This window comes from Coptis chinensis, chromosome 3, assembly GCF_015680905.1.
Source record: "Coptis chinensis isolate HL-2020 chromosome 3, ASM1568090v1, whole genome shotgun sequence".
NCBI classification, from domain to species: Eukaryota; Viridiplantae; Streptophyta; class Magnoliopsida; order Ranunculales; family Ranunculaceae; genus Coptis; species Coptis chinensis.
In genome coordinates, this window is record NC_141458.1 from 54,580,934 (window position 1) to 54,725,112 (window position 144,179).

Consider the following 144,179-nt stretch of genomic DNA (forward strand, 5'->3'; position numbering starts at 1 on the left):
TTTTGCCTGAGACATTTTTCCCGGTATTTGTTAAAATGAACACATCCTTTGTTTTTTTGGTTTGACAGGCATTAGAAGTGCTAAATATATGTTTGTTACTTTGTTTTAATTCGAAAACAGGTACGTTTGCTGGACTTGTATGAACAAGTGGTTGGCATACTGGCATGAGACAGTCTTAATATTGAAGAGAAGATTTCAAAATGTGGGTTGTTGTTCTCATTCGATCTGATGATGACATTCAGAGATTTAGTTCAAGAAAACGGAGATGTGCCACATGTTTTGAAATCAAACGGGTTAATGATGGCGTTAAACGTAGGGAAGAGCACACATTGGGTCCTTGTTGTCTTCAACTTCTTGACATGGACATGTTATGTGTACGATTCTTCAAAAGCACCAGCAAGCGGCCTAAATTCCAAGTTGAAGGCACTTGGTGTGCTGCTGCCTGTTGGCATATTGTTGCACGATACAAAGTGTATGCTGGATATGCAGTTTGGAAAGGACTGGGAAATTGTGTTTGTAGAGTGTGCTAAACAAAATGATACATGGAATTGCGGGGTGTATGTACTGGCATTTGCCGATTGTGTTATCAGGCATATGCCTGTTGTGTTTAGAAAAGAACCGTATTGCCTCCGAAAAGCCCTAGCGAAAGACTTAATAGACTGTGGGATTAATGAAGAGGAATTCAACAAGGTCCGATTCAAGAAAGTGCGAGTTTGAAGGATACGTGACAGAGGAACTGATTGGGGATGGGGAGTGGTAGTGAATGTCATGAAAAAGTCCCCTACAACACTGGGCAATTTGCCATCATATCGGCCTTGTCTTCACACGGGTAGTGGCTATATATTGGATACTCAGCTTCATTGATCTCCTGGTTCAACTGAGAATGGTGAGTGCTTAGCATGAGTCGTCAAATTACATATACTGATACCTTGATGGTCTAGTTCACTGACTTCATACTTTATGACACCTTCATGCACTCTGGCAATGTGACGCTGTTGCTAACCTTTTGTAGTCTGTTGGTCTTATTTGCCTTTGACAAATTGTTTATGTCAAGGTATTTTTTTATGATTACACTAGCGTCAATTGCCGTAGGCACCCTGTTTTTTACCTTCAGATGCAATAGCCTTTGTAACTTTGCATGGGCAGTGAGATCAAAGGAAACATGCAATGAGTTTCCATTAACATGTCCAACTTTGTTACCTACACCAATACATATATACCTTGGTCTATTCATTGTAGGTTCTTATATATTTCACATCCATTTATCATATTATTGCCGCACTTTCTCAAAAAGTCATAAGAAATTTCTTATGTATAATAATATGTCCATGCCTATTACCTGATTACCGTGTAAAGGTGTACATCTACTCTCTATATCATATCTAGTTATAAGAATCTCACTACATTTTTTCAATTGCAGAATTTTGGGTTTTCTTGAAGTGCAAATGCTACAAGTTGGTGAAAATGTCTCCAAGCAATATATTTATGTACGAGATCTTTTTGTATGATATGACTATGTATTTTGGACAAGTTTTTTGTACTCAAATTTGGACAAGTTTTTTTTGTTGGATTCGATATGTTTTGATGGTTTAACCTCTTGTGTTGTTAGCTATTACCAAATTTGAAGCAGGAAGAAGGTGGAATTTAAAACAAGACAAAATTATAAAAGTTTTGTCAAGCTTGGCTTAAGAGTGTGGCCCATAACAAAAGCAATAACTAGCGCACCACTTTTTAGCCATGTTTGAAAGCGTTACCAAAGCTTGAATGCTTGATATTGAATTGAAACCTAAATAAACATTGACCTTTTGTTTCATAGGGAAATTGATTATCAGGTAAATTCTGATACCCCTTTCTAGACTATGAACAATGAATGTTCATACCATTGAACTATGAACATTGAACATTGAATGTTCATACCGACATTACATAACAGAATAATGTTTATACATAAAACTGGGTATAGGTACACAACCGCAAATTTCTCAAGTTAAGAGGAAATAGCATAAAAAAAAAAGGGCTCGAGATCTCTACAACCGGGTACAGAGAGCCCGAAGAAATTGACAGTTACAAATGAAAGGTCAAAAGGAGTAATAAGAAGTTTTAAAAACGGACTCGAGATCTCTACAACCGGGTACAGAGATCATCTCTGTAACCGTGTTATCTCGCCGTTGATTCAAATCCGAGATGTGTGTGTGTGCCTCGATATCTGTGTGTGTGCTCCGAGATGTGTGTGTGTGCGTTGAGATACGAGATGTGTGTGTGTGTGGTATACAGAGATTGATCTCTGTACCCGGTTATAGAGGAACCGGACTCAAAACGGTAATACACCCAAAAAGTGACGCGTTGCTAAAATTGGAGTAGAATCAAAAGATAATCGAAAGTGAAAATGCGGAGCTTAACGATTTTGGTAGAAGATGGATTTGGGGGTATCTTGAGACAAAAAACAACTTGGTTGGTTTCGTCCTCCGTCCTCATCTTCTCTTGTTTTTTTTCCCCAAATACCTTTCTCCTTCACCCATCTCTCTCTCCCCCCATCACCCAACTCTCTCTCCCAAAAACAGCTCGCTCCCCCCCACCGCCACGCTAAAGATACTAGTATTGGTATTTCACTAGAAAAAAAGCACGCTAAAGAAAGTGTCTGGAGCCCAATTTCTAGAATGCATTTATACCATTGGACTACGAACATTCAGTGTTCATAGTCTAGTGGACTATGAACAATGAATGTTAATACTCTTTGACGGCTCACTTAACATTCAGTGTTCATACACCTAGTGGAGTATGAACAATGAATGTTCATACCTATTTGGACTATGAAATTCATTGTTCATACCTGACCATCAACCGAATAATGTTTATACTTTGCTATTTTTTAATTTCTATATCTGACCTTCATTTATACTTTGTTTTCAATCTTAAAAATGCTCAATTCAACAGGTCATCGACTGGTGGTCTCTCCAACTTTGCAAAAAGTTCCCAACCAAAAAATTAACATGTCTACTATCTGCCAACTCAAAGGTGAATTATTTATTTCAAATTATTGTTTCATATCTATTTTGTGGTTGGTCTCACATTCTTATTATTTCACGCACTCAATGTCACAGCATATACTGGAAGGAGGCATTGCAAAAATAGTGGACACAATCGACTTGAATTGCACAAATTTGGACAAGTTTTTTTTTGTTGGATTCGATATGTTTTGATGGTTTATTTTCTGAGCATACACCCTCACCTCTGTGTGTGTGGCCCAGATGTATCTATCCAAGATGATATATCCTTATTTTCGTTTACCAAATTTGAAGCAGAAACCAGTTTTAAAAAACTTTATAAAAGTTTTTTGCTTCTAAAGACATGGCTAAAAAAGTAGCATACCACTTTTAGCCATGTTTGAAAGCGTTACTTGAATGCTTGATATTGAATTGAAACCTAAATCAACATATTGACCAGATTGATTGGGTCAAGAGCATAAAAAACGTACTTCACTGATTAGGCTATTTCATTTCGACTGCTATTTGATTAGGACTGCTAAAAACAAAAAAATTGATTATGTTCTCGTTTAATTGCATTATAACCATACTACATTGGCGTATAGCCAAACTACATTGTCTATTTAAAGAACATGCATAAGAAACCGAAATCGATAATAAACTAGATAATAAACAAGAAAGATTGATGTCACCCTAAATATAAGTAGTACATTACAAGATACAACTACGGGTTAAACTGAGTTGCAGTGAAGTCTGACATGAATGGGAGAATGGAGTGATTGCCCCAGTGTTGGGATTCTTTTGACAAATAGCAACTTCTCACCACTGAAATCGTAAAAAAGGATCTCGTTGTTGCATTCAAAAACTGCAATATTTTCTGTGAGTAGGTCAACGAAATGCGGGTGACGGTAAGAGAAAGAATACAATTTGTCCAATGAATACGTCCTCGGTTCACTCCACAACCTGTTGTCGATTCTTGTAAAACCCTAAGTTCTAATTTCTCAGGAGCATTGTACTCCTCACCCCAGTACTTGAACATAATAGCAATAGTACCATTAAACTGAAACAGTTTGTACGAATCTGGGGGGGATTTAGTCTGCGGTAGCCCAATCCTCGTCCAAGATTCGAGGGCAATGTTAAATACCAATATGCAGTCATTAGAAAGAGACCAGTGAATAGATCCTTTTGCAGCCACTGCGGGCTGGTTCCTGATGTGTTCATCATTAAACGACAACTCCAAGTCGTTCAACCTTCTCCATTTCAAACTTCGGGAATCAAACAATTCAACATACATGATGATGACAAGTTGCTTAGTTTTACTTGCTCGGGTAGGCTTTACAGTGTTGAAGTTGGGCTTTGACAATCGAACTATAGTGAAACCCAATGGTTCCATTGAATTCACCAACATTCCATGGGATTCTGTAAAGAATCTAACCCGAGGAGTATTGAGTTGATAGACCTCTCCTGTCGTTGGTTTGCAAACGTAATAATTTTGGTTTTTCTCGTAAGGTGTTGTCAAGAGAACAATACCTTGCATTGAAGACACAGCTATTGTAGTACGGCCAGTACCGTGTGGTGTGTGCTTCAGTGTTGGGGTTGGAATTGGTGGGTTGTTGTCAATGCTGGATGCGAAAGATACAGTGGATTCCCATTTTTGCACAGTATTTATAACGTAACCAAGAAATGATCCCGTGAGTAACGCGTTGTCCATTACAAAGGAATTTGGACTTGTAAGGCTTCCCCATTCTCTGGACACAAATTTTGACTTCTGGACAAATGGGAGTGGAGCACGTTTAAGAACCTCTGCCCACATATCTGTATGCAACTCCTTTATGTTGTTGTTGTTGTGTGCAGTAGAAGAAGAGGCCGCCATTGTATGTTTGATCTGTTGACTGTTTCTGCTTTGTATTGCATAAACTGTTTCCACGACTCTGTTTAAGGATTTTATATTGAATTGGATGGAGGTTACTATAACCGTTTTCTCAAGTCTCGGTTCCCTTTTTGCAAACTAATAACCGTTTATTAGTTTGCATGTATCATATGTTTGCAAACCTTAGAAAGTAGATTTGGTGTGGCAAAAGTAGAAGGGAGAAAAGAAGGGGAAAGTCTAGTAGTGAATAATATCTCTCAAAAGCTCACGGGTGTTGGGTTTATAGGAAGAGTCTATAGGAAGAAACCGGGGGGGGTGAATTGGGGTCGTGTTATGTTATGGGGACCTGCGTTTCCCACTTCCCAAAGAGACAGAATAAATATGAGTGTAATGCTTCTACGGAACAGCAGCTGGACTCCATCTAAGTGACAAACCAAACAAAATACGCCACGCGTTTCTCATTTTAAAAGAAAAAAAGGTGGTAGAGTTCCTTGATTAACTATATTTTTGCCCATTTTCTCTATTTTCTAATCAACCAAGATCCAGTTTAAGATAGTTACCACGGGCATATTGTGTTTGGTCTTTTCCCGTTTTCGAATAGATAGAGGGATAGAGGCCAAGATGGTCATCCCAAGAGTCGTCTTTTAGCATTTTCGAATAAATATGGGAGAATAAACCAACCCAATAAGTCAGTTTATGTTTATATGTTGAGCCTTATATGTTTATTCATTACAAGGATTTGGCACTCATATCTTGATTCATTCATGCATACATTACTTTTAAGACACATTTTTGCAAAGTCCGATAGTGCCATCTTTATACTACATTGTGAGTTAGTTGCACATAAAATAGACCTTATACTACATTGTCGCATTGTATACTACATTGTCGCAGAAAAAAACAAATATTTGGTTTTGAGTTTTTCCCAAATTGTGCAGAGAGTATCACATCCTAGTTCTTCAAGTGTAGCATTCCTTCATCTGTAGTACAAATCATCCATGAGAATAGCCTGCTGCTTTCCCTCAAACCGAAGTCAACGGCTATGAAACAAGAATAGTTTGATAAAATAGCTTCATAACCAGCCTACACTACATTTGTCGCATAATATACATAATATAGTCTCTCTTAAAATTTACTCACCCCTCAAAAATGTAACACGCAGATAATGTTTACTAGCCTTAAATATAAGGATCCGTAAAATTTACGATACTAAAAGTGCTCCACTTTTAAACAAATATTTTCGTTGTCAAGATCATCATCACGGTTTGTTGTCACCATCATCAACCTTTTCAGCTCCCGTCCTATTAATAGATGAAGAAAATATGGATACAATTAGTACAAATAAGTCGCGTGAGTCAACACTACACACTCTAAATAGTGGAAACTTTCAAACAAGTAACCTTATGTCAATCTAGAACTTTTCGTTAGCCAATGCTTCATACTCACTTTCTTTAGCCAATCATTGCATACATAACCCTTTCTTTTCACGGGGAATATCAGGTTATTTTTCCTTTATACTCTTACCCTGTGCAATGTGCAAAGCCGTGTCAAGCCCACTTTTAGTTATGGATTCATTCCTCACATGTTTAAAAGTTCACCTGCATACTCTTACACTGTTGATTGCAGCATCGAAATTGATGTGACAAGACATAATATCTCTACCCACACTCAGCTTAAGCCAATTTTGTAATGAGCACTCGACCGTCTGTCATTTAATCGTTAGCAGTATTCATGTCTGCATTCTGCAAAATCAACATTTGAGCTTACAACAGTTGAGGTCAAAACAATTGAATTTACAGTTCGCATAACTTGTAAATATTTAAGACAAAAGTACATAGAATCCTTCAAACACAAAAACCACCACCCTTCATCATAAATTGACTTGTTCAGATCAATTGAGATTTCCCTTCGTGACCGCCAAAAAACAAGGGAAGAAAGACGATCCAATCTTCGCAATCAACCAACCAGTGTACAAACAAAAAAGATAAAAGCATGGAAATACCAATTTTGCAGCAGTTGATGTTTGTAATCTGCGACCGCTGTTATCAACCGCCACTTCACCGCAATTATTCTCAACAACTCCACCACTGGTGTTCCGAACATTTTGCAGTTGAGAACCCCCAACAGACTCATTTTCCAATGAACTTATGCTTAAGACTTCATTGGGCAGGTCTTCTCCCTCTTCACGTTCTTTTTCAATTTCAACAACATTCTTCTCTGCAATTTGCTGAGATAAATCATTATCATTAGAAAGTTTTGTCTTTTGGGTCCTGGGCTTCTTAGTAAAGGGTAGAATCTTCAAACTGGACTTGTGTGTGGTCCTCGCCTGCTTCACTAGAGGTTCATGTCGTGTGACTACAGGTTTAGTTGATGGTTGCCCCTCTTCCTCGCCGTTCGGTATCATCCAAACTTGCTTGGTGTCTGATTTTCTTTTCTGCTTGGTGAGACTTCTCCCTCTTGGGAACCTCTTTGCCGACGATTCTGCAAACGCATCATCACCACAGTCCTCCGGTACCACAGTTTGCCCTTCAGTTCCCTCAACTACCACAACAGGTCCAGCAGCTTTGCTTGAAAGCTCCCATAACATCTCCTCAGCTTTTCGTTTAATCACCTGTCATTACAAGATGAGATTCATGCCAACATACATCACTGATACTTATTAGACTGATGGACCAAAGAAACAGAGGAAGATAAAACATTACCTCTGTTTGCATTGCTTGATGAAAAAAAATGTCCAGAGGAACCTGGTTATCAGCAGCTTCTCTCTGTAACAAACAACCCAATCAAAAACACTTTTAATAGAAACAAACAAGGGATCGATCCGTACTAACAAAACAAATTTACAACTTAACCTGAACTGCATCTCTGTAGACTCTCATTGCTTGCACATTCCGTGGAACTTGTAAGTCATTCACCACACGAACTTTTCTCATGTTCTTCAAACTGGGGTCCCACTTACTGTCCCGCATGGTTTTCCTTGCAACTTTAACCCACCCTAGAAACCAGGGGAAAACGTTCCTATCCAATCGGTATGCATCCAAAGAGGGAACGTGAAGGAATATCCACAAGGTGAAAGCAAGTGCACACCCGTCTAGGGTGTGTGTAAATGGCTTCTCCTCAAAAACTTTTAACCGCTTCTCCATTTCGTTTTAGATGCTCCACACCAGCTTTTAATGCCTTCAAAGTAAGATAGCCCCATGGAAATGCATCAAACTGTTCCAAAACTTGTGCAATGTCGACATGAAGTACACTAACTCCGTTAAGTAGACTTTGGAATAAAAAAGCCCCACCACAAACAATCTGTTCAGCGGTATATGTCATTCCTAGTCGCCTTATTCCTCCAGATTGACTTTGTCTTAGCTAACATCCTTGCCGTCAAAATCTCCGTTAGCAAAACATCGCCACACAAGAATCTGCCCGAAAGTTTGGTTGTCCCGAAATACCTTAACCGAAGGCGGTAGGGCACCGTTGAATCCATCCGAAATACCACCGAGGTCGATCGTGGACAAATCCGAAGAAGAAGGGCACGTCCCGACTCCTTGAAAGTTAAGTATACCTCTTTTAATTTGTAAGTCGCTGGTAAAATCCTCTTTTTGCAACACTTCCACAATCAGATTGATGGGCAAGCATAGTATACCTTTTACCGTCGGTCGGATCTACTTGTATTAATATCTAGAAGAAAACCAAAAGGTGATTTCCTAAAATCAACCCTTTCATCTATATCAAATGTCGAAAACAACTTATCCTCGAAAGCATTTTCGGACAAAGATCGATCGGTAACCTTGATACCACCTCGAGGTCGACCGCCTTCAACTTTTTTAGGCTTATATTTATACACATCTTTCTTCATCCTAGAAAAATAACATAAAACATAATAACATTTTTCTTCCTAATTAGCCAATAGTTTCACCAATCTGAAATAGTAAACATTGTTTCCCCAATCAAAATACCTTCTCCACCTCTACCAATAACTACAATAAGATATCTCATGATCAAATGTAATTACCAAATTTGACAATGAAAATAACTAAAGCAAAGACTGCCTTATGTGATGTATCACCGCGTGTGGGCGATATTTATCTATATCTATGGAACAACCTTGTACCAAAACTTAACCTAAAACGTAAAGAAATAATTGAAAACTTGGACATGAAAGAGTTACAGTTATAATGATCTATCCTCTCAAATTGAAAGTTTTTTTCAAATTGAGAAGACAGATCATTATAACCGAACACCCACCGGGATAGCCAACTCTATCATAACCTTCCTTTCAAATATTTTTCCCTTATTATATTTGTCACGATGCTAAACCTTTTACCCAAACTTAACCTAAAACGTAAGGAAATAACACTACACATTTGTTCAAGAAAAAAAAATATGGGAAAATGGTGAAAATATAAGGGTTCCGAAAATATAATTGCACAAATACGAATACAATCACGTCAAATTAAAATAAAAACTTGAAGTGTACCTTCCACTGCAGATGCAAATCGGGTATACAATTTCGTTTTCAATTTAGGGTTTGAGTCTGGTGTTCGAGGCTTTCTCCCTAAATTAAAGAGAGAAAGCCTCAAATAAGGGTTTTCGGGTTGGAGAGAGAAAAGGTCCTTTTAGACATTTGGAGAGAGAATATGCAAATCAATTTCTCTTTAAAATTCAAATTGAGACTTATTTGGGTAACAATATTCAAATTAAATTTTATTGGGTCCCACAAAAATTACTTTTTCTTCAACCACTCTTGTTAGATTGGTGGGTTTTGAGGTGAAGGTTGAAGGAGAGGCCAGATGAGAAATATATAAATGAAAACAAGACTCATATTTGCTTGACTTTTTTAGGACAGAAGCAAACTAAGCATTACAAAGATTGCAGCAAAAATGAGCCCTTCTTCAAAGGAAAGAAAATATCCATCGGAAGAGACCCTTTACCTCGAAGTTTCCTGAGACGGTGAAAATATCCATCGGAAGAAGTTAGCTTCTTCAGCTCAATGAAAATATCTCGGTGTGGCTTCAACCACTCCTTCTTCAAATTCTTGAAAGGAGAATCTTCAATATCGATCGTCGAGCCTAGAAAAGAAAACAAATTTTAATGTTAATTTATCATTCACCTAAATAAAAGTATTTTGTATATGGCCAAGTGAGGATACCTCCACATCGACAACCACTTTCATTTTCTTTTTGCAAACTCGGAGGTGATTTAAACAGTTTGTCCTTTTTTACCAAAGGAGGAGTCTTGAAGCTTTCCTTTACGTAGAAGAGACACTTATAATGTTAATGTCATCTTCCAATACTGGTGTCCCTTTGTCTTTCACCAATTCAGAAAATTGCTTTCTCTCTCGCTGTTTGGACTCTTCCATCGCTTGATTAACATCTTCCACCAGTTCACAAACCGCAAAGACCTAAAAGCACCTTTCACTTCTTTCAATTCATTTTGGACCTCCGTCAACCGAGCTTGAAGTGAGTTGACTCTATCATACAAAGTTGTATGTTTCAGTCCTCACTCGTTGCTTGCTCTGCAATCTTTGATGCGGAACATGTAAAACATATAACAACACTAGTAGTACGTCAAGATATAATATTTAATATTTATGCCATTTATAGGCAGAAGACTTGAGAAAGAAACCAACTTTTTATCTATGCATATATAGCAATCCAATATATGGTAGTTTACAAGTAGGAATATGAATTTGGTACACTAAAGTCCAAAAAAAAAAATTATGAACACTTCACCAAAATAAGATTTTGTCGTAAAAATAGGTAGTGCTTCTACTACTAGATATGGTAATCAAAACACCGCACATACACATATGATTCACACCTTGCTTCTAATTAATGTCACACTTTGCCAAGGATAATTGAAGCAACATACCACCAAAAGGCTGTCACTTTAGTGTCTAAAAGTCTGTAACTAAAACTGTAAGTGTGAAACTTTTGTTGTTGTAGCGGATCTAGAAGATGACCATCGCGTGATGAAGAGAATATGTAAAAAATGAAGTAACTTTGCAATCATATGTTATAACCACTGCAATACGCCAATACATCTGTTCATCATCTTCCCCACTCGAGATAATGCATACAAGAAGCTTAATTACAAATATTAAATATCAAAGAACTTACTTTTTCGGATCGCCATTGTTGATTTCTCTGCTTCAAAACTGAAACTTTGATTTTGGAGTGTAATGCGTCTTTGAAAATCTTGAAGTGAAGTTGTGAGAATATATTGAGAACTAGTGTGACAATGAGAACTAGTGATTAGTCAAGGATGAGTGGGCCTAAGAGGGGCACTTTTACTTAAGAGTTGTATGGTTCGGATGATGATGATTCTTCACCCCCAAGGGGGCAAGTCCGTTGTGAGAAAGTTTGTGAATGGATGTGGCCTTTAATGCTAGGCTGAAGAAGAACAAAGTTGATGGGAAGTGTTTGTGTTGGTACTGATGCAATGCTAACGGTTGCACGATCTAACTTTATTACACTGATCTAAATGAAGGAAAATGTGCCAAAGAAACAATCTCATCTAAAGTACTTCCCACATGGTCTTCATATAAGTTACTAGGTCAAGAGATCATTTGGTGCCTCGGCCAGAGCATATCATTCTATAATTTTGATTGTAATGATTACATGTCCAATTACATACTCCCTATTGTCTGCATATGTCAGTTAACTAGAACCACTTACCACGCCCTAACCAAACACGCCCCAAAATGCCAAACCTTTTGACATACACTCTCTTCCTAGTTGAAATCGTACATATATGAATGCTCTACTCTTAGCATAGTTTAGTTTGTAATATGTTGGTGATGGCAAAATAGATACTCAAGAGACTAGTCAAAATTGAGTGACCATTTCTTTAGATTAAATCGAATTCATAAAGTTTACTAAGCAAGAGGACCACGTGGCATTATCTCAAGTTATATATATATGCATTCCTTCAAAATTATACATACATGACAAAATTCAATTGATAAATTCATTTCCAGAAGTAATCGTGTATAATTCGAGATCCTGCACAAAAAAAATTATATGCTAGGTTTTCGGTTTAGGGCCTATATACAGTCTATAGCCTATACCAAGGACCAAAATATCGAATTCGGTGAATATCTCGATGTACCAAAAAACCTATATATATCGGAGATATTCATTTTTGGCTTTTGTTGACCAGTCAAAATTTTGTTTTGTATGTCGATGTATCGGATATATTGTCTATTATATCGGAAATACAGTCAATATATCAGTCAAAGTCAACAATATTCGGTCAAAGTCAACAATATCTGTCAAAGCCAAAAAATTATATCGTATATATATCGGTCGATATATATCGTTATATCTGAAATTGCAAAATATATCGGGAAAAAATAGATTCAATATTCGGTTGAGATATATTGGGTATTTCCATATATTGGGTAAAAAACCATCTATAAACCCATATATATATATATATATATATATATATATATATATATCTATATATCGGCAATTATTTTGGCCGGTTCAATTACATACCCTTCTATCAAGTAGACTATGAACGAGGCAATCTTCATAGCTCATCGAGCTCCAAGTGCAAAACGAGTCGAGCCAGGAGCCGTGTTGAGCTCGAACTATTAGTAGCACTGGACGAGTCGAGCTTCAGCTTCAATATTAAGCTCGAAGTCTAATTCAAGTCAAGCTTCTGCATGTGTGAGTCGAGCTTCAGTATAGCAAAACTCGACTCGGGTACTCGGGTAGCTCGATGACCAGCCCTACCGAATATTCTTTGTTCATACCACAATTGGACTATGAACAATGATTGTTCGTAGTCATGAGCTATGAACATTCTTTGTTCATATCGCAATTGAACTATGAACAGTGATTGTTCATAGTTAGGTAGCTATGAACTATCACTGTTCATAGCTACCTAACTATGAACAATGAGTGTTCATAGTCCATACTGAACGTATATGAACAATCAATGTTCATAGTCATGAACTATGGCCATACGAGGCAATAATTCATAAAATATCGATATCGGTTTGCTAAAAAACCGGCTTATGTCGTCATATTTCGCGGCAGTGCAGGACTATAACATAATATATATATTATACGTAAAAGTTATGGCACTCCCTGTGACATAATACATTGACTTTTCATATTCGGAACTCTACTGCATGGGAGGCTGACAAGAAGAGGATAAACAAATTTGGTTACAGATAAATTGTCGGGATCATATAGCCTAGGTATAATTGTTTGAACCACTCACCGTTTTGATCAGACACATCATACCAGTCAAAATTTTGTTTTGTATGTCGATGTATCGGATATATTGTCTATTATATCGGAAATACAGTCAATATATCAGTCAAAGTCAACAATATTCGGTCAAAGCCAACAATATCTGTCAAAGCCAAAAAATTATATCGTATATATCGGTCGATATATATCGTTATATCTGAAATTGCAAAATATATCGGGAAAAAATAGATTCAATATTCGGTTGAGATATATTGGGTATTTCCATCTCGGTGTACCCAAAAAACAATATATATATATATATATATATATATATATATATATATATATATATATATATATATATCGGCGATATCTCGGCAATTATTTTGGCCTCTTCAATTACATACCCCTCTATCAAGTAGACTATGAACGAGGCAATCTAAGAAGGAAAAGATGGAATTGGAGAAGTATGTCATCGAGCTCCAAGTGCAAAACGAGTTGAGCTCGAGCTATTAGTAGCACCGACGACGAAGTCGTGGCTTCGTTCAATGTTAAGCTCGAAAGTCTAATTCGAAATAAGCTTCGATGTGTGAGTCGAAGCTTCAATTAGCAAAACTTCGACTTCGGTACTTTCGGGTGTCGGGTAGCTTGATGACCAGCCCTGGAATATTCTTTGTTCATACCACAATTGGACTATGAAACACTCATTGTTCATATTGATTGTTCATAGTCCATACTGTACGTACTATGAACAATCAATGTTCATAGTCATGAACTATGGCCATACGAGGCAATAATTCGTAAAATATCGATATCGGTTTGCTAAAAAACCGGAATATATCGTCATATTTCGCGGCAGTGCAGGACTATAACATAATTTATGTCATACGTCAAAGTTATGTCACTCCCTGTGACATAATACATTGACTTTTCATATTCGGAACTCTACTGCATGCCGAACAGACACATTGGTACGTGCATGGCACCAACAGTGTCATACCCCAAACTCCAATCTCACATTTGGCTCTGTTCGACTCTTTAGCGCCGAACAGAAGAATTTCAACATATGTGATCCACACTGGCAAATTTTTATACGCGCATGATAGTTAAATGGAAGAGCTGAGTAACATGTCTGATGTGTCTGATCAAAACGGTGAGTGGTTCAAACAATTATGCCTAGGCTATATGATCCCTGACAATTAATCTGTAACCAAATTTGTTTATCCTCTTTTGTTTGTATTTCAAACTTTTTAATCTTCATTTACTGGGCTAAGATCAAGTGCAAACTTTTGGTCACTTCGAATGAAATATATATCAGCAAGAACACAACATTTTGTTCTCCGTTCGGCTCCATGGTACAGAACAGTACGATAATTTCCACATATGTCAGAAGCAGTGTCATACTCCACTGACATATCTCCACCCAACAACTATTACAAGCAAAATTAGTTGCATCCGCTATATAACTTCCTCTAATAACTTACGCAGTTTAACAACATTAATTAAGGATCTTGAATGAACAAAAAGAGCAGAAATCCCAAAAAAGAAAAGAGGCAAAACAAAGAACATTCACAACCGCTTCTGCAGTGGTGTGCTCCTTTAGTAAATATTTTACATGGGTTCATGCAGCTACACAAAATTTAAATTTAAGCAGGTAATTGTTGGATGTGATCACCTACCAACTTTTGCATATATGTGCTGATCAAGTAACATATTCATGCATTGACGCCAAAATATTTATCCACATTGCACGAACACACAGTACATAACACGACACATTGAAATTTGAATGGTACATATCCCAACTTCAATCCTGCCACATAGTCTTCAAAATATATTACATGGAGACAAAACATACATCCCTAGTTTCCAAAATCATTGTATCCACATGTTGAAATTAATATATAAGAGTTTTCAAAAGCGCATGATGAGGGTCCCCAAACATTCAAAACCTCCCAAAGTTACATATTGTCCAGCTGTGGTAGTGATTTGTTCAACTCGGACATCACCATCTCGACGGCAATTTTATGCCGGATATGTGCCATGTCCGCCTGCAAGTTGGCATATACAGTCATGCATAGTCAAAATGGATGTGTGAATAAAGAAAAACATGGTGCTTTTGAACAATTAAATTAAGTAACTACCGTGAAAACTCTTTCCGAGAGCTTGTGACCATCCCAAAGCTGCATATACTTCATCATGAAGACTCCACAATCGAATCTACATAGAGACAGATAGTTTAGTAACTCTACAAGCCAAGGTTGTTGTTGCAAATTTACACTTGAAAATTGAGATTACCCATTCAGCTGTTGTGGAACATTGTCGATCAACTGTTCAATCTTCCAGTCTTTAACTGCAGACTCCCAAATAACTCATCTCCAAGTAGAGACAGATGCGATGCATGTAGGTGACCTAATAAAGCAAACACAAAAAAGTAAGTCACGGCATTGGCAAAACTCAGACATGTTGTAAAAATTATGATCACATAATTGGTCATTAGCATATATCGTACCACTCTCTTCATTGATTGCTCCCCCCCGATATTTCGTGGCTAGTCCAAACGGGTGTGACCACACCGGTCAAGAGCCCAAAAACGAACTTTATATTTTTCAAAGTCCAAATCCCAACGACATGGCCACACCATTTGGACTTACTGAAGTCCACACGGTGTGGCCATACCGATTGGGATTTGGACTTAGAAGAAGTTGGTTGAACCAATACTGCTAAATACTCGTGATCAAGAAATCCCTCCACAGTTGCGTTCGATGCTTGCGGAGATATTAAAAGATTCCTCAATACAGAAAACCCACGCATTTGAGTAGCGAAGCAATGTGACCTGACCGCAACTGATCCCGGATTGGTATCAACTTATACAGGCTCCGATAGTGGCAAAGACACGGACGGAGAGGTCAAGATGATGATGATGATGATGATGATGCTCGAACTGGTGGCACTTTAGCCACTCATCTTGATAGCAAATCCATTAGGGCCCATTATGGAGGGATTTGGGTTGGTAAAAAGATGAGAGGGATGAAAGTGTGGGTGTACAATGGTGGTCAAGTTGTTGATTATCCAGAGATGCAGCTTAATGAAATGACAAGAGCGAAGTTGTTTAATTGGATACGAGAAGTTATTGAATGTCCCTCTGATGAAAATGTTACTGTTTGTTGGCTGGTTAGGGGCATGAAAATTACACTAGAGACTGACGACGCGGTGATAGAGTTCTTTGCCAATTCGGCTCATCACGAAGATGGGCTCGTTCATATTTATGTGGACTTTGTGCAAGATCTGACAGAGACGGTCCTGCCAAGAATTCAACCAACCAGCCAAGATGGTGAGTATTCCTTTTCCATCTTCACTTGTCATTGTCACATGATTTTCCTAAGTTCAGTGGGTGAAACTGAGAAGGACTGAAAGACTAAGAGTATGAACATTTAGTGTTCAAAGTGTACGAACACTGATTGTTAATAGTCCAACAAGAGTATGAACATTCTATGTTCATAGTCCACTAGGAGTATGAACACTGATTGTTCATAGTTCAAGAAGAGTATGAACATTCAATGTTCATAGTCCACTAAGAGTATGAACACTGAATGTTCATAGTCCAACAATAGTATGAACATTCAGTGTTCAAACTCCTAGTGGACTATGAACACCGAAAGTATGAACAACAAAGGAAAGGAAGGAGAGAGAAGAAATGGGACCCATGATTGTCCTTAACTCATTACTAGTTTCGCTCTTGAGTTCTCGACTCAAGCTCAAAGCCATATTCCTTCCTCAACAAAGTACATGGTCATCCACCTAATAAGCAAAAAAAAACCGCCATTAGATTAATTGATCCGACACGCTATTTAGAGTACGAAAAGTGAGTAAACCAATCCCTTCCCTATATCTATATTTCTTCACCGTTTGAGAGTCAATTTACGGTGAATTTGTTCTTTACTTAAATAGTTCAATTTGTTATTTCGGTATATTAGAGGACATCTGATATATTTGACAATAGGCTAAATCTATTGATCAATATACCAAGGGGGTGCGTGTGTATATGGCAAAAGTACTGATCCAAAGGTCTACATTACCTAGTGTTCTTAATTAGTGTTCTTAATTGTATTTTATTGTTTTTCACATATATATACCGATGTTTTGAGGCATCCAGCTCCATTGCCTAATTCCACAATTGTCAAGGAAACACAAGCGGTGTGCAAGCAAAGTGCACGAGGGCATCAGATTTTCAGCAAGAAGGACCCTCGGTTGTGAGAAGTTTGTGAATGGATGTGGCCTTTAATGCCAGGTGCGAGAAGAACATTGTTGATGGGAAGTGTTTGTGTTGATACTGATGCAATGCTAACGGGTGCACGATCTAACTTGATTACACTGATCTACACCAGTATCGTCAACAGACACTGTTGCAGCCCCACTTTCAACTGACATCTTCAGGAGCTCATACCTACGATCTAGATCTAGATAATCATCTACTAGAACGTAAGTGTGGATGTTGGTTATTTTGGGACTACGACCTGATGATTTGTTGGATATAGGAAGTGGCTGCACTCTTCTTGGGATAAGAGTTGCCTACGTATCAAGTTTCTCAGGGTAAACTTGAATCAAGCCTTACCTTACGTAGTTCATCTCTCTCTATTATAGATGTGTGCTTGAACCGTTATGGATTGCAGATCCCCCTTGTGTGCTATCTTCATGATTCGTCATTAATGTGCTGTTACAAAGTTAATGTTTCCTTGATTGTGGCATTGATTGAGTTCCAAGATTGTGCTAGTTGATATCTTTCCAGATCGGTGTTTCTTACAAGTTGTGCAAATTATCGAACTGCCACTTTCGTGGGAACCAGCTCGTTGAAGTATCTATATCAAAAGGCGAACTGCTCAGGCAAGCTTGAGAAACCAGTTCTATTGTTTAAACTCTCTCACAGAGAGAGCAACTAGTCGAATTTTCAAAAAATCTTCACTTAGAAGCGCATAAATCAATCATCACCAACCACATGCTTATCGAGGGAGCGGGTAGACCGTAGTAGGAGGAGATGACTCGCGATCGCGAAGCTACGACAAGTGCGCAGCTTTTCTTCACTTCCCGATCCTCGCTCTCCAAAGAGCTCAACGCATAACTCCGCCCGGACAAAGATGATCTTCACATGTTCGATCATACTCCTTTTGCGCTTTGCGAGCCACCACTTGACACTGCTTGGCGTACTCAATCCACCGGCGCCACCGTTTTTTTGCAGTCCATCATTGCCTTTAGCCAAGATGACCTTCTCCCCGCAGCGTGTCCTGATGTTTGTTCCTCAGGGATGTCAGCTTCTTCTTATCGGCTTCCCAGGCGGCACGCATCCTAGCCAGCTCAGCCATGCCACCATCGCCGCTACCAAGACGCTGCACAGTTAAACCTATCCTATCGTACCCGCCAAAACTGCACGGAGAACAAGATTGTTAATAGTCCTCATTCATGTCGCAATAAAACTAGAAAACTCACCAAACAACAAGCCGCGTCTGAGGTCTTCAGAGTCGTTTCCAAACTTTCACTCTCCAGCTCATCTTTATCACCATCTAGCACTATTACCTCCAAAAGGCAGCTCGCTATAGAGGCTGAATGGAAACCGAATCGAAATGCTTCACCATGCTTCTTCCCTGTTTTCCCAATGTAGAAGAAGTCGCGCCCCACATCACCAGGACGCGTGGACGAGCTGCAAGCCGCAGCATGGTGATTTTTCCCCAGGTCGTCGCCCCCTCCACCACTCGGAGACCTGAACACGACACCTCCAGGTCGCCCACGTCCCTCCATCTTCGCGACGCTTTACACTTCCTAGAATCGGACTCATCGGCTTTTACGCTTTACCATGGTTCCCAAGAGAATGGGGTCTAAATTCCATCTCCTCCATCACTGGGAGAAGCTTCCCTCGTCCCCTCACCACCACCACCAGAAACGTCTCCACGTCGCCTAGCCATACTCGAATCTACAAACAAAGCTAGAAGATCGGTGAACCATTGGAAGTACAAAGCATTCGTCCCCCAACGACAAGATAAGTCAAGAAGAGCACGCATCTTTAACAGATCGATAAAAGGTGAGAGAGCGAGAAGTTTGGAGCGAACAACTTGGAGAGGAAGCAACAAAAATACCTTTGAACTTCCCTAACAGTTCTATTTAGGATAGAACTAACCCACATGACCCAAAGACAAAAAACCTCCGAAGTCAATTCTGATTGGTGTATTGCATTAAAATAATGAATTAAATTCTCTCTCTTTTATTTATGCCCAAGTAACGTACCTTTCCAAGGCAAGTCATAATGGCATCGAGACGCCAAACGGCAGAGCCACCTTGCAGCCATCATTTCATATCTCCGACCGCCCATATTCCTACACGCACACGACGCATCGTAGTTGTAAGCGGAAGCGCAAATTAAAAGGGCACAGATAAAAGATGTTATACTAGATTCATCAGACGACACTTCAGCAGATAGTGAATCTTGAAAATGTGTAACATGGCAGCCTCTTCGGTGCCATTGGGAAGAAAAGAATTCAATTTAGTTGTGGGGTTCTGTTGCTTGTTTGTTTAATGTTGGGATATTTGTAAATGTGAAGGTTACTGTCGTTATCATCTTACTAGTTACAAGTGTTAATGTTTTGGGTCCGTAATGTAAATCCCTAATGTTTTTCCCTTTCCATAATGTAAATGAGTGCTTCAAAATTTATGCATGTGTTTAGGGCTGAATGCAGTGGAATAATCTTTAATTTCTATGTAGGAGTTCATTTCATTCGTCGACAAGCACTAGGCGTTGAATATGGTACTATTGTAGTACAATGTAGTGAAACAGGGAATCTCACCACTCCACAACGCATTCATTGCAATCTAGTGACACTTTAGAATGTCTGACTACTTCCATAAGATGTTGTAAGGAAATTACCCATTAAAAATAAGAGACGCCACAGTAAAAAAACGAAATGAAAACCCACAGAAGCAAGACTGGAGACACTATGAAGAGACGGCAAGTGATTCCCATTCTTAGAAACTGCAAGTTTGAAGGAAAGTTTTAGAATGGCGATAATATGCACGTTATTACGAAGAACTTTACATTTTGGTTGTCGTTCTTGCTAACTACATTGTCGTAATGGTACCCATTAAATTTGTTGGGTTATATCCGTTATGGGTATATTTGTGGTTAATGTTAAGAAGATTGCTAGCGTCCTGCCCATTTTGGGGGTAGGACCATCCTAACCCACTACATGCCAATAAGAAGTGACTAGGTACCGGTGACTAGGTACCGGTGATGTGCGACTGTGCTACAAGCCTACAACTGGATTTGGTGTGGAGAAGCTAAGGCAGTGAGTTGAATTTTGGTATTTTGGATTTTTTTGGTACTCATCGCAGACCATAACGGAGATACATTGTCTAAGAAATTGTATAGCATATGATTGAGAAGGTTAACCAAAGAACATAACACAGTATTAATCGGCTACAAACTACAGTATATGGCAGGCCTATTAGTAGCTTAGGACAAGTTTTGATAGCATATGCTAATGAGCTTTCAGCCTTACGGGTGGACAGAGTACACAGAAGGCATCCAAGTCTAATCAGCAATTCGCTTTAATTTAATGAACAAATGTAGCCTCATGCCCTCATACCATTGCAACTAACATAGATAAACAGAGTTACTAGAAAAGCCTTATACTATCAGGAATACAACTAACTAGACCAGATTGCCCTATTTTATTCAAACAAGTGCGGATAATCAAAAAGTTTACGACAAACTACAATTTAACCATGATGGTTACAGACACCTCGCAAGGCTTACATTACTGACTTTAAACTTTTCCCCTTTTTATTGATTTTTTTGAACACGGAAGTGACGGAACCATTGGCAACATTGCGTTCTTACTGACTTTGGGCAATGCATCAAAATGTTTCCTTTTGGATTTGATGATTTCATATAGAAGTGATCCCGCCTCAGTACCTGCAAATTACTTCAATAAGCGAACTCAAAGCACTCCAACAAACAGGTAATTGCATGATAATATCATCTAAGAGGTAGTTAAAGTAAAATCCATATAACCACAAATCTAATCAACATGAATCAAAACATAAAGAACTACCTAATATTAATTTGATAAATGACGCGTGCACCCATTTGTTCTCACGCCTTTTTTGCTCCCCGGGCGTGAGTACCGGTATATGTTTTTACCATGGGAAACCAAAGTTGAGATGAACACCGAACAAGACAATTTGACTGGTAGTTGTATAAATAGGCATTTCCAAACCAATCTTCACAAAGAAATACATTAAGGATGGATTTGCAATAGGTCATATCCCCGCAAGAGTGACAAAACAAATAAAAATATATAACCCGAAGTTACATTGACACGGACACACACATGCATGCAACACACCTCATCTATTATTGGACATCCCTCGCTTTGACCTTCTTCAATATCGATTCCAGAGCAACTTTAGCAAAGATTCTCGTTCGCCTCTTTCTTATGTAGAAATGTCTCAACCGACATATAATTTACCCCATCAACCTAAAACGAAGATCTAAATTGTGGCACGTTCCCAAGCTTTTAGTAGTATAGGTCGGAAGTGGCAGTTTGTATTTCTGAGCATACTCTTTGCAATCGGTTCTTATGCATGCATTCATCCGAATACCTACACACATAGTACAAAAATATCGAGGGATATGGGTGTTTATCTATCCTCAATTTCTTGATATGTATCGTGGATGTCCAAATTGAGCCAAGTATTTGAACAATGTAAAAAGTTGAGAATGTACCACTTGTGTTCATCTTGACTTCAATTAGTCCACGGGGTGTTCGAATCGACAAAAAAAATCCATGTCAACAACTTTTTGCACCGAAGTTAAAAAGTAGGATCTAGACAAACAAATCGAAGGAAAAAGCAAAACCATCTCACACGCGGCATCCGTAAAACTTTGTCGTGACATCAAAACTTTGTTACCACCCCTTATTAAGGGGTAGGTATTAAAATAAAGTAACTAGCACCCTTTTCATCCAATAAGACCCCAAACAATATTAAAATCTATGGTCGCGCGAGATGTGGCACCCCCCTATCTATGAGACTAAAGCACCTTTGACAAAAGGACCATAAAACAATAAGACATGCTCAAACAATAATGGTTATTTCTTATATGTCCTTTTACACCCCCACATGCCCATAGTTCTAATGGCAGTTGTCGCGGAGATCTCATATCCCACTCGGCAGGCAACCGCCGCTAGATCGCATACAATCCACGACATCGGGTTGCTGCGGATCGCGATATCCCACGGCAGATTCTTTGCCGCGCATATATTTTTTGTGTTTTTGTTTTTTTTTTCACTTCAAATTTTATGCGTATTGAACACACACACGACATATGGATACCTCATTTTCTTCTTTTTAAAGTTTCTTTATACACTCCAAGAACAACAAAACCATGACAAAAATACACATGCAACCCCCCGGGATGAGTGGTCCACATTAAATACGCCCCGCTACACCATAGATTTAGCCAAAAAATATACAATCGAGCCATAATTTTGCTATCTCGCGGCAAATATTTTCATGTACTATAAGAAAATTTTGTGATCAAATTAATGAAGAAGAGTTTTGATAATTAACGACGCAAATACTCCATTTTAGTAAACAAAATCATCTCAAGGCAACTAACTATTTTTATGGTGGCTATTAAAAAAAAATTAAAAAGACCCACGGCAGCCACCTTCCGTGGGATATGGAATCTCGCCGCAACCCGATGCCGCGGGATTGTGCGATCCCGCAGGTGCTTGCCGTTAGTGTTTTTGTGTATTTAATAGAGGGATCTAGTACCGCTGAATTGGTCAAAGTGGTGTTAGTCCCATTTATGGGGGTGTCAATACCGCCCCCTTATTAATCATCATAAAGGCCTTTGAAGAAGGCGGTTGAAGAAAAAGTTAATCTGAAGTTTTGTGGGACTAAAATTTATGTAGTCTCTTGCGAGATGTATCGCGGCGTGGGATGTGAGGGCCTTTGGATCAATGCCATGATGCAATACACGCACCCCTGTGATGAGTGGCGAGATGTGAGGGCATCATACCATACATCTCCAAATGTCCAAAAAGGACCTTTTCTCTCCAACCTGAAAACCCTTATTTGAGGCTTTTCTCTCTTTAATTTAGGGAGAAAGCCTCGAACCTGAACTCAAACCCTAAATTGAAACGAAATTGTATACCCGATTTGCATCTGCAGTGGAAGGTACACTTCAAGTTTTATTTTAATTTGACGGATTGTATTCTTATTTGTGCAATTATATTTTCTAACCCTTATATTTTCACCATTTTCCCATATTTTTTTTTCTTGAACAAATGTGTAGTGTTATTTCCTTGGCACTAAAAAATGGGCAAGTCCCAAACTATGAAGCGATTTGTTGGCTCTACAACAAATAAGTGAATACCTATCATCTTTGCTAGTCAGAATTACATATGATGGATGACCCAGAGAAAAAGTCACAGGTCACCATTTACCTAGAGAGGTCTGATAAGATGCTTTGCATCATTTGATCTAAGGGGCTCATGGATGTCAGATATAATATCTGGACATTCAAAGAAAAGTCAGAGATGGGCCATCAAGGAACACAATAAGGACAACTTTTTTGGCACAGGAGATCTCGTTGGACCAATTGGAGTATTTCGTCCACGCCCCTGCATGTGTTCCAGTTCACATGAATGTCATCTATAGACCAGCTTTATAATTTCTCTACGAAGAGGCAACATAGACTTTGTCTAAAACTCCAAATCAAAATGAGAACAACAAATAAATTCCTTAATAAAGGGATATAAGCTAATGAAAATAACAAACATTGCATTTATCCAAAAACTGATAGAGGTTACAAGCTCTTAGTAGCTTACGCCTTCCGCGATCAACCAAACCTGCAAATATTTCCTCCACTCTCCCAGACTCTCTACAGCTGCAAGCACTCTCTTGTTCACCCCCACTTTGTTTGGCCTAGTGTATCCAAGGCCTGGAAAAGTGCAAGTTTATATGATATCAACCACAGTCGAATGTAATACAAAGGTCATGTGAAGAAAGCACTAATTCTGCTACTAAATTCAGATAGCCCTTGATCATAAGGAGTTGTTCCGTGCCACATATTATCAAACGTATTCAAAGTGACATACTTATATGAGGAATTTCAACAAATGTAAACAAGAAAATCAGTAGAAACTTAAAAATCTCAAAGAAGAATTTTTCTACCATTTTGTGAACATGGAAAGTCAGAGTTAAGAAACAAAAACATTTTCATTTGTAGAGAAGTCAAATAATTTTATTAAACATTCTCCAATTTATTGAGGAATGAAATTGCCAACTTGTAGAATTTAAACATTATTCAAAAATAGATTTAAATGCACATATGCAACATATGAACATAGTGTAAAGAAGGAATGAAGGTATCATCCTCAAGTCATGGTTAGTGGAAGAAAGATGCTACCTCAAATACTTTTTCCATCTGTTTCCTAGGGACACTCTTCATTGCATCTTGTTGTTGCCTTGCACCATGAGTACGCATCACATACGATGGTAAAAACAAATGCCCACCTCTTTCATATCTGTAAATGAAAGATATTAGACTGATATTGAATGTATTGGTAGGACTAATCCACCAAAAATGAAAACAAAATAAACAAAACAAAATAGAATGGGGAAGAAGGAAGCACAAAGTATAAGGTTATAGCTAGGTGCTATGTTCCATGGACACGCCATATTTTGAAAAAAAATCGTGTCGGATACATATCCACGTGTTCGTGTCAGACACATTGAATGTGATTTACCTCAACTTTTGATATTTTGTCGTGTCAATGTAACTTAGCCCAGGTGTATGCATGTCTTTTCCTGTTATTCTGAATCATTTAGTTATGCACAACAATGAATAAAATAAGGGTAGCCAGTAGTCTACTGGCAACACTTAAGTGGGTGTTAAGTGGGGGTCAGATCAAACTCATAAAGGGGCGTGCATGGGGTGTCAAGTGTAGGGACAAAAACCAAGCAAAAACTAAAGAAAGGAAAATTGACTTAAAGAGATAATCTTAAGAATGGAAACATTGTCTTCGTACCCTTTCCACTTTCTTGGTGGTATCAACATTGGAACATAAGGAATTACCATGTGCCTAGCCTGCAAATAGACAATTATAAAAATATATAGGAACTGGATAAAATTGCAGCAGCAACAGCTTAGATAGGAATCAAGAAACTAAGACATCCAAGTACCCAAGCAACTTCATTAAATAATATATACAAATACCCAGCTATGCGTGTATTGGTATCAGAAAAAGATCGAGTACCAACAGGTTTTATCTACCCAAAAACGCACATGTAGCAGTAACCTTTTCTTTTTAGTAAATAAAATGTAGATTACATCAACCTTAAGAGCTAAAATATTAGCAGGAGACAAATCTTAAGCCCCTTAGCCCCCATACACCCCAAATGCCACCAAAACTAGATTACAATTTACAAGCATACTAAACACCCCTGTTTCTCGTTACCCTTCTCACCCAACAAACAATCTAGCTGCACAAACTGGAGAACAAAGTCCTGCTGATTCAAGTGACCTTCTTAAGTTGGCACATGCCCCTGCATTGACTAGCAAGCCCAGCACCCTCATATCTACTTAATCCCAGTCCATTTCCAACATAAGAGCTAAGCCACATGGCTTACTTAATGTGCCGCATGACGGCATGAGACATACCAGGTCTCTTGGATTAGGCCTGCTGTTCACCTCTAAGCCCAATATGTTTAAAATAGGGTCCAAACCCACCACTGACCTGACTATATTTCTGCCTGAACTGTAAAAGTTAATTATATGGTTAGAACAGCTACACATAACACAATAACCCAGCCTCCATTATTCCTCATGTTAACATGAGTAGCCCATCTCTCCCGAAAAAGAAATACACAGTTTTGTTGGAAGGCAAGAAAAAACTTTGTATTTTTCTAGGGGTACGGCGACCTTGAAAGAGTTGAGGTTCCAAAACTTTGCGGTTAATAGGGTTTCCATTGTTTTGTAATGTATTACTGTCATGGTCCTTGTAGTGCCTTACTATGTGGAGGTATCTATAATGTACTTTTACTACTATGTAAAAACAAATGAAATATAACTTTTACTGCTCAAAAAGAAAAAATAAATAAAGAAAAAAAGAAAAAACATCACAACTGGCCTCCAAAAAAGAGCTGAACAACAACTTGTTAACTTACAGTTCTATCAAGCCCTTCACGTGCTAGAGAATCACATTCTATAACCCCATACCTATTGCCACCTCTCCGCCAAGCGAGGAAGAAAAAATACCAAATGATTAGATGTGGTAGGAAATGCATACTGTGGAACTTGGTTCACAATTCACACCATAAGCTTTTACAGGCAAAAGATGAGAAGATCTCAACCTTCCAAACATGAAGAAAACTTAATTTTGAAAAGCAATGAAAAATGGATAAAATAGAGGAAAAACATAAATACTGATCAAAAGAAATAAAAGTGCATATGCACCATATGCATAGAAGCGTCATGTCGGTTGATTTTGTTGGTCAAGTTTAGCGAAAAGTCGCGACTCAAATGAGGTTGGTAAGCCACAACTGTAGGATACAGAGAGTAACTAAGTCATACCCTGCCTCTTTCATCAAAGTCTTAAATGTGTGTTTTAAATGCAGGTCGGATTTCAGGCGGATCATCTGGTAACTGCTTAACCGGAGGTTGCACAAAGGCCGTCTCTATCAATAACTCAATCAGGCGGCTTCCCTAACTGCACACATGTAGAAACAGGAATTCACTTGTGTTATAGGAAAATTTTGAATATCAAACTGCCCATACATACTATATAACCTTGAAATTCAAAAACCTTAGCCTGGGCATCACGGCCCCAAGACTTTGTCCCATCTTCACTTTTCACCAGCCTTTGCACCTCCTTTAATCTTTGCCTCTTGATCAAGTTTTTACATTTTCCTCAGAATCTCCTGCTTTTTTACTTAAAGAATCATCTTCGTCAACTTCAATCGTCTTCCTACTTCGAAACTTTTTAGTCCTCTCCAAAAAACTATGAATCCTAACCTGAAAAATACAAACAAATAAAATCACACAACAGAGCTCATTGAACAGACAGACACACGCACACACCCATATAAACCTATATATCTGCATATGAGTATGTGCATTTATGTACAGACAACTTTTTGTTTTCACAGTGATGTGTTAAATGTTAAGGAAAATTATAACCACTAGTGCAACCAATTATAGAATATGATTGTAAGACCCAGTGCAGTATGGAATCCATCCCCCTTACCTTAAATGTAAAGGAAATAAAACTGGTAGGATAAAAATACATTTCCACTCAAAAGAAAAGTGGGTGCTTAAGCCATGTTTGGCAGCCTGTGATACATATCAAGTATAAAGAAGGCAAGAGACTAAATATTTAACACTTGTTGAAATCCATATTAAGTATGTCCTGTATCTGAATGTGTTTGCCAGTCTCACAGAACTTCCTATAATCAAAGCCAATAAAGGTGTCTTGTTTTGGTGGGAATTTTACAATTTAAGAAATCTTAGGTTAACATTTGTTTTGCCACTAAGGACTTTAAACCTGCGATTCAGAACTTAAGGACCAAGCAGTTAAGCAAGTTGATGTTACAATCAGGACACCTTCATGTACATGGTTATTATGTTCATGCTGCATTGCTGCCAAACACAGCCATAGGATATAACACCCATTTACTTATGCAACAATGAGAAATTAACAGTATCTGTGCTTGAACTTACAAAATAAAGCTGAAACCCAATTTTTTTATATCTATGATTAACAAGGGAGTTAAGGCTATTGACAATAGTTTTAGCCAGAAAAGGTGAAAAACATGTTATAGCCATCCAAACAAGAAGTTGCCAATACAGGATACTCTACATTACGAAGGGCAAAAAGGCAAAGGATCTACAGCGAAGCAGAAGCTGAGGTACACTACCTATGGCATAACTCTAACTACTACTTATCAAAGTTTCCCATCTAAATAAAAAATTTCCGAAGGGACTGTCTCTCTACTCCTCCCAGAATTTCGACTAGAGGACATAAGTCCTTTCATCAAAATAGTAATCTCCACCTATGAAGCACCCGATCGTCCCTAAGGGTGAAGTATCCGTGTCCGATCGTGTCCCGACGGATCACTCCCGATCGTGTCGGATCTGGCGATTTGGAGTATCGATTTTATAATTAATTTTTTAATTTCCGACACGCTGGGGATCTACGCTGGAGGACAAGCAGGGGATATCTGAGGGGCAGTAATCTCACACATACAAGAAATTTTTTGGAACTTCAACAAAAAAAAAAGTGAAATAAAATCCAAATTAAGAAGAGATGAAAGAGAAGAAAGATGAAGCGGATCCAAGTTATACATGTAAGTTGCTGCTTAATGTGTTTAAATTGGTCATTTTATGAAGTAAATTGCCATTTTAATTTGAATTTGGTGAAAAATGCTCAATTATATATATATATATATATATATATATATATATATATATATATATATATATATATATATATATATATATATATATTATTCAAAGCGTGTCCATGGCGATATCCGTGTCCTATATTTTTGAAAATGCAAGTGTCCGGCGTATCCGTGCAGCGTGTCGGTATCCGTGCTTCCTAGATCTCCACCATATACAAAGGCTCTTTCCACGGTGTATCTTTCTCTCTCCAACCAATGGCCAAATGAGGCAAATGGTAAAATAGTCCAAAACAAGCTTCCGTTAAAGGAGTTAATTCCCAAAACACAAAGCTAAGAGATCCTTCATGTCATGAGAGCATGGAAAAAAAAAAGGCATACCAAGCGATGATTTTATATCTGAAATCTTGATATGGGCTATCAGATTCACTGAATACATTTCCAATATATTAGGAATATCTCCCAAAGTTGAATCAGGACTTTTGGCAAATAAATGTAAGAAATATTGGTCCTTTTCCCATGCATCTTGTTTCCATTGTTTTAGACCTATCCCAAAAAAAATTCATCAGTTGTATGGGGGATACCAAAGCTCCGTCTCAAAGTTCCTTTGTTTGGCGTGTTGGGCAAGCCAAAAGTTCAAACCAGGTAGCCTTACTAGAGAGTTGGTCAATCATTGTCTCATCCATTGTCTCAATCTCTGGCAGTGGTCTCTCTGTAATCTAGGCTTAGAGAGAAAAAATGGAAGATAATAAGAGCGTGAGAGCTATATGACTAGATTACAGGGAAAATAATTTTCATGAACCAAATACAGCCGACTCATTGGTGCGATCAAGTTAGCCAAAAGCCTCTTCCTCTTAATGAGAATTCAATGCAATTGGCATCCCTTGATCTATCTGAAGGTCTTCCATTCGACTGCAGATGTCTTCATGGCTCCTAAAAATTCAGTTAAGCCCACTTTTTTTCATTGGAGTATGAATTGGTTGAACTCTACCTTAATTTAGTTAGGCTCACTTATATGGTCCTATTTCATATGCACTGTTCCAGCTCTGACAATGCATAAAAACAAAGGCAAGATGGGTTGCTCCAAACTAACCCCAAACCAATATTTGAACTTCAACTTATTGGTGCCTTTCTATATTACAGGATAATGGAGGTTGTATCAATTTATCGATTCCATGCGTCAACTGTACTGAAAAAAACATATATCCCCAATGCACTAATAAATGAAAATACACACCACATATACATGAAGTAAAGTAATTACACACAATAAATTGTACATTTCGGATACTGACCTCATTCTCAATGGCTTCACCAATATGCACAGCAGCCTGAACGACCCTAACACACCCGTCATCCTGTCCATTCATTAACAACCCCATCATTTTATGCATAACAATAACCGCCATTTTATCGGCAGGCAACAACCCAATATGTTGAGCGTACGCAGCTTTCTGTTTCTTATTCTCTTGAAACTTGTGTTCCTTAGCTATAGCTTCTTTCAAAGGCTCAAACCATCCCAAAACAAACTTTTCACATAAGGTAAATTAGGGGCTAACTTTTTTCTCACACATTTCTCTCTCAAACTCTCTATACTCTTCTGCCGTCTTCTCTCCACGCCTCGGTTTCTATCTTAACTTGTCTCCTTCTCAATGCGTTGTACTTTCTTTTATCCATTTCTTGATTTTTTTCTTGTCATTGGTGTAGGATAAAAATGAAGCAATCCAGGGTGGGTCTTCTTCTAGAAAGATGGGTTGGGGTAGAATGGGAATTTGGAAAGAAGTTGTGGATTGAGGTGGGGTGTGGGTGTGCGTTTTGAAGTTGAGGGAGTTTTTGGGTATTTGGGGTTGGCCACGTAACCATTTATGAGGATGGGGAAGAGGGGAGAGTGAATGGAGTTGTGGAAGCCAGTTTTTGAGAATGGTTGTTTTCAGGAAAGGGATAATTTTGAGAGGAGGGCAGAAGAAGAACCTCAGATAAACCCCTTTGTTGGTTATTGGGCCGGGTAGGCGGGTTATGATGGTTAAACTGAATTGTGGAAGCCCAAGCCCAATTGGAGAGTGGCCTAGGTTGCCAATTGAGATTTCAAATTTCAAAATGTGCTCCCCTCGTTGCTCTCAAGGAGGGTATCCATTCATATACTATTATTATCTTTTCATAGCGGTGGGGAAGGAGTGGAAATTGGAAGAGGCATCTGAGTGGAGGGAGAGCGAAGAGAAGAAATGAGAATGACGAAAACCAACCAAATGACATTTTGGCCACATATCCCCTCAGCCCCGAATGTTAGCTCCGCTTACTTGATTATCAACGTCCACAAGAAAATGGTAAAAACGATACAAGAGGAACCCTAGATAGTTCGACATATATCACACATGAATTTACCCGGTGTGAGATTGTTGGAGTTATCCTCACATGAGAATGAGAAAAGAATAGAAATGGTTATGTTACGTAAAGAGATTTGAAGCGCCTGCTCAGGTCAGTCTAGCCAAAAGCGCCCGTGCACTTGTTCTTTGGAAAACGAACGAGGCACTTGAAGCCTTGGTCGAATTAGCCTTTGCGAGGCGCGCCAGCACCATGCCTATATCTGCGGTTTCTAATTCACTACTGATAGCGCAAAATTGAAAGGGCAGTATAAAACCAAAAGCAAGGTTTTGGAAAATAAGAGCCAACACAAGTCACGAAATTGAAACCCAATTTTGAGAGCAATCAAGATTGAGATAAAACATTTGTAGAGATAAAAGCCTATAAAGAGATAGGAGTGATCTAGTAAGGTGGAGAGACTTTAGAGAAGCGATTGTAATATTCTTTCTCGCGTTATAAAATGATTAGCTCTTGTGGAAGTAGGCATCATTGGGCGAACCATGGTACATATTTGTGTTGTGGTATGCTTTATATTTTCTTTGCATTATTATTTATTGTAAATAGTTGTTTAGAGAGTTGGGCATGCTAGGTTGGTTGTAGTGGATATTTAGAATTTGTGCGGAGTAGTAGTGTGTTCATATTACAAGTTATTTGTGTAGTGGAAATCGATTGGAATCGTTATTTCCCAATAAGTGGTATCAGAGCCAGATTGGATTAACCTAAGTTGTTATCCGAATTTTGCTCGGAAGGTGTTTGACAAAATTCATGAGAAAATATTTGAGTTTAAATAACTTGTAGAGATAGACCATTCAGTGAACACTCGCATAACTAATATGAATAGAGTGAACTACACTATTTGGATGGCTAAGATGGAAGACTTGCTCTATTGCAAGGACTTGACCCTGAACCCATTGAAAATGGAGGAAAAACCGGAAACGATTATTCACGGTGAGTGGAGCAAGCTTGACAAAAAGTTATTAGGTACATTCGACGGTGGATTGGCAGCAGTGTCTTCCACCATGTATCCCAAGAGACTTCTGACTTTTAGCTTGTGAAAGAAACTTCGAAGACCTTTATGAGAGGAAGTCGTTGAGGAAACAAAGTCTTTGCTCATTAAGAAGTTTGCCAACACAAAGTACATGAAGAAATTTCCATGGAGATAGCTCTTGGGGCATTGTTGAATGAGGAGACAAGAAGGGTTTACGAAGCAGCTCCTCTCACTTTCGGAGATACTTGTCCGCGAGAGAGCGGGGAGAGGTAAAAGCAAAAACCATATCATTCTAGAGGTGATGGCGAAGCAAATCTAGGGGTGAAGCTAGAACTCCTAAGGCCCGGAGACAATATTACTATTGTGCCACCAAGGGTCACTTCGTATGAGTCGCGAGAACAATCGAAGAAGGATGAGAAGAATAATTGTGTACATGAAGACATAGTAAAGAGGAACGAAAACACAAACAGAGATACTACCGTACTAGGACGATAGTCTAGTAGGAATTATGTCAGAATGTGGTGTGTGTTGTCTTAGTATCTCATGCCAGGATATAGAGTAGGTGATAGATACAGGAGCATCCTATCACGTCACACCGCACAGGAGATTCTTCACTACCTACAACTGTGGTGAATTTGGTAAGGTAAAGATGGGTAACAGTGGCGTCTCAGAGATTATAGGCATTGGTGATGTTCATGTAGAAACCAATGTTGGCCACACCTTGACACTCAAGGATGTAAAACATGTCCCTGACATTCGGCTAAGCCTAATTTTCACTGGGAAGTTAGATGATGATGGCTTTCTAAACTCGTTTCGTAACGGGGTATGGAAACTGAGCAGAGGTTCCATTGTAGCAGCCAAAGGGAATAAAACTTGTTCTATTTACAAGACACACGCTAGTTTGTGTAAAACAGAAGTAAATGCGGCAAAAGAAGAAGTTTCCTCCGAGTTATGGCATAAGAGACTATGCCATATGGGATAAAATGCATACAAGTTCTTGCCAAGCAAAAGTCTTGCCACACATCAAAGTGCGCATTTAAATAGATGCACTCATGTTTGGTAGGAAAGCAACACAAGGTGTCTTTCCAAAGATTCCCGCTCACATAAAGGACAATGTCTTTAAGCTAGTTCAATCGACTTATGTGGTTCTATGAAAGTAAAGTCCCACGGCGAGCTTTGTACTTCTTGACTTTCATTGATGATGCGTTAAGAAAGAAGTACTTGGCGTGTTCAAGATTTTTCATAGCATGGTGGAAAGAGAGACTGGGAAGGCTTTAAAGTGTATTCGCTCAAATAATGGGGGTGAGTATATATGGTCGTTTGAAGAGTATTGCAAAAGTCATAAGATTCATCATGAGCAAACCGTTCCCAAGACACCGCAACAAAATGGTATAGCCAAGAGGATGAATCGTACCATTGTAGAGAGGATGAGATGCATGTTGTCTCACTCTAAGTTCACGAGAACTTCTTGGGTAGAAGCAATGCGCCGCGGTAGTGCATGTGATCAACATATAAAGTCAAAGCCTCTGAATAGTGATTATTCGAGAAAGAGTATGGTCGAGCAAAGATGTTGATTATGGACACTGAGGGTATTTGGGTGCATGACATTTGTTCATATTCCCGAGGATGAGAGATCCAAGCTTGATGAAAAAGCTAAGCGGTGCATTTTTTTAGGGTTATGGGGATGAGAAGTTTGGCTACAAATTTTATGATCCGATTAACAAGAAGGTAATCCAAGTCGAGATGTTGTGTTCTTGGAAGTCCAAACCATAGCAGACTTTGAGGATGGTGAGAAGCTAGAAGCTTTCACTAATAATCTTGTTGATTCAGAACAATAAGTTCCTACTGTGGAATGTGTAGAAGGTATTGAGAATGCAAAGAACCATGGGTTTGAAGCTCATAATGATGATCCTATTGCTCATGATAGGATAAAACCTATTGATATAAAAGATGCAGATGAAGGGCATGAACCACCACCTGAGCAAGCAGAAATGCATTCTCTTGAGCCACAAGAAGATGGGGTAAGGAGGTCTGACAGGGAGAGACAAACTTGAACCAGATATCCACCCTCATGCGTTATGTTTTACTATCGATGGTGGAGAACCTATGTACTATCAAGAGGCTCTTGAAGGTACGCATGACAAAGAAAGTGGTTAAAGGTTATGCATGATGAGGTGGATTATTTGCATAAGAATCACACTTATGAGTTAGTTGAGAAACCGAAAGGAAGAAAAATTCTCAAGAATAAGTGGATCTACAAAGCCAAGCATGAGAAGAATAATCCACACCCAAGGCACAAAGCTCGCCTTGTTGTGAAGGGTTTTGGTCAAAGAAAAGGTATTGACTTTGATAAAATTTTCTCTCCCGTAGTTAAGATGACTTCTATCATGGTGGTATTGGGTCTGACCACGAGTATGAATTTAGAGGTTGAGCAACTAGATTTCAAGACAACTTTTCTTCATGGAGACCTTGAAGAAAATGTCTACATGGACCAGCCAGAGGGGTTTGAGGTCAAAGGCAAGGAACACCTAGTATGCAAGCTGATAAAGAGTTTGTATGGGTTGAAGCAAATGATATCCACACTTTGCGGTCTAAAGATTTAGATTCTCTACTCCGTTCGGTGTAGACTCAAGTCCTTACTCACGTATCTTCATGCGTTTAGATCTAGTAGGAATTCGAACCAACCTAAAGTCTAGGACATCTTACAACCTTGTTATGCTCCTTAGAAAACTAGTGAGTAAGTTTTTATTTTATGATTAGTTATACTAAAATTACTTAACTGTCTTTTAGATTCTTAAGGTTATGTAATCATGCACACTAAAACAAAGTAAAAATCGATTTATAAAAAGGTGTAGAGAGTTAATTCTCCTCATGTGAAAACAAACCTCTATTGTTTGACTCTAGTTTATGGTCTCTTAATCTTCCTAGAATTCATAGACAAATCCTAACAAAGATCATGTTTTTTATCCCTAACAATATAATTCATCTCTGACATCATATTGTTAGCATATGGAACAAAAGCAATGACTTATCTCTAAGTCACCACCTTGATTCCTAACTAGACTCTACACCAACTACCATTTTGGGGTAGGATGTAAAGTCTAGTTTGTTTTTCCTAAACAACTTACTAGAAAATCTATACAAAAGTGGTTCCTCACATGAGTATCATTAACCCTCCACAAAGGGAGGATTTAGCTCATGATCATAGGATTACAATGATCATGTGTTATGTATACTAATGAGAGAGAAGAAAAAGAAAAAGAATAATAGAAGAACTAATTTACTTTAAGAAATTGAGATTTTATTTAGAGAAACAAGAGTTGGTACTATTAAAACTATTACAAGCTTTCTTACCTCCAACTCAAACTAAAAACTAAATTACAAGACAAGGCAAATGAAAAAGGAGTCAAGTGGAGTTAATGCTCCCAAATGTGACTAAAGACTTTTTTCCCAAAATCAGCCCACTTAACCTTTCTCTCCTCTCCTCCCACGTGAAATCACCTCCTCTCATTTATTACAAACCTATCTAAAAATCCAAATCATGCCAAAATTTCACTATTTTGGATAAACATCATTTTACCACATGCAAGGTGTCCATTTGTGCCAATAATTTGGCACTTTTGTCTTGACATGCTCCATGACTGATGACTCATCTTTTCTTGTAGGCCCGAAAAATGGGTCTATTTGCTGTGTCCATTAGTGGGTCCGGACGTGTCACACCCCGAATTTCGATAAATCAGATAATATAAATGATATCCGACTCCTCGATATCCGAGATGTGACACCAACCTCAAAACCCAATCTATATCATAACCCTTAATGAATAATAATACATGCGGAAAACAAATACAATAAAATACTCAAAACAATCCACTCATCATTATGAATACTTGTGGTCAGAATAAGTTACAAACTTCTTCACTTAATAATTTGGAAAAATAAATTAAACATATGTCCCCAACAAATTCCACTACATCTCTGAGGAAAAATGAAACAACATCTTATTGAAAATAAATGCTAACATCAATCACGACAGCCCGCCACCTTCTCGAACATCAGCTAACCCCGCGTCGGTGATCGACTATGTTCATATAAGAACACACCCGATTAGCAAACATGCAATCGGGTCAACATTATAAATAATGTTGGTATGAGTAGCCTTAGAAAAACCATTTAGACATACATAAAATTTCATTCTTTACATGGCGGTAGTTCCTCCATCGAGCCTTAGCTTAAGGTAGTTAGTTCCTTCATAAAGGCACCTTAGCTTCTAACTATGAGTAAATAACTTATAGCATCCTAATACTTACCGTTATGCATGCTCTATCACGAGTGGGTCCTCTCTCGCAAGAATAATTAGTTTAACCCACTCTCACGCAAAGCAATTTGTGATAATCATATTATAAATTGAAACTTAACTTGCTAACCACACCAAAGGGAATAGTAACATATCCGTAACATTTATCAAGTGTCCCTAATAATACGCCCGTCTCTATGTTTTACCTAGTTTTCTGGCTACCACAATCGCTACCCAACCCCGAACATGTACATCCACATGCCTCCCCACATAATGAACCACTCCGTGCGTAACTACCACCACTGGAAATGATGCCGCGACACCGTAAATCCTCACACGGAAGCAATTATGTAAGTAATGCCACTATTCGGCATAAAATATTAGCGCATCATCGTTCTATTTTGCGCGAACGGAATAATCAAGCCACCATTATTCGGTTAGCGCCCGAAGAAAGCGCCGAAGGCCATTCGGATTAACCGAAACGCCCGAAGGGCCCGAAGGCCATTCGGATTAATCAAACGCCGGAAGGGCCAAATCATGAGTTGTGGGTAGCTAGGTTCTAGGATTTTTCGTTCGTAGTTTATTCAAGGGTATATATATACACCGTAAAATCTCTCATTCTTCACGTGCCAATATTTACACAAGATCAATGTCAAATCTATATTAGATACTGACAAACAAGTTTATACAAGAGTCACCCACATCCTATCATCGGATGGGTCCATAAATTCCATCTATAACATTTTTGGAAAAAGTCAACAGGTCAACAGTCAACCCAACAGTCAACGGTCCTAACCGGTGGTCCTTCCACCCGGTCCTCACCCAAACCCATATTTAAAAAGAGTTCAAACCCTGGTCCTAAGCGACTAGCTAAACTGACCCGGTTTAACCCGGCCCATAACTGACTTGGCCCAACTTGAACTTATCTAGACTCAACAGATCTTAGAACAGGGAGAACACTATCCGGTCCACTTAACATTCTATGGACCAGCCCACCCAAACCTGGTAAAACCGGCCCAACTAATTAGTCCTAAGTCCAAAACTACCACAAATGACACGGAGACTTGGATCGCTCTCACGGTCATCCCTTCCGCAGCAACAGCCGCTCCTTCCAGCCACCCCCAAAAACCTTCACACGCCACCCAATTCGATCTAAGCGAAAATGTGAAAAACCACGCGACTTTACTTCACCACTCAACCACCAATTTCCAGTTTTTACAACACTCTAAAATTTGTTAGATCCGACCACCATCACTGTTCTTGGGAGTTTTCGAACCCCCACAAACTCTCTACCACCACCATACCTCATTCCAACAACCCTCAATACACCAAAACAGTTCAAGCACGAAATAAAAACAAAACAATCAAAATTACTCAGTAACTCAGTAATGGCCGAAATGGCGTTTTTTGACAGAGGAGGTTAGGGGCTCGCGCCTCCCTTCCCCACCACCTAATGGTGTAGGCAGTACTAACAACTCTTCAGAGTATCTAACATGTACAGGAAAAATCCATGGTTGTTCAGAACAAAAACGGCATGAAAAGTAATAGAACGGTGGTTCTTCAAGAACTCGAAAATGTGGTCCGGTTGCATTGTCTAGATGCGAGAAACAATCAAGAATAACCACTCACAATAAGAATAATCTTTGCAGAGAAAAAGAGCAGACAATGAAGGATGAACAAAACATGGTTTTTTTTAAAGTCCAGTTACTGTGTCTATATACGGGAAAACCGAAAAAGATAAACTACTCACTTTATGTGTTAACAACAACGTAAAAATATCGACGAAAAAATAATGAAAGATCCAATCCCAAAATTAGCTCGCGAAATCCGTGTTCTTCTCTCCACTGTTGGCTTGTGTTGTGTTGTGTGAGGTTTTTCCAGAAAAACAAGTTCCTACTGAAGACACCCTATATTCTCCTTAACTTCCAAATTACTACATAATCTTATATCCTAACCATGGAAATATTATTTCTATTAAAAGGATTATATATATGTTACTTAGGTTAATAACTTGTTTCCTTTTTATTTAAAAGCTTTCCAAAAATTAAAGATAAATTACCCACATTCAAAATTCAAATACTAGTTTCATTTATTAACATTATTCAAATTATTATTTGGTATTTCCACTACTAGCAGCACCAGAAAAAATACAGTCAAATACAAAAATATTAAATATTGTTCTGCAGATAATGTAAATATAAAATAGGGGTCTTACAGGACGTGAATTTTTGCAATTTTTGGCCTGAGATAGAGCTAGTCGTGCTGATCATCTGAACAGCTTACTTGCCGAAACCAGAGTCCAGGTTCAAGAGATATGAGCTCTAGAAGTTTGATGCTTCTGTGCATGTAATCCTGTTTTGACTTGATTCTGTATTATTTGAGTCTTTGGGCTTTAGTCCGGATTTGTTGGGCTTCACATGGGTTTGATCGGAAAACTTATGTATACTCCCTATTTCGTGCTTAAATACTGGCTTTATCATCATGTTTACGTTGGTTGCTCCAACCTCCAAAAGCATGAAAATGCAATTATTTCATGATTATTAAGCACAAAATTAACCGAAATGTTACATCTCTATGGGGTTTTATAATATAGTTTTAGGTGCTTATCAGCAAGTACCGAGACGGTGGTACATAAAGTTTGATTCCTTTATGGTGAAGCAAGGATACAAAAAGTCTGCTTCCGATCATTGTGTGTTTGTTTAGAAATTTCCAGACGGGGATTTCATAGTGCTCTTGTTGTATGTGGATGATATATTGATAGTTGGCCCGAACATCAATAAAATATTCAAGCTGACGAAATACTTGAGTAAGTCCTTTGAGATAAAGGATTTGGGTCAAACAAAGCAGATACTTGGGATGTAGATCACTCGTGACAGAAAGAGTGGGAAGTTGTGGCTTTCTCAAGAAAGTTACATTGAGAAGGTGTTGAAGAGATTCAACATGGATCAAAAGCGAAACCCGGTCGGTTAATCCGCTTGGTGGCCAGTTCCCGCATGACCAAAGAGATGTGTCCAAAGGGTGAGCATGAGCAGAGTCAGATGGAAAAGATTCCTTATGCATCCGCAGTGGGCAGCTTGATGTATGCAATGGTGTGTACAAGACCGGATATTGCTTTCCTCGTTCGTGTTGTAAGCCGGTTTCTGTCAAATCTGGGTAAGGAGCATTGAGAAGGTGTTAAATGGATATTAAGATATCTCAAGGGCACTTCTAAAACGTGTTTGTGTTTTGGTGGAAGTAAGCCTTTACTTGAAAGCTACACTGATGCAGACATGGCAGGTGATGTTAACTTGATGAAGTTCACTTCCTGTTATCTGTTTACTTTTGCAAGGGGATGAGTTTTTTGGCAATCTTAGTTGCAAAAGTGTGTTTCTCTCTCTCCTTCTGAGAAGCGAGTATATTGCGACCACAAATTGTTGCAAAGAGATGCTATGGATGAAGAGGTTCTTCGATGAACTAAAATTTAAAAGCGAAAACAATTTGTAGTTAAATGTGTGATGATCGCGTCGAGGCGCCATCCATTTGAGCAAATCTGAGTTTTCATTCTAGATCCAAGCACATACATGTGTGTTATCATTGGATTAGAGAAGTACTCGAAAACAAGCATTTTTGCATTGAGAAGATCCATACCGACAAGAACGGGTCGGATATGATGACCAAAGTCTTACCGAAAGATAAGTTTGATGTTTGTTGTACTATTGCCGGAATGGTAGCAGACTCCTCCTGTTGATTTGAGAATGCATGGAGGTAGCCCTCCTCACTGTTCGGGAGGGGGAGATTGTTGGAGTTATCCCTCACATGAGAATGAGGAAGAAGAGAGAAATCAGTTTTATTCGCGTAAAGAGGTCTGAGCGCGCTCGCGCTCAGACTGGTCTAGCCCAAGGCGCGCCCGCACCCTTGTTACTGGAAAATAGAACAGGCACTTGAGGGCCCGCGACTTCGAATTGGCCTTGCCGAAGCGCCAGCGCCATGCCTATATTTGCGTTTTCTAATTATTCTGAATAAGCTACTTGAAATTGAAAAGGCAGTATAAAACCAAAAGCAAGGTTTTGGAAAACAAGAGCCAACACAAGTCACGAAATTGAAACCCAATTTTGAGAGCAATCAAGATTGAGAGAAAACCTTTGCAGAGAGAAAAACATGTAAATAGAGAAGAGTGATCTAGTAAGGTGGAGAGACTTGAGAAGAGTGATTGTAATCTTCCTTCCTCACGTTATAAAAGAATTAGCTCTTTTGGAAGTAGACATCATTGGCCGAACCACGATACATTTTTGTGTTGTGGTATGTTTTATATTTTTTTTTGCAGTATTATTTGTTGTTAATAGTTGTTTAGAGAGTTGGGCATGCTAGGTTGGTTGTAGTGGATATTTAGAATTTGTCTGGAGTAGTAGTGTGTTAATATTACAAGTTATTTGTGTAGTGGGGATCGATTGGAATCATTATTCCCCAATAGAGATCACATTGTTGGAGGAACCCTGGACAGTAATAGGGAATAAGAATAGATTTGTACAACATGTAGGTCACAACGAGATGAAAGCACTGAAAAAAATGTACTTCAAGCTTCATAGCAATTATCTGTTTTCTTTCATTCTTTCTAACTGATTTTGGTCTCCAATTCCATCTTAATTTTTTGTTGGTATACATATTCTTTTTACACTCGAGGGAGTTGCACATTCTTGTACAGAATGGTATTTGAAGGTGCCTCATACTCCCTCCTTGGCCTGTCCTCACTTGTATACACCAGCTTTGAACATTCTGTATGTTGTTTGTGGTCTTCTACGGTACAAGGACCACACTGCCAGTGTAGAACCCCAGTAATAGGCTAAAAGACGTCAATCTCCACAAGTGTCAGCGGTGATCAATCAGCAGAGCATACAAAATTCCACTTGGCAGTTACATAGAAGAAATGCTGCTATGCAAGCCCACGAAACTGTTCATTGTGAAAATCACCAATAATCCCCACAAGAACATGAGCCATCTTGAGAATGGTGGAATCTGTTTCCATCTCTGATGACAATTTCTCTTTGGGTAACTTTGGACAGGAACTTTGTAAAAGAATGACAGTCACCACAAATACGGAGGTTCTTCATTATTTGGATTGAAGTCCCATGAGGGGTGTTTAGTAGACCATAAACAATTGCGAGCTTTTCACTGTGATAGAGGAGGGCATTCTCTTTTTGCTCCTCCTCCACATCATGAAGAACGAAGTTTGTGTCGGGAACATAGCCTACTTCTCTGAGACGCCCATAGAACTCCTTTAGGATTGTGTAGACCTCTTCTATATGATCTTGTCTTTTATCCCCATTGACAAAAGAGAGCAACTTGTTCTTGATCTGGATCCAACTGATTCCTGGTTCCTTGGCCACTCCCCGATCTCTCATCAACTTCCTGACTTCTTCCACTTCCTCCCACATGCCTAGGGAGGCGTAGATATTCGACAACAATACATAATTACCAGTTTTCTGAGGCTCCAACTGGAAGAGCCTTTCAGCAACTTTTCGGCCGAGCTCCACGTTTTGATGGATCCTACAACCACCAAGAAGTGCTGCCCAGACCACTGAATCTGGTTCAATGGGCATGTTTTCAATTAATTCCTCAGCTTCATGGAGATGCCCAGAAGGTCCACCATACAAGCATAATGACCCTCCAATGGCACGACTCTGTAATCTTTCATGGAATTGAAATAACTACATCCTTCGTTAACTAACCCAGCATGGCTACAAGCACATAAGATGCCCAAGAAACTGATCTGATTAGGCAGGACCCCATCAGCTTTCATTTTTTTCAAAAACAAACCCATTTTGAGCACAACCGATCAGTATCGTGTTCCATGTCACTATGTCAAACTCATACATCTCGTCAAACACCCAGAATCCATCCTTGCAGCCGCATTTACAGTACATAGCTATGAGTGAGTTACCAACAAAGACATCAGCGTCGAGCCCAAGCTTGAAAATCAGACAATGTATCTGTTTGCCAAGCTTTCTCGCACCCAAGCTTCCACATGTAACGAGAAAGCCAGTCACAGTTGACGAATTTGGTTTTACACCTGAGGCCATCATGTCAAGAAACAGTTCAAAGGCTAGATGTCCTTGTCCAGTTTGTCGCGTATGCAGATATCATGGCAATCCAAGAAACAACGTCACGCTGGGCATCTTTTCAAAATGCTACGAGCATCATCAAGCATGTTATTCTGGGAGAGCCCCAAATCAAAGAATTCCACGATACAGTATCCCTCACTCTCATTGTATTGAAAACCTGCAAAACATTTTCCAAATTCCTACACTTGGCATACATGGAAATCAATCCATTACCCACATATGAGTTGCACTGACATCCAGCTTTAACAGTGAGGGAGTGTAGCTGTCTACCCATCTCAAGAGCACCAATGTTGGCACAAGCAAAGAGAGCACTGGTAAACATAGAGTAAACTTGGCACCATTCCCCATTTATGAAGCTCAGATAGCATCTTCAAAGCCTCTTCGCTCTGCCCACTTTGTGCAAAAGCTGAAATTAAAAGCGCCCAAGAAGCTGAATTTCTTTCAGGCATCCGAGAAAACATATCAGTTGCTTCATCAAACATCCCATTCTTGGCATACCCAGCAACCATCCCATTCCATGTGGCCACATTTGGATTTGGTATCTCTTCAAACAATCACATTGCTTCATGAATTCCTCCATTTTGAGCATATCCAGTAAACATTGCAGTTCGAGAAACAACACTAGGATCTGGAATCATCTCATACACAGCAATAGCATCTTCCAATCTGTTACTCCATGAGAAAGCAGAAATCATTGTACTCCATGAAAATTCATTCCTAACCGGCATGTTTTCAAAAAACCTACACGCTAAATTCAATCTGGCAGTTCTACTGTAAGCATTCAAAATAGCATTTCCAACAACCACATTCTCTTCATAATTCGTCTTTATCGACAAAGCCCTCAGCGTCCCAATAAAAAATGGGTCATTCAAACCCGTTATTGCAGAAAGAGTAACAACAAATATCGACTGATCCGGCAGTGCATTCTCAAAAAAAGCTTCCACCCTTTGTCACACTCATCAATATGAACATACCCAGATATCATAACCATCCAAGAAACCAAATCCCTCTCTCGTTGATAACTAATTTGAAAAGACACCAGGAAGAGGCAATAGGTGGTGTCTCTATTCCCGAGCTGAAGAGATTGAGAAGACAACTTGAACAATATGCGGAACTAAATGATCTCCCAGTTGAAATTTTGTTTGAAATCCTTTCTAGGCTACCCCTCAAATATCTCCTACAAGCAGCCAAGTACACTTGCAAACTCTGGAACAACATTACCAAAGACTCTTTGTTTCCGGAGTTGCACGTGGCACGCACTCTCCAAAATCCTGGTCACTTGTACTCGTTTACCGGGTATCATAATCTTTTTTTTGCGGATAAGCCACACAGTGATGCAATCGTTGGCATGAAGCTCTGTGGAGATCTGGGAGGAGACAACTATACAGATATTCAATCGTCCGCTGGTTTGATTTGTTATCGTGCTTTGCATGAAAAGTCTATTTACATTTGCAATCCAATCACCTGGGACCGTGTTAAAATACCATCTGAAAATGTTGGCCGCGAAGTTGATTTTGGATTTGGTTATGCTCATCTGAGCAAGAAATACAACTACTTTCAGGTTTCACACGGCCTGCAGCCAAATCCGCGATTGTCGGCTGCAATTCTCACTCTTCGGTTTCCTATTTCCAACTCACCTTTTTACTCTGATGGAGCTTTGTATTGGGTAGCGTCAACTGTATTCTGCATGGATGAGATAGAGTATCAAGTTGTGTCTCCCGACCTTGAGACTGAGAGGTTTCGAGCTATGCGGATTCTTCCTATTGGGACTAGTCGTAACTTCAAAGGATGTCTGGTGGACGTTGCTTTCGTGTTTATTTCCGGGATGCGTAATGAAGTCTGGACGCTGATGGACGTAGCAAAAGACACTTGGGTTCAGAAGTGCTGTATACGTTTGCCCCACCCCAGAGTATCTGCATTTGAGTCTGGATGAACCAGGAGTTGTATGGTACGGAATTAAACTACATAAATTTTTACAGTTTTCTAGTTTTACCCCTTTTTTACCTCGAGTTCTTTCATCTAGAGGTTTATCCCTCTAAAATCATATCACATCTAAATTAACTGTTATCTTTTTGGTCAATGCATGTAAAAAGACATTATTGCCTTTTGCTCTTTTAATAGTTTTTTAGTTTTACCCTCAAGAACTTATGCTAATTAGTTTTATCCCCATAGTTATTTTATTTAGAGGTTTATCTTCCAGAACTTAGGTCAATTAGCTTTATCCTCCTAGTTCTTTCATCTATAGGTTTACCCCCAGACACAATAACACATCTAAGTCAACCGAGTTTTGATCAGTGATGTTTTTGGTCAAGACAAATGAAAAAACTCTAATACTCTTTTCAGGTATAATTACATAAATGCCCTGTGACTTTGACAAATACAAAATTGGAATTCAAATCATATATGACACATGTCATGATCTTGTGAACTAGGGGTGCAAATGGATATGTTCGGATTCGGATATGCCTGTGTATCCAAATCCGAAAATTTATACCGATATCCGAATCTGAATCCGAATCCGAATCCGACGGATATTAAAAAATTTATCCGATTTCGGATATCGAATAATATCCGATCCGAAAATTAATATTAATTAAAATTTTATTTGCTTTGAATAATTCATTTTACCACTATAAAACTATTATAAATATATTTATTTGTCATTTATTATTATTATTTTGTTATTATAGTTTTATATTCTTAGTTTATGATTTTATATAATATTTTATACAATAATAAATAAATAAATAAATTATATATAATAACTATTAAATTTTTAAATCGGATAAGATATTTTCGGATGCGGATATGGCAGTATCCGAATCCGTATCCGAAATCAGTTCGGACATAAAAAATTATCTGAATCCGAATTCAATATCTGAAATTTTCGGATAATATCCGATTTTTCGAATACGAATTCGAATATTTGGATATCCACTTGCACCCCTATTGTAAACTCTATCCGACGGCTACCACCAATCCTTATCAAATGATATCCACACCCTTAACATTATGAAATTACATAATTAACCTCATGATTGTTAAAAGCTACATGTATGCTAGAAGAAAACCAACCGTAAAAGGGCAATAAAGTCTTTTTATGTGGTAGTGGTGTATGGCTTGGAGAAGATAATGCTACAGTGATGGTGTATGGCTGTCGGATAGAGTTTACAAGATCATGACATGTGTCTTAGATGATTTGAATTCTAATTTTGTATTTGCCAAAGTCATAAGATATTTATGTAATTATACTCTGTAAAAGACATTAAGTCTTTTATTTGTTGTGACCAAAACATCATAGTCAAACTTCAGTTGACTTGAATGTTATGGTCTTGGGGAAAGAACTAAGGGGTAAAAGCTAATTGCCTAAGTTTTGGGGATAAACCTCTGCATGAAAGAACCTGGGGATTAAAGCTAATCGGCCTAAATGCAGGGGTAAAACTAAAACTATTAAAAGCAGCGGCAATGATGCTCTTTTTATATTGACCAAAAAGATAACAATTGATGTGGTGTGATTTTGGGGGTAAACCTCTAGATGAAAAACCTGGGATAAAGCTAATTGGCCTAAGTTCTGGGGGTAAAACTAGAAAACTGAATTTTTTATGGCGAGTTCATCACGTGCATGTTACGAAATGCTTGGAAGGAGATTATTGTCGTACAACACAGACTCTGAAACCCACAGTGCCATCTGCCTGCCCTGTGGAAAGAATGCGGATGCTAGCGGCAACTCACCTAAGCTAGTTATTGCTCATGTTGGGAGTCTTGTATCTCCATCGAAGATTGTGGCAGCTGCAATGAAGCAACCATTTTATATCAAACTAGTTATTATGAGTTTATTTGTGTATTGTGACACATAACTTAACTTGGTGTTATTGTTATTTTTCTCCTTGTGTAACTCTTTGTTCAGTTTATTCTGCTAGTTGCTTGAAATTAGTTCCTTATTATGCAAGAGCAGTGGACACGTTACTTTTGGTTCTTTCGATAAGAGTGTTCAAGAGTTGGGCAGTTGCGCTGCAATTTGCACCGAAGCAGGGCTTTACTAGTTTGGCCGAGGGCCACATAGGTGTTTCAAGGCATTTTTTAGCTTTCAACGAATGCTCCAATGGAATTTATTTTTTCAATTTGTTTAAACTATAATGTATACAAATTTGAATTCTATTAGAATTACTGTATAGCAGTGGGGAAGTGGGCGTAGCAAGGGTAGAAGATGAAAGGAGGAGAAAGATTAAGGAGGGAAATGAAGAAAAGGGCGGAAAACAAAGAGAGTGAGAAGAGAAAGATAAAAGAGAAGTATATATAAGAAAAGAGAAACTATAAGGGGGCACTGAAACAAAACGAAAAAAAATAGGATGTAAGGTTTTTTGCTTCATGGGCAAGTGAAAGTTGAAACTGAGCTTGCGTGTTTTGTGAGGAAAGAATAAGAAACTTGGAAAGTTATGCCGCACTAAGTTAAGAAACCTTAGATGTTTAACCATGCTTTCAACCTTATGGTGCTTCGGAATCTTCTATACCCTACAACAGCAGGTAGCCACTATTTATAGGGCCAGCATACATGCACAGCATTAAGTTCACCTAGGCAGTCTTCACGTATATATCTAGAGTTCTAGATACGAATTTAACTTAGATTTTTAATTTCTAGGAGTGTTTCTAGTGTCAACGAATGCTTATATCAAGCAAACGACATAGAGTTTAGCTTTTCATTTTTGGCTAAGATGATCTCAAAACCATGGAGATAAACACACGAAAAAATCAGCTCAGTTGTGATCTTGCCACATCGATCTAAATCACAGCTTTCAAAAACTTTCATTTCACTTTTCGCTGTCAATTTCAACTATGTGCAGAAGTTCATCCCCTGAATTGAGTTCCCAAGGCTGATATTTTAGTTTTATTTGAATTTTAGCAACTTCTTCAACCTTAACTTTCAGCCCAATTTTTTTTTACAGCAGAATCATATTTTTTAGCTCACAAGTAAAAACTGACAAATCGCTAGATTCATAAATATCTAGAATGGAACGCATTTTTTCTTTGACATTCAATATCACTCTTTTCCTAGAGGTATTTTGTTACCAGTTAGCAATTCAAAAGTTTTGTGGTTCCGCCCCTGCTTTTAGGACGACTTTTATGTTCATTAGAGACACAATCTTCCTGGATGTGAAGGTAGTAGGTTGCCAAAAACAGAGAAAAACAGAGTTTAAGAGATGTTGTGATAACAAGATGCACTTGAACAGCAACATCTTAGAAAGTTGGCAGAGTGGAAAGTAGCCTGAAAAGGCAAAACGGGAGAATACACTTTTAAGAATTTGTCCCACGTTTTGCTTATAGTAAAACCTCGTTAGGTTAACAATTGCCCTTATGAAAACAAATTTTGTCGATTCCGTCTTCAAGGTACTATTTTCCCTTTTCCCTTTCCTCAAAACTATTTCTTAGGCTGTTAGGCTGTTAGTCTGTTACAAGTAGGAGAAACCTTGATACAAATGTACAGAGTCGATTTGACAACAAATGTATTCTCAAGGCCTACCTGAGTAGTTAAATAAATTTGAACATTGCATGGAAAAGTGGCCTGACCCCTATGCCACTGGAGAAGTAGAATGAGGGACATATAGGTGGGAATTTAGTACATTGGATGCACTGCTGAAGAATGTGGGAGAGAGGTTTCTGTTTGCTTACTGGTTTTACCACTTTGAAGTTGATACAGAAGGCAATAATAAGTTCCGATCCACTTAATCTGTCCTTCATAAGTTCCGATCCACTTACTCTGTCCTTCTACTGGGGTATGTATTTTCATAAAATTCCTATATCACCTCTAGGGCAAAAATGCATAGCCAGTAAAAAATTGAGGAAAGAAACAACTCTGAGAATTGGATAAAGTTCAACAGTTTCAAATTCAAAAAGTGTTTGACTAGTTATATGTTCTTCCATCCTTACATTGCCTCAAGTATAGGAATACATATATAGTAAACGATCGGCGAGAATTTTTCTTCCCACAATATGATCATCTAATTTACAGAACTCCTCAATGTGAACATACAAATCCTGTACCACTGCAAAAAATATATATTACCTGCGCAATAGAATACTTTCCAGATGATCAGTCATTAAATTTGTTGATGTAATGGCGTTAAAGTGGAATAATCAACCTCTGGAGTCTGGAGCACCTAAAGATTGATCCTTCTAAGCGTGTTCACGTAAGTGTAGCTAGAGAATACGACAAACAGTTCCTGAAACCTGCAAAGATGACAGGAAAAAGCCAATGAAAAGGGAGGTAAGACCTTCAATTTTTTACTGGGTTCTAGTGTTCTACTAAAGGCTACAAACAGATGAATGCTGTCAATAAAGGCTTACACAGATAACTAACTAGACTGAAATCAGACATAAACATCACAGAGCAAGTTCAGTTGACTCAGCTCAATATAGGGGATTCTTTGTCTCATCGACAAAAATAAAAAATTCAACCCCAAGAAAACAAGAATACAACCCAATTTTAGTTAGATCCACCTTAACGAGGAGCTGGAGAAACAATCTACCACACCATCACAATTTTATACTTAAACATACCACCTTTACACAATGAATTGTTCAAAAGCAAATAATGCATTGAACTTCAAATCCCTAAAAAGCATCGACACCACCATGAAAACTCATATATGGGCTTTCTGACTTCCAACAATGTACAAAGAATGATGAGGTGGGAAAACAAACAAGTAAATCTAAAAAACAAATAAAAAAATGAAAAGAATACGTACCAAATCCACTGGCTCTGGTGTTGTGCCATTGCCATGAAGCTTTTTACAGGATGCTCATTAAGCAGGCAATGCCTCTGCCCTCTCGAGCTACTACCAAGTAAGGCGGACAACCAGAGATCAATGGGTCCACTATACTTTTGCATTATGATGCTTGTACTTAACTGGAAATATATCAGCAACCAAGATAAGCAATGATCATTAGAACCCCCAAGACCATAAACATTTATTTCACTATTATCAGGAATCTACAGGTACCAAAACAAATATAGGTCATTATTGAAACCTCAGTTAATCAATTTTTCATGGAAATATGTCAACCAAATACTTCTATTCTTAGTAACGTGATCCTTCCTCTAGGAGTGTCGCACCTGCTCTAGAACCTCACTCCAATTAATCAAGATCACCTTGTCTAATCTGCCTATCTACTACATTTGCTGCTTGTATTGCCAATATGGCAAAGAGGCCTGAGAACACTATTCATGACTTTTTATGGCAGTCCACAGACGAAAACTCGGTTGATTACGTGGAACCAGTTAGCAAGTGAAGTCCAAAGGTATTCTCAACCTTAGAATCCTCAAAGAAATAAAGTCTGTTCTTCTAGGGAAATGATTATGAGATTCACCAGGGTCCTAATGCACAATGGAGAAGGTGACAAATGCAAAAGGTCAGCTTCCTTAATATTAAGGCATATTGAAGCAAATATGTGACATTACATGGTTTTAATGGGAATAGCACATCGGTTGTAAGACCTATTCATGGTTGTAAGAGCAATTCATCTTATTGCTTTGACATAGAGCAATATTACTGATACATCATAAAAATTTCAAGCAACAATTTACATATAGAATATAATAATGTGAGAATACGATTCTTATTTGAAGGAAAGGTGATTTATTAGCTGGTGATAGACAAATTGATGAATTTACTAGATACTTGAATTAGACAGAAAAAATGAAAAAGGTAATTCAGACTACTAAAGAGTTGATGCAGGCTCAAAATTATTCCATAAACCTCAGCAAACTCCTGAAATAGCTAAAGCTAACTGGAGTTGTGCTCTAAGCTAGTGACAACTTAATGTGACTATTGGTCTTAGATAACTAAGGTTGAGTGAAGAGGATGCAATCTATGAACTACAACAGTAGTCTGACATCTTCTTGATCAAGAGCAAATTAACTAGTTGCTACCAAGGGGAAAAAAAACTAGTAACCTATTATTAAACTTTCAGGCGCTGAGAGCTTTACTGGTTTATAAAATAACAACATCAATTAACATAAATATAGTAGCAGGGAAATAAAATAAAAGAATTATGACAATTCTAAAGAGAATAACAACATACAAGTTCCTAAGCTTCAATACCTCTTTGTGACTCCTCGCATAAAAATGTGATGTGCACACATCAATATAAGATATTAAATACGCTTTCCATGGTCATTAGTGCTTATCCCAATTGATTAACTATAACATTTTAATCTGGATCATGCAACAAAAAATGTTGTTCAGTTGTAATCTACAGTGGTTAGCCAACATTAAGGCATTATTATTACCCAGTGTTCTAAAAAACGCTAGGCGGTAGTCGGGCGGTGGGAGAGTGCCTAGGCCTTCTAGGCAGTGCCTAGACGGGCTAGGCACTAGGCAGTTTTTTTTCCTAATATATTTTATAATATATATATTAATACACACCTATACTACAAGAAATGAAGAAAATCATTTACCACTGTATATATTTTATAATATATATATTAATACACACCTATACTACACGGGTCTTTAATTTTTGATATTTAATTATTCAAAAAAAAAAAAAATGACTGGACCGCCTAGCCCGCCTAGACCCGCCTAATCGGTCCACCGATTTTTTAAACGACTTGGGTCTAGGTGAGTCAGTTGGGCACCGTCTAGCGCATAGAGACCGCCTAGGCCGCCGCCTAGACCGATTTTTAGAACTTATTACCATGTTTTTAACTTAAGTAAAAAAGATAGTATGTACACTTATTATGTTCCAAAATGTTGCTTAGTTGAAGCTATACGGAACGATCTCTTTCACATTTCTCTATAAATATGCTCGAATTTATTATTCTTTTCAAATATTTCCCCACCTTGGTGTTTATGAAGGAAGGAGATGATGTAATTGTTAGTCAAAGATATGTCTATGAGATATTTGTTCCTATTTTTGTTTTCTTCCGTGCCAAAAATATAGGAAAAACAAATCTCACGATACTTTACTGGTTCCTATTAGATACTCAATCCTCAATTATTTCATTAAGCAATCTGTGGTTGTATGGGTCGCCCAAGTCAAAGGCACGAGTGACTGGTTTGGTCTGGTTGGAGGCTGCTAGAGGAGCATTTAACACCTGTTCTTAGGGCTCGTATGGTGGTGGTTTCGAACAAAGTCTCGCATTACAGAACAGAGCCTCGCACTCAGCAAAGGAATTACTAAAATCCTGGTTCCTTACAGTTCATTCTTCAAAGGGTAGCACTTTAATAGATACATAATGCATTTGACTAGCAGTAATTCATGTCTCACACTTCAACAATGGCATTATTCAAATTCAAACTACTGTTGCATTTCACCTAACAAAACCTCATAGGACCATCACCTCACAAAGTACTGGTAACAGGAAACTTAATAGAAATATTTGAAATGATTGGTGGTGTAATAAATAAAATCAAATCTAGTCAATGATATTAGCCATCGTAAAAGTCAGAACTGAGATTAATACTGTAAATGGAACCCATCACAAAAGAAAAGCAACTTACCAAATCCCATTATGCAAATCACGGTGATTCCGATGACCCGAAATCCCATAGCTATCGAAAGTAATCAACTAGAAAATCAACCAAAAGTAAAAAATGATAAGCTACATGAAAAGCTAAATCCAATTAGAGTATGTCACCGAATACTTCTACAATTGAGAGAAGTAGGCAAAGGGAACGCACAACAGATACTCAGGTGTATCGTAAGTTAGAATTTCATAATCTTGCACTAAGGTCATATAGATGATGGTCTAGAGAGCATTATGGTTGGGACGTAACATTAAACACTTAATGGTTCAGACAAAATAATTACCAAGTCAATGCCCTGAGATGCAGTTTCCTCCTGAATAATCTTTGAAATAAGGATAGCACTCCACATGTTGTCAAACCCATCCTGTTTAACCATAACAAAGTTGTAACTGACATTAGTGACATATAACCAGGCAATATTGTTTTGAACAAACATAAAAATCTATGAACAGCTACACAAACAAAAAAGAAGTTACATCTAGATGCATGGGATCGCCTGTAAATCTGGATGATCTAAGATCTTAATATGTTGACGAGGAACCTGCTCATAAATGTCACGAGAAAATAAATTGAGGACAATGCCAAGGTAGAATCTTCGTTCAATTCAAGGGTCAACTCTTTAATCATTTATCCAAGATAGCCAAGTGAAATGATAGGTGAATTCGAACTTTCTTTTTTCCAAGATTAGACTTCGTTCAGTTGGCTAGGGTTGTCATAAACAATAAATAAACTTGTCATCGATCTATAGCCTTCACTAAAACTTATAGTTGGTCAGTATTTAGTTGGAAACTTAGTTTCCAAGCCACCTTTAATGGTTTAGACCAACTTAATTTTAGCATCACCTTGAGACTACTGCCAGCATGATATAGCTCTTCCTTTCTTACATTTCCTTTGCCATCATGATATAGCTCTTCCTTTCTTACATTTCCTTTGCCATCAGCATTTCCTACATAAAAGACCACCACGTTATGAAATACGGGATATCAAAATTAATGTTTTAATCTCAACTTAAAATCAGGCTCCATTTGATTCGTAAATGATAAGGACACCGTTAATAGTTTGCAAACTGAAAAGGCATAAAACTTGAATCTCCTAAAAAGTAAAGAGGAACTTGCACATGATCTTCTGGTTTCATAGCTTTTCTAAAAGGAATTGTCAGCCATACAAGAATTCAAATGACACGGTTGGAAAGGGATGGTTGAAGGAAGGAATCAAAAACAAGTACAGGCACAAGGGAACTCCTAGGTCAGAAGTCCTGGTTGAAGTTACCCTTGTACAGTTGTATCTACTATTATGGACAAGAGCAAGTTCTGGGAACCATAACAACGGCAAGAAATTATAGATACTGTTTAGAAACGGCGTTTTCTACCATAACAACCTCATGTTGTACCATACCAACTATTTTTTCAGCCAACAACGGCAAAACAATACCAATACAACAATATACAGACACTTACTATTAATACTAATAAGATGAACCACATATTGACGATGCAAACATACCTGTTGACAAACATAAAATGTGTACAGTGTGCCCTTTTGAAGTCAAATAAAGGATAGTTGGCGAAAAAAACCTGCAATAATGTGATACCTAAATTAATTACATCACAAATAACATTTTAAATTGAGAACATTAATATTAAAACTTACATAGCCTCATCATCAGGGTGTCAAAGGCAACAAGCATGACCTTTCTCTTCTGAGCATCTTCACCTACAGTTTAAACAAACAAACGTATGGCACTTAATGATCCACATCATGAGAGCAAAAGAATATGAAAATTCACATAAAATAATAAACTCACCTTTCGATAAGAATGAAACAGTGGATAAGTGCGAAGCATAGAGAACTTTGCATAGAGAAACGACCCAAAGTAAAAGTACAAAGATAAAAACTAAGAACCAATCCATATAGCATGTACCTAAACATAAAAAAATAAAAATAAACATGTTAATGTAACTTATTTATTAAGGCTAATTGGTTATAAATGAAACCCCACTCTGTCCCGGTTCTAATTGATATAATACCAACTCTACCCTTCCATACCCATCTTCTTCCTTGTTAGCATTATTAAATCATTAAACCATGAAACATGGTGACTACAGCGGCAGTTGAAGACAAAATAGTGACACTTTGGTTTTAAGAATGAAAAGAACATGTTTCTGAATGCAAAAGCAATGAGCACTATCGCCCATTGCTACTGAACCTACCTTGACCACTTTTATTGTAAGAACTTAAAAGAGTCCTTATCCAAATATCCCTACACCTCCACAATTACTTCACTGTGCCAACATCCAATCAACTGCCCCAAACCCCAAATTCTATTCCTTTTTTTCTAAAATTTCGGCTTCCTATTGATGGTGTTGGCTGTTAAGCTTGAGTGGGAGAATGAAGATCTTGAAATGGGTTTTCTTTCATTTGAAAATGATAATTGTTTCAAGAGGTTAAGGCGGGTACAGCCCAATGCCCAGCCCATATTATTGGTAGACTATTATTTTGGAGGCCCGTCCAGAGGAACAAATTTTAAATCCAATATACATTATCTATTCTACATTTCTACCCTATAATGCGCGGTGTAGGCAAATCCGTTCGCACCACTTTGGACGGTTTTGTCCATGGTTTCTATTTTAAATTACAAGAGAGAGTCAGCTAAATATATGACAAAAATAATAAATCAAAGAACCACGAACTTGCAAAGTCTCAGTGGGAATTTGATCACGGCCACAACAATGATCCTCATAAAGAGAAATCTCATTACTAGAATTATGATAAACACAAGCATCCCTCTGAGCAAGAACTGCCCTTTCAACCAAACACTCCAACCTTCTATCCGGCACAATAACATGTGGCGGAAACAACTCTTCCAACTCAACCAACAACTTCCTCCTCCTCTTCCTCAAATCCTCATTACTACTACAACAACTACCCATATCCTCATTTCCACTAAAAACAATCTCATCAGCTAACTTATGTACTCTCTCCTTATCAACACCCAACACCGATATCCGTTTCCAAAGTATCCACACTGCCGATAAATCATCCCCAGTGTCTAAAAACTTGGTTTATATATGTTTAAACAATAGAAATAAAGCTGAAGAACCGCAAAATAAAAATAGTAAGAAACATGTGATTGAAAAAACAAAATCAAGTTTACCTAAAGTTTGGGCTCTCTTAGTCGATTATTCATTATAATCCAACCCCTCAACCCTATTGATTGAAAAAGTAAAGCCCGATTGATTAAGTAAACACCAAGGAGAAGTCCTCCCAAGATTTCAATGCCATATAGTCATTCCTGATTAAAAGTAACGATAAGATCGAGAAAGAGAAGTACCTCTGCAAACATGGCAACAACAAGGGAGCACAAATACATTCTGCATCATCTTGCACAACCAACCAGAACACCAAATTTCATAAGCTTCAAAAAATCAAGTTAGAAGTAAATAATAACCACAATAAAAATAAAAATAATAACATGTAAGGATGTTGTCTAAGGCAGCCCAAGGGATTACTTTCATAACCTAACACCTGGCCTCATAACAGGGGAGAAAGGAAAGTACCTCTGCAAGAATGGCAACAACAAAAGTGTATATTAACTATACAACAGCATCTCGCACGACCTGCCAAGAAACCAAATTCAATAAGATTATTTAAAAGAAGATGGAACTGTACAAGAGAGGGAGTCAGGTGCCAGCATCCAATAAATAGTTAAAAGATAAAGCATGCATCAGACGATTAAAGAGGTTTACCAGGCTTAATAATTAAAAAGGGTCATCCTTCCAAAACCATATAAATCAACTTTGTTCCTTTCTTCCCTCGTTGTTGAAATCGTCTCTCTCTCTTCAAATCGTCTATCAGTCTATGTCGCTTTGTTTGCTGAATCCTCGTTTTCTAATTTGGTAGCAACAGAGACATATACTAGAGGAGTGAGGAGAATGAGAGAGAGATAGAGGAGTTGAGACTTGAGAGAGGAGAGTTTTGGTGGAGAGAAAAGCGGACAGACAGACAGAAACCAACCAAACGACATTTTGGACCATATACCCCCCCTCGCCCCAGAACATCTGCTTTGCTCACTTGAATATACAAATAACATTACATATGGTTGATCCCAACAATAAAAAGGCGGTATCAACAACAATAAAGATATAGACAGATTCCTTGCATTTGTCATGGTAAGATGGTGCTACCTTTCAATTTCAATTTTGATTCGAGCCCAAAGAATTTTAACCCTGACAATACCAAACCGGCTGTTTTCTTCTTCATGTGGTCGATAAGTAGTTCCTCATAAATGATCAAATTTGCTTCTGTTAAAAGCTTGCGCTCTCTCATACTCGTAAATACCTTCCTTGCCTCCTCCAAACTCCCATTATCGCACATGCCAGAGATAACAGCCGAGTATATGAGATCATTCAGAGGGCATCCCTGTTCCATCATTTCATCTATATCAATAACTTTCTTAGCATCACATGACCTACATGCATGGATGATGCTCAGGGTATATTCGAAATCCATTGGCCAACTTGTAACATTGCCCAAGCAGTCGTGTACTAGAGTAAGAGCTGCATCGATCTCTCCAATATTGCAGAGCCCATAGACCAAAGATCTATAAGCAGAAATAGTTGGTACCCACGATTTCTCTTTCATCTTATTATAGCATGAGCATGCAGCTTTGACGTCCCCAACATCAACAAAACAAGGAATTACGTTACTGTACGTAGACGAGTCAGGTATGTATTCAGAATCCTTCATTTCCTCAAAAAGAGATAATGCACCTTTCACATCCCCAATTTTGTGGAGTGCTTGAATAATGATGCTATAAATCGAAACGTTGCAAAACCCTCTGGCCTTCAAGTATTTAAGAGTTTCGCCTTGTAGTACCTCCCTCCTTTACCTACCATGAATGAGAAGAAGTTGGAAAGATCATCAATGACATGTAGCCCCAACTTCCGCATCTGCTCAAGCAATTTGCAGATCTCATCCATTCTACTCTGCTCAGCATACAATGCTAAAATGGGATTTACAGTGACAAAGTCTGGGCTAAGACCCTCTTGAACCGTGAACTGGAACAATTTGTAAGCCTTGCCAATCTTGTTTGCATTACAAAGACCTTCAATCAAAGAATTAAGTATGGAAAGATCAGCTCGATAACCAGACGACATGAGAGCCTTCAACAAATCACAAGCTGACCCAATCTTCCCCTCGGCAACAAAAGCTTCAATTAGTGAACCATACACGGCCCTATCTATCAAATATTTCTTCTTCTTCATCTCCTCGAAGACTTCACAGCCCTTCTCAGCCACATTTCCCTTGCACAAAGCAGTTATTAACGTAGTGTGAGCCATAGCATCTGGATCGACTCCATCCTTCAGTATTTCTTCCCAAACAGTTAAACATCCATCTAAATTCCCTTTAGCAATTAGAACCCGTATCATTGCTGTATAAGTGAACACATCTGGCTTACACAAATTCTCCCTCATCCGACCCAAAAGCTCAAAAGCCTCATCAATCCTCCCTTCTCTGCACAACCCTTTTATCAGAATCATAAAAGTAACACTCTCTTCAACCAACCCATCCTCTTTAAAATCTTCATAAACCGCCAATGCCAAATCCAAATGATCCGTTTTCACAAGTGCATCCATAACTCTATTGTACAAAAATACTCTAGGCTTAATCCCAAACTTCTTCATTTTCTCATAGACATAGTAAACCCTAAGCCCCCTACCAGCATCCGAATGCATTCTAATCAATATCTCAAATTGTTTCTCAGTAGGTGGTTTTCCTTGCATGTTCATAAGTTCGGGCACTTGATCCGCAGCTCTAAAATAATTCGTCCGATTCAAACAATACAATACGAAACGCGTTATCTGAAAAAAATCATGTCGAAAACCCTTCTGCTTACCTGCCCAATACAGTATAAGTAAATGCATTACAGAAAACACATAATGTGCTACTTTAATTCAATGCATTATACGAAACGAAATAATTTATAAACACTTACCAGCCCAATGGAAAAACTTGGAAGAGAGTCTAGGATCAGTTTAAACTTTAAGAACTTCAGTAACAAGTTTAGGAGTGACACGTCTAAGCTTATCTAAATCAGTTATAATAGTAGGACACCAGTGTTTATGCTTTCGAAACGAATCACAAATGTATCTTGCGAGTGGGGAGAGAGATTGGGCAGTGGAGAAGTATTTCTCTGATTGGGTTTTTGTTGGAATTGTGGATTGAAATGAATTTGGGTCCCATTTGGTGAATTCAAAAGGTTTAGGAGATTTTTGTTTATGGGTAGATGATGGGTTAGGGTTTAGGGTTTTGCGGTTTGAGAATAAACCGCCTTGAACCGTGGGCCGGTTTTGTGAGGGTTTACGATGACCGTAGTAGAAGTAGAGATTGTTAGTGGTGGAGGTTTCAGGCTTTAGGTGGCATTTAGTGATTGGTTTGTTTGTGTGTGTTAAGTTTCTCAACTTTCATAATCAGTTGTTCACTTGTTCTTCCGCACACCTGGTGTCTGCTTCGTCCGTTACAAATGGGCCGAAGCCCAAAGTTGATCTTAACATTTTGTACAAAAAGCCCAAGCGACCCCTATAATTTTGATTCGAGCCCAAAGACAATACCAAATCGGCTGTTTTCTTCTTGCTGTTTTCTTCTTGATGTGGTCGATAAGACCATAACTAAGGGTGCCAACGGTTGGGTTTTGGGTCGGGTTTTAACTGTTTCGGTTTGGGTTTTATTATTTACGGTTCTATCAATTTCGGTTCTCAACGGTTTTAGTATGCGAATTATAGAACCCAACCCAAAACCATCGAAACCCAATGTTTTTTTTATCGGTTTCGGTTCTAATTCAGGTCTTTATTATTTATTATGATTATTAAACAATTTCAATTATTTAAACACTAAAAATTGTTTTTATTTTTTTCTTTTCCTACATGATAATATTTTATGTATCAACAATCATATTTACATCAATCTATGAACATATATCAAGCATACACATTAAAATATTTATTATTCATGTGATAATTTCAAGCTTTGATATAGAAATTAAAATAATCAAATATCTAACCCCAAAATTTTGATTCTTTTTTTACGTGCATACACATATATTTGTTTCCTTGTATTAAACTCGATCGTGTACACGTGCAATCACATATATTTGTTACCTTGATATATTTTACGTGCATACACATATATTTGTACATGTGTATTAACTCGCATTTTAAATTGAACATGCGAGTACATGCGTCATACAATTACATCTCATCATTAATTTTTAACATAAACACTACATATTGGTTTATATAATAAGTGCGTGTACCACAGTATATCAAACATGTGTATCATATTTAAATATGCACGTGCATAAGTTAGTAAATATAAAATGTATTAGTTAATTCATAATATACATGTTGACACTATTATTAACATCTATGATATATTTGTTTAACGTATTGTTATAAAATATACATTTAACAACACACATTCACTATTATGCTATATATATTTAATAGACTTTTATACGTAAAAAACATATTTTATATTATAATGTATGAGTTTGATTATCTTAAATGTAATATAATACTAAATTTTATATATCGAAATCATAATAATCGGTTCCGATTTTGGTTCGGGTGCCCACGGGTTTTTTACTATTTAGTTCTACGGTTTCAGTTCTTTATCGATTCGGTTCTTAATGACCAGTTTTAAATGGGTCTAACTTTTTAAGACTCAGAACCAGAACATTCGATTTCGGTTCCAGTTCGGTTTTGGGTAATCGGGTACCCATTGGCACCATAAGTAGTTCCTCATAAATGATCAAATTTGCTTCTATTAAAAGCTTGTGCTCTCTCATACTCGTAAATACCTTCCTTGCCTCCTCCAAACTCCCATTATCGCACATGCTAGAGATAACAACCGAGTATATGAGATCATTCAGAGGGCATCCCTGTTCCATCATTTTTTCTACTATATCAATAACTTTCTTAGCCTCACATGACCTACATGCATGGATGATGCTCAAGGTATATTTGAAATCTATTGGCCCACTTGTGCGTAACATTGCCCAAGCCATGTACTAGAGTAAGAGAGCATCGATCTCTCCAATCTTGCGAGCCCATAGACCAAAGAGCTATAAGCGTAAAATAGTTGGTACCCACGATTTCTCTTTCATCTTATTATAGCATGAGCATGCAGCTTTGATGTCCCCAACATCAACAAAACAAGGAATTACGTTACGATTACATAGACGAAGTCGTATGTATTCGTAATCCTTCATTTCCTCAAAAGAGATAATGCACCTTTCACATCCCCAATTTTGTGGAGTGCTTGAATAATGATGCTATAAATCGAAACGTTGCAAAACCCTCTTGCCTTCAAGTATTTAAGAGTTTCTAAAGCCTTGTATTCCCTCCCTCCTTTACCTACCATGAATGAGAAGAAGTTGGAAAGATCCTCAATGACATGTAGCCCTAAATTTCGCATCTGCTGAAGCAATTTGCAAATCTCATCCATTCTACTCTACTCAGCATACAATGCTAAAATGGGATTTACAGTGACAAAGTTTGGGCTAAGACCCTCTTGAACCATGAACTGGAACAATTTGTAAGCCTTGCCAATCTTGTTTGCATTACAAAGACCTTCAATCAAAGAATTAAGTATGGAAAGATCAGCACGATACCCAGCCGACATGAGATCCTTCAACAAATCACAAGCTGACCCAATCTTCCCCTCGGCAACAAAAGCTTCAATTAGTGAACCATACACGACCCTATCTATCAAATATTTCTTCTTCTTCATCTCCTTGAAGAGTTTGCAGGGGAAATTCCGAGTATCCCCTGATCTTCCTATGTGCTTTGTGATTTGAAATCCTTTGCTGAATAGAGAAGGGATGAGATGATGGTGAGTTCAGGGTTGAACCATCTGACGGCTGCCTATGTATCTCCTTTGTTCTATTGGAGAATCAAACCCTATTTTGCGTAGTTCCTAAGAGCGACTCCCTATGATTTATATAGAAAGGGTGTCGAGAGTCATAGGGTTAGGGATGTCCTCAACGCTTGTGAGTTCCCTTCCATTTTTGGACTCTGCCTTCCTATTAGGATTCCTCTTCTTATGGAAGTATGAATCTAGACCATATCTTATGATAGGTAAGTGTCCTTGTTGATCATAATGTCCCATCGTGCATGGGAAGATTATATCTAAAAGGTAACCCCTAAGATATGTCATCACGATTATTTCATTATCATCAAAGATCGCCATCTTCAGTTTCCTTATGTTCAGGAACTATCTATATAAATTCCTAATGACTGGTGTTTGAAGGCGGTCAGTCATGTGCCTGACACATGTCCACTAAACACTCGTGCTAAGAACGAGATCACTTATTCACAGAATTGATTCGATGGTCCTCGTCTCATTCTGGACATCTATAGTCTTAGGTTATTTCCCATACACGTGTCTTCTATTCAGTGATGGGAAATCCCCCAACAAATGCCCCCTCTCGTGCCATCTAGCACGTGGGTGCTTGAAGCGACGCTGCTTTTGGCGCGAGAATCCTTTTCCAAAACTGTTGTTGGAACTGCTGACGTACCCAACTAATTAAGTCTCTAAAAAGACGGCTCGAACAAACATGCCGTTTCCCAAAAAAGGTAATGATGGCAGTTCTATCCCGAAAAGACGCATCGCTTGGGCTCATCCTAACCGTCTATCTTATCCGTATATAAGAGATTTGGTGAGAGAACTTTCATGAATCCCATCTGGTCACTTGTAAACTTCAAGATCTTTCCTCCCTGGAATCGATCCACGAGAAATTTCACATCCCTGAAGATATCGGCCTGGAGTAGGGGTGTAAAATGGGTCGGGCCGGGCTAGCCCGGCCCTCAAATCATGAAGCCCATATGATTTGAGGGCCGGGCTGGCCCAACCCCCTTATGCTATGAGGGTCGGGCCTGTGAGGGCCAACACTTGAATTATACAGCCCTTGCCCTCACCTCAACCCCCTTTAGAAAACTGTGGGCCGGGCCTGAGGGCCGGGCTGTACAACTTGTCAATTATTCAAAACTCTTGAATGCAACTTGTTCAGACTTCATTAACATATTTGGTTTTTATCAGATTTCATTAACTGATTAACATATTCATTACAAAAATTCTTGAAAACCTATCAAACTTCATTAACATATATAATAGAATATATGAATATATTCTATAGGATAGAGATATATCCATATAATACAGCTATATCCTATATAATATATTCACATATTCTAACAATATATTCATTACAAGAGAGAGAACCTCCATCAAGGACACGTTCATACTTCAAACAAATCCAAAAACAGGTTTGCAAAACAACAAGAGAATTGTTTAAATGCATCATTAAGCTTCATAGTATTCTCTGTACTTGATTCTTGATCACAACTTATATTTGCTTTAGTCTTCAAATATTTGCAAAGCAAAAGGATAAATATTTACAGTTAAAGGGCCTTAATACGGGCTTTGTGAGGGCCTTAATACGGGCTTTGTGAGGGCTTTAGAGGGTCGGGCTGAGGGCCGCCCTCATGTTTCCATATCTAGGCCCTTACCCTTCCCTCAAAACATGAGGGTCGGGCCCCCTGCCTCAAAATTGCATGCGGGGCTTAAATTTGAGGGCTTTTTTTGTCTATGGGCCGGGTCGGGTCGGGCGGGCCGAGGGCTTGAGGGCCGTTTTTACACCCCTAGCCTGGAGTGGGGAAGGTTATCTGATGAGTTGGCCGGTGGCACTCATCACCATTGGTTAGCTTAGGGCCAAACTCACTCTTCCCCTACACCCATTGCTAAGAGAGTGTCTGATTCACTTCAATTTTGCTCTTGGTCAGGCAGCACCCCTGTTTTACAGAATTGTTATGTACTCTGCCCTTCTTGCCAAAAGACATGTGTTTGCTCTAAACCGTTGGGTGTTCGGTTACTTTTATGAGGTCCGGCGTATTCGAGACCAGTCGTACTATTACCTCATGACCAGAGACAAGAATTCTCCGATCGTCTTTTTTGGGGGGAGTAGAGTGACAAAGGCTGGGCTGATCACCACCTTCGTGTGTTGGGTGATGCGTGGGACGTTCGCCCCTCCGATGCTGATGGTGAGCCAATGGGAATTCCTGTTCCCAGAAAACACACATGCTCCAACTAGTAAGTCTTCCTACTCAAGTACTTTATAACTTGATATAAGAGCCTTTCGCCTGAATATCTTTTGCTATTATTCCTTAGATGACTCTTCCCCCTGGAATTAACTAACTGCAACTGATGCTGCTATGGTGGACATTATCAAGAAGATCCCCAAGGAATAGAGGATGCCTTAGGTGATAGTTCTTGATCTCATCCGTCTTTTTGAATATTTCAACATCTCTATTAAAGAATTGCTGCAACTTGTTCCTGGCTTTTCCCCCTTTGGGATAAATACTGTGAATTCTGGGCGCACAACACTTCCTCTTCCTGTTGATCAGGATACCGGACTTCTTCCTCCTCCAGTTTAGGATGAATCCTCTTTGATTACAAGAAGAAAAGGAAACTGCAAGGAGAAGAGTTTGGAGGCCGCCTCGATGATCTTTGTGACGCCGGGTTGATTCAGAGCCCGCCTGTCGCTGATGATTGTGTGATCACTGGCGGGAGGGGCCCTGAACTGCCTCATGAACTGCTGGTGGCCATCAATTTTAAAAAGGGAGTGCATGCGTCCAACCGTTCTAAATTGAAGAGATATGATACTACTTCTGATGTTGCCCCCTCTGGTAAGAAAACGAAGTTTCGCCTTCTCTCTGTTAGTGAAGACACACTTTTTAAGGTTCCTGGTAGTATTCCCCACCTGTTAAGCCTTGTAAGAATGTAGCCGATTCATCCACTGATACCATGGCTACCGTGAGCTGATCCGGGCGAAAAGAGGTCAGAAGAGAATCGGAGAGCTGCAGATCCAGGTTGACCAGCTCTTGGCGAAAGAGAAGAAATTTGATACTGGCTTCAAGAATATGAGAGACACTATCTCCAACCTTCGAAGCTCTCTGGAGAAAGCCCAAAAAGGAGCCGCTGATGCTGCCACTTGGAAAGTGAAGTTCTTGGAACTGCGCGCCCACTTCACTACCTTGCAAGCAAAACATGACCAAGTCCAAGGGGAACTTAACTGTAGGAACACCGAGATGAGGACCCTTGGGCAAGCCATTACCCATGCAAATGAGGTCATGTCAGGCTATGAGAAGGCTGATGACCTCTTGGCGGAGACCTCTGAGTTCTATTCTTAAGTGGTGAAGGAGGTGAAGAAGAGGTCAGCTGAAAGTACCATTCGCTTTGCTATGAGATTACTTGATGTTTCTCGAGAGTCCTTCGATGATGCTAGACAAGTTAAGTTTGAGGAGGCTATTTAGGCTACTGGATATGTCTCTCAGTTGGATGCTCAGGGGCGAGTGACCAACCCTTTCATCTTGTTTCCTGATCTAGACACCAGTATCTCAGCTATCCAGGAAGAACTTATGCCTGATGCCTCCTCGTCCTCTGAAGACGACACCGATGATGACATGCCTCCCGTCCAACTTCCTTTTCTGCCAGTTCCAGGTTCAGGTGAGTGTTTTGTTCAGCCTTCAATCGTTCCAGCTAATCCAACCACACAGTCTGAGGCTGTTCCTGATGAGGATTCAGGAATAGCCTCAGAGCCGGAGTCCACTGACCAGGGTCGTGATGTCGACCCTCGACACCGAAAAAGAACTCAGAACAGGAAACTTTCTACCAAAGAAAGTGCATGGGAAACTAAGAAGAATGACCTGACTGTCAGATGCATCGGATGACAGGCAAGGGGAAAAAAATGCAAGACTCCCTTGTTCAATCTGCCATAATGGGAGTAGGCAGATCTCCTTTTGCATCACGGGTGATGAGGAAGCCATATCCCCGTGGTTACAGACAACCGAAGTTCAATGTCTTTAGTGGCAAGTTAGATCCGGTCGATCACATATTCAGGTATTGTGCGACTATGGGACAATATGAGAGATATAACCATGTCATGTGTCAGGGGTTCAAAGCCTCCTTGTCTGGATCAACGCTCTAGTGGTATCACAGATTACCTGAGCATCAGATTAGGTCCTCAGAAGAACTATTTATGACCTTCATATAAAGGTACTCATGCAACAAGCATCAGCCAAAATGGATCGATGCACTGTTCAACATCAAGAAAAAAGAGGGAGAGGCGTTGAGATCCTACATGCGACGGTTCATGGAAAATTCAATCCAAATAGAGTCTTGTGATGAACAGACTGCTATAATAGCTTTCAAACAAGGGTTGGATGAAAACAACGCCTTATTCAGATCTCTCTCCAGGAAACCACCCTGCGATTTAGAGGAACTCCTTGATAGGGTTGAAACTCATGCGGGATGGGAAGAAGATGTCCTGAACAGACGTCAGGAAGTGAAGAAGATTAGTCGGACAGTTCTTGGGCTTCCCCGAGAAGGGAATGGAAATTCTTCCTTTCAAAAATCAAAGAGAGACCATAATCGTAATCGCCAAAGGGCCGAATCTCCATCAAAGGGACGAATGTCCAGAGGGCAATACCAAAATGTAGCCAGTAGTGCAGATGGAAAACCACAGAAGAAGCCACGTGTGGAAGGAACTAAAGAAGCTCTTCCCTCGATGGACAAAAACTTCGCCCCTCTGAACAAAATGCCAGATGAGGTTCTGGACTCGATAAAAAATCAGAGCTACCTCAAATGGCCAGCTCTACTAAAGCCAGGCTCCCTGGGTACCAGAGACCAAAGAACCTACTGCAAGTTCCATAAGAGTAAGGGTCACAACACTAAAGCTTGCATGACCCTAAAAAATGAACTACAGGATCTGATTAAAAGGGGATATCTGAAGCACTTTGTGGCACACGAACATGCGAACGCACTACAACATGAGGAGATCAACACGTCAGTTCAGGATCCACCAGGTACTGGACCGTTCAATGGCCGACTCCAGATAAATATGATTTTCGAAAAAGCAAGTAAACGGAATAGACAGATCACTGAGAAGGGTGCGCGATATCAGATGCGCATCACCAAGCAGATGAGGATCATGAACAATGAGCTGACTATAAGAGCTTAGGTTAACGCGGTACCCCACAAAGATCCGCTCATCCTCTTCATTGAGGCAGACTGTTGCAGCATCCAGAGCCCCCATGAGGATGCGCTTGTTTTGACACTTCCTTTTGGAGATTATGATTTGCATCGCATATTGGTTGATCTAGGCAGCCCAGCAGATGTGCTATACTATGACGCATTCAAAAAGCTGCAAATTCTTGACTCTGAAATGGTCACCACCAACTCTAATCTATATGGATTCAGTGGGGACAAAGCTCTGACAGTTGAGGAGATCCAACTACTCGTAGCTACTGGTCCGGTAACTCTTATCATAAACTTTGTCGTAGTAAAAGCTAACACACCCTATCATATGATCTTGGGCAGGACCTGGCTACACAGACTCCGAGTTGTTCCTAACACCTATCACCAATGTCTGAAGTTCTTGCATAACGAGACAATTGAGATGATCACAGGGGATCAGGTGGCAGCCAAAGCATGCTAAGCGCTAGCAACGAAGCAGTCCCCACTCCCTTTTGAACCAATGGAGGTGGGGCCACCCGCCAAATAGCAATTATAGCTTGATCCACCTCTCCCGGACCTGGTCCCACGAGAGAGGGAGGATCCCCCCTCATTGGAGCCGTTAGAGGAAGTGGAAATTGTAGGTGGTAGCTTGCCAAAAACAACTTTCATCGGCACCTTGTTGAGTTCTGAAGAGCGCCAAGCTCTGATACAGTTCCTCCGAGAACACAGAGACGTGTTTTCTTGGTCATTCGAAGAAATGCCAAGAATTGACCCCCACGTGGCATGCCACTAACTCAATGTCCGTAGTGATGCAGTTGTAGTCAAGCAGAAACCGAGAAGGATATGTGCTGACAGATCCAAAGCGGTAAAAGCTGAAGTTGAAAAACTAAAGCCAGTTAATTTTGTCAGGGAATTCAATTTTCCCACCTGGATTTCTAATATTGTCCCAGTAAGAAAGAAGAATGGGTCATAGAGAATCTGTATTGACTTCACAGATTTGAACCGTGCATGTCCAAAAGACAGTTACCTTCTACCACGAATTGACAAGTTGGTAGATGTGACGGCTAGGCATGAACTGTTATCCTTCATAGATGGGTCGTCAGGCTACAACCAGATCCCCTTACATAAGGAGGACCACAAGCATGCCAGTTTCATAACCTAGGATGGCTTGTACTGCTATCAGGTCATGCCATTCGGATTGAAAAATGCAGGAGCCACATACCAGCATTTGGTAAACAAGATGTTCGAAAGATTAATAGGCGACATTATGGAGGTGTATGTGGACAATCTCCTGATTAAGAGTCTAAAATGGGGAGATCATCTCTCCCACTTGAAACGTGCATTTGACGTTCTTCGAGAATATCGCATGAAGCTCAACCCCACGAAATGTGATTTCGTTGTATCATCAGGAAAGTTTTTAGAGTACCTAGTTACTAAGAGAGGGATTGAGGCAAACCTAGATCAGATCTGAGCGTTCATAGAAATGCCCTCACTTAAAAACATGAAAGAGGTTCAAAAAGTTATAGGCAAGTTAGCAGCTCTGAACAGGTTCATCTCTAAGAGTTCAGATAAGTGCAAAACCTTCTTTCATTTACTGCAAAAGAACACCTCCTTCGCATGGACGGAAGAGTGCCAAAAGGAGTTCGATCAACTCAAAACATACCTTGGGGGCACCGCTAATCCTTTCAAAGCCTGTTGAGGGAGAAGTCCTGGGTCTTTATCTCTGTTCATCTGACTAAGACATCAGTTCTATACTGATACGTGTGGATAAAAAGAAGGTTGAAAACATGTCTATTTCTTGAGTCGGACGCTCCTACTAGCAGAAACAAGATACCCTAAACTTGAAAGAGTCGCTTTAGCACTTGTTTTTGCAGCAGAGAAATTACGACCATACTTCCAGTCCCATACCATAAGAGTGATCACAGAGTACCAATTGCGATCAGTTCTGGAACGACCGAACAAGTCAGAAAGGCTAGCTAAATGGTCTCATTAACCGCCGTCGAGAATATGATATTATTTACGTCCCGGAATCTCGAGGAGAAGGGTCAGGCACTAGCAGAATTCTTGGGAGATTTCCCAATGACCTACACGGGGTACGATTCAACCACCCCCAGTTTCGATGATGGTATCCTGCCTGAATATACAAACTCCCATCCAGACCTATGGGAGTCGAGCTCTGGATGGCGGCTGTTTGTGGATGGATCTTCAAATGACAGAGGTGCAGGAGTTGGAGCTGTGTTGGTTACTCCCGACAATATGCGGCTGGAGAAATCTATCCGATTAGGTTAGAACACCTTTAACAATGAGGCAGAGTATGAGGCGACACTTGCTGGATTCACAATGGCCCTCGACCTGGGCCTAACACACCTCACAGTTTTTAGTGACTCACAACTAATTGTGTTCCAAGTTGATGGAGGGTATGAGGCCAGGGACGAACGAATGGCCAAATACCTGGAATTGGTAAGGGGTCTTCACGGAAAGTTTGAGAACATTCAGTTCTATCAGCTGCCTCGATCCAAAAATTGACACGTAGATGCTTTGGCATATGTTGCCTCGATGTTGGGCAACAGTGAGTCACGTTCCATCCCTATAGATTTTCAGGAGAAATCTAGCATTCAGATCCCAATTACAATAGTTTGTGTTGTTCCAACCATTACTCCAAGTTGGATGGATCCATATAAGTCCTACCTCAAAGACGAAACACTCCCTGAGGATAAGAATGTAGCAAGGCGTCTGCTTGCAAAGATACAAAGATTCACCCTCGTTGGAGACGATATGTACAAGAAGTCTTTTATGGGATCTCATTTCAGAAGTCTCTCCCCACACCTCCCTGAACAGGTTATGCGAGAAGTTCATGAAGGAATTTGTGGCAACCTTGCTGGGGGCAGAACAGTAGCTCTCAAAATCCTAAGGCAATGATACTTTTGGCCTTATATGCAAAAGGATGCACAGGTTTTTTGCCCACAAATGTGAAAAATGTCAACGATATGCTCTGCTAATCCATGCTCCAGCAACAGAAATGCACCCATTGGCTAGTCCATGGCCATTTGCACAGTGGGGAATTGATATCGTAGGACCTCTACCACCTGCTCCTGGCAATGTCCGATTCCTACTAGTTGCGACGGATTACTTTACCAAGTGGATAGATACAGTTCCCCTTGTCTTCATTCGAGAACATGGCGTCAGAAAGTTCATTTGGAACAACATTGTCTGCAGGTTCGGCATACCCAAAGTTTGTAGGAACCGTTATTTCATAATGCAAATCTCTACAAACCGTGAAAATCATGCGCAATAGAATTAGTGGTTCTCACGATTTTGGATAGGAAACATACCTTTAGATCCGGTTATGATATATCTGAGAATCCAATAGCTATAAAATCAAATTAACCCCTTGATCTTCTATTGTATTCCTTTCAATAGATTGGACGTTGTGTGGGCAACGATCTACCAACCCCCTTCTTTCTCCCAAAGCTAGATCCAATTTTGGATCTATCTTTCCTTGCCTCTCTTTTCAATCCAGTGAATAGTGAATTTCGGCCAGGAGACAAGGGATTCTATTTATAGGCTACAACAGGGACCATGAGGAGAAATTAGGATTGGGCCTCGGCGGGCTTGGGCTTCCCATGTTCACCCAGAACACACGGCCCAAGTCCGTCAACAAATGACTTATTCTACTAAAGGCCATTGTTGCACTACCGCCATAATCCCAAATTACGTGTCAGCGTTTATGGGCTCCATATTATATGCTCGTTGATCTCCCCGTGTTTAAGATATCGAATATTCGTTAATTAAGTCAAGTTACTGACAACTATATCAATCAACTTCTTATGTCCTCGAGTAGTACCACTCAACCTTATTGTCATGTCGGAATAAACCCACCTATAGGGTTTACATGACAATCTTTATGAGCTCCTCAAGGGGACATCACCCCCCCCCCCCGGACTTCCTGCGGGTCACGGATTCCTTTTATAATCAACAGCACACCTTACATACAATATCATTACCCAATCCATCGAGTTTGTTGATTCACAAATGAATCTCACTCATTGATGATTTAAAGTAATGTATAATACATGTAAGTGCCCGTTATTATATCCGGATTAAGAGGACAAACATCCATAATAACAGAGGCGTTTGTTCTCTTATATAGTCAGTATAAAGAGAAACAACCTCACTTGGTCATGTTCAATACACACAAAGTGTACTAGTGTAATCCTATAGTCAAGATAGACTAATACCAGATTATACTACAACCATACTAATGGTTTGTCCAAATCCATTTAGGTTGTGAACGATTACTTATACTTTATAAGATACTGATGATATGATCTTCTGTGTGTCCACACCATATCATCTACAACATAAAGTATTAGACACATGCATATAACTAATAACATATATAATATGCATAACATTTGCCCATATAATTCTCATTCAAAATATAAAGAATTAGAGTTATTACAAAAGTAATGCTTTTAGTATATAACCCTATTAAAGTTATCATCTCAGATAATGGGCTCCAGTTCGCTAGAGGATTGGTTGCTGAACTCTGTGAGGAATTTCACATTACCCATCTGTTCTCAACTCTAAGGTACCCACAAGGCAATGGCCAAGTTGAAGCCTCTAACAGGGTCATCTTGGATAACATGAAGTGTAAATTAGACGACGCAAAAGGTTTATGGGTTGAGGAAATACCTAAGGTCCTATAGGCATACCGAACTACACCCAGACGGTCAACTAGTGAATCACCATTTTCACTGACCTACGAAACTGAGGTTGTCATACCTTAAGAACTAGTAGCTCCCACTCAGAAGTCAGATGTTGTGCACACTTTGGACAATGAGGAGTTGTTATGTAGAGAAATGGATCTCCTAAATGAAAAACAAGAAGGTGCCGCACTTCGCTTAACTGCTAACCAGCAGATTCTGAAGAGATCATACGACAAGAGAGTCCGTATTCGATCTTTCAAATATGGAGATCTAGTTTTGCGCGAGATCCCAGAGCCCAACGACAAGCTTGGGCCCAACTGGGAAGGACCTTACATCATCGACAAGGTTGGTTGAACTGGTTTTTATTATCTCCACACTGTTGAAGGGGACGTTCTTGTCAAACCATGGAACGCGCAGCACTTTCGCAAGTACTATCAGTAAATTGTTATTCTATGATTTTTTATGCATTGTTCACTCCTCTCCAATTCATCAATAAAGTGCTCCACATTGCCATCGAATTTATTCCTTGTATTAATTCTTTATTTATGATCCACAATAGACTAAGCCTTTAGGGAATTATCTTCTCACTATCTGTTCTAGAATATTGTATGCCAATTTGCTTTAGAACCAGTGATACTGAGTATGGGAAAGTTGAACTGTATGCCAGATCCTTTCCCATTCCCACGCAGCTGGAACTGTACGCCAGTTCTTTCAAACTGCAATTATCCTCGATTAATTAAGCCTTTAGGGAATCCGACCACACTAACTGTTCAGTAAATTGTATGTCAGTTTGACTTAGAGCAAGAGATAGTGTTCTTGAGAGCATGAACTGTATGCGAGTTCCTAGCACTCTCGAAACATCAACATAGGAGTTGCTGGGAAGATCTGGGTTGGATCCAGATCCTAGCACGCAAATCATGGGTCTGGAACAGTATCGACATGATGGCGCTGAGGAAGACTCTCCCACTGCTGTTCTGGCGATAACCTATTTATTTTTTTAAAATAAATAGGACCTATCATTATTAAACATAGTGTTGTGCTCATGGCGGCAAGTTACTTTTGCAAAGACATATGACTCTATTGCGATCGAACTCCTAATTACAGTTAACTTGAATGGCTCCCATGATATCCTGATCAGATTCTGGTCATGCCTCATTTTAATCTGTTTAGCCTACTAGGGTCACCTATTGTTGTTCCAAATGAACTTTGGGGGCATCAAGGGTAGAGTGTACATAGTAACATATGTCATATAACATAAAATATTTCTAATGAATACATAAACTAGAAGAGCTACAAAGCTCAGTAAGTAAACAATATACATACATAAAATAGAAGAGCTATAGAGCTCACTAAGTAAATTATATGTGAGCTGTATAGCTCAATATTACAGATCCATAGAATAATTGTTTATGTGAATCATCAACTGAAAAGCTTATGAAGCAGGGGTAGAATCAAACTTCGGTTCACCATCAGTGCTTGCTGTTGCACCATCGTTAGGAACTCGTGTTTACTCTCAAGAATAGACTGTGTGGTTGGATTAGCTGGAACGGTTGAAGGCTTAACAGAACACTCACCTGAAATTGGAACTGGCAGAAAAGGAAGTTGAATGGGAGGCATGTCATCATCGGTGTCTTCTTCAAAGGATGAGGAGGCATTAGGCATAAGTTCTTCTTGGATAGCTGAGATATTGGTGTCTAGATCAGGAAATAAGATAAAAGGGTTGGTCACTTGCCAATGAGCATCTAACGGAGAGACATATCCAGTAGCCTCAATAACCTCCTCAAACTTAACTTGTCTGGCAGCATCGAAGGACTCTCGAGAAACATCAAGTACTCTTAGAGCAAAGCAAATGACATTTTCAGCTGACCTCTTCTTCACCTCCTTCACCACTTGAGAATATAACTCAGAGGTCTCCGCCAAGAGGTCATCAGCCTTTTTATCAGAGCGGAGACATTTCTCTTTTAGAGCCCTCTCATAGCCTGACATGACCTCATTTGCATGGGCAATGGCTTTCCCAAGGGCCCTCATCTCGGTGTTCCTACGGTTAAGTTCCTTTTGGACTTGGTCATGTTTTGCTTGCAGGGTAGTGAAGTGGGCGCGTAGTTCCAAGAACTTCACTTTCCAAGTGGCAGCATCAGCGGCTCTTTTTTGGGTTTCTCCAGAGAGCTCCGAAGGTTGGAGATAGTGTCTCTCATATTCTTGAAGCCAGTATTAGATTTCTTCTCTTTTGCCAAGAGCTCGTCAACCTGGATCTTCAGCTCCGCAGTTCTTTTCTCGGCAGCCTTTTTCGCCTAGATCAACTCACCGGTAGCCATGGCATCAGTGGATGAATCGGCAGAGGCCACAAAGATGGGTTCTTTTATAGCCAGAAAGTTATTCACTAACTGGAGAAGAATATAGGATGTGTAAGAAACACAATGAGAGAAACCAAACACTGAACAGAGAAGAAAGTCTTACCTTGGCAAGGTGAACAGCAGATTAGCAAAAGGACAGGTCCAAGGTCCCAGCTATGTTGGCTTCAGCCTTGTCAAGAGGAAGTCGGGCAGCTTCCAGAACCCTAAGCGCGATATCAACATCTTTAACAGAGTGCTTGTTGGTAACATGTAGTTCATCAATTCGTCCCCAACGCCTCATCTCCACAATCATCTCCCTCCCAGGGGAATCTGGAGATCTTAGAGAAAAGGGAATGTCATCACTCACCCCCTCCTATCACTGGATCGAGAAGGAGGGAGAGCGACAGTTACAATAGTGGTTTCAGCAATACCTTTCCCCTTGCGATTATCAGGGAGGGGAGGGTCAACGGTTAGAAGGACATTATCACCAGTTTGTTCAGAACCTGTAGAAAGAACTGGAATTGATGGGGGTACAGCTACATTCTTACAAAGCTTAACAGGTGGGGGAATACTAGCAGGAATCTTAAAAAGTGGGTCTTCACTAACAGAGAGAAGGCGAAACTTTGTTTTCTTACCAAAGGGGGCAACATCAGCAGTAGTATCAGATCTCTTCAATCTAAAATGGTTGGACGCACGCACTCCCCTTTTAAAATTGCTGGCCGCAAGTAGTTTATGAGGCAGTTCAGGGCCCCTCCCGCCAGTGATCACACAATCATCACTGACAGCAGGCTCCTGAACTGAACCCGGAGTCGCAGCATCACTAGAGACGGCCTCCGAACTCTTCTCCTTGCGGTTTCCTCTTCTTCTTGTAATAAAAAAGGATTCATCTTGAACAGGAGGAGGAAGAAGTCTGACATCCTAATCAACAGGAGGAGGAAGTGTTGTGCGTCTAGAATTCACAGTATTTATCCCAAAGGGGGAAAAGCCAGGAACAAGTTGCAGCAATTCTTCAATAGACATGTTGAAATATTCAAAAAGACGAGTGAGATCAGGAACTATCACCCAAGGCATCCTCTATTCCTTGGGGATCTTCTTGATAATGTCCACCATAGCAGCATCATTTGCAGTTAGTTGATTCCAGGGGAAAGAGTCATCTAATTAAGGAATAATAGCAAAAGATATTCAGGCGAAAGACTCTTATATCAAGTTATAAAGTACCTGAGTAGGAAGACTTACTGGTTGGAGCATGGGTGTGTTTTATGGGAATATGAATTCCAATTGGTTCACCATCAACATTAGAGGGGGCGAACGTCTCACGCATCACCCAACACACGAAGGTGGTGATCAGCCTAGCCTTCGTCACTCTGCTTCCCCTTAAAAAAGACGATCGGAGAATTCTTGTCTCTGGTCATGAGGTAATAGTACGACTGGTCTCGAATATGCCGGACCTCATAAAAGTAACCGAACACCCAACGGTTTAGAGCAAACACATGTCTTTTGGAAAAAAAGGGCAAAGTACATAATAGTTCTATAAAACAGGGGTGCTGCCTGACCAAAAGCAAGATTGAAGTGAATCAGACACTCTCTTAGCAATGGGTGGAGGGGAAGAGTTAGTCTGGTCCTAAGCTAACCAATGGTGATGAGTGCCACCGGCCAACTCATCAGATAACTTCCTTTACTCTAGGCCAATATCTTCAGGGATGTGAAATTTCTCGCGGATCAGTTCCAGGGAGGAAAGATCTCTGAAGTTTACAAGTGACCAGATGGGATTCATGATCGAGAAAGAGGAAAAGTTTCAAGCTTTGGTTAAACCCTAATGTGAGATCAAAAGGTTCAGTATGCAGAAAAAGGTAGCAAAAGAGATAATGAAAGTTCTCTCACCAGATCCTTTATATACAGATAAGATGGACGGTTAGGATGAGCCCAAGTTGTACGTCGTTTCGGGATGGAACTGCTATAATTACCTTTTTTGGGAAACGGCGTGTCTCTTCAAGCCATCTTTTCAGAGCCTTAATTAGTTGGGCACATCAGCAGTTCTAACAAACAGTTTTGGAAAATGATTCTTGTGCCAAAAGCAGCATCGCTTCAAGTGCCCACGTGCTAGCTGGGACGAGCGGGGGCATTTGTAGGGGGATTTCCCGTCACTGAACAGATGACACGTGTATGGGAAATAACCTAAGATTATAGATGTCCAGAATAAGACGAAGACCATCAGATCAGTTCTGTGAATAAGTGATCTCGTGCTCAGCACAAGTATTTAGTGGACATGTGCCAAGCACATAACTAACCGCCTTCAAGCATAACAGTTACCCCAGTCTTTAAGAACTGATATAGATAGTTCCTGAATAGAAAGAAACTTAAGATGACAATCTTTGATGATAAGGAAGGAATCGTGATGACATATCTTAGGAGTTACCTTTTAGATATAATCTTTCCATACACGATGGGATATTATGATCAACAAGAAACTTACCTTTCATAAGATATGGTCTAAATTCAGACTTCTATAAGAAGAGGAATCCTAATAGGAAGGCAGAGTCCAAAGATGGAAGGGAACTCACAAGCGGTGAGGACATCCCTAACCCTAGGACTCTCATAGCCATTCCTATATAAACCATAGGGATTCGCTCTTAGGAACTACGCAAAATAAAGTTTGATTCTCCAATAGAACAAAGGAGATATGTAGGCAGCTGTCAGACGGTTTAACCCTAAACTCACTATCATCTCATCCCTTCTTTATTCAGCAAAGGATTCCAGATCAGAAGGCATAGAGGAAGATTAGGGGATACTCAAAATTTCCCCTACACACCTTCTGGATGGTCGTCATCATCGAGATCGATGAGTGGTTCCTTCCCTGTGTCGGACTGATATAAGTACCTTAGCAGCTGTAATTCTCGCTCAAGGTTGCTCCTTTGCTGTTCTAGAGCATGCACTGCCTGACTCGCCTGAACAGACTCTGGGTTGGTGAGGACAACATTCTCGCAATTTTGACGTTCCTCCTGAGCGTTATTTTTGGGACCTGCTCTTGGAACAACTGGTTCATCGGTGCTGGTCATAAGTCCTTGGGGAGGATCATTCGCATTTTGGCAACTGACATTCTCACCCCCTTCAGGCATCTCGTGCAGTTCTTCTCTGATGGCGATGCTGTGCGTGGTAGCGCCACCCTTTATTTTCTTTCCTCCTGCCATTACAACAATAAGAGTTTTTAGAATAAATCAATTGTTTGAAATGAATATTTACCTACTTTCTTCCCCACAGACGGTGCCAAAAGATGTAGGGAAAATTCCGAGTATCCCCTGATCTTCCTCTGTGCCTTCTAATCTGGAATCCTTTGCTGAATAGAGAAGGGATGAGATGATGGTGAGTTCAGGGTTGAACCGTCTGACGGCTGCCTACGTATCTCCTTTATTCTATTGGAGAATCAAACCCTATTTTGCGTAGTTCCTAAGAGCGAATGAGTCCTAGGGTTAGGGCTGTCCTCACCGCTTGTGAGTTCCCTTCCATCTTTGGACTCTGTCTTTCTATTATGATTTCTCTTCTTATAGAAGTCTGAATCTAGACCATATCTTATGAGATGTAAGTTTCCTTGTTAATCATAATGGCCCATCATGTATGGGAAGATTATATCTAAAAGGTAACTCCTAAGATATGTCATCACGATTCCTTCCTTATCATCAAAGATCGCCATCTTCAGTTTTCTTCTGTTAAGGAACTGTCTATATCAATTCCTAACGGCTGGGGTAACTGTTATGCTTGAAGGCGGTCAGTCATGTGCCTGACACATGTCCACTAAACACTCGTGCTAAGCACGAGATCACTTATTCACAGAACTGATCCGATGGTCCTCGTCTCATTCTGGACATCTATAGTCTTAGGTTATTTCCCATACACGTGTCATTTGTTCAGTGACGGGAAATCCCCCCTACAAAGTTCATAGAAACTCTTCTCAACCACATTTCCCTTGCACAAAGCAGTTATTAACATAGTGTAAGCCATCTGGATCGACTCCATCCTTCCGCATTTCTTCCCAAATAGTTAAACATTATCCATCTAAATTCCCTTTAGCAATTAGAACCTGTATCATTGCTGTATAAGTGAACACATCTGGTTTACACAAATTCTCCCTCATTCGATCCAAAAGCTTAAAAGCCTCATCAATCCTCCCTTATCTTCAACCAACCCATCCTCTTTAAAATCTTCATAAACTTCCATTGCCAAATCCAAATGATCTGTTTTCACAAGTGCATCCATAACTCTATTGTACAAAAATACTCAACGCTTAATCCTAAACTTCTTCATTTTCTCATAGACATAGTAAACCCTAAGCCCCTTACCAGCATCCGAATGCATTCTAATCAATATCTCAAATTGCTTCTCAGTAGGTGGTTTTCTTTCCATGTTCATAAGTTCAGGCACTTGATCCGCAGCTCTAAAATTATTTGTCCAATTCAAACAATACGCAAACGCATTATACGAGGCAAAATCATGTCGAAAACCCTTCGCTTACCTGCCCAATACAGTATAAGTAAATGCATTACAGAAAACACATAATGTACTACTTTAATTCAATGCATTAAACGAAACGAAATAATTTATAAACACTTACCAGCCCAATGGAAAAACTTGGAATAGAGTCTAGGATCAGTTTTACCTTTAAGAACTTCAGTAAAAAGTTTAGGAGTGACACGTCTAAGCTTATCTAAATTAGTTATAATAGCAGGACACTAGTGTTTTTGCTTTCAAAACGAATCACAAATGTATCTTGCGAGTGGGGAGAGAGATTGGGCAATGGAGAAGTATTTCTCTGATTGGGTTTTTGTTAGAATTGTGGATTGAACTAAATATGGGTCCCATTTGGGTAATTCAAAAGGTTTAGGAAATTTTTGTTTATGGGTTGATGATGTGTTAGGGTTTAGAGTTTTACGGTTTGAGAGTAAACTGCCTTGAACCGTGGACCTATTTTGTGAGGGTTTACGATGATCGTAGTAGAAGTATAGCATGTTAGTTGTGGAGGTTTCAGGCTTAGGTGGCATTTAGTGATTGGTTTGTTTGTGTGTGTTTCTCAACTTTCATAATCAGTTGCTCACTTGTTCTTCCTCACACCTGATGTCAGCTTCGTCTGTTACAAATGAGCCGAAGCCCAAAGTTGATCTTAACATTTTGTATTAAAAGCCCAAGAGGTTGCACAAGCGACCCCTACAATTTTGATTCGAGCCCAAAGAAGTTTAACCCTGACAATACCAAACCGGCTGTTTTCTTCTTCATGTGGTCGATAAGCTTATGTTAAAAGCTTGCTGATATGTTAATAAAACAGCGGTCAGGTTTGTCATTTCATTCACATTTTAATGAAATTGCAAAAGTTTGTCATTTCCTTCACATTTCAATGAAAACGCAGGTTTTGTGTGTATTTTATCGTTGTCTGTTAAAACCTGTGAAAACATGAAAATACAATTAATTTACATTTATTAAACACATAATTGACCCAAATGTAATGTCTCTACGGGGTTTAAAACACAGTTTTTAGTACTTATCAACCATCCCCAAGCAACAATTTGATTGTCCTTAAGCAAAGAAGAGACACTAAAACAAATAAGTGGCCAAAAATGTGTAGTCCTAAGCTAATTCTCGTTTCACAAAGTGTGATTGCATTGACCGTATGCATTAACAAGGCCTTAAACTACTAGGCATTTCCTAGTGGATGAGTTTAGTCTAGTGAGAGTTTTCCAGAGAAGATACCCACAAACTTCACCTATACTACAATGACTCAGTAACAAAGGCTTGTTCCCTAAATTAGATATCAGATATCTATACATCTCACTAGCGAGGAACGAAGATTAATTCTTTTGAAACCTACGTTAATAAATGCATGTACAATAATCAAAACATCTATATATGAATATGCATGCAGTGAACTTTACAATGAAATGTACAAACATGGCCGTTTCTGGATCCTTTGGAGAGCGCCCCTAAGTAGGCTCTCACAAGTATATGTCGAAACACAAATTCTCTCATAATTTTTACCACTCAGGTTTTGCTTACTCCAGTGTGCAGTGGGCACACGTTTCCTCACATTCTCAATAATGTCTAAGGAAGCCGAGGTCGATCAATCACGTCTACCACTTACTATCGCACTAACCTATCCTAATTGAGCTAGATGACTTTTATTAGGTATTCCACGGCATAGAAAATGGTTTAGAAGGAATGGAAGGGATAACAAAACAATGAGTTAGAGAAAATATGGTCTTCAAATATATAATTACTAGAGAAAAGCTAGTGTTCTTTTATTTCAAAACTGTTCCATACTTCGCCCTTTTTGGCTTTTTTACTCCATTTGATTTTATTTTTGGAGTTTATAACTTTGATTTTTTTTTTCTGTCATGGAATTTACTTTTTCTTGGTTTTGACACAGTTAACTGGATTCATCAATCGGCGCCAACTGATAAAACGAATTTTTGTATTTGTATAGGTCTTTCTCTTCTCTTTTATGCTCTTCATCATATTTCTCAAACTCATCAGATATGGATATGGGAAAGGAAATAATGGCTGAAAAATGAAATGGCTAATATAAAGGCTCAACGGGGAAAACTAGGGGAAATATATATTTTTGGGTTTGTATATTTTTTTATTTGGCTATATCGGTCCAAAGAATGTCTAAATTCTCGCCTAGGATATGGTATAGTGATCATGCAAGTAGACGTGTGATTTCTTTCTACTTGGAATTGCTTCATCATTGGGTCATTACTCAGATACACTTATGTTTATGTTGAGGCTTTTTGGCTAGATTCTCAATGAATTTGGATATTAAGTATTCTAACCATGAGTCCCAGAAATGTACTGTTATGTACAGTCAATGACACTCATAGCATGAATATTCATAAAAATATGTAAAAACTATTGCGTACGTATTAACATAAGTTTCTAAGAACCAATCCTAATTCTAATGCTAATATTAATGCTAATATAAGATTTCTAGACAATTTTCATCATATAAAAGGAAACAAGACCTTTATTACTAAATACGACTAACTAATTTTTTTATTTTTGAATTTTTTTATAAAGAAAAATAAATAACCTAACAGTGCCTAATTTTTGCAAAATATTTCTCTCCCACCCCCCAAACAGATGGATGCTTTGTCCTCAAGTATTAAGAGAGATAGGGAAAGAAATTACCTGAGAAACGTGAGTGATAAGAGCCCAAAACTGTAGTTTTAACCCTGTAACAGTCATACTATTAGACCAATTATGTGAGTAATAATTAAGAGTTAACACTGATTACGTATTTTTATGCATTTCGGGTTTCAAAGTCCATTATGTGTGCAGAAATGTGCCACTTTAAGCGAGATAAAGGAGCAAAGGTCGGTTACTAAGGAGTTCCGTGATTAAAGGCCAAGATTCAAGAAGACAAAGCGTTTCTAAAGCCCGGTCAAAAACTGAAAAGTCGACCTTGCGGGCGTAAAAAAGACACAAAAGTCGCCAGAACTTCCGAGGCCATATCTTTGGACTCAGACCTCGGAATGGGGCCTACCTTATGTCAAAACGACCGGCTCGGAAAGAGCTTTCCAATTGTCTAAGCCTTGATCCAATCAGAGGAGCAGAAACGGACGAAAAGTTTGTTGAAGCCAACTGCAGCTGAAGAGGCCTTTTTGGACTGAAAGAATTGGGTTTTGGGCCTGATTCTCTGGCCCAAAACATGGCTCCAAGCCCATGCACGATTTTTGGATCTGAAAGTATAAAAAAACAAAAGCTTAGCTCTTTGTTAATGGTAGATAGGAGGTTAGAAAATAAAAAGTAGCTTAGAATAGAAAGTAGCCATTAGAATAGCTTCTAGATCTAGATTTAATTGTTTTAATTAAGTTTAGTTTCAAATCAATTCTTGTTTTAGATTAAACTCTTAGAATCATTACTCTTAATTAGTTTGATTAATAAAATAGCTAGTTTGTTAATTTCGATTCTTGTCATTTACATTTGTGTTAGATCTGATTTCATTTATTACTTATTATTCAATTCTTAGTTATTAATTAGATTTTAATTATTGTTTAATTTAGATTAGTAAATTCAATTCTTTATATTATGTTTAGTTTTAATTTAATCGAAATGATTAAGTAATGATTCTCGGCTAGACCTCCATTAGAGGGTTGAGAAGCCTTGATGAAAGCTTGATTCGATTATCGTAGAAAAATCGTCGTAATTTCCGCTTCCACTCTAGAAGCGATTAGTTCACCATGAGAATGAGTTTAATCGTTCACATGCTAGTTATGAATTGGTAGGAATGCCATGTGTAATTAGGGATTAGGAAGAACCAATTGTTCTCCGAAGCGATTCAAGTCGGATTTCGACGATTAAATGGTTAATAAGATTAAGTTGAGTTACGGTGGAATCAATCCCCTCTAACTTCGTTATCATCGAATCAACGTAGCATTACCATAGTTATTTTGATAATCGACTAGTTGCATCTTGTGGGTAGTTGCATCGTAGTCTAGTTGCCACTTAAGTAAAATCTCTCATTAGACTTTAGAGTTAAGAGTACTTATACTTAGAGAACGTTAACATCTTGCGGAAGGACTAGGAGTGGAGCGAATTACTTTCTACTCCACTATATCTCATAGGATTGAGAGTAGAATCTTTGATAAAATATAGGCACATAGATTAGTTTTAGTTTACTTACGTTTTGAGTTTTATCGTTCATTTTAGCGGGTAAACTATATCAATTTTATGTTTTATCAAATGGCCATATAGGGGATACTCACCACTATCTTTTATCAATTTTTATGTTTTATCAAATGGCTACCATCATCTTAGTTTCACTTTCGCATTGTTTTAAGTAGAGTAAATTACTTTTCTTAAAGTCCCATTTCACCCACCCACCCTTGTTTGATTCATCTTGTGGTTTTCGATTCGGCGTTGAAAAGTTCGGGACAAAATACGGGCGAAGCGACCGGCGCTTATAAAAGGCGCACGCTGCTATAGCCTGGAACCTTGGCGACCACCCCCGTTTGGAGGCGCGACCACCCTAAAAACAACTGTAATTTGAAAATTACGCGGGCGCGACGCCTATGATGAAGCGCTTTGTGCCCTTTGCTAATTTTTTTCGAATTCTACGGTTTTGACTCGAACTTTCATTTTTCAAGTTTTTCATGTTCTAACTTGTTATATACACTCGAACACGCGTAAACAAGGCGCTATTCAAAAGCGAAGCAAGGATCTGTCGGGTATTCCTTTCTTCCGCACCTCGCGTATCTGTTAGAGGTTTATACTAGTATATCGAGAATTGTTTGGAGTGTTGATGTGTTTAGCTAAATTTGGTTTTAGCCTTGTATGAGATTAAAGATGCGGCGAACAAAACACCGAGCGTAATTACCGCAACAACGTCAACAAACAAGTCTATCTAGTATACTACCCACTACACCTCTAGCTACTATTTCACACACATCACCGCGACCTGATGCCCGGCCGAAGAAGAGACTCCTCTCTCGACTTCTACAAAAGCCTTGGCGATAGCCCCAAATCTTGCATCGTTCTAGCGGACCCGATTGGGGGATTTCGAATTCCCCAAATATTTTTAATTTGTTACCCGTTTTTCATGGATTAGACCATGAAAAACCTTATCGGCTATCGTGGGATTGAACAAGTCCTAACAACATTCCATCATCCTACGGTTGGTGCGGAACAAATTAAACTTCGGGGTATTCCCTTTCACCTTAGCCGATAAAGGCGTCTTGGTTAAGCGCCCAAACGCCTAATTACGTGGACTCGTGGGCTAAAACTTGTTCAATTGTTTATGGAACATTTTTACCACCCCCCAAAGGCGGATGAGATGCTTTCCAAGATTCATTTCTTTCAACAAAATCCTCATGAAACATTTTGAGGCTTGGAATCGTTTCACCGATCTCCTTATAGAGTGTCCACATCATAACTTAGCGAAAAAGACCGTTAGTTAGTGCCTTTTCAAAGGACTTCTACACCACCATAAAGAAGTCCTAGACATAATGAATGGGGGTAGTTTCTTAAGCAAAGGAGCCTCGGAGGCTTATAAATTTTAGAGGATCAAACTAAGCCGAAATAACAACTGGGGGTAGTGATGATATCCACGCTCAGCTAGTTCATCAAATCTGATTAAGGCCGCCGGTATGTTTGAAATTAAACCACGATCCCGAGCTTAAAACTCTAATCGAATCACTTTCACTTAAAAAAGGTAGAGGCCATTTACGTTCAACAAAAGCCTATCCCGTCATGAGCGTAAATTCAAATCCATGTAGTTTTACATTTGGAGCCACGAGCATCCGACTCCCAGCGTCCTATAGCCTATGAACAGGTTTGTTCCATTAATAGTGAACCTAAGCCCGCGGGAGACAAAATCCCAACCGGTTGGAGAAATAACCAACCGTCACACCTCCGGGTATAATAATCAATATGTTAGGCCAACACAAAGTTTTAACCAAGCTCCACCACGACAAGGGCGAGGTCGGGGTAATTTTAATAATTATAACAACCAAGTGCAACCTCGACAAGGTCAAGCACAAAGTCAAGGTAGTTATAATAATTATAATGCTAATAGAATTATCGTTCGGTAAATAATAACTATCAAAATCCACCAATAAATAATTCCGTGAAATAGTTCGATCCACACCACCGTGACTACTACACCCACACAACCGGATCGTCTTGACACCTTCATACAAGTAAGCCAAAAACTTTTCCAAACCATGGCTCAATCTAACCAGGCGGCTCTACAATCCGTTAATAATTTAACCCAACAGTTGGCTCAAGATAAAGCCCAACCCAAAGGTGTGTTTTCAAGTCACGAAATACCTAATCCTAAAACAACAAATACAGCCTTTGAGGTAACCGATAATACTAGTAATGAATATGAAAATGTAGGTGAGCTAAAGGCCATCACCACTCTCCGGATTCGCAGAGTGGTTGATAACAAAAATAACTATGCCTATAGTTAACCCACCAGTAGCCCCTACACCTGCTATTTTACTAGATTCCGAAATAGAAACTGAAAACCCTACCACTGTAGAGGTACCAGTTACAACACGACCTAAGAAACAGAAAGCCACGGTTAAACATCCAGGTGATACTATTGCTAAATATAGACAGAAACCACCGTTTCCACAAAAATTAGCCATGTTAACTAGGGATACTAATTATGAGGAGATTAGGGATGTTTTCAAGAATCTAACTATAAACCTTCCCTTCCTCGAAGCTATTAAAAAGCTACCACACCATGCTAAGTTTCTTAAGGAATTATGTACTACTAGGCGTAAGACAAATATACCAAAAGATGCCTTTTAACGAACAATTCCCAACTCTATCTGAACATAATGGAATTGTTAAGTACAAGGACCACTGGTCGATCCCTCTTGTACTGATGCACCTTAGGAGATTGTTATCTGACGACCAGCGTTATTAGACTTGGGGGCTAGTGTTAACTTACTCCCGTTTTATTTGTATAGACAAATAGGTCTAGGCGAGATGCAACCCACTAAAATGATGTTGCAATTAGGCGATCGGCCTATTAAGTATCCTAAGGGTGTGGTCAAAAATGTTACGGTAAAAGTTCAAGATTTTTACTATCCGGGCTGATTTTGTCATCCTCGATCTGAGAAGTCGTTAGCGACTCTGTCGATCATCTTAGAGGCCTCCTTTCGGCAACCCAATCGCGGCTCATTAATTGCGCGATGGTTCAATGTCCATGTCTTTTGGCCATCTTGCTGTTGAAGTCAATGTTTTAAAACAAAGAACCACCGATTTACCCGATTTGTCTATGGATGGAGAGGTTAGCATGATCGAGCTTTGCTTTCGAGATTATTTCAACAACACGTTCCACGATAATCATATGCCCAAATTTCTTTCCTTTGGAAGTTCGGACTCGAACATTTCCATCCCTACTCTGAGTCGATACACATATTACGGATGAGGATGAGATAGATGACTTTCTCAAATATGTAGAGGACTATCATAGTAACGAGGATATGACCAATCTAGATGAGCAATTCGATGAGTTTCTTAGAAGCGGTGATAATTCATCCTATCAAGAACTACTTTCCACAACATCCACCTCGACTTCCCTCCTTCCACCCTTTCAAAGGAATCTCGAGTTTGCACTTTCGATCCTTTTGTTTCTTACATTGCTTCATAATTTTTTAAATCCACCTAGTAAAACAAATACTTGAGGAAGACAAAAGCGTTTGACACCTTCATTTTCAGACTTGAGGCAGTCCACTACACACACCATGAATGAGTTTTTGTGCTAAACCCATATCCTCATTTTTTACATGCTATCCTTCTACAACTTATCCATATCCACCATATTCTCCACAACCATTCACTTTTCCACACTTATTTACTAGAACACCCACTCGTTCAAAATGAAAAAGAAGGTGCATGCTAGGTTACGTAATAGGGTGATCCGACTTAGCTTTCATTTCACTAGGTTGCGTCATAGGAAATCTTGGTGCTTGATTGTGTTTGGATATGTTTTTACGTGATATTTATTTATGGAATGATCCACAACTATTTTGGTTGTTGATATATGATAAACTGCATGTTCATACATATGTTTAGATAAAGTCTCAGTATCGACTATAAACGACTCAACTTTTGTGTTTGGTGCATTTTCTTTCATTTCCATATATTGGTGAGTGCACCATTAAGGTAACCGGGCCCTCCTACGGAGTGTGTGGCTGTGTAAGTACGGATCCTTCAGTCCACGTTTAACATAATTCACGTTTCCACTCTTTGCATGTTTTTTCTCGGATTTTTGAGTTATGTTTCTCTATGGGGTGAATTATGTCTTTCTTTTTATTGTTTATTGTTTTTTAAAGTATATATATATATATATATATATATATATATATAATATATTAAAAATAATAAACATAGTAATCTAGGAAGTCTCGAATTCGACTTTAAAAGACCATTTGCTAAAACAAATTTTCTAAGCTCCGTTGTAAAAAAAAATTTTGGGGGTGGGGTGTTAAATGTTTCGTACTAGAATGTTTATGTCCCATTACAGTTGCTTAGGCGTTTAATTGTATTACGATCCGGGTTGACATAATCTTGAATTTAGAGTTCGATCGTTAAGCATAACGTCGTCATGCACGCACGCTTTGAGGCATTTTCCACTATCTTATATGTCATCCACGGTCGAATAGAGTGTTTTATAGATCATTGGATTGGAAATTCTCTCCTGATCATTTCCATATCTCATTCAAAAAATCGGACCCGATAACGAAGAGGCAATTTTGATTTGAAGTTTTCAAAAAAATCGAAAAATTCACAAATTTCGATTTGGGCTTGGGCTGACCAGCGTAACGACGCGCTCGGCTTCATACCTTTTTGCCAACAATTCATCATCATCTTCACCGAACCGCCATTAACAAACCAAAGCTTCCAAAAAATTAAAAAAAAAACCAAATTACCACCCACAATCCAAGACCCAAATTGACTCGACCCAACCGCCCCGCAACCTCCACCAATTTCCATCAACAAAAACCACCGGAAAAATCAAAATAAAAAAAAAAAAATTGCTGCTGCACACCACCCACCACCATCGTTCTTTTTTAGTGAGGTATCCCTCATTGCTTCCCCTACCTTCTACAAACCTCAAACCGTATTCAAACTTCCAATGGCTCAATAACGCCGAATTTTACGAACAAGCTTTTCTTGGCGACCACTTCGCGCCGTTTCACGGTGACGAAATGATCGATAGAATTTGGAATAGCTTGTGGTACTTTCGGCTGAACCTATTACCCGCGAAGACTTAGTCGGGCGGTTCTACAAAACACGAGGGAGTTGGAGGGACTAGGATTTTTGTTACGGTGGCGAAGAGGAGGAAGGAAGTGACTCTTGGGTTGTTGGTGGAGATTCTAGGCATTCGCCTAGAATCCATCTAAATCCGCGTTCGCGAGGAGTCCCAATATAATGGGGTAGAGCCATTGATGAACGTGTGGCGATTACGAAGGAACTACAATCGCGAGATCGCGTTGTGTTCGTCGAGCATCCCTTAGAACCAACCCGGTGGCTGCGGCTTCGATGGATTGGTCGGAATGTCTGGGGAAGGAGAAGGTCGGCGACATCGGCCTGAAGCGCCTCCACATCCTATGGATACTCGGGGAGCGGAAGTCACGAGTTACGTATCTTGGAGTTTTGCTTAGCATGATTAGGGGAGTAGGGAAGTCTGTTGCACCTCTCCTGTGTTGATAACCAAGATCATCTTTGAAGTTGAGAGCGACTCGGTACGTCGATAGGTCTTACATCACCTACACGAAACCCTCGCATCTATAAGGAGTGTGTCCAACGAGTTTGGAGGCTGCCTCGAGGATAGAGAAGAAGGCGAGGAGGATGGTGGAAATGAGAATGCCGAGGAGGATGGGGAAATCGAGAATGCCTCGGGAGGATGAGGAGGACTTGACTTGTTTTGATCACGGATGCCACGGAGAGGTGTTGGTCGGATCACGAGAAATGCATGGCTGTGATTCATCGTGGCATCGCGTTAAACTCAACACTATCAGCGAAGACCTCGGACTCGACGGGCAACTATCCATCATAACCGAGATCCGTACCCGAGAGAGGATGAGAGGTGGGAACGGATGAGGGCGAGCTAGAAGCTTCGGTAGCCCGATTCGGACCGACATGCTTGCCGCGATTCCCACCTCCGCGGGGATTCTCCTTCCGAGGACACACCATCGAGGCCGGCGTCGTCGCGCCGAAGGGCGAATGGTCTTGGCCCATCGGGAGCTTCGAGGAGCCATCTCCGGCGTGTGCCCTCCGCTACCGATCTGGGAGTGATTAGGGATAGTATCGTTTGATGTTCTATTTTTATTTGTAGTTTCATTATTGTCATTTATTTTCATGTAAGTTTTATTTCCGTAATTTGAATTTTGTAGTGAAATGTACTTGAATGAAAATTTTAATATAATCTTGGTTATTTTCATTATCGTGGTTGTTTAATATTGATCCCACCTTCCCAAATTGTTTGGGGGTGGTTTTATCTATTCGGCATGATTTTTATATGACCCTCGTCTTAGAATTTATTGCGGAGTCAAGGTGAAAATGTGGCCGTTTAGGCATATCTATGAATAAGTATCATTGTAGGATGAAATCTCGATTAAATAGGTAGATTCTATCATAAATTCAACCTAAAAGATACTAGGTTTGTTTTAGAATCAAGAAAATGAGTTGTTTCCGTTTCGGGTTTGGAGATCTTGGTATTTTCGGAAACTGCCATAAAACTTTTTGGCAACTTTCCGATCCGTTTTAGCAACTTAAAACCTATATAAACTTCATACATTCTACACTCACAACTCACACTACACCTAACCTCCATCACTCACCTTTCACTCTCCCACGATTCCCGTTTTAGTCTCATTTTCGAGTTTCAACAACTCCGGCGCTTTCAGCCCTCTGAGGCGCCTTTCGGCTCTCAAATTTTTTTCAGATTTTTGTCGAGGCGCTTTTCGTGCCCAAGGTGGCGTGACCAGCTCAAACACTGGAATTCAAATCTTGAGGCGCTCTCACGCCTTAAAGAGCGCGCGCTCGGCATACGACTTCCGTGGACCAGAAAAATTCGGTTTTCTGCGGGTAGTTTCGGTTCATTAGCGGCTATTCGAGGCATAATTTTGAGATGACATCTCCAACATTGATACGGAACAGTCTTTTCGAGGATTTGTTCCAAAGCACTACTTATGGTGCTTGGTTTTGTGAAGCGATCACATCGTTAGTTGGGAGCCGCTTATGGTAAGACGATGCACTTTATTCTCCAACACTAGCATCTTATTTTTCACGATAACTGCATTTTCTTTGAAAGACCGATGGAGAACAAGTGTTCTCCATCAACATTGATAATGAACCAATGGAAATTACCAGGTTCTTGCTAGCATTTGTTCTTGGACTTGCTATGCCCGCTGAAATACAAGACCCATGGTGCTATTGGGTAGATAATATGTATGTCTACACTTATGAGTTTTTGCATGAGTCCTATGGGGCAGGCATTTTCCGTATCGAGGACCAAGGGGACTATAATAACGCCTTTGGTAGTCTGTCCATGAACATAGGAACTGTTATGTTTTGGATCATGCTAAACATTTTAGGGGAATGACATTTTTCTTCTGTGAATGATGCCACTTGCAGCGTCTTTCTTGCTTTAGCCACGGGACGTATGTGTCATGACCTTCCCCGAACCTTGATGTCTAGTTTAGCTTGATCCCATAGCATGAGGCATAAGTTCCTTCTTATGCCTGTTCTAGTTTCCCATATTATGCTATGTTTCTTTCCTGTTTTTTTGTACCGTTTCCGCGGATTGGATTCACGGTCGACGACAATCGCATTGACCCACCAATAGTATTATTCGATCTTTCCGTGCAATGACTTGGCACGGGTGGAGGATACAACCTCATCGGGTTGCACCCTACACCCGTCGGACCAAGTGGCTCTTAATAGGTTAGCAATAATAGATGATAAATGGCGGGAAGCTTGGCAAATTATCATGGCATGGCGGGGCCTAAAGGAACCTCACTTCTTTATAGAAGAAGAGGATGAGGAAGATGATGAGTAATCGCGGGGAGATAAGGTAAGTTTTCATTCTAGTTAGTGTCTGCTTATGTCCCAAAGCAATTTCATTCTTGTTAACCCCATAATGGGTAGAACTTCATTATAGAGTTCGCGTCGGTTTTATTTCCTATGTTAGATGCGTTCTAACTTTATTTTGCGGATATTCACGAATTTCCTGCGTTTCAATGGTATTTTTCCTACCCTCTTTATTTACAATACTTTGAAGACAAAGCATACTTCTTGTTTGGGGGCATAGAAACCGCGTGTAATTAAAGGCATCTGATAGGATATAGATATGTATAATATGCATTTGTTTTCTAGTTAAAATTTCAAAATTCAAAAATATAAATAAATAAGTTCATGCTATACACTTAGGAATATTGGTATTGTTTTCCTTCTCTATGCTCTTAACAATCTAGAAGTCTCCGCGTAGCTTTTGCATCGAGAATAATTGTTAGAAACTTAGGTTAATATGTAGGTAATAATCTTTGCATCTATCTATAAATATATTACATGAGTATCTATGATTGTTTGGCGATAAGTTTACGAAATCTAGGCTAGAGTACTTATTCTACAAATCCTGTGAGAATATAGCCTAAAAGCCTTATATGAAGCCCGAAACATTTGAGAAATGACACAAGAGGAGAAGTAAAATCCGGATAGAAAATCACCGTCCACTTGCTTGATCACTAAACCATATCCTAAAAGCGAGAATTTAGGCCCTCTTTGGATCGATATAGCCAGAAATTCAAACCTATGAATTATTTTCCGCTAATTAAGCCCCTCACGAGCATTTCTTTAGCCTTTCATAAACCACAAATCCTTTACCCCTGTTACAAAAACAAAACAAAATAAAAAATTCAACCTACCCAATCTAGAATAAGTCTGAGAATAGAATGAGTGAAGAAAGAAGAAGAGAAAAACCTGTGTAAACAAAAGTTAGTTAATTGCTTCAGAAAATAAAGAAAAGAAGTTTCCATCCAAAGAAAAGAAAATAAAAATAGAAATAAAATAAAAACTCCAAAAAAAAAAAAAGAATAAAAGGAGTCAAAAGCCAAAGGAAAAAAAAAATATGGCTAAGGATGGAAACGAAGTGTAGAAGCAAAAGTAAATAATAAAGTTTCTCTAGTTACATAGTATGAAGACTCTATTATCTCAGACTTGTCCTTTTTGAATATCCATTTTCTTCCTTCTTAAACCATCTCCTAATCCCATGACACCCAATAAAGACCTCTAACTCAATTAGGAATAGGTTAGTGTGATAGTAAAGTGGCAGATGTGTTTGATGGACTCGAGGCTTCCTTGTTGTCATTGAGATTGTAAGGTAAAGTGTGCCCACTTTTACTGCTTTGGAGTAGCCGGTGAAACTTGAGGGAAAAAAATCGAGTGTTGTATCTTGACTATTATTGTGAGAACCTACTTAAGGCGCTATTCGAAGTTTGAGAAAGCGACCTGCTAGGCATTTCATAGTATTACTCATTGTATATATGTTTATTGTAGATGATTGATTATTATGCATATATTAGCTTAGGTTTTAGACTTGATTACTCTATATGCATTGCTAGTGAGAGGTATAGTTAATTTAGAGCATGAATAAAGGAAACAATAGCTTTATTTCTTAGCCGTTGTAGTATAGATGAAGTTTGTGAGTACCTTCATTTGGAAAACTCTCACGAGGGGTTATAACTTCGTCCACTAGGGAATTCCTAGTGGTTTAAGGCCTTGTTGTATATATGGTCAATGCAATCGCGACTCAGTAAAACGAGAGTAGATAGAACTCCATTTTTGGTCACTTATTCTAATTTCTCATCTTTGCTTAAGGACAATCAAAATGCTGTTTGGGGGTGGTTTGATAAGAGCCCAAAACTGTAGTTTTTAACCTCAGTAACATCATACTATTTAGACCCGATTATGTGAGTAATAATTAAGAGTTAACACTTCACACGTGTTTTATGCATTTCGGGTTTCAAAGTCCATTATGTGCAGAAATGTACCACTTTAGCGAGATAAAGGAGCAAAGATCGGTTACTAAGGAGTTTTGTGATTAAAGGCCAAGATTTAAGAAGACAAAGCCTTTCTAAAGCCGGTCCAAAAGCTGAAAAGTCGGCCTTGAGGCTGAACACACAAAGTCGTGAGAACTTCCGAAGGCCATATCTTTGGACTCAGACCTCGGAATGGGGCCTACCTTATGTCAAAACGACCGGCTTGGAAAGAACTTTCCAATGGTCTAAGCCTTGATCCAATCAGAGGAGCAGAAGTGGACGAAAAGTCTGTTGAAGCCAACTGCAGCTGAAGAGGCCTTTTTGGACTGAAAGAATTGGGTTTTGGGCCTGATTCTCTGGCCCAAAACATGGCTCCAAGCCCATGCACGATTTTTGGATCTGAAAGTATAAAAAAACAAAAGCTTAGCCCTTTGTTAATGGTAGATAGGAGGTTAGAAAATAAAAAGTAGCTTAGAATAGAAAGTAGCCATTAGAATAGCTTCTAGATCTAGATTTAATTGTTTTTAATTAAGTTTAGTTTCAAATCCAATTCTTGTTTTAGATTAAACTCTTAGAATCATTACTTTTAATTAGTTTGATTAATAAAATAGCTAGTTTGTTAATTTCGATTCTTGTCATTTACATTTGTATTAGATCGATTTCATTTATTACTTGTTATTGATTCTTAGTTATTAATTAGATTTTAATTATTGTTTAATTTAGATTAGTAAATTCAATTCTTTATATTATGTTTAGTTTTAATTTAATCGGAATGATTAGCGTAATGATTCTCGGCTAAACCTCCATTAGAGGGGGGAGAAGCCTTGATGAAAGCTTGATTCGATTATCGTAAAATCGTCGTAATTTCCTTCCACTCTAGAAACGATTAGTTCACCATGAGAATGGGTTTAATCGTTCACATGCTAGTTATGAATTGGTAGGAATGCCATGTGTAATTAGGGATTAGGAAGAACCAATTGTTCTCGCGAAGCGATTCAAGTTGGATTTAAAGATTAAATGGTTAATAAGATTAAGTTGAGTTCACGGTGGAATCAATCCCCTCTAACTTCGTTATCATCGAATCAACGTAGCATTACCATAGTTATTTTGATAATCGACTAGTTGCATCTTGTGGGTAGTTGTATCGTAGTCTAGTTGCCACTTCAGTAAAATCTCTCATTAGACTTTAGAGTTAAGAGTACTTATACTTAGAGAACATTAACATCTTGATGGACTAGGAGTGGAACGAATCACTCTACTCCACTATATCTCATAGGATTGAGAGTAGAATCTTTGATAAAATATAGGCACATAGATTAGTTTTAGTTTACTTACGTTTTGAGTTTTATCGTTCATTTTGTAGGTAAACTATATCAATTTTATGTTTTATCAGTGAAGCAAAAATTCAGCTGAAAAATTATAGCATGCAACAAGAAAATTGAAAATAGGAAACCAATCAAAGAAAACAACCAAAATACACACATATATAGACATAATAATTTAAGTCGTTTATAGTTAGATTCTTAAGACTTTTATCAAGCATAAGGGTTTGTAGAAACCCTTGGCATTCGCACCCAGATGGTGGAATGATTTAGGAAATACAGATTATTCGCTAATATGTTAAACAAATAAACTCGCGTCGTTGATAAACATTACCTTACCACCCATCAGGTACTAAATTGGAATGCACGAGTTATTTGGACGAAGGAACCGACACTTACAACTATCTCTCCAAATAGAAGGGCGTGGTTACCTTATTGTGGCATTACTTGAATGCAACGAAAAATGAGTTGTTTAAAGTCAGATACTCAAGACTTTATGTTGGGTCTTTTTAAGTCAGATTCCTGAGACTAGGTACGTGGGGTCTTTTTACGTCAGATTCCCCAAGACCATGCACACCCCCAAACAGGATGAAACCAGGGTGTCATGTTTCTTGATCAGCTATTAGGTAATAGTTGAAAGATTTGGGGGTTTAGTGAGTACCCCCACAAAATGGTATTTTTACATATCCGTGTCGAGATAGAAAATAAAAAATGCATTAGAAATTGTCCTTCATGAAGCTTAGATATGTAAAATAGGACAAGTAGCATTTTGAAGTTGTTCAGTTGAAAGATTGTTCTCAACTATGAGAATGATTGAATTGTCTCTTGTATGCAGGGTAAAGGTTCGTTACTCTTAGGTTGGTCTACATTTTGATTTACTATGATGGTAGAATTTTTTTCCATGTAGTAGATTCCTTAAAAGTATGTTTCAGGTACCCAATATAAACGTATGGGTTTAAAGTTGATCATGTTTGCAAAATTATTAAGCATTCATAAAATTTGAATTCTAATCATACTTGCTAATCATACGTTCTAAACATGCATTAACGTTAAAGCACGATTCTAAACATATTGTCATATCATTTCCAAAAGGCTAAGATTGATTTTTGTTTAAGTAACCTAATTATGCTTGGAAATTGCATATAACCCTTTGATAGGAGATTCAAGGGAGAGATAAAAGAAAACATACCTTCCCAAGTTGTGCTTACACGCACTTGTGGTCGAAGATGACTTGAGTGGTCATTGACCTGTGGACAGGTTGGGTCAATACCACTCACTTGATTTAGAAAATTATTTACAAACATATAGAAGCCCACAAACCAGGCCGAAAATGGTGGCACAAGGCCAATAAGTTATAGAGTTTGCCTTCGAGGGCTTGATTACACAAATATATTTACAAAAATAAATAATAAACTAAAATTATACAACACAATTAATTAGTTTTTTTTTTTTTTTTTTTTTTAACTAAAAATTAAATGTGTGGTGTTTAGACGATGGAATCAGAGTCCACAGTCTGTATGCGTTCGGCATAATCAAGCATGGGAGTCGGCGTTTAAAGATAGGGGTGGAATTTGAGCCGAGTAGCTTGGGCTTGGCTCGTTTAAGCTTGGCTTAAGCTCGTTCATTTAACTAAATGAGCCAAGCTTGAGTCCATATTATAGCTCGCTTAATAAACGAGCAGGGTGAAGCTCGGCTCAATAAGCTCAAATACCATCATTATAGTGTAAAATAGCCGAGCTACTCGGGCTTGGCTCAGGCTCGACTCATTTAAGCTCAGCTCGGACTCGTTCATATAATATATGAGCAAAGCTTGAGCCTATATTAAAGCTCGTTTAAATAAACGAGTTGAGCCGAGCTTAGTGAAACTCGGCTCGATTAGCTCAAATTCCACCCCTATTTAAGGATACACGCAAGGCATTGGTTTGTTGTGCAAAAGTCTGAAATCTTAAGTCCAAGTCCTTAAGTCCGTAAGGTTTAAGTTCAAAGGTCCTTAAGTCATGAGCATACACAATTTTTTATTTTTTTAATTTTTAATTTTTTTAATTTTTGTATTTTATTGTGTTATTATTATTATTATTATTATTATTTTACATAACTAAAACAATTTCTATGTTTCGTACATTTGAAAGATAAAGGGTAGGTGTGAGGGTGACATAAAACTAGTGGTGGGGTTTAGAAGCGACCATCAGTAAACAAATTATATGTCAATATGACCATATGTTCAACTAGAATGCATGTTTCTTTGCAATTTCCTCTCACATTATGTCCTTGTTGCCTGACCTTGGAATCCTCAAGTTTTGTCTCCTAGCTATTCCCCGGCAGCGGCGCCATTAATCTATTAATAAAACAGCAGTCGGGTTTGTCATTTCGTTCACATTTCAATAAAATTGCAAAAGTTTATTTATAAACAAAAACTAATTCGAACACGTGATGTTTGTGAAAATGGATTTAGGTGAGAAAATAATGAAAATAAAAGAAAATAGACTTTGATTATAGAGATAGAAAATCCGTTTGAGTGAATCTTATCTTCATTAAAAGAGTTAGTCTCGAATTTTGATCCCTAATAATGACTATTCATCTCTGAACGAGCGTTATTAGCGTGTGGAATCGATTCAGAACCATATCTCTGGGTGAACTTATTCGATTCCTAATCGTTATAATTATTGAAACACCCTCCCTAACGAAGATAATCCTCACTCGGGAAGAGTTTCTGCTCTAAGATCAGAGAACTAAAGTGTTATTCTAATTAACATAAAATAAAACTGAATTAAAAATATTTTAATTAAAAACTGGAAATTAAATTCTTCATTATACTAGAAAAGCAGTAAACTACTCTACTCCTATGATTGAATGCTAACCATTCAATAAAAAAAACTAAAACTGGACCCTTCTATTTATAGTTTTTTTAACGGTCTAGATTCAATCCATCTAATCTAAATCTAATGGTTACAAATAAAATATAATATCTCAGGGAATATTCTAGAAATATTCTCTAGAATAGTAATGGGCTTGGACTAAATAGTAACAGACTTTGGCTTTATCTTCATATTCCAAACTGTACGACCATTTTTTGGAAGCTAGATACCGTTACGTAGAGTTTTCTGCGCTGATAATTTTAGTTGGTCAAATGCTTGAATAAGAGTTAGGAGACGGAAAATATCGCCGTTTGAAGTTTTCTCCTGACTTTCGGGCTGATTTAGGTCAATTTGACCAAGTTTTTTATTCGAAAATCTCTTCTTTAGCTGGCTTAGGGACTCAAGTTTGGATTCTTCAACTTGTTTCATGGTTCTTTGAGTCCATGAGCTTTGTTGGCAGTTTAGAGCTTTAAATGAGCTTATACTAAAGATTTCAAGTCCAAGCTTTATTCGGCTGTATTTCTTGCTAAAACGCAGGTTTTGTGTGTATTTTATCGTTGTATGTTGAAACCTGTGAAAACATGAAAATATAATTAATTTACATTTATTAAACACATAATTGACCCAAATGTAATGTCTCTACGGGGTTTAAAACACAATTTTTGATACTTATCATTTGCACTCTCTCATACTCGTAAATACCTTCCTTGATTCCTCCAAAGTCCCATTATCGCACATGTAAGAGATAACAGTTGAGTATATGAGATCATTCAAAGGGCATCCCTGTTCTATCATTTCATCTACTATATCAATAACTTTCTTAGCATCAGATGACCTACATGCATGGATGATGCTCAGGGTATATTTGAAATCCATTGGCCCACTTGTAACATTGCCAGAGCAGTCGCGTACTAGAGTAAGAGCTGCATCAATCTCTCCAAAGTTGCAGAACCCATAGACCAAAGATCTATAAGCAGAAACAGTTGGTACACACGATTTCTCTTTCATCTTATTATGGCATGGGCATTAATAATTAGTCCTTTCGGGGTTTTTATCCTTTTGAGTCCGCAGTCCAAAGTCCAAAGTTCGTAAATGTCTGATTAGTCAAGTTACCTTACTCACGTGGGTTGGTAGGATAGATCGAGTAAGGGATTTTCCATACCTTAGGGCTCGGCAAGGTTCACAACTGGATTTACACCTTTTAGTGAGTAGGATTTTAAGTTATTTATCTGGTTTAGGTAAATTAACAGTAATGCAAGTAACGAAAAATTACAACGATTTATTTCTACGTAAAATAAACAGGGATAGAGGTACAGGAAAAGGGTTAATCATAATCATGCAAAATCAATTTCCAAAGTTAGAGTACCATATCACTACAACTCTAATCCGTTTCGAGTTCATAGACAAACCCGAAACGGCATCGAGTATCGATCCCTAGTGAGATGCACTCATCTCTGAGCTCATCTCACTAGCATAAGGAGTTGAACTAACATTCCATCTCTGGAATATCATTTCAACTCCTGGTTTGATTCTACATCAGCTGGACAAACCTGAGGGCTAACGACCACCATAGGGTCTCGCACGAGACTTGACTAGGTCTCTTGCGAGACTGTTCTGGAGCATCAGCACTCCAAACTTGGCCAGACTCAATCATTTTGGGACGGGATGTATAATCTAAACCTAATTCCTAAGTAGTGATTCTGGAACATTAAATGACAATCTGATCCTCACATAATCATCATTAACCCTCCCCTTGGGAGGATTTTAGCTCATGGTCCTTGGATGATTGATTAATCTTGATGTATACAATAAATAAGTAAATGAAGAACAGGAATTTAACTTGAAGAAAAATGAATTTTATTAAAGTGAATACTTACAGTACTTGATACCACTTAAAATGAAAAGCTACTGAAGGAATGTAAACTACGGAAGGAAATATGCAAGAATGTAAAGTCCAAAGTTTACCTCTAGCCTCCCAGCAAATATATAGCCCCCTCACGTGAAGCCTTTTTAATGTTTTGTCTTTTTCCAATTACTAATAATCCAAACTTTGTATTAACAAAGTTTGTCTTTTCTTGTTTTAATTTGTTTTGTTTTTTTCTTCATTTGCAAACATTAAATCATGTATTAATTCTTGTTTTATCTTTTCTTTATTTGCAAGGTGGCACACAAGTGTCTTGCCACTTGTCGATGCATGATGACTCATCATGTCTTGTGGGCCCGCAGAGTGGGTCCACATGCTGTGTCAAGAGGCGGCTAGAATTTTGGCGTTTTTACAATTTTTTGTCTTTGCATAGAGCTCGTCGCCCTGGTTGTTTTGGTAGTTCACTTGCCGAAATCGGCGTCCAGGTTTGAAAGATGTGAGCTTCAGAAGTTTGCTGCCTTTTTACATATGGATCCATTCTGTACTGGTTTTGTCCCTTTGGAAACTTCGGCTCTAGTTAGGCTTTGTTGGGTTTCACTGGGGCTGAGTGGTAAGACTTTAAGTATGCACAGTATTCCCGTACCTTGATGCATGTTTTATCATTATATCAACATTAACTGCAAAAACCTGCAAAACTACAAAAATTTAATTATTTCATGATTATTAAACATATAATTAACAAAAATGCTATGTCCCTCGGAGTTTAGTATTACAGTTTTGGGTGCTTATCAAGCATGTAGCTTTGACGCCCCCAACTTCAACAAAACAAGGAATTACGTTACTATACGTAGACGAGTCAGGTATGTATTCAGAATCCTTCATTTCCTCAAAAAGAGATAATGCACCTTTCACATCCCCAATTTTGTGGAGTGCTTGAATAATGATGCTATAAATCGAAACGTTGCAAAACCCTTTGGCCAATAAGTTTTTAAGAGTTTCTAAAGCCTTGTATTCCCTCCATCCCTCCTTTACCTACCATGAATGAGAAGAAGTTGGAAAGATCATCAATGACATGTAGCCCAAACTTCCGTATTTGCTCAAGCAATTTGTAGATTTCATCCATTCTACTCTGCTCAGCATACAATGATAAAATGGGATTTACAGTGACAAAGTCTGGGCTAAGACCTTCTTGAACCGTGAACTAGAACAATTTGTAAGCCTTGCCAATCTTGTTTGCATTACAAAGACCTTCAATCAAATAATTAAATATGGAAAGATCAACACGATTCCCAGACGGCATGATATCGTTCAACAAATCACATGCTAACCCAATCTTCCCCTCGGCAACAAAAGCTTCAATTAGTTAACCATACACGGCCCTATCTATCAAATATTTCTTCTTCTTCATCTCCTTGAAAAGTTCATAGCAGCCCTTCTCAGCCACATGTCCCTTGCACAAAGCAGTTATTAACGTAGTGTTAAGCCATAGCATCTGGATGGACTCCATCCTTCAGCATTTCTTCCCAAATAGTTAAACATCCATCTAAATTCCCTTTAGCAATTAGAACCCGTATCATTGTTATATAAGCGAACACATCTGGCTTACACAAATTCTCCCTCATCCGACCCAAAAGCTCAAAAGCCTCATCAATCCTCCCTTCTCTGCACAACCCTTTTATCATAATCATAAAAGTAACACTCTCTTCAACCAACCCATCCTCTTTAAAATCTTCATAAACCACCATTGCCAAATCCAAATGATCCGTTTTCACAAGTGCATCCATAACTCTATTGTACAAAAATACTCTACGCTTAATCCCAAACTTCTTCATTTTCTCATAGACATAGTAAACCCTAAGCCCCCTACCAACATCCGAATGCATTCTAATAAATATCTCAAATTGTTTCTCAGTGGGTGGTTTTCCTTGCATGCTCATAAGTTTGGGCACTTGATCCGTAGCTTGAAAATAATCCGTCTGATTCAAACAATACGCAAACGCGTTATACGAAGCAAAATCATGTCGAAAACCCTTCAACTTACCTGCCCAATACAATATAAGTAAATGCATTACAGAAAACACATAATGTACTACTTTAATTCAATGCATTATACGAAACGAAATAATTTATAAACACTTACTAGCTCAATGGAAAAACTTGGAAGAGAGTCTAGGATCAGTTTGAACTTTAAGAACTTCAGTAACAAGTTTAGGAGTGACACGTCTAAGCTTATCTAAATCAGTTATAATAATAGGACACCAGTGTTTATGCTTTCAAAACAAATCACAAATGTATCTTGCGAGTGGGGAGAGAGATTGGGCAATGGAGAAGTATTTCTCTGATTGGGTTTTTGTTGGAACTATGGATTGAACTGAATTTGGGTCCCATTTGGTGAATTCAAAAGGCTTAGGAAATTTTTGTTTATGGGTTGATGATGGGTTAGGGTTTATGGTTTTGCTGTTTGAGAATAAACCGCCTTGAATTGTGGGCCAGTTTTGTGAGGGTTTACTGATTAGTATAATTTAATAAATGTAAAAACAGTGTTTGTACAGTACTAAATCATTCTAATCAATCAATAATAATACTCTCTAAAACAGTTGTTATATGGGAGTAATCATTTTCGATCCACTCTTGCTTGCACGTACTTGACACGAATTTATACTAATTAAACCTATTCACTAATGAGAGTAATCTTAGGCTATGTGATAAATGTAAAATGATTAGTCTACCTACGAAATGAATGATGAATTCACAATGTAAGTAAACTAAACTTAATACTTTTTACGTTCCTAATTTATCAAAGATTTCTACTCTCAATCCTATGAGATATAGTGGAGTAGATAAGTTCGTTCCACTCCTAGTGCTCTAGCATGGATGTTTTCTAATCTAACTAGTCGGTTTTAAGTCTATGAGAGTTTTACGAAGGGAATTATACTACGATGCAACTACCCACAAGATGCAACTAGTCGATTATCTAAATAATTATGGGAATGCTACGTTGATTCTATGATAAGGAGTTAGAGGGGGATTGATTCCACCTTAACTCAACTTAATCCACTAACGACGAATCGTCGTAATCCGAATTGAACTGCTTCGCAGAACAATTGGTTATTCCTAATCCCTAATTATACATGGCATTTCTACCAATTCATAACTAGCATGTGAACAATTAAACCCATTCTCATGGTGAACTAATCATTTCTAGAGTGGAATAGAAAATACGACGACTCTACGATAATCGGAATCAAGCTTTCATCAAGGCTTCACAACCCCCTCTAATGGAGGTTTTAGCCTTGAATCATTCCGCAATCATTTCCATTTAGATTAAAACTAAACATAATATAAAGCATTGAAATTTACTTAATTAAACAATAATGAAATCTAATTTAATGACTAAATTGAAATAAGGACATGAATTGAAATTAGATCTAGAATTGGAAATTACAAAAATTGAAATGGATAGAAATACTACTTTATTGATCTAATCCAATGAAGAACAAGATTCAAGGTTTAATCTAATGAAATGAATTAGATATTGAAACTACACTTAAGCAAAAACAATTAAATAAAACTAGATCTAGAAGCTATTTTAATGGCTACTTTCTATTCTAAGCTATCTACTATTATCTAACTACTATTGACTCCATTAACACTGAGTTAAGCTTTTGTTCTTATACATTCAGATCCAAAAATCGTGCATGGGCTTGGAGCCATGTTTTGGGCCAGAGAATCAGGCCCAAAACCCAATTCTTTCAGTCCAAAAAGGCCACTTAGATTGGGTCAAGGCTCGGACCATTGCAAAGCTCTTTCCGAGCCGGTCGTTTTGACATAAGGTAGGCCTCATTCCGAGGTCTGAGTCCAAAGATATGGCATTCGGAAGTTCTGCTGACTTTTGCTCCTTTATCTCGCTAAAGTGGCACATTTCTGCACATAATGGACTTTGAAGCCTGAAATGCATAAAAACGCGTAATCAGTATTAACTCTTACTTATTATTCACATAATTGGTCTAACAAGATGATTATTAAGGGGTTAAAACTACAGTTTTGGGCTCTTATCAAACCACCCCAAACAAAGATTTTGCTTGTCCTCAAGCAAAGATGAGAAATTAGAATAAGTGACCAAAATGGAGTTCTAACTACTCTCTTTATTTGAGTCGCGATTGCATTGACCATATGCAACAAGGCCTTAAACCACTAGGAATTCCCTAGTGGACCGAGTTATAGCCTCGTGAGAGTTTTCCGATGAAGGTACTCACAAACTTCATCTATACTACAACGACTAAGAAAATAAAACTATTGTTTCCTTATTCATGCTCAACTATCTATACATCTCTCTAGCAATTACATAAGAATAACCAGTCAAAACCCTAAGTTAATATATGCATAATAATCAATCATCTATAATAAACATATATACAATGAGTAGTACTATCAAATGTTTAGCAGGTTTGTTTCTGAGAACTTCGGAATAAGCGTCCTTAAGTAGGTTCTCACAATAATAGTCAAGAAACAACACTCTGATTTTTCCACTCAAGTTTAAGCTACTCCAATTAATGCGGTGGGCACACTTTACCTTACAATCTCAATGACAACAAGGAAGCCGGGGTCGATCAAACACATCTGCCACTTTACTATCACACTAACCTATTCCTAATTGAGCTAGAGGTCTTTATTAGGTGTTACGGGATTAGGAGATGGTTTAAGAAGGAAGGAAATGGATATTCTAAAGGACAAGTCCGAGATAATAGAGTCTTCATATCATGTAACTAGAGAAAACCTTGTTATTTACTTTTGCTTCTACAATTTGTTTCCATCCTTAGCCATATATATATATATATATATATATATATATATATATATATATATATATATATATATATATATATATTTTATTTTTTTTTTTTTTTTTTTTTGGCTTTTGACTCCTTTTATTCTATTTTTGGAGTTTTATTTTATTTCTTTTTTTTTCTTTTCCTTGGATGGAAACTTCTTTTCTTTTCAAAATAACTAACTAATTTTTGTTTTACACAGGGTTTTCTCTTCTTCTTTCTTCACTCATTTTATTCTCGGACTTATCTTCATTGGGTAGGTTGATTTATTATATATATATATATATATATATTTTTTTTTATTTTATTTTGTTTTTGTTTTTGTAACATGGGTAAAGGAATTGTGGTTTATGGAAGGGCTAATGAAAGGCTCGAGTGGCGAGTAGCGGAAAAAATAATTCATAGGTTTGAATTTCGGCTATATCGATCCAAAGAGCGCCTAAATTCTCACTTAGGATATGGTTTAGTGATCAAGCAAGTGGACGTGTGATTTCTCTATCCGATTTTACTTCTCCCTTGTGTCATTTCTCAAATGTTTCGGCTTCATATAAGGCTTTAGGCTATATTCTCACAGATTTTGTAGAATAAGTACTCTAGCCTAGATTTCAGAACTTATTGCTAACAATCATAGATACTCATGTAATATATTTATAGATAGATGCAAAGATTATTACCTACATTATTAACCTAAGTTTCTAACAATTATTCCGATGCAACAGCTATGTGAGACTTCTAGATTGTTAAAAGCATGGAGAAAGAAACAATACTAATATTCCTAAGTGTATAGCATAACTTATTTGTTTATATTTTTAAATTTTTGAAATTTTTAACTAGAAAACAAATGCATATTATATATTTATATCCTAGCAGATGTCTTAATTACACGTGTTTCTATGCCCCCCCCCCCCCAAACAAAAAGCATGATTTGTCCTCAAAGCATTGTAAATAAAGAGGGTAGGAAAAATACCATTGAAACACGTGAAATTTAGAAACATCTGCAAAACAAGGTTAGAACGTACTAATATAGGAAATAAAACCGACGCCTTGACTCTATAAGAGTTCCACCCATTATGGGGTTAACATAATTAAATTGCTTGGGACATAAGCGGACACTAACGAACTAAAACTTACCTCCACTCCCGTTGTTATTCGTCATCTTCGCCATCCTCTACTTCTATAAAGAAGTGAGGTTCCTTCGCGATCTGCCATGCTATGATAATTTGCCGGGCTTCACGCCATTTATCATCTATGGTTGCTAACCTATTAAGTGCCACTTTGGTCTGATGGGGTGTAGGGTGCAACTGGTGAGGTTGTATCCGCCACCCATGCCAAGTCATTGCAACGGAAAGATCGAATAATACTATTGGTGGGTCGCACCGTGTCTACCTTAATCCAATCCGTGAAACGTGTACAAAAAAGCAGGAAAGAAACATAGCATAATACGTTGAAATTAGAACAGGACATAAGAAGGTACTTATGCCTCATGGTATGGGCTCGTGCTAAACTAGACATCAAAGTCCCCGAAGGTCATAGAACCGGGCGCCCATTGGCTAAAGCAAGGAAAAAGCGGCAAGTGGCGTCATTCACGTAAGAAAAACGCCATTCCCTAAAATGTTTAGCATAATCCAAAACATAACAGTTCCTATGTTCATGGACAGGGCTACCAAAGGCAACGCGTTATAGTCCCCTTGGTCCTCAATACGGAAAATGCCCGCCCCATAAGCCTCGTGCAAAGACTCATAAGTATAGACATGCATATTATCGACCCAATAGCACCATGGGTTTTGTATCTCAAATAGGCATAGCAAGTCCAAGAACAAATGCTAGCAAGAACCTAGTAATTTCCATTGGTTCATCGTCAATGGTGATGGAGAACACTTGTTCTCCATCCGGTCTCTCAAAGAAAATGCAGTTATTATAAAAATAAGATGCAAGTGCTGGAGAATAAAGTTCAGCCGGTCTTACCATAAGAGGTTCCCAGCCAACGTATGTGATCACCTCGCGAAACCAAGCACCGTAAGTAGTGCTTTGGAACAAATCTTCGAAAGACTGTTCCGGTATTATTATGGGAGATGTCATCTCAAAACTACGCTCGAATAGTTGAAAAACGACCGGCAATAACGCTGTGGCGAAAAACTGGAATTTTTCTGGTCCGGAGAAGTCGGTATGCTGGCGCCAGCTTGTATTTTAGAATTCCAAGAACTTAGCGGGTCACGCTGACTTGATGCTGGGCCTCGAAAGCAAATTTTTCTCGTGTAGAAGTGTAGGCGCCAACCTAACTAGAAGCGGCGGCTCCCGAAAGTTGCGATTTTGTGAAAATGGAGATCTAAACGTGGGAATCGCGGGTGTGAAGGGTGAGTGATGGGGTTTAGGTGTAGTGTGAGTTGTGAGGGTAGATTGTATCAAGTTTATATAGGTTTAAAGTTGCTAGAATGGATCGGAAAGTTGCCAAAACTAATTACGGCAGGTTTTGAAATCCTAAAATTTCCAAACTCGAAAACGGAAACAACTCATATCCTGGATTCTGATTCAAACCCAGTATCTCTTATTTGGATTTTATGATTGAATGTACCTATTTAATCTAGATTTCATCCTACAATGATTCTCAATCATAGATAGGCCTAAACTCCATATTTTCACCTTTACTCGCGCAGAAATTCTAACACTAGGGTTTTATAAAAATACGACTTTGAATGATAAAACCACCCCCAAACAAGTTGGGAAGGTGGGATCAATATGAAACAAGCACACATACTGAAAATAACCCCTTATATTATAATTTTCATTCGGAGGTCCTTTCACTTACAAAATTCAAATTACGAGAATAAAAATTACATTACAATAAAAACAACAAAAATAAATAAAACAACAACTTATAAAACAAAAATAACTACGACAATCACTCCATATCCTCTCTAAACACCTCGCCAAGGTGGCCGAGGGGCCTGATCTCTAGTGGTGGCTCTGGGCTCCGGAAGGTCAAAGCAGTGATCGTCCTTCGTCGACGACGCCATGTCGTGAGCTGTGTCCTCGAGGCGAGTCCCAGATGAGGTGGGAAGCGTGCTAGCATATCCACTCTAAACCGGCGCTGGCTTCCATCTCAGACCCTTTGCTCCCATCTCTCATCCTCCCTCCAGGTGCGGATCTCGGTTGTGATGAATAGTCGCCATCGAAGTCCGGAGGTCTGTCTGATAGTGTTTAGTGAACGCGTGCCCCTATGAAGCATAGCCATGCGTTCGCATCGTACCCAACACCTCTGAAGGCATCTGCATCAAAGCGGGTCACATCCTCCTCATCCTCGGAGGCATCCTCATCCTCCTCCTCTTCATTCCCAGCCCCACCATCCTCTTCTTCTTCCTCTCTATCCTCCGCCCTCCTCCAAACTTGTTGGACACACTCCCTATAGATACAGCGTGTTCGGTGCGGGGGTAATGTAAATCCTCCGGGACGCCGGAGCTCGCTTTCATCTTCAAAGATGATCTTGGTGATTAACGCGGGAAGAGGTGTCAAAGACCTTCCGACCCCCTAATCATGCTTCAAGAAAAACTCCGGGATACAGAAATCGTACTTCGCTCTGGAGTATCCATAGGACGTGGAGGCAGTCGGACCGATGTCGGCCGACCTTGTCCTTCCCTAGGACATTCCGACCCAATCCATCTGGGCATGTAGCCCACCGGTTGGTCCCGGGATGCTGGCGAACACAATGGGAGTTTGTATTGTAGCTCCCATTGATGATGATGCGCCCATCAATGGCTCCACCCCGTCAAACTGGGGCTCCTGTAAGGTGGCCTCCAGATGGATTCTAGGCGGAATGCCTAGAATCTCAGCCAACAGCCCAGTAGTCAACTCCCTTCTCTTCTTCCTTACCATCACAAAAATCCTACTCCCCTCCAACTCCCTGGTGTTGTAGAAACGTCGGACCAAGTCTTCGTGGTAGAAGGCTTCGGTCGAGTACCAGAGACTATTCCAGTCTCTACTAGCCATTTCGTCACCGTGAAAACGGTAGCGAAAATGGTCCCGATGAAAAACTTGCTCCGGTATAATTCGGCGTTGAGCCATCTAGTGTTTGGAATGGAGTGAGGGTTTAAATATGATGTGGTGGTGGTGGTTTAGCTTGACCGACTGAAAGAACAGTGGTGGTGGCGGTGTGGTGGCGCAGCACCAATTTTTTGATTTTTTTGGTGGTTTTTCTTGGGTTAAATTGGTGGAGTTTGTTTTGATTGGTGTTTGAAGTCGATTGGGGTTGGGATTTGATTTTTGGCGTGGGTTGTTTTTAGTTTTCTTTTTATTTTGATTTTTGTTTTAGGTTTAAGCTTTAAGCTTGGTGTTAATGGCGGTGGAAGATGAAAAAAAACGATGAAACTGTTTCGTGAGAATGTAAGAGAGCGGCTAAGCCTCTCCATGGGCTGGTTGGGCCCCCAAGCCCAAAATCGAAATTTTGATTTTTTTCGATTTTTTCGCGAATTTCAAATCAAAATTCCCGCCGTTACATGTCCGATTTTTGCGAATGAGATATGGAAATGATCAGGAGAGAATTTCCTATCCAATGTTCCATAAAACACTCTATTCTGACTTCGGGTGACATACGAGATAGTGGAAAACGCCTCGAAGTGCGTGCATGACGTAAGTTATGCGAACGAATCAACTCTAAATTAATAGCTCATGTCAATCCGAATCGTAATACAATAAAACGGCCTAAGCAACTCTAATGGGACATAAAACATTTTAGTACGGAAACACGAACACCCCACCCCCAAACAAATTTTTTACAACGAAGCTTAGAAAATTTGTTTTTAGCAGTGGGTCTTTTAAAGTCAGATTCCCGAGACTTCCTAGATTACTATGTTTATTTTATTATTTTATTTTTTATTTTAGTTTTAGAAGGAAAAACAATAACCAATAAAGACATAATTCACACCATAGAGAAACATGACTAAAAAATCCGAGAAAAACATGCAAGAGTGGAAAACGTGAACTATGTGAACCGTGGACTTAGGATCCGGTACTTACAGCCACACACTCCATAGGGAGGGCCCGGTTACCTTAATGGTGCACTCACCAATATATTAAAGTGAAAGGAAGTGCACCAAACACAGAAATTGAGTCGCTTTATAGTCGATACTTTCGAGACTTTATCTAAAACATATGTATGAACATCGCGCAGTTGATCATATATCAACAACCGAAATAGTTGTGGATCATTCCATAAATAAATATCACAGAAAACATATCCAAACACAATGAAACACCAAGATTCCCTATGACTCAACCTAGTGAAATGAAAGCGAAGTCGGATAACCCTATTGTGTAACCTATCATGCACCTTCTTTTTAATTTTTGAATGAGTGGGTGTTTTAGTAGATAAGTGTGGAAAAATGAATGGTTGTGGAGAATATGGTGGATATGGATAAGTTGTAGAAAAGACAGCCTGTACACCGAGGATGTGTTTTTAGCAACAACTCATTCATTGTGTGTGTAGGACCGCCTCAATTCTGAAAATGAAGGTGTCAAGTAGTTTGTCCTTCAAGTATCCGTTTGCTAGGAGGATTTAAAAATTATGAAGCCGCAGGTGAAACAAAAGGATCGAAAGCAAACTCGAGATTCCTTTGAAAGGGTGGAAGGAGGGGAATCGAGGTGGATGTTGTGCAAGTTAGTTCTTGATAGGGTGAATTATCACCTACTTTCGAAGAAACTCATCAAATTCCTCATCAAGATTGGTCTTATCCACATTACTATGGTAGTCCTCTACATCTTTGAGAAAGTCATCTATCCCGGCCCTCATCACTAATATGTGTATTGACTAGTGTAGGAATGGAAATGTTGGAGTCCGACTTTCCAAAGGAAAGAATGTTTGGCATATGATTATCGAGGAACGCGTGTTGTTGAAATAATCTCGAGCAAAGCTCGATCATGCTAACCTCTCCATCCATAGGCGAATCGGGTAACTGTGTCCTTGTTTTAAAAACATTGACTTCAACAACAAGATGGCCAAAAGACATGGACATTGAACCATCACGGCAATTAATGAGCGCATTGGCGGTTGCCAAGAAAGGACGCCTAAAATGATCGAACAGATTCGTTAGCGACTTCGTATCGAGGACTACAAAATCAGCCTGATAGTAGAAATCCTGAACTTTTACCCGGCACATTTTCGACCGCACCCTTAGGGTACTTAATAGACCGATCGCCTAATTGCAACGCCATTTTAGTGGGTTGCATTTTGTCTAGACCTATTTGTCTATACAAATAAAATGGGAGTAAGTTAACACTAGCCCCGTGTCTAATAACGCTGTGGTCGATAGGAATCTCCTAAGGTGCATTGTACAATGGGGCGACCGGGGGTCCTTGTACTTAACAATTCCATTATGTTCAGATAAGGTTGGGAATTGTTCCGTTAAAAAGCGTCTTTTGGTATATTTGTCTTTACGCCTGGTAGTACACAATTCCTTAAGAAACTTAGCATGGTGTGGTAGCTTTTTATAGCTTCGAGGAAAGGAAGGTTTATAGTTAGATTCTTGAAAACGTCCCTAATCTCCTCGTAATTTGTATCCCTAGTTAACATGGCTAATTTTTGTGGAAACGGTGGTTTTACGTCTATTTAGCAATGGTATCACTGGATGTTTAACCGTGGCTTTATGTTTCTTAGGTTGTGTTGTAATCGGTACCTCTACAGTGGTAGGCTCTTCAGTTTCTATTTAGGTATCTAGTAAAATAGTAGGTGTAGGGGTTATCGGTGGGGAAACTATAGGCATAGTTACCTTGTTATCAACCACTCTGCCGAGAACGGAGAGTGGTGATGGCATTTATCTCACCTACATTTTCATATTCATTACTAGTATTATCGGTGACCTCAAAGGTTTGTGTTTGTTGTTTTAGGATTAGGTATTGCGTTACTGAAAACACACCTTTGGGTTGGGCTTTATCTTGAGCCAACCGTTGGGTTAAATTATTAACAGTTGTAGAGGTTTGTTGGTTAGATTGAGCCATGGTTTGGAAAAGTTTTTGGCTCACTTGTATGAAGGTGTCAAGACGATCCGGTTGGGTGGGTGTAGTGTTCACGGGTGGTGTTACTGGAACTATTTCCCGTGAATTATTTATTAGTGGATTTTGATAGTTATTATTTACCTAACGATACCTCTATTAGCATTATAATTATTATAATTACCTTGACCTTGTGCTTGACCTTGTCGAGGTTGCACTTGGTTGTTATAATTATTAAAATTACCCTGACCCTGTCCTTGTCGTAGTGGAGCTTGGTTAAAGCTGTGCGTTGGCCTAACATATTGATTATTGTACCGCGAGGTGTGACTTGTTGGTTATTCCTCCAACCGAAGTTGGGATTTTGTCTCCAAGGGTGTTAGGTTCATTATTAATGGAACAAGCCCTGTTCATAGGCTATAGACCGATGGGAGTCGGGATGCTCAGGACTCCAACAGAAACTACATGGGTTTGAATTTACATTCATAACGGGGATTGGCTTTTGTTGTACAGAAATGGCATCTACCTTTTTAGTGAGGGATTCAATTAGAGTTTTAAGCTCAGGATCTGATTTAACCTCAAACATACTGGTAGCCTTAACTGTGGAAGAAGAACTAGCGGAGCGGGGGATATCATCACTACCCCCCCAGCCAATTGTTATTTCGCTTAGTTTGATCCTCTAAAAATTTATAAGCCTCCGAGGCTCCTTTACTTAAGAAACTACCCCCATTCATTATGTCAAGGACTTCTTTATGGTGATGTTGAAGTCCTTTGAAAAAGGCACGAACTAACGTGTCTTTTGCTAAGTTATGGTGTGGACACTCTATAAGCAGATCGGTGAAACGATTCCAAGCCTCTGAAAATGATTCATGAGGATTTTGTCGAAAGAAATGAATCTTGGAAAGCATCTCATCCGTCTTTTAGGGGTGGGTAAAAATGTTCCATAAACAAATTTGAACAAGTTTAGCCCACGAGTCCAGAATTAGGCTGGGCAAGCGAACAAGACGCCACCTTATCGGGCTAAGGTGAAAGGGAATACCCTTAATTTAATTTGTTCAACCAACCGTAGGATGGTGGAATGTTGTTAGGACTTGTTCAATCCTACGATTTGGTAAAGGTTTTTCATGGTCTAAACCATGAAAAGCGGGTAACAAATTAAAAATATTTGGAGGGATTCTCAAATCCCGGTGGATCTGGTCTGCTAGAACGATGCAAGATTTGGGGCTATCGCCAAGGCTTTGTAGAAGTCCGAGAGGAGTCTCTTTTCTTCCCCATTATATCGGTGGTGTGTGTGGAATAGTAGCTAGAGGTGTAGTTTGTGGTATACTAGATAGACTTGTTTGTTGATGTTGTTGTGTATTTACGTTAAGTGTTTTTGTTCGCCGGACCTTAATCTCATGCAAGACTAAGTCGAGCTTAACTAAACATGCAACACTCCAAACAATTCGATGTACTAGTATAAACCTCTAACGAGAGATGCGAGGTGTGGAAGAAAGGAATACCTGATTGCGTCCTTGCTTGCTTCGCTTATGAATAGCGTCTTGTGGTGCGCTGTTCAGTGTATATATAAGAGAATAGAACACCGAAAAACTTGACAACTCGGTTCGAATCAAACCGGGAACCGAAATTTCAAATTTAAGATCTTATCTTATATCTTATCTTGGGCAAAGGGTCAAAAGTCGAGATTCCAAGAACTTAAGCGGTGTCTCTTTCTTTGAAGCGGTGTATTGATCAAAATCCAAGAACTTAGCGGGTCGCGCTCTCTTTGAAGCTGGCGCTTCGATTGTATTGATCAAATTCCAAAGAACTTAGCGAATTGGTCGCTCTCTTTGGCGTGGCGTGCTTTCGATGTATTTCCTCGCGAATTTTTCCAAAACTGAAACGGCAACCCACGGTATGAATCAAACAAGGGTGGGTGGGTGAAATGGGACTTAAAAATGACTAATTCTATTATGAAAACAATGCTAAAGTGCAACTAAGATGGCAGCGGCGCCATTTGATAAATGTAAAATGAATAGTCTACCTATGAAATGAATGATGAATTCACAACGTAAGTAAACTAAACTTAATACTTTTTACGTTCCTAATTTATCAAAGATTTCTACTCTCAATCCTATGAGATATAGTGGAGTAGATAAGTTCGTTCCACTCCTAGTGCTCTAGCATGGATGTTTTCTAATCTAACTAGTCGGTTTTAAGTCTATGAGAGTTTTACGAAGGGAATTATACTACGATGCAACTACCCACAAGATGCAACTAGTCGATTATCTAAATAATTATGGGAATGCTACGTTGATTCTATGATAAGGAGTTAGAGGGGATTGATTCCACCTTAACTCAACTCCTAATCCACTAACGACGAATCGTCAGAATAAGTAATCGAATGAAGCTGCTTAATGAAACAATTGGTTATTCCTAATCCCTAATTATACATGGCATTTCTACCAATTCATAACTAGCATGTGAACAATTAAACCCATTCTCATGGTGAACTAATCATTTCTAGAGTGGAATAGAAAATTATTTAACTCTACGATAATCGAATCAAGCTTTCATCAAGGCTTCACACCCCCTCTAATGGAGGTTTTAGCCTTGAATCATTCATAATCATTTCCATTTAGATTAAAACTAAACATAATATAAAGCATTGAAATTTACTTAATTAAACAATAATGAAATCTAATTTAATGACTAAATTGAAATAAGGACATGAATTGAAATTAGATCTAGAATTGGAAATTACAAAAATCGAAATGGATAGAAATACTACTTTATTGATCTAATCCAATGAAGAACAAGATTCAAGGTTTAATCTAATGAAATGAATTAGATATTGAAACTACACTTAAGCAAAAACAATTAAATAAAACTAGATCTAGAAGCTATTTTAATGGCTACTTTCTATTCTAAGCTATCTACTATTATCTAACTACTATTGACTCCATTAACACTGAGTTAAGCTTTTGTTCTTATACATTCAGATCCAAAATCGTGCATGGGCTTGGAGCCATGTTTTGGGCCGAATCGGGCCCAAAACCCAATTCTTTCAGTCCAAAAAGGCCTCTTCAGCTGCAGTTGGCTTCCACAGACTTTTCGTCCACTTCTGCTCCTCTGATTGGGTCAAGGCTTGGACCATTGCAAAGCTCTTTCCGAGTCGGTCGTTTTGACATAAGGTAGGCCTCATTCGAGGTCCGAGTCCAAAGATATGGCATTCGAAGTTCTGCTGACTTTTGCTCCTTTATCTCGCTAAAGTGGCACATTTCTCGCACATAATGGACTTTGAAGCCCTGAAATGCATAAAACGCGTAATCGGTATTAACTCTTACTTATTATTCACATAATTGGTCTAACAGTATGATTATTAAGGGGTTAAAACTACAGTTTTGGGCTCTTATCACTATGCAAATAGTAAATTATAATACTAAAACAATGATTTTAAAGTGATGAGACAAGGATATAGAGAGGGGTAATCAACCACACAATTCGATTTACTATTAGGTTAGTTATCGGATTGGTTATTGATCCCTAATGAACACCAAGTCATCTCTGATTATGGCTTCATTAGGATGAGAGTTTAGCTCCACCACAAATCTATTTGATGGTGGCTCTAATCTCTAGTTCAACTCTTATGATTTTTATCTCTAAATAATCATAAGAATCAAACTTGAAACGCTAACAAAATAATAACTATACTAACTAGTTATCATCCTCACGTAGCTTCATAAACCCCCTCTAATAGAGGTTTAGCCTTGTCTCATCGTATTTTCTATACTAAAATAATGAAACAAAGACATAATAATAAAATGAATCGAATTTAACTAAAGCTTTTATTGAGAGGTATTAATGGTGGCTACAAACCCTAATTCTAAACTATACTAAACTAAAGAAAGGGGGAGAGAGAGAGAGACCTAATTTAAAACTAAACTATAATAATGTAGGAGTTGCCATATTTTGTTTAGCATTAACCTGCTTTATATAGGAGAGGGTTACATTTTTGTGCATGGGTCTGAAGGCTAGACTTTGGGCCTCTACTGTGAGCCCAAAGTCCATTAGGTTAAGACTAAAGGGGCCAATTCTGCTAGAAATTATTTTAGTGCCTTTTTCATCCACTTTTGTAGCACTTATTGAGGCGAGGCTGGGTCCATTGGCAAGTTTATTTTGAGCTGGTCGTTTTGACATAAAGTAGGCTCAATTCCGAGGCCGGAGTCCAAAGATATTCCCTTTTGAAGTTCTGATGGTTTTTGTTCTTTTACTACCCGAATTGACTTTGAATGGGATTGAAAAACTTTTTCTTCTTGATTCTTGGGCTTTAAACATAGAACTCTTCTAGTAATCATCTTGACTCATTTTCCATACAAAATGACATCTTTAAGCACATAAACAACTTCAAGACCTGAAATATACAAAAACACGTAAACATTACTAACTCTTATTTATTATAAACATAATTGGTCTAAATAGAATACTATGAAAGGGATTAAACTATACTTTTAGGTGCTTATCATTTACGATTACCGTAGTAGAAGTAGAGCCTGTTAGTGGTGGAGGTTTCAAGCTTAGGTGGCATTTAGTGATTGGTTTGTTTGTGTGTGTTAAGTTTCTCAACTTTCATAATTAGTTGTTCACTTGTTCTTCCGCACACCTGGTGTCTGCTTCGTCCATTACAAATGGGCCGAAGCCCAAAGTTGATCTTAACATTTTGTACTAAAAGCCCAAGAGATTGCACAAGTGACCCTTACAATTTTGATTCGAGCACAAAGAAGTTTAACCCTGACAATACCAAACCGGCTGTTTTTTTCTTCATGTGGTTGATAAGTAGTTCCTCATAAACGATCAAATTTGTTTATGTTAAAAGCTTGCGCTCTCTCATACTCGTAAATACCTTCCTTGCCTCCTCCAAAGTCCCATTATCGCACATCCCAGAGATAACAACCGAGTATATGAGATCATTCAGAGGGCATCCCTTTTCCATCATTTCATCTACTATATCAATAACTTTCTTAGCATCACAGGACCTACATGCATGGATGATGCTCAGGGTATATTTGAAATCCATTGGCCCAATTGTAACATTGCCCAAGCAGTCGCGTACTAGATTAAGAGCTACATCAATCTTTCCATTCTTGCAGAGCCCATAGACCAAATAGCTATAAGCAAAAATAGTTGATACCCATGATTTCTCTTTCATCTTATTATAGTATGAGCATGAAGCTTTGACGTCCCCCACATCAACAAAACAAGGAATTATGTTACTGTACGTAGACGAGTCAGGTATGTATTCAGAATCTTTCATTTCCTCGAAAGAGTTAATGCACCTTTCATACCCCCATTTTTGTGGAGTGCTTGGATAATGATGCTATAAATCGAAACATTGCAAAACCCTCTGGCCGACCTTCAAATATATATATATATATATATATATATATATATATATAGGGGTAGGTTCCGTTTACAACACTTTTTATACAACGTTTTATACAATACCCCCCACCGGACCCTTCAAGATGTTTTAAGGGCTAATTTTTTGTGGATAAGATGTTATCACCATGGATATGACCTCCATAAAAAATCGGGTCCTTTGAACATTTCTAAGTTTGCCAAAAAATGGTTACAAAATCGATATTTCTGAACCGTAGATAAAAATTCATAGGTTGAGAGCAATTTTTCTCATCGTTAGGAGTTTTCAAATGAGTTGAATTTTTGTGGAGATGATCTCCATGGTGTGAATATCATATCTATAAGGAATCAATGCTTAATTCATATTTTCAAGGGGTATTGTATAAAAACGTTGTATAAAAAGTGTTATAAAAGCGAAACCTACCCCATATATATATATATATATGGGGTAGGTTATATATATATATATATATATATATATATATATATATATATATATATATATATATATATATATATATATATATATATATATTGTTGGGTTAGCGAGGTTTTTAGAGAGGCCCCCTACCCCTTTTCAAAAAAATAAATAAAAGTTTGTTACATCCTTACATATTGCTTACCACTAGCATCATCATAGATAATTTTCTTTACATTTTCTGAAAATAAACTAGAAACTAACTCTATGTAACTAACAGTAGGAATATTACTAGCCAGTGCATCTGCCAGTTTATTAGTCTCCCTGTATTCATGGGTGTAAAGGTTCTAATTGGGCGAACCTTACGTGTGTAGGAAATTTGGGGAGAATGATGTTGTGACTAAGTTCGAAGGATCGAACTGCCTACGTATCCAGTTCTCTGACGAACTGGAATCAAGTCGAACGTAGTTCATTGTTTGGATTCTATGATCGAATGATCGATGGTGAACGGAGAAGATGGAAAGTGGAGAAGAAGCATAAAATTATCCTCCCCTTGTTTGAGAGTGGAAAGGAAATATATAGAATCCTCTCCCCCTTTGGTGCTCTATTGGTTAATGACATTTAGTATTGCATTGATGCACATATTAATGTTAATTTTGTAACCATAACTCATGACTCTTGAGATGACCAATTGTAACGATCCACTAAGTTAGTCTTAAGATATGATCAGACACGTGTCACAAATATATTGATGAAAATATATATGTCCCTCACAATGGGTTATACTGAAATGCCCAAGTACTTCCTTCATATTTGGAATGCTTCGGATCATCTTCTCTGCTTCCCATGGATGCTTGCTAGGGCCATACTAGTCCTGGCAAGTGAGGGATAAAGAAACGAGTAGGAATCATTATCGACCACTTGCCAATGTTTAGGGGTATGGGTTTAACGTCACAGTACACATGCATTGAACTTCTGGGCTTCGATGCTCGTCGAGGAGTGCCACCGTTTCTGCAGGCTGTAGCCATTTCAATTTGAAGTTCACGAAGTTTGGTCGTCCGCATCTCCATGGGCCTTACTTCAATCATAACCTTCTCATACTTGAGAGTGGAAAGGAAATATATAGAATTCTCTCCCCCTTCCCCTTTGGTGCTCCATTGGTTAATGACATTTAGTATTGAATTGATGCACGTATTAATAATCATTTTGTAACTATTTGGTAACTCATCATGACTCTTGAGATGACCAATTGTAATGATCCACTAAGTTAGTCTCAAGATATGATCAATGGCATTGACATGTGTCACAAATATATTGATGACAATATATGTCCCTCACACAGCCCCCTCTCGTTAGGTCGTGCTTTCTTAAGAACGATCTGACGAGAGAAATAGTTTGACACGTGTCCAAGTGGAACAGTTGTGTTCTGCTGGTTTTATATCTGTCTCGTCTCTTGAAAATGTCGAAATGGATTGTAGCTCGAGAGAGCATTAGAGCTCGTGTGAGCGTTCTACTTTAGTGAGTATTTCACACTTAGTTGGTCCTAGAAGTATTGGTCCTCAACTTAGTGAAAAGTTTAGCTTGAGAGAGCATTTTTGAGCTCGTGAGAGCGTTCTACTCAAGTGAGCATTCTGCTCGAGTGAGCATAGGTTGAGGGACCACTTAGTGCTTATGTAAGCATTTTGCTCGAGTAAGCGTAGGTCGAGGGACCTTTTATCATTTATATAAGCATTCTGCTCTAATAGGTCAAGGGACCTTTTAGTGCTTATGGAAGCATTCTGCTTGAGTGAGCGTAGGTCAAGAGACCTTTTATTGCTTATGTAAGCGAATTGCTCCAGTAGGTCAAGGGACCTTTTAGCACTTATGGAAACGTTCTGCTCGAGTGAGCGTAGGTCACGACCTTTCGTGCTTAAGTAAGCGATCTGCTCTAGTAGGTCAAGGGACCTTTTAGCGCTTATGGAAGTGTTCTACTCGAGTGAGCATAGGTCAAGGGACCCTTCATGCTTAAGTAAGCGTTCTGCACTAAGTCAGTCCTAGAAGTATATATCCCCAACTAGTGAGAAGTGGTGACGCTATGTAGCGTTTGTGCTCGAGTGAGCATCGTGACCCGAGTGAGTCTGCCTGCTCTAGTGAGCGTCCTGATTTGATAGCTGGCCTTGAATTGGCGTGACTATAGCTAGCCCCAGTTTTGGAGCTTGATTGCCATGTTTAGATGGCAATTATTAGCCCAGTTTGGAGGTGGTTGTGGCTAGGAGCTTGATTGATCTGCACTAGATTGAACTAATACCAAAAAAAGAATTAGAACAAAATAAATGGCAATTTAAGAGATGTGAGTAGATGGCTGTAGCTAGCCCCAGTTTGGAGATAGTTGCCAATTGGTAGTGACTCTAGTGGTATTAGACACACTAGGCATTGAGCTCAAGTCGTTGCTGAGAAGTACCGACTTGACCTACACACTATACACTAAATGCCACCAGGTACAATGCAATGTAAATTGAGAAGTGAACCAACAGTCTCAAACTAAGTAGTTCGAAATGAATCAAGTGATTGTTGCGTTTTGCATCTGCTTTCGCTTGTTGTCCGCCAATAGTCTGAGAACATAGAGTTGAAATATTGCATATATGCAAGTGCATATATAAAACAAATTGAAGGGCAGCAAGTTCTGGACATAATTATATGAATCTAATAAAACATAAGTGATGGTCGACCTCGAGCTATGTCAGTAGACCAGGTTGAGCATTGTCATGGCTGATAGCTCACTATTTAAAGTATTATGGCCTGCAAAATATTGAATTTTGGTTTTTGCGCTCAAATTGAACCGATGTTAGCGAGATCATTGTTGAGCTAGCTTGAGTTTGCATGATATCTTAATAAGTGTTAACCTAATGGTATAAAATAGATATGTGACTTGAACTAAATTCAAGGTCAACAAGTGAGTGGGATGGGTAATGTAACAGTATATATGGTGTGTGATAATAAATCCACCTATATATATATGCTAGTTTGGACATAGAGTATATCATGAGTAGGTCGTATTGTATTGGTCAAAATCATATAAGCTAACAAATGCTATAAAAGCAAACCTTGACTAGTGCACAAACACTATATGAGCATAGAGCCTAGGTAGCGAGGTCGCTTGTACTGTGGACTTGTTTGCTAGAAAGGCAGTGAACTGAATTGAATCCCCATGTCGATTGCTTCTTGTTATACGGTCTTTATTCTGAGCGAGATCCAAATTGTAAGCCATGCGCTGGAAAGTAAGTAAGTGGAATACGACCAATTTAATCAAAGGTCGTTGAAGACTTGTCAAGGTCGATCAAGTGTTGCCTGTGAAACCTTGTCCAATGATGAAAGGCTGAAATGCTTTCTTAGGATCTGCAAAACATGTACATTTAATCTGGAAGAACCGAAAGGGGTGCACTGATTGCTGCATTTCACAGATCAGCTCGAGATCCATTCTGACGAGGTCGGTCAAGTCTAGCGAATAGAATGTGATCGACTAGTCTGTGAGACCGATCAAAACTCAAGCTATGAAACTTGGTCCAGTAATTTAATAACTGGAATTTTTCCAATGATCTGTATAACACCATGAATTTATAGAGTAAAAGAAGTTATTGTCGTATATGCATCAAGTGATTAATGCATATGTATCAGTTATAATTAGATTGTACTTAGCATCCTGTAGTTGATTTGGTCGCTTAAGACCCACCTTATTTAGGAGCTAATAAGGTTCAAAGTGACGTTAAATCAAAGTTATACTTAACACATACAACTTTGAAACGGCCGTAATACGATTCCAAAAGTTATGGTAACTATCGTGCTGGAGTAATGAATATTTCAGTTCACTAATCCACGTACACGTACTAAAAGAGCACGTGAAACAAAAAATGTAACAACCTAACAGGAGCTTTAATTTCCATATTGTAATAAACGTAATCACTACTTAGAATTTGGTGTTCTACCCAATAAGGCTTTGTTCATGGTGACCAAATAAGACCTACCAGTGCTACAATAAATTTGAACATGGGAATATTAAATCATGGCAGTATGGAGTAGAAACCAAGATTTAACAAATTCCAAATCGCTTAGACTTTAAACTTTTCAAGATATTCAGAAGCAAGAAAACAAGTACTTATCTGGTTGATCAAGAAATGTATTGAGAATCCATCCATTGTTTTCCATACAATAGTTTGTTCGGAAAATTGACAATCAACACGCTTCGTAGTTTGGGTCAATCTCCAATTGTCGTTGTAATTTTATGAGTTTTGGTAGCTTTTCATTTTGATTGCCACGCTTCATGAGTTTGGAAATTGCAAAAAGAAAGATTGATATAGTTGAGTATAGTAGATGAATTTCCAAGGAATTCGATCCACAGATGGCGCCAATATAAAGGTTCTAATAGGCCGAACCTTACGTGTGTAGGAAATTTGGGGAGAATGATGTTGTGACTAAGTTTGAAGGATCGAACTGCCTACGTATCCAGTTCTCTGACGAACTGGAATCAAGTCGAATGTAGTTCATTGTTTGGATTCTATGATCGAATGATCGATGGTGAACGAAAAAGATGGAAAGTGGAGAAGAAGCATAAAATTCTCCTCCCCTTGTTTGAGAGTGGAAAGGAAATATATAGAATCCTCTCCCCCTTTGGTGCTCTATTGGTTAATGACATTTAGTATTACAATGATGCACATATTAATGTTAATTTTGTAACCATAACTCATGACTCTTGAGATGACCAATTGTAACGATCCACTAAGTTAGTCTTAAGATATGATCAGACACGTGTCACAAATATATTGATGAAAATATATATGTCCCTCACAATGGGTTATACTGAAATGCCCAAGTACTTCCTTCATATTTGGAATGCTTCGGATCATCTTCTTTGCTTCCCATGGATGCTTGCTGGGGCCATACTAGTCCTGGCAAGTGAGGGATAAAGAAACGAGTAGGAATCATTATCGACCACTTGCCAATGTTTAGGGGTATGGGTTTAACGTCACAGTACACATGCATTGAACTTCTGGGCTTCGATGCTCGTCGAGGAGTGCCACCGTTTCTGCAGGCTGTAGCCATTTCAATTTGAAGTTCACGCAGTTTGGTTGTCCGCATCTCCATGGGCCTTACTTCAATCATAACCTTCTCATACTTAAGAACCGGAAGTATATGTTGGAGGTCTCAAGACCCACTCTCTCTCTCTCCTCTCTTCTTAGGTCTAGCCTAGTGTTGCCAAAAAACCTCCCTTTCTCTCTCTCCCATTGTTCTTTTTATACACCCTAGTCTCCTATCGCAGCCATCCACCTGTCTTCCCATCCCTTGCTCCCCTTTCCTCCACGTGTAGGGTTACTGCCGGGTACCTACATGACCGCAGACTGATACTGTGCACCCAAGTTCTCCATATATCTTGCATCGGGCCCATCCCAATGGCGATCCCCTACTCCTCAGCTCGTAGTCTCATAACTTGCATCAGGTCGCATCACCCTTCATCCTCAATACCGCTAATCCTACCACTACAAATGCCCCTTCTTGATTCTACGGACCTATCTGGGCCCGGGGTCGAGAATAGTCGTTCCTTCCTTGCCGCGGTGCCCAACCGCCCCTTTTCTGACCTTCATCGATACGTGTGCATTGCAGCGAGTAATCATCACGCGCGTCTTTTCACTGACCCTTCATACTCTGTGCCTCCACGTGCCAGCCATCTGCTGGATTATTTGCCGACTCTTCGGTTTCCTCACCCCAAGGATTTTACCTTCCTACCCCTCCCCCTTTTAAAATCCCGCTCGTTCCTTTTCCTTCCCTCACTTCACTTCATTTTTCTTCAAACACCCACACCTCTCTCACCAGCAACTCCCCCTCTTCCCACTCACTTCGAACTGCTTGCTCCGTCTGTATTTTGCTCCAGTTTGGCTTTTATATACTGGGATTCCGATTCATGTGTGTTTTCTTGGTCTTTCTTCCCTTTATCTTAGCGATTTTCTTTGTCTCTGTCTTTCCCTTTGCATAGCCACTGTTGGTGTCTTCTTCTTTCTTCAAATCTGTTCATCTTCCCCTCTCGATGTCGACAACGGCTTCCGAGAACTCCTCCTCTTCCCAATCTACTGAGGTGGTCTCTCCACCTCCTGTGGCTGCTGCTGCGATCCCGTCCACATCTGGACGATTCATTCCTCCCTTGTTGCCCCCATCCCGCTATCGTAGACCTAATTTTGATGCGATTAGGGCTGCATATGGTATCCCCTCTAATATTATTTTAGAGCACGTGCCATCGGTCACCCACTACTTGCACTTAGTTCCCCTGCGGCCGGGGTATCTGGTAGTTTCTGTAGGCTAGATTATTACCGGAGTGCGGCTTCCTCTCACCGAACTAGATGTTGAAGTGTGTAACCACTTCAATATCCCTCCATGCCAAGGTATTGGAAATTTCTGGAGGCTGATGTATGCCGCAAACTACTATAATAGATCCGGTAGTCCCAAATTGACATACCGCGATATTATCTCCCACTACTTCATAAAGACGACCACCAAGGATGTCAGTGTGGGGTATCAATCCTTTTGTGTCCGTCCTAAAAAAAAAAATTGTACTCCACATCACCACCTCTGATAAACAATGGCATCACTATCCACTATATGTATCTGGGGATTTCTTGCCCGCGGACCTCTCATCCGGGTTGACACTTAACCACCTTGTCTTTCAATCCAGCGGTGAGTCTCACTACAGCCTCTTTTCCTCTTGCATTTAATGCGCAATATTAACATTTTCTTAGTTGTCTTTCCTTGTAGGTTGGCGGCCCGATTCAAAATCTCGCCTATACTCAGAGACCATTTGTCCCATTTTCGACAGACTCCGCGCTCTCGGTTCAGCTCAAGCTAACCATCTGAACCTCCATCCCACCACAGGCACACCTCTGTTATAGGCCCCGTCCTTCCACAACTTCGCAGGCCTTTCCGGCCTCTTTTACCGTCCTCCTCCCCCCAAGGAAAGAAAACCCTGAGCTTCGCCTCCTTCCCGGAAACGTTCTAGACACCATATCTCCCATCGTTGTTCACGCCGCGGCTCCTCTTATTCCCACACTAGCCTCGCATCTAGTGAAGCCCCTTTCCCCAGTGCTCTAGAAAACCCTCCCTCCTACAAGTCTATTTCCACCTGGGAAGACCAGTATACCCCTCCTATCTCTCCCTCTGCAAATATGGATGTCACCAAGATGAAGCTGTTTGACAGCGATGAAGACGATGATGAAGTAATGGAGATCTCTCCCACCGCGGTGGGCAATCCGATCGATGGGCCACCCAGTAAGCGACTGAGGACCAATGTGTTTGAGGAACCCGCTCCCATCGTTCAGGCCGCTGCATCTGAGGTCCCAACTGAGCTTGCCCATCGACAAGGCAAGGAAATGGCCATCCCCGCTGACCAAGATATTGCCCCTGCTGTGTTTGCCCCAACTTTTAAGGTGCACAACCGTCAAGTGAATGTCGCAGACTCGGCTCTCGACAACCCTGCTGTGGCCTCCTCTCTCTTCTACGGTTCCTACTTGCCGAAGGATATGGCCTATGTGGAAGGCGACACCTTTGATCTCCACCGTACTTCGCTGTACACTAACTGGGAGAAGGTACCCTCATTTACCCCTGCCCCTGTTCCTTCCTCTTTCGTTCCTGATCTGTTGTCCTTCTTTTTGTCAGGTGAGCCTCGACATCTCCTACATGATCCGTGGTCTCTTCAGTGCTCGGGCCAAGGTGGATTCTCTGGAGAAAGAGTCCGGCGGCCCTAATGGTCTGAGAGCCACTTGTGCCAGACTTCAATTCAACAGGAGTTAGAGGCTTCGGATCTAGCCAAAACCCAGGCCCAGGACGAACTAAGGACTAAGAAAGTCAACCACCAATACATGGATACGGTCAATGAACGCTTTAGTCACCAGCACACCACTCTACTCCAGCAACACCAGTCTGCCCTAGACGCTCTCGCTCTACAGCATCAGACTAATACGGCGGTCCTCTTAAAGCAACATACAGTGGACATGGTCACTCTCCAAAGCTGCTTCAAAGCTCTGGCCGACAAGTGTGTGGCCAAGAAGCTTCAGGAAGAACAAGATCGGCTTATCAAAGAAGGCCGCCTCCTGCCTGAAAAGCCGTCCACCCCTGCTGAGGTGGCTGGGGAAGAGAATCCTGAAGATGCTACAAGTACTGAGGTATCAACTGGAGCTGAGGAGCACTCTGAAGTTGCTACAGAAGCCGTCATCCCTGACACAACAATTACTGTCGTAGACCTGACCTTTACGGAGCCCCCCTCAGACACACTATGAAACATTGGTTATGGTTTTTTTGTTTGAAAGAAACTTTGTCTCTTGTTAAGTTTATGACATTCTCTATGTTTTGTCTGTCATGTATTTGATACTATGGATATTTTCTTTCTTTTCCCATGCTTCTGTTGCATCTTTCGCTGCTCCTGCTCTCATGTAATCAAATATTAATCTCTTTTAGAATCTGTATGCTCTTTCTCTCTGCACACTAGTTTGAGATAATTTCCTTGTATTTCGTTTTTGCTTCCCCGTTGTCTCTTCCCTCTAAAGCAGCGTCCTAAGGCAATTCTTTTAGCTCACGCCTTAGTTTGGTAGCAACTCTCGCCGCGGTCCCTCTGAGACTAATGACTCGGTTGGAAGCAACATTTGGCCCCTCAGCTTGTTTTGGACTCGTGGTTCGCGAAGGGTTCCCGCCATTCCTCGGAGGCTAATGAACCTATTGGGGGACACTCTGTTCGCCCCTATGTTTGATTCGGACCCTCTGTCCACGGAGGGCTCTTCCCCCCGCTATCTCTTTGAAGCTAATGAGCCCGCTGTGGGGCAACTATCTTTGCCCCTAAGTTTGATTCGAACCCTCTGTCCACGAAGGGCTCTTCCCCATCTCTCCTGAGCTGCTGGGGCAAAGACCTTGCCCTAAGTTTGATTCGACCCCTTGTTGGGGCAACACTTTGCCCCTAAGTTTGATTCGCCTTGTTAACTTCTCAAAAGTGTCATTGTATTATATATGTGCAAACAACCCCAGTCCTTTGCCCTAGACCGGTGTTACATTTAAACATAAAACTTTTGTAACATTCTTACATTCCAAGGCCTCTCTATCAGCTTCCCTTCCATGGTTCGCAGCTTGTATGTGCCCGCCCCTCCGACATCCACCACCGTGTAGGGTCCCTCCTAATTTGGTCCCAGCTTTCCGTCATTTACTTTCTTGGTGCTTGGAGTCACTCTGCGAGTACTTGGTCTCCCACTTGGAATTGCCGCGGCTTCAACCTTTTGTTGTATTGCCTTTGTAAGTGCCGCTGATACTCCTCTAATCTAACACGCACCGTGTCCCTCCTCTCCTCAGCCAAGTTCAAATCTCTAGACAATATGCCTAGTTCAATCCCCTATCCACAACATTAGTGCGGGTCGTGGATGCCACCATCTCCGATGGGATCACTGCCTCCATGCCGTATGCCAATGAGAATGGAGTCTCTCTAGTTAAAGTTCGCGGTGTGGTCCGATAAGCCCAGAGCACATGACTCAGTTCATCGGCCCAGGCCCCTTTTCTATCTTCTAACTTTCATTTGAGATTGTTCATTATGGTCTTGTTAGATGACTCGGCCTATCCATTTCCCTCAAGGTTATAGGGAGTTGAGAATCCTTGTTTCACATTATAAGCTTGCAAAAATCCTTATACTTTTGACCCCGTGAACTGTGTTCCATTGTCCGCTATGATGGAGTGCGGCAATCCAAACCTGCATATGATGTTTTCCCATAGAAACTTGATCACTTGCTCTTCCTTGACCTGCTGCAAGGCCACTGCCTCTATCCATTTGGTAAAATAGTCTGTAGCGGCTAGCATGAATATTCTCATTCCTTCTCATTCCGCTGGCCATATGCAATGGTCCCACAATGTCCATGGCCCACATAGCGAACGGCCACGGGCTTGACACATTGTGCAGTGGCTCCGCTGGTGCAAATACTAACTGAGAAAACCTCTAATACTTTCCACACTTCTTCACAAATTCCACTGCGTCTCTTTTCATATGAGGCCAGAAATATCCTTGCGTCAGCAGCCAATGTGCCATAGTTCTTCCTGCGGAGTGACTCCCACATGCAATTCCGCCAGTACTTCCTGTGCCAGGTCCGGTCCCAAGCATCTCAACAATGGTCCATCGAAATTCTTTCGGTACATCTCCCCTTCTATCATCGTGTACCTCTGCGAAGTCTGCTCCAATCTCCTCCTTTCTTTCTTATCAACCACTTCTCTACCTGATAGAAAATGCTTGATTGGATTCATGCATCCCCCCGCCACTTCCGTGGTCTGGCATATATCTTCCCCCTTCTCGATACTCGATTTCTCCAGCCTCCTTACCCTTATGGTTCTCTCTTCTGACCCCAGTATTGCTGCCGCCATGTAAGTCAGGGCGTCGGCGTGTCTGTTCTCCCTGCGACCCAAATGAATGAACTTGATTTTTTCGAACTTCGCCGCTCTATTGTGTACAATTTCCAAATATCTCGACATTCGTGCACATTTAGCAACAAACCCTCCATTTACCTGGCACACCACCAAATTTGAATATGAGTATACCGTCAATTCGTGCACCCTAAAATCCACCGCCATTCCTAACCATGCTATTACCGCCTCGTATTCTGATTCATTGTTGGTTGCCGCAAATCCTAACTTCATTGACAACTCAATCTTGTCGTTATGGGGAATGCCCACTACTACGCCTATTCCACTACATGTGTCCGTGGCCGAACCGTCTGCGAATACTCTCCATCCATTCTGCTTATCCCAGGGATCTAGCAAGTCTGGCTCCCCCTCACACTCGGGCTCCATGACCATCTCCTCTCCCCATGTAGGATCCTCCGTTAGGAACTCTGCCAAAAACTCAGCCACTGCCTGTGCTTTCTCCACAGTCCTTATTTGATACTGAACTTCATAAGAACTCAGCATCACTACCCATTTTAGCATTCTTCCAGACTTCTCTATTTTCAGTGCCTGTTTGAGGGGCAGATTTGTCACCACCACTACCGAATGTGCGTCAAAGTAAGGTTTCAACTTCAATGCTGAGAAGACCAATGCCAAGGCATACTTTTCCACTCTACTATATCTGGTCTCAGCATCAAACAAGGTTTTACTCTGGAAATATACCGGTTTTTCAACTTTATCCACCACTCGGACCAGGACTGAACTTACTGTGTACTCTGTAACCCCCAAGTATAAATACAATCTCTCTCCCTGTTCTGGCCGCGACAGTAAAGGCGCCTTGCCCAAATAACCCTTCAACTCTTGAAACACATCCTTGCATTCTTTGGTCCAGACGAAGTTCGGCGTACTCCTTAATAGTCGATACAGCAGTCTACACTTATCTGACGACTTAGAAATGAACCGGTTCAATGTCGTGACTCGTCCAGCTAGCCGTTGTACTTCTTTGATATTCTGCGGTGATGGCATCTCTATCAGCGCTCGTATTTGCTCAGGATTGGCTTCTATTCCTCGATGGTTCACTATGTATCCCATAAACTTCCCTGTGGTTACCCTAAATGCGCACTTCTCTAGATTGAGCTTTAAATTGTGTGTTCGCAGTATGCTAAATGTCTCCCTCAGGCCTTCCAGGTGCTCTTCCTCCGACATACTCTTTTCCACCATGTCATCTATATATATTTCGATTCCCTTCCGGATCTTGCTCTCGAACATTTTCTCTCCCAACCGTTGAAAAGTGGCCCCAACATTCTTCAATCCGAACAACATCCTGGTATAACAATATGTACCTCTTTCCACTATGAATGTCATCTTCTCTTGATCCAGCCCATACATCTCGACCTGGTTATACCCCATCGACGCATCCATGAATGAGAATATTTTGAACCCCGCTGTTCGAACCACTAGCTCGTCCACCCGCGGCATGGGATATCAGTCTTTAGGGCACTTTGAGTTGACATCTGTGAAATTAACACACATACGCACCCTGCCATTCTTTTTTGGTACCGCGACTATGTTAGACAACCAATCCGTGAACTCCACTTCTCGTATTATTCCTGCTCTTTTCAATCTTGCAACCTCCTCGCGGATTCCCTCTGCATACTTCGGTCTCACGCCTCGCAATTTTTGTCTTACTGGCTTCGCATCATCCCTCATGTGCAAACGATAACATGCAAAATCTAGATCCAACCCGGTGACATCCTCTATTGTCCAAGCAAAGACCTCCTTGTTGTTAGAGAGGAACTATACCAGTTTGTTCTTCCACTCCTCGGGTAAACCAGTCCCTACTGAAGTAAACTTCTCTTCTTCCCCCACACCCAAATTCACTATCTCGATCTCATCAAGAGTTTTCGGCGCTGCCGTCGTCTCCGCCTCCCCCTTTGCAGAGGCACACTGTAATTGCAATGCCTGCCTCTTCCTAGGGTTCGATGTCTCTCCTTCATCCCCTCGGATCAATCTCTTCACTGTCCCTTGATGACTATTCCTCGCCATCACTTGATCACTGCGAATCTCGTACATCCCTGTCGGTGTGGGAAATCGGATCACCTGGTAGTAAGTGGATGGTACTGCTTTTATCTCGTGAATCCACCGCCTCCCTAGGATGGCATTGTACTGCGAATTGGTGTCCACCCCTTTGAATCGAGAGAACACTGTCACTAGTCCCGTTGTCACTGGGAGCAAGAGTTCTCCCAAAGGCTCAATCATGCTTCCATTGAATCCGTACAAATTGGTCTGCAATGGTCTCAACTGTTTTCTGTCGATCTTCATCTCCTCCATTGTCCCCCTGAACAACAAATCTACAACGTTGTCACAATCTACTAGCACTCTTTTCACCATGTAGTTACTTATTGCCACTGTGATTACCAACGTGTCCTCATGCGGGGAGTCCACCGCCTTTAGGTCCGCTTCAGTAAACACTATGCTCCCCCTTTTCGTTGCAAACCATGGGGCTGGCCGCGAATGTCTAGATGTTTCATGAACTTGATGGATGCTCACCGTTCGTCTTATCCTATCTTGATAGGCGTTGTGACTCAATATCTCCCCGCTGAAAATGACGTTGATCGTCCCCAGTATCCTCCCCTGATCGGGTACTTGCTCCTCTTTCCCTTTCCCTATGGTAAACTCCTTCAGCAACCCCTTCCCTATCATCCTCTGCACTAACCACTTAAGCGCGTAGCATTCATTCATCTCATGGTTCTGTATCTGATGGTAACCACTTTGACGTCTTTTAGTCTATTACTGGGGTTCTACACTGGCAGTGTGGTCCTTGTACCGTAGAAGACCACAAACAACATAATGTTCAAAGCTGGTGTATACAAGTGAGGAGACGGGCCAAGGAGGAGTATGAGGCACCTTCAAATACCATTCTGTACAAGAATGTGCAACTCCCCCGAGTGTAAAAAGAATATGTATACCAACAAAAAATTAAGATGGAATTGGAGACCAAAATCAGTTAGAAAGAATGAAAGAAAACAGATAATTGCTATGAAGCTTGAAGTACATGTTTTTCAGTGTTTTCATCTCATTGTGACCTACATGTTGTACAAATCTGTTCTTATTCCCTGTTATTGTCCAGGGTTCCTCCAACAATGTGATCTCTCACACCAGGGTAAATCCATGTCTGATATGTGTCGGACTGTCCAGGGTTCCTCTTACTGTTTAACCATTTTCTTGTGGACGTTGATAATCAATTGAGCAGAGCGAACATTTTGGGCTGGGGGTATGTGGCCAAAATGTCACTTGGTTGGTCTCTGTCTGTCCTCATCTCTTCTCTTCGTCTCTCTCTCCACTCTTCAATCCCTTTCAATCTCTCCCTCTCCTTCTCCCTCTCCACTCTCCACGCCCTTCCAATTGTTCGCTCACGCCCCCACTGCTATGCAGTATACTAGTAAAACTTCTCCTCTTGGTTCCCAACTCACAGTTACATAGAAAAGTTAATAACAAGAAATAGGGGTGACTTCAGATCGGATAAAAGTTCTTCTTCTACTTCTAACATTTTGAGTCAACCTTATATGTCCAGAATTCTAGTGTTGGGGAATTTAAGCCCGCATTATTGTTTCCCTTAATTTTGTTTAGGTCTTTTATCGTGTAATTTCATGCTTAAATGTTTGGTTGAGGGTAACAAGGTTTAATACATTACGAGTGTTTTTGATGTTGTGAAGAATTAAGGACCCCTAATGATTACACTTACACTATTGTGTTGAATTTTTATTGTACACAAGCTGTTGTGAATACATAGGCAAAGTTACTGAGATCCTAGAAGAAATGATGAGATGTGGGGTGGGCCTAATTGTTGTGACATATGGCACGTATCTTCACGGGCTTTGCCGAAATGGGATGGTGGAGTCCGCACTGAACCTACGAAGTGAGTTGAGACAAAGAGACGAACATCTTAGTAGCACCTGTTACAATGCTGTCATTTTTGGGCTTTGTAGTAAAGGGAAGGTAAATGAGGCTGTGAGGCTTATGGAAGAAATGAAGAGTTGTGGAGTATCCCCAGATGTTCATGGATATGGTGTGTAAGGTCATGGATGAGATGCTTGGAAAGAACTTGTGTCCTGATGTTTACAGATATACCAATGTATGTACTACATGGTTACTACAAAGTTGGAGGCCTAGATAAAGCCTTGAGTCTTTTCAAACAAGGAGTAAAGTGTGGCCGAACATTGTTATTTGCACTGTTATTGTTGATGGATTCTGCCAAAAAGGGCGTCTAGAAGAAGCTATTTTGTTATGGATGAAATGCAAGACCAAGGTATTATTCCAGACTTGTTTACTTATAATGCAATTATCAATGGGCTATTCAAAGAATTAAAATCAAATAGCGCCAAGGAAAATTATCAGTTAATTCTGGAGAGGACTTCCAATTTGTGGAAGAGGATGTTGAACGATGGGATAACAACAAATGCTGTAACATACATTATTCTTGTAAGTGGATATTGTTGTGGCGGAAGAATGTATGAAGCGTTGAAGTTGTTCAAGGAAATGATTGTAAAGGGTATTGTACCTGACAAAATAGCTTACACTACCATTTTAGCTGGATATTGTAGAATTGGAGATACGAAGACATCTTTGGATTTCTATAGAGAAATGGAGCAAAGGGGCATAACACCCGATATCTTTACCTATACCTGTCTAGTACATGGGCATTGTAAATCTAAGCGGGAGGACGAAACACGCAATTTATTTGATAGAATAATCAAGACTGCCACTCCTAATGTAGTGACTCACTCTGCTCTAATGGCTGGATATCGCAGAATGGGTGATCCAAAAATTGCTCTTCATTTATATAACCAGATGGAGGAGAAGGGTATTCAGCCTGATGATATCACATGCCTGGTGCTAGGATTGGGCACAATTCAGGATGATGCATATAGGTAGGGTATAATTTCACCTTTCATCATTGTATATTTTCCATGTCAGCATTGTGTACGATCACGAGTTTTATGGATTTGCATGATGTAAAGGACTGAGACCAGACCGGATGACAAAATCATACCTTATAATTTCTTACTATTCTCACAGCATATCCATATTTTGTTTCATTTTGATTTTATTTACATACGTAGATGTTTCTCTCATTCAATTTTTTGTTTTCTGTAACACATCAAAATTCTACTTGTATTTTATACACGACCTGTAGAAATCTGAGAGATTGTCTTGATGTAGCTCAGGGGAAAGAACCATTGGATTGGGGGACATCTGCTGGGAAGAAAGGGCCGAATACCACAATTTCTGTAAAATCTGAGGCGGAAGGTGAATGAGGTTTGCATCAAAATATTTTTGTTAAAGGTGATTTGACAGCAGATATGTTGAAGGCCCTTCCTCCACAGGGTGTTGTATCAGATGCTTGACAAGTTAAAAACCCTTCTCAAACAGGCACTACTCCTCAGCCGAAAGACGTTATGGTCACGAGATAGTATCCTGGACCACTTTTTGATGTGCCCTTCTTTACCAGGAAGCACGATTCCTTTGGTTCGGAAGCTACTACCAATGCAAATATCCTCACACTTGCATACGATGTGAAAGATCTGCTCTTTGAGGAAGGCATGGAAGTGCTTAATACAAAGGAAAACTGAGAATCTCAGAAAAATTGGCGGTTTACTAACTGTAAATTTGGAAAGAAGAAAAGGATTAGTCCTTTTGTTCTTCGGTTACAAGGAAGCATAGTACAAAATATCAGGATATGAGTATTTATCGATATTCAATTTTTGGATATCTATCGTGGATATATCCTCCTCTTTAGGGATATTTGACATTGTTTTACATGCAAATATCGTGGATATATCCAAAATATCGACAAATATCGTAGATATTTTGGATATTTCTTAATATATCATGATACATTATTTATATTTATTTGAAATATAATGGTAAATATTAAATAAAATTATTATATACACAAAATATCTCAAAATATCGCAAATATCACAAATATCGTTAAAATATCACTGATATTTGCAGTCGTATATATCTCTGAACATATCGTGATATTTATATATCTTTTTATGAAATATGGATATATATCCCCAAATATAGGGATATATCGGGATATTTTGTACTATGCAAGGAAGCTTCGACTTATAGATTTTCAGCCACGTTTAAGAGATGAAGTTGATCAGCAGCAGCAGGAAATAATGGCAATGCCTGAAAGACCGTATCGGAAGTTTGTTAGAGAATATGAGCGACAGCGCGTGGATCTTTCCAGACAAGTACACCTCTCTAAAAAGTTCATGAGAGAGAAGCAATTGAAATCCATTTTCCTGTGGCGTAAAAAGCTTCTTGAGGCTCACTGGGTCATACGTGATGCACGAACTAAACTGCACGCAACAAAGGAGTTGCCAAATATCATGAGAGAATATTGAGGGAGTTCTCTTAACGGAAGGATGAAGACCGGACTAGAAGGATGGAGGCTTTGAAGAATAATGATGTTGATAGGTACCATCAGGGCCGGCTCAAGGGTGGATGTGGCCTTAGGCGACGATCCAAAGTGAGGCCTTTTTTTCTAAACTCATTGACAAGTTTTTTTTTTTTATTCCAACATTTCATATCCAATTCATGCAAACACCATAAATCAATCATAATAAGCTGATTTCACGGTCTCAATACATTCACAAATAATTCCAATAAAAGACAAGTATTGATGAGCAATAGCTTGGAAGAATGAAGCAGCAGCTCAACTAGACATATGCTTTATATTTCTGACAATCAAAGCACATAAAAACAACAAACTACCTCCTTATCTCGTCTGGCCCATCATCCTACATGTCAGAGGTCCACAAAGTGAGGTTATCTCTCAGGAGCTGCATAATTAAAGTGTTGTCCTTGTATGACTCCTCCCTAGAGTATCCAGCTCATAATTGCTTCTTTACGTTCAAAGACCAGTTTTAAACTCAGCGAGATAATGATGGTAATCACCCATCATTTTGAGATAAAAGACTTTCGAATCATTTAAAGTCTACTGAACATATAACAACACAACTGCAAAATGGAAAAAAGAAACATATCATAGCACTAGTAGCAAAATAGAAGAGGGAAATAAATATGAACCAACCCAAGCAAATCAAGGCATCATTTAAAGTTTATTTTTCTCACCTTTTGAGCTGGACATCAATTAAATTATCATAGTCAAGTTTTTCAAACATATTCTTTTCAATAGATAACATAGCTAAACCATTAAGTCTTTCTTGTGACATAGTGGATCTCAAGTAAGATTTTATCAATTTTAGTTTTGAAAAGCTCCTTTCACCAGAAGCAACAGTTACGGGTATCGTCAATAATATTCTATATGCTATGCAAGCATTCGGAAAACAATTAATTCTTTGGAAAAAACTTAAAGCCTCAATAGGCAAATTATTTTTAGTTTGTAAAACCTCTTTCGCAATGTTTAACTCATGAAACAAATCTAGGCCATTAATATCAGAAACCATATAATGTCTTAAAGAACTTTCAAGATTTAGACAATATTTTTTTCAAACTAGTCTCATCCAATGCTTTCAACTTCTTTAAATCATACAAAAACCAAATACATCTTCATACATTTGAAACTGCTTTCAAACCTAGTTTTAATGGAAGAAAGAGCTCGATCAATTATATATAGAAAAAAAAATCAATTCTAAAAGCTTCTTCAAATTTTGTTGCCTCATCATTGTCATTTTCATCAAATTGTTTTTCCCTCTTAACCTTAAAAATACAGGTTCTACTTCCATTTCAAGTGCAATCTCTTTAGCTGAAATCATAGCGAAATAAAACCATTTTTCCTATATTTTTCAAAAATGAAATAAGACCCTTTAACTGAGCTATAACAATATCAATTTGCATGTCTTTAGATTGCAAGCTTTTTTTTGAAAACAATTAATTAATATATCATACCAAATGATCATGCCCAATAAAACTCAAAGTTTTCAAGTTCATAAGTTGCTAGACACTCGGCTTCACTTTTGTTTTAGGATCTTCACTAGTTTTTGCTAATTGCAATAAAGCATTTCTTAACCGAGGAGCTTGGTATTTTATTGCTTTAACATTGTTAACCAACTTTCCCATCGTGTTGGAGACCATGACTTAAGTGTGAAGCTGGTACATTGTCTTTTCCTAAATTTTCTTCTAAAATTTTCCAACGCTTTGTCGAAGAAGAGAAAAATTGTGTAAATATCGTTGCAATTTTGGACAAGAGTTACCCATATCACAAAGCACTAGATTAAGATGCGGACAACCACAAGGCGATATACAATGCTCTAGGATTTACTTCTAATAGTCTTTTTTGTACTCCTCGTTCTTTCCCCTTCATATTAGCTCCATTATCATAGCCTTGCCCTCTTACATCATTAATATCGAGCTCAAGATTCTTTATTGCATTTGTAAGTTCATCAAAAGTCCTTTCCCCGATGTATCATCTACTACTAAAAATTCTAAAAAGTGTTCTTCAACTTTTATCGGATTGATGAAATATCCACACACCGTAGCACAAAAGAGACATCTCGTTCTTGATGGCTTACATCGAGGATACAATCAAGGATTAAAAAGTACTTTGCTTCCTTAATTTTTTAACTATCATAGTTTTAACCTCAAGTGCTAATAGACTTATCAATTCATTTTGTATATTATGACCAAGATAATGAGTATGAATTTCACCATGTTGAAAAACGACGAATATGTTCTTTTTATTACGATCAAACTCTGCAATCATTTCAATCATGCCTAAAAATTTCCATTATTTTCTTCATAAAGCTTCGTTTGTACCACGGAAAGCCAAGTTGTTTGTTGCAAAGAGTTTTCACTAAGGCAATAATTCTCAATAGCACACCTCTCCAATCTTTGCCTCTCTATCTCAATTTGTTCTTGTACCTTTTTTATCAATTGTTTTACCTTTTTTTTCAACCTCTCTTTTAAATCTGCCCAAACAATCATACAGCTTAACGTGTTCCGATTTAACTCATGTTTTTGGAGACTACTACTAATATTTTTCCAATCTTTACTTCCTTTACTAGCTAATTGACTCATGCTATCTGTTAGAACTAAACAATTTGCAACAAAAACAAAACACTCTATCTAAGTCTTTTGAGTAGACAAGCCATGTCCTCTCAAAGTGCCTCGACTATTTAGTTTTGAGCTGTCTTTCGAAAAATGCCTAGCATTCTCATCTTTAGGATAATTAAAACCAAACTCCTCCCTAATTGGAGCTCTTTCAACCAAAAAATCTCTCAAGTTTGTACTAACATTTTTCCAGTGCTTTGGATCATATATATTTGAAGGTCCAAATTCTAGATTGTCATTAAGACCTTCATTTTCTTGAGAATATGTGAACTATGCATTTCATTATCAAGAATATTTTCATCTCCATCAATTTGTTCCGGTCTTTTCGTTATTTTCTAATTGTGTTAAATTGACTTGGTGGCTCATTTACTAACTCTTCAGAGAACTAGTTGGCACATTTTCTTTAGTTTTAGTGACATACTTAAGAAGAGCCCCTTTTTGATTGAATCAATTCTTCCTCTTTTCTCTTTCTTTTTTGAGTTTGGTATATCCAGAATCAAATTTTCTTGACATACTTACAATAAAAGGACATCAAAAAATAATGAACAAGAGAAAAGAACAAAATCACCGATTTTACGAGAAAATTAGTGCCCTTTTAATTTCTTTAGTGTGTAACTCTCTGTTAATAGGCAAAATGCAAAGAATTTCTGAAATTGACAACAGAGAATAATATGTAAATAATAGATTCATATCAAAAAAGAAATTATCAATTTCACATTAAAGAGTATAAATTGATTACCTTCCAAATACAAAAGTATTAAATACCAATTTGTGAGATTGTGAGAATGTGATTTTAAGATATCAATGGTTTGGGAGTGAAAAATGGAAGTAGTAAGAGAGAGAGACGTTGAGAAAGAGATAATTAAATTTGTCTTTAATTAACTTAAGAAGAAGTGGAAAAGGTGCCATAGAATGTGGAGATTTTGCATTAAACGTGGGATTTTCTATTTCCATTTATTCTTTCTAGTTAAGAGGTCTAACTAGATGAGGACACTCCCACAAAAAATTAGACTACTACGTGTTTTTAGCCATCAGATTTGGCATATAGTTTTGAGATACAAATTATGTAGTGGACCACTGGATATTATTTCCTTTAAACCAATTCAATTCCCGAAATTTAGTGCAGTGGGGAGAATTGGAAAAAACAAATAGACGACATTGTCCTTTTTTGTGTTTTGTTTGCCTTTTAAAAAAATGGTAATATCAAACATGTGCAAGGAGAAACAAGGAAATTTTGAGGCCTTCCAAATCTGAGGCCTTAGGCGGCCGCCTAACTCGCCTAATGGATGAGCCGGCACGGGGTACCATGAGATGTTATTAGAGCAACAGACCAGCGTTCCAGGTGATGCAGCTCAGTGGTATTCCATTCTCTCATCCTATCTGTCTCAGACAGAAGATTATCTGCATAAGCTGTGTGGGAAGATAACAGCTACCAAGAATCAGGAGGTGGTAGAGGCAGCAATTGCTGCTGCTGCTGCTGCCCATTCTCAGGCATGTTTCTTATCCTTCTTTATTCTTCTATTTTGTCTATGGCTTCCCATGTTCTAAGATCTTCTGTGGCTTGTCTAGATTTTGTGTCTTTCAAATGATTACCACGTTTAACATTAGGACAAAGTTAAGGCAGCAGCGGCATGCGCTGGAGAGGAAGTGATGATTAGAAACCAATTCTCTGAAATAAACTCCCCCAAGGACAGTCCATCAATTAACAAGTAAGTTCATCTTATTGACTATTGTTGTATAGAGGCTTAGATGAAAGTAACAAAGGAGAAATTAATTAGGGATTTCAAGAGCAATGTTTACAGAGCTCACTGATAAAACTGAGTTTCTATTTTCTCTTTTGGTTGTAAGTACATAATCATAGATCAATATATGTATATATGAAAGAAAAAAGGTCTGCAACTGCTTTAAGGTTCAGCCTTTATTTTTCTATGTAAACATTAGAGTATAAACTACCAATTGTGGTGTTCCCGGAAATGGATGATGCATAGTACTTCAGTTTATAAAGTTATAAACCAATATTGATGGGCCAGAAAATTCTGACTAGTGTCTCTTCAATTTTGTTTGTAGTGCCTCAACATTTTGCAAGGGGCATCATTATCTGATGGTAATAAACGTGTTGTGCCAGTGGAAAATAGAGCTGCTTGCTTTTGCTTTAGGCTGGCTACCCCCCCCCACCCCCTCTCAAACATGCTGACACCCACTGTCCCTCTGCACAGATAATTTTATTGATAAAAAGGTCCAGAAACTCTATGAAGCAGTAGGACTACAGTTTATTATACTCTTAAAATGCATATGATGCTATAGTTTGTATATGCCTAAAAACATGGTTCTCATTTTGTTTTCTGTTTGATAATTAACTCTCTACTTATTATAATTTATAGGTATTATAATCTCACACATGCTGTGAACGAAAAGGTCATAAGGCAACCTTCAATGCTACGATGTGGCACTCTAAGAGACTATCAACTTGTAGGTTGCGACCTCATAATTTATTTTCCTTGTTTTTTTTTTCTTTTATATAGGTTTAATTACTTATTCTGCACTTGTGCTATGAAACATCTTGAGTTGTCTGTTGTTTCCTTTCCAGGTTGGATTGCAATGGATGCTTTCGTTGTATAATTATTATAATTTAAAAGGAACTGGAGCACATGAGATGGGTCTTGCGAAGACTGTACAGGTTAGTATCTACCATATAAAGTAGTGGAAGCTTTGAGTCGGATTATTCGAAGAGCCAGTGAGTGGGGTGTTTTGTCGGGGTTTTCCGTGGGGAGACACAATATTAAGATCACCCATTTACAATTTGCAGATGACACTATCATCTTTTTCGGCAATGAGGTGAATCAAGTTAGATACCTTAGAGGTCTTCTTGCTTGTTTTGAGGTCGTATCGGGCTTGAGGATCAACATTGCTAAGAGCACGGTGTATTGTGTAGGAGGGAGTAATAGTGCGGTTCAGCTTGCCAGTGTCTTGGGGTGCTCTCCTGGTGTTCTTCCGGCGTCTTACTTAGATCTTCCTTTGGGCGGTGCGAATAGGTATGTTTCTATTTGGGACCCGGTTATAGAGAGATATGAGCGCAAGTTGGCTTCTTGGAGAGGTTGGTAGAGTGGTCCTCATTAAAAGCTCCTTGTCTAGTCTACCCGTTTATTTAATGTCTATCTTTCGAGCACTACTGAGTGTTACTAAGCGGTTGGATAAGATTTTGAGAGATTTTTTATAGGGTGATTCCGAGGAGGCACATCACTACCATCTTGTTAGTTGGAATAGGGTGTGTACTTCTAAGGATCAAGGTGGCATTGGTATAAAGAATACCCGTTTTATGAATCGTGCCATTTTGAGTAAGTGGTTGTGGAGGTTCAGTAATGAGAGTGAGAGACTATGGAGGAGAATTATTGTCTCCAGGTATGGTTTGAGTCCTTTTAGGTGGGAGAGCCGTGATGTGACGATCCCCTATGGGTGTGGAGCTTGGAAAGGGATTATGAAAGAAGTGAAGGACTATAGGAAGAATATCTCCTATAAAGTCAACAAAGGGGATAGAGTCAGATTTTGGGAGGATGTTTGGAATGGGGATAGAGCCTTGAGTAGGAATTTTGGGAACTTCTATGCCATGTCAGACAGGAAGAATCAGCCGGTTAGTGATTTTATTGTTATGATAGATGGTACTGCCTCATGGAACATTGATCTCAGACATTTGACATACTTTTAATGACTAGGAGATTGATGATTTGGCTACCTTGATGGCGAGATTAGGGTCTCTGCCTAATATCACTCTCGAAGATGATCAAGAGGTTTGGGCCCATGATGCCAAAGGTATATTTACTGTTAGATCTTGGTATTCAACCTTCCTTGCTGCCTCACCTAACCAACCTCATATCCTATCATACATTGTTTATCCTTGGAGATTCATTTGGAGGGCTAAAATTCCGTCTCGGGTTTCTTTCTTCACTTGGTGTTCGGTTTTGGGTAGAATTTTAACCATTGACAATCTTCGGAAAAGGAAAATGATTATTGTTAATTTTTGCCCTTTTTGCTAAGATTCAAGAGAATCCTTTGCCCTTTTTCTTATGCCATTTGGAACTATTTTATTCAATCTGGTTCAATCTCTAAGGTGTGTCCTCGATCTGTTTGTGATCTTTTGATGATGTTTAGGTGTGTCCTCGATCTGTTTGTGATCTTCTGATGATGTGGCCTAGTTTATGATCCCCTACCCGCACTAAGAGAAAGTTGTGGAGTATCATTCCCTTTGCGATACTATGGGGTATATGGTTGGAAAGAAACTGGAGACATTTTGAGGATAGAAGCCTTGACGTTGCACATTTGATTCTTCACAACAAATGATTACTTTTCCTTTGGTGTAAGCGGTGGAAAGAGTTCAAGGAGATACCATTCGGGTCCTTTGCTTTTTCTTGGGAGGATATCATCTGAGATGTTTAATCACTGTTGTATTTCTTGCTTTTCCTTGTTGTTGTCTTTTTTTCGGTTCTTAGTAGGATATCTCATCCTATATTGTAATTTTCTTTTATATAGTTTATATATATATTGATCGTTTACCTTTTCAAAACAAAAAAAATATAAAGTGGTTTTAGCAACTGATTTCAACTTCATCTATTGTATCATGTTCTTTTGGTTCCGTTTGATAAAATATCACTCACATTCAAGCCCACGTGGAACGAAATAATTGGAATATAGTAGCACATTCTTAGTCTCAGGTGTTAAAAGTATGTACTGATGCTTAGGTATTAAGTAGAAGACATCTTTTTTGCCAGGCTTTGTGCAGGATCAGCTGTGACTGTAGTTGATAGACTCAACTTTATCAGTAACTATAATGTTTATTAAATATTAAGAAGAAAATTGGTTAAAGCAACTGATGAAGTATTTGAAACTTCTAATTGCTATATTTCAAACAGGCGATGGCACTAATTGCATACTTGATGGAGTTTAAAGGCAACTTTGGGCTACATCTTATAATTGTCCCAAATGCAGTTTTGGTTAACTGGAATGTCAGGCGCATCTGATAGGATCTGGGGTTTTTTCCACTTATATCTCACAGCACTGAATATCTTTGACTTCTGACCGTTAAGTATATGTCAGAGTGAGTTGGATAGTTGGCTTCCGTCTGTGTCATGCATTTATTATGTCGGCTGAAAGGATCAACAGTCGTTGAGCTTCCCTTCCGAGCAGGCTTCATTCGCAGTTCAGTGGTTAGCGCTCTAAAAGTGATTTTCTCATGTAAGAGACTGATACTTTCTCTTTTTCCTTTTTATGATCTGATATGGCATCTGGTGCAGTAATGTTTCTAATGCTGATACTTGTCCTACAAGAGGTCTGTGTGTTGAAATTTAATGTGCTTGTGACCACATATGAGTTTATTTTGTACGATCGGTCAAAGCTATCAAGAATTGATTGGAAGTATATCATAATCGACGAAGCACAACGAGTGAAAGATAGGGAATCAGTTCTAGTGCAAGATCTCGATAGATATCACTGCCAACGCGTTTACTTCTTGCAGGCACTCCATCACAAGTTATCATCTCATGTGTAATAATTAGAGATGTATTTGCAGCTCGAAATAAATAAATAAATAAGCAACGAACCAAAGTGCATTTTTTTTACCTTACTTTATATTGAAATTTGTGCTAGTGTAATTTATGCTATTTTTCGAATGGTATATGCATCATTTTTTAGCATTGTGGGTATCTCTTGATGCATTTTTTTATGGCTTCCTGCCTCTCAGTGATTGGTTAATTTGGCTAGTTACTTGAAATTGATTGAACATCAATACACCGGTAAATCCTTTCTTCATCTGTTTGGAAAATCTTAAGCGTCGACATTTCATACGGAAAATACTTGTTTAATATAGTTATGGTTCACACTTCACAGTAACCCATTTCCTCTTTACGAATGGAACCCTTAATGTTGAAGTTGGAACTGATCCATGCCCCTTAATAAAACCCAGTGTTGTCAAAGTTTTAATGAACTTCTCACTTGGTTGTACATTTTTTTTAAAATTAATTTCATTTGTTGTTAATTATCTAATAAGTTAGTTCAATTCTATTGCAGAATGATCTTAAGGAGCTACGGTCATTATTAAATTTAATCCTTCCATAAGTATTTGACAACCGCAAAGCTTCTAGATTGGTTCCCCAAGCCTTTTAAAAGGATGTTCCTTCACACGATGCTGAAGATGATTGGCTTTGGTCTAAGCTTAGTGAGCTAATCAGTGATGGAGTATGGAACCTCCATGTAATTAGAGACAATCAAGGACGCGTGCTGGCAACCTTTACCGGTAGTGGTGGTATTCCCTCAGTTTTATTCCAGGAACTGAAACTGAAATTGAAATTGGAGTGGGGGTTTACTTGGATTCGAACGTGAAGAATGTAGAAGTGGCCTCTGACTCCCTCTATGATGTACAAGTACTTAACAGGATAGCAGCACCCTTTGGTACTATCAAAACCTTGTCAACTCCATCGAAGAGCTTTCTGGCACATTGTAAAGGTGTGTTTTGGTGCTTCCTTTACATACACAGGGAGGGGGAGAACGGATTAGACTATAGTTGAGACCGAGTTCATCGAGGAGCGAACTACCTACATATCTTCTCTAGATTCTGGGGGGAAAGAAGAATCAGGTCTGGCGTAGTTCACATGAAGAGTATTTATAGGTGATCCAAGTGTATCCTCACCTAACACGTGTAAAGGATAACACAGATGTAGGGTTAAGATTGTGGAGGCGTGTGAGAACTGTGTTTATAGGTCTGCTGTAATTATGAGGATTAGTAGCCTGGCTTAGTAGCTTGCGGCAGTGGTCAGTAGCTGGCGGCAGTGATTTGCACACATGTAGATTCCTTCATGATTACTTCTAGAAGATAAGATGAATCATGCTGTAGATCGGTCTGTATGATGATACGAACTGTTATGGAGCGATCTCGTAGCGTGTTGCGAGCTGGTGACATAGGTTGGCGAGGTGTATCAAAGATTGGTGTGGTGTTTCCACCATGCTGAACACGTGTTTGATATTCCTGAAGGAGAATATCACTCCCTTACACAGCCCCCTCTCAATAGGTTGCGCTGCTCATTGAAGCGACCTGCTGAGAGAAACCATTAGCGCGGGTGGAGCATGGCAGCAGAGCAAATCTGGTGGAATTGGAAATACCCAGCGAACTGTGGGGATCGCTCCGTACGATCTAGTGATCTGATGGGCGAAACATCTGACACGTGGACAACACGTGAGCGGATCTGAGCAGTTGTAGAGAAAATGTGTCACCCCATTTTTCGGGATTTGAAAAGACAAGACAGCTTGTTGGAAGCCGTGTGCGGCTAGGGCTAAGGTGTCATCATAACGCCTTAGGAACTGGAGGGGCGGTTATACAAAAACTACGCTGGTTCTCTGAAACACCATTTTGTTGCTTCGCTCTGCAGAAAACCTCCCTACACTCAGTTTGTTCAGGTTAGTTTTCTGCCATTGTTGATCTTCTGCTCCCTGTTACGCTCTTTGCTCTTAGATATTAAGTTGTTAGGTCGTTTGTTTAGGCATTTTGTGGCTAAAATTGTAAGAGACAAGAGAAAAATGTCGACTCGGATGATCACAGCGATCTAATGAAGTTCGCGAAGTTTCTCTTGGTTGGGATGAGGCCCGGAAGAAGAAGAAGAAAGTGTGTTAATGGGGTGAGTGAGGGTGGTGATGAAGATGAGGCTCAATCTGGAAGTGGGGAAGATGAGTTCTTTTGAAGCACTTCGTGTCGTGAGAGAGGTCGTCTTCTAGCGGTATGAAGCGGAACCGCACTTTGAGGCGTTCCCCACAAGGGAAAAATATGGGATAACCATAAAAGCGGTGCGGAGATCCATGAGCCCAATCGAGCGCTACGGTCTATAGATAGGTACACCCCAATCGAACTATGGGGTTATAATCGTGGAGGCGGTGAGGCGTTATATGACGATACCATTCTCGAAGCTGGTTTGTGAGTTCTTGAACCGTTGTGGCAAAGCGCCTGTTCAATTTGTGGGTAACACATGGCGGTTGTTCAAGGTGTTTGACCTATTGAACGCCGTGAATACCGTGAATACCTTATAAAGGTCGCTGATATTATTGAGCATTTCTCATTAAAGCGATCTCGGTCGCTTAACTTTAGCTTGCAAATCCGAGCTAAGCTGTCAAGCGTTCTGGATGGTGTGAGTAACGAGTCTTGGGATAAAAGGCCATTGCTGCTTGTTGGAAACTACTGTGCGAGTGGGTTCAGTGTGGAACATAAAATATGCGACTTTACTGGTGGATACCAGTACACTATCTGAGAATCTTGATCTTGCGTTGGTTGATCTTGTACTGATATTACTATTTCGTTGTTTGTGCATATCTCGCTTTAGAAAGGCAGACGAGCCGAAAGGTGATTGAGAAGTTCGCTAGGTTGACTCGAAATGAAAACAATGAAACTTCCGGAAGTTAGATTTATTTAAAGAACGGGGAGGACCCGCCATTAGAAGAGGGAAGTGCAAAGAACAAAAAGAACGGGGGTAAGGTGAGTGGGAAAGCATCGAGAAAGTCTGTGATGGATAAACGTAAGAGTGATTTGGTGACGAGGGAAGATAAGAACTGAGGCCGTATTGGGGTGAAGCGACCCGCTGGAGGTGCTGGTGCGTCTGGGTCTAGAGTTGGGAAGGGTCAAGAGGACGCTCCGTTCAATTTGGATGACGTTCTCTTTGAAATCCCTGAGCCTCGCTTGCCGACGAGGAAGGGTAACGATCCGGAGTCTCGACCTTCCAAGGTCGCGAAGGTAGCTGAGACCGCACCAGGGGGTGGTGAAGCGGTGAACCGGGGAGGGGGCTCGTAGCTTCGGCGAGGCCGATGCCCGACTTCAGCGTTCTGGGTGAGGAGACCACAGAGGTTGCTCCGACCAGGGTTGCTGGAGATACTTCCGGAAAGATGAAGGGGAAGGCTGGTATGAAAGAGACTGGTAAAGGGCACTCCAGTGATGGGAAAGATGAGCTGGAGCGTAATCTGATGTATGTGGATAAGGTGTCTGGCAAAAAGTGCTATGTGAAGAGGTCGGACTGTAGCTACAAATCCGCACCCATTCTTTGCTTGTTTCTTTGGAGGGATGACGGACGATGATAGGAAAGACACGGATTGAAGGAGAGCTGGAGTCGAATCTGAGGGGGATGGATAAGGCGATGTGCATGGTGAGTAGCTCTTGTGCTATGAACTGTCTACTTTATTATGCTTTATGTTATTGTTTGATGCTAACGTGATATATCTTGTCGCGAGTTATCGCAGACTAATTCTTTGGGTATCGAAATTAAAGACGACCCCGGATCATCGGCCCCCGGAAAAACGGAGGTCGAAGTCGGCCGAGGATGAGCTCTCGACTCTTTGAGCAGTGGCATAGTCGGAGAAGAAAGAGTTGGATGCTGTGAAGTCAGAACTGACAACACTGTCGTTGGGGAAGACGTCAGCTGTCAATGAGTCGGTCGAGCTGAGGCATGAAGTGGACAACCTGAAGAAGAAGGTAGTGACCGCGAATGCTTATGCTAAAAGGTGTAAAACTACCGCGTTGTAGGTGAAGGATGCCTATCTTACTATCCGT

General features: G+C 39.3%; 4 protein-coding genes, 2 long non-coding RNA genes and 5 pseudogenes across 10 annotated transcripts; 3 read left to right on the plus strand and 8 right to left on the minus strand.

Annotated features, from left to right (window-relative positions):
- Nucleotides 1-3,708: 3,708 nt before the first annotated feature.
- Nucleotides 3,709-4,857, minus strand: LOC147510044 (F-box protein At5g49610-like). The gene has a single exon (XM_086597991.1). The coding sequence runs from the start codon at nt 4,855-4,857 to the stop codon at nt 3,709-3,711; it is 1,149 nt and encodes a 382-aa protein (XP_086454117.1).
- A 19,164-nt stretch (nt 4,858-24,021) lies between these two features.
- On the minus strand, nt 24,022-26,329 carry LOC147510045 (uncharacterized). The gene is made up of 4 exons (XR_015216704.1): nt 26,280-26,329; nt 25,142-25,200; nt 24,520-24,637; nt 24,022-24,051 (listed from the first exon to the last, which is right to left on the minus strand). It is a non-coding gene; the product is annotated as an uncharacterized LOC147510045 (long non-coding RNA).
- A 14,307-nt stretch (nt 26,330-40,636) lies between these two features.
- Nucleotides 40,637-43,558, minus strand: LOC147510046 (putative pentatricopeptide repeat-containing protein At5g52630 pseudogene; annotated as a pseudogene).
- A 45-nt stretch (nt 43,559-43,603) lies between these two features.
- On the plus strand, nt 43,604-44,188 carry LOC147510047 (F-box/kelch-repeat protein At3g23880-like). Its single transcript, XM_086597992.1, has one exon. The coding sequence runs from the start codon at nt 43,604-43,606 to the stop codon at nt 44,186-44,188; it is 585 nt and encodes a 194-aa protein (XP_086454118.1).
- A 3,925-nt stretch (nt 44,189-48,113) lies between these two features.
- LOC147510048 (putative N-acetylglucosaminyl-phosphatidylinositol de-N-acetylase) lies at nt 48,114-54,712 on the minus strand. Its single transcript, XM_086597993.1, has 10 exons — nt 54,473-54,712; nt 53,433-53,452; nt 53,286-53,356; nt 52,625-52,728; nt 52,279-52,323; nt 52,066-52,146; nt 51,756-51,823; nt 49,621-49,627; nt 48,999-49,243; nt 48,114-48,480 (listed from the first exon to the last, which is right to left on the minus strand). The coding sequence occupies exons 1-10, from the start codon at nt 54,710-54,712 to the stop codon at nt 48,411-48,413; spliced, it is 951 nt and encodes a 316-aa protein (XP_086454119.1). The 3' UTR covers nt 48,114-48,410.
- A 1,148-nt stretch (nt 54,713-55,860) lies between these two features.
- LOC147510049 (pentatricopeptide repeat-containing protein At4g20740 pseudogene) lies at nt 55,861-58,994 on the minus strand (annotated as a pseudogene). Its single transcript, XR_015215988.1, has 3 exons — nt 58,977-58,994; nt 57,778-58,243; nt 55,861-57,678 (listed from the first exon to the last, which is right to left on the minus strand). The product of XR_015215988.1 is annotated as a pentatricopeptide repeat-containing protein At4g20740 pseudogene (transcript).
- A 472-nt stretch (nt 58,995-59,466) lies between these two features.
- LOC147510050 (pentatricopeptide repeat-containing protein At4g20740-like) lies at nt 59,467-77,930 on the minus strand (annotated as a pseudogene).
- A 4,791-nt stretch (nt 77,931-82,721) lies between these two features.
- LOC147510051 (small nucleolar RNA R71) lies at nt 82,722-82,813 on the minus strand (annotated as a pseudogene).
- A 13,472-nt stretch (nt 82,814-96,285) lies between these two features.
- On the minus strand, nt 96,286-114,577 carry LOC147510052 (pentatricopeptide repeat-containing protein At4g20740-like; annotated as a pseudogene).
- Nucleotides 114,578-128,981: 14,404 nt separating this feature from the next.
- Nucleotides 128,982-131,283, plus strand: LOC147510053 (uncharacterized). The gene is made up of 2 exons (XR_015218724.1): nt 128,982-130,452; nt 130,745-131,283. It is a non-coding gene; the product is annotated as an uncharacterized LOC147510053 (long non-coding RNA).
- Nucleotides 131,284-135,705: 4,422 nt separating this feature from the next.
- Nucleotides 135,706-140,227, plus strand: LOC147510054 (chromatin remodeling ATPase BRAHMA-like). 4 transcript variants are annotated; one of them, XR_015218723.1, is made up of 6 exons: nt 135,706-136,099; nt 136,217-136,317; nt 136,990-137,077; nt 137,196-137,285; nt 137,415-137,640; nt 139,513-140,227. XR_015218723.1 is itself a non-coding variant. In XM_086602120.1 (5 exons), the coding sequence occupies exons 1-5, from the start codon at nt 135,920-135,922 to the stop codon at nt 138,803-138,805; spliced, it is 510 nt and encodes a 169-aa protein (XP_086458246.1). In that variant the 5' UTR covers nt 135,706-135,919; the 3' UTR covers nt 138,806-140,227. The 4 variants fall into 4 exon arrangements, 2 of the variants coding, with proteins under 2 accessions (XP_086458246.1, XP_086458245.1); XR_015218722.1 differs by lacking the exon at nt 137,415-137,640 and having other exon boundaries at nt 135,719-136,099; nt 139,513-139,806; nt 139,894-140,227; XM_086602120.1 differs by lacking the exon at nt 137,415-137,640 and having other exon boundaries at nt 138,755-140,227.
- The last annotated feature ends 3,952 nt before the right edge of the window (nt 140,228-144,179 follow it).

Bases quoted from the DNA above. Each gene is read 5' to 3' on its own strand.
- LOC147510044 (XM_086597991.1), bottom strand. From the start codon at position 4,857: ATGGCGGCCTCTTCTTCTACTGCACACAACAACAACAACATAAAGGAG.
- LOC147510047 (XM_086597992.1), top strand. From the start codon at position 43,604: ATGAAGCTCTGTGGAGATCTGGGAGGAGACAACTATACAGATATTCAA.
- LOC147510048 (XM_086597993.1), bottom strand. From the start codon at position 54,712: ATGGGTAGTTGTTGTAGTAGTAATGAGGATTTGAGGAAGAGGAGGAGG. The intron at 53,357-53,432 runs GTAAGTTTTAAT...ACATTATTGCAG, and splicing joins CACCCTGATGATGAGGCTAT to GTTTTTTTCGCCAACTATCC. The intron at 48,481-48,998 runs GTACGTATTCTT...TCATCTTTGCAG, and splicing joins CACCAGAGCCAGTGGATTTG to GTTTCAGGAACTGTTTGTCG.
- LOC147510054 (XM_086602119.1), top strand. From the start codon at position 135,920: ATGTTATTAGAGCAACAGACCAGCGTTCCAGGTGATGCAGCTCAGTGG. The intron at 136,318-136,989 runs GTAAGTTCATCT...TATAATTTATAG, and splicing joins GACAGTCCATCAATTAACAA to GTATTATAATCTCACACATG. The intron at 137,286-139,512 runs GTTAGTATCTAC...TATTTCAAACAG, and splicing joins GTCTTGCGAAGACTGTACAG to GCGATGGCACTAATTGCATA.